The 144,179-nt window shown below is 35.7% G+C and overlaps 4 long non-coding RNA genes across 6 annotated transcripts; 3 read left to right on the top strand and 1 right to left on the bottom strand.

Annotated features, from left to right (window-relative positions):
- Positions 1-33,594: 33,594 nt before the first annotated feature.
- Positions 33,595-68,531, bottom strand: LOC135304735 (uncharacterized). Its single transcript, XR_010366004.1, has 3 exons — positions 68,325-68,531; positions 38,678-38,777; positions 33,595-37,502 (listed from the first exon to the last, which is right to left on the bottom strand). It is a non-coding gene; the product is annotated as an uncharacterized LOC135304735 (long non-coding RNA).
- LOC135304739 (uncharacterized) lies at positions 54,829-67,210 on the top strand. 3 transcript variants are annotated; one of them, XR_010366010.1, is made up of 5 exons: positions 54,832-55,025; positions 56,624-56,759; positions 57,357-57,520; positions 65,643-65,774; positions 67,196-67,210. It is a non-coding gene; the product is annotated as an uncharacterized LOC135304739 (long non-coding RNA). The 3 variants fall into 3 exon arrangements; XR_010366006.1 differs by lacking the exons at positions 65,643-65,774; positions 67,196-67,210 and adding an exon at positions 57,606-60,496 and having other exon boundaries at positions 54,829-55,025; XR_010366007.1 differs by lacking the exons at positions 65,643-65,774; positions 67,196-67,210 and adding an exon at positions 57,606-60,496 and having other exon boundaries at positions 54,829-56,095.
- Positions 68,532-84,934: 16,403 nt separating the features above from the next.
- Positions 84,935-89,041, top strand: LOC135304731 (uncharacterized). The gene is made up of 2 exons (XR_010366003.1): positions 84,935-85,228; positions 88,247-89,041. It is a non-coding gene; the product is annotated as an uncharacterized LOC135304731 (long non-coding RNA).
- Positions 89,042-105,791: 16,750 nt separating this feature from the next.
- Positions 105,792-139,799, top strand: LOC135288456 (uncharacterized). Its single transcript, XR_010351547.1, has 4 exons — positions 105,792-105,969; positions 123,354-123,426; positions 136,410-136,473; positions 139,674-139,799. It is a non-coding gene; the product is annotated as an uncharacterized LOC135288456 (long non-coding RNA).
- The last annotated feature ends 4,380 nt before the right edge of the window (positions 139,800-144,179 follow it).

Here is a 144,179-nt window from a genome sequence, read left to right as displayed (position 1 = left end):
TAAATTTGTGATATCAGTAGTACTTTGCTGAAGTTTTCTTCAGTGCCCTTGCTGAGCTGATGTGTCTTGCTGCTGTTGCAAGTCCTTGCTTGTCAGTCAAATTGCCTACCATAGTCTGGCATCACTATTTATAGCTGAAGGAGTGTCTGGTGTTTTGCATGAGGTATTATATTAGCACAAATTATTGCTAGCAAGTGGTGACATTCACCTAGGATATGCCACATCATGATGTCATTTGCTATCCAAGGTACATGCAGTCTGTCAGATGAAGTCAGTTAGCATCTGGTGAGCCAAGAAAGGCGGAAATTTCCAAATCCTAATATGCCAAACTAATCTCCAATCAAAATTTAAACTGAAGCAAATCCAGTTTGTTTCCTGACATTCTGAAAAGCTTCATTAATCTTTCATCTCTTGTGCCATATTTTAAATTATTTGTAAAAGCCCTAGACTCCATTTTAAATAAGAAATCGTTCAACATTTAAAAAGCACAACTCAAGAGTGTGTAAGTAAATTAGTGAAAAGTATATCAGTTTATGAACATCTAGTACAGTATAGCTTCAGCAAAAACTACCACTGTATGTATTTTTTATACCCAAGGAAAATTTTGCTTCTACTCTCAACTTTCACTAAGGAAGAAAAATAAATAACTCAAGTGGAGTAATGTTTTAAAATGCTGTATTGGCAATTCTGTGAAGACTGGTAATACCAATGGTATTTGGCCCAAGTACTTATTTGCTCACTGAGTGTAAAGGAGCCCATATTTGGATTTCTAATAAATTTTCGTTTAGTGTGCATATCTTATTGCTAGTGGTTTTGCTATTTGTTTTAGATATATTAGGGAAAACACATTAAGTGTTTGCCTGATAAATATTGTAAATAAATATTTATTGTAATAAATATTTATTTATTGTTATAATATTTATAATTTAATTTTCTTTAATATATAATATATTTAATATAATTTAATTTATAAATAATAATTTATAATATTTTCTGTACTTTATTGTAAATAAAGTTCAGAAAAATTTCTCTTCATTATTTATTTGGCTTAAAATGGACAAATCCCTCACTGTAAACTATTGCTTAAAACAAGCTTTGTGATCTTAAAAATTTTGGATAATCTTTTATTTCCTGTTATTTTATTGCATCTACACTTTTAAGTTGTTGATAGATTTAAAGAAAATATCTTGAAGTTCTACAAAAAAAAAGATAATTAATTCTACTTCAAGCTGTATCTAACAGAAGGCAAATAAAAATAAATTGTATCTGTATCAGTCACTAGCACTAACTGCTCTCCTTTGCTGACAGCTTTAACAGAAAAACTGAGAAGAATGAACCTGCCAATCAAATTGCCCTTTTTTGATTTGAGTTTTCTTCCATGTGATTCTTCCATGTAAAAGCTGAGATACTGGCTAGGACGATGAGCAATCTTATGATTGGACTGTATCTGTTAAATAAAAGTAATTTCTTACTGTCAGTCTAATCTATTTTTCATACTACAATATAATTATTATAAATAATTTTATGTGTTCTGATTTCCCAGATGTGGCTTTCATACTGAATATGAAGCTCATCCACCATAGAAATTATTCGGGTTTGGTTTTTTTTTGTATTTTTGCTTGGTTGGTTTTGTTTAGATTTCTAAGGACCCCCAAACATTTACATCCCTTCCACAAAGACAGATTTTAAAGACACTTGGCCATCTCTTCCATTTTCTCCTGTCGTTTTCCTAGTACTTAGTTACTATAGTAACTTTTTCCACTGTACATATATTTAAGTAATTGTCCATTAGTATATTAAGAACAAAAGTATTGATCCAAATTAAGGCTGACACAATGCTTCAACAACAGATGAATAAAGTTCATCGGTGCAAAAGGGAATTTTTCAAGGCACAAAAACCTGAAATCCCTTTTCAGAAATACAGACTTGTTGAGCTGGGGCAATGTGTAAAGTGCAATACAGTAATTAAACTTTATCCGAATGTTACACCTGATGGCTAGAAGATAAAATAAGCATGCAAAAGCTCTCAAAGAAAAAGCATAAGAGGAAATGGAGGAAGATGCAGCAAGCACTGTGGTATTTATCTTGAGATGGAGAAGTGAAGATGCTCTCTCTGAAACTCTTTTACAGAGGTCTGAAGTGTCAATATGTGGCCGTGTATCATTGGGCTACAGGTTTCTGTAGCTCCTAAAACTTACCCTTTTTTACCATACTGGTAGCAATGACTTATAGACAGCTCCTTAGAAAGCATCTCAAGATCTCAGAGATGCACTTTAGCTCTGATGCTGTTATGATATCTTTCCAGATTCTCAGCTTTCACAGGAACAAATTCACTGTCTTTGCTTCCTCTGAAGATTTTTTGACATCAAATGATTGCTCAATTTATTCAGAAGCCCTAGTGGGTACTACTATCCCAAATAAGGTGTGAAAGTATCCTCAGCTATGTGCAATCTTTGAATAAATATATTCTCCTTTTAAAGATAAACCTGTGTCATTATGCTATTCAAAATTGTTAGCAATAGCACTGAGACACTGTTTTACTCCAGATCTTTTAAATGAGAAAGGCTTTAGCTCTCATTCATTCCAGGAGGCCACAGAACTTCATAACTTTGGGTGCATTATTGAATATATTTTATTGGAGCACAAAAAGAATTATCTCAAACAAGATATTTATTTGAATTCAGAAATGTTAAATCTCATAATGAATAAATAAAAGAAAATGAATGTCCAGGACTCTGAAGGCATCAGTAGCTCTGAGTGTTCCTTTTCAGTGTCTACAGCTCCCTCCAACCCTGCAATCACACACCCAGGGGAGACATCTGCCCTCGTGGTGCCCTGACAAATGAAAAGACAAGTATCAGTGATTTATAATATATATCACTTCTTCAAAGCAGATCACTATCAGATATGTGGGGAAATTTGGCATGGTATGTTTACAAAGGACCAATCATCAGAAAGAATTGATAAAATGATCAAAAATGCAGTCCCCTTACACCCTGGAAGTACAACAAAAATTGTTCAGATATTTTTCCTTTTCTTCAGTTTTGCTATTTACTGCGGAAACTTTCTTTAGGTTCCTGAGTTACTGTCAAGTCTGTGGCCCATTCTGTGTTGCTAAGGAGATCATTCCACCATCTCTAAGCTCAGCAATGAGACCTGCCGTATGTGATGGATTAGCTTATGGCTCCTTCTCCAGAATCTCTGTCCCACTTCATTTCCACAAGCCTTTCCAGAGCTGTACTTCAGCAGAGGATGCTTCATTCTCCTCCAGTAACTCTCAACAAATACCTTCTTCCTTCAGCTCTTCTAAATCTAACCCATGGGGCTGCATCCCACACTCCTATAATTCTTTTCCGCTGAGGCTGTCTTTAAAATTATGAACTGGCAGTGCAGTAAAATGATACAGGTCTACTATTTATTGTGTTTGACAAAAGGGATGCTACTTACTACCAGGTAAGACAATGTGACTCAGAGAGAAACAGCATTTTTTTTTCTTCTAACAAACCCTTTTTCCTGTGCCTCTATACCATCAGACCATTTTTCCATGCTCAGTAGGTCTGATCACTGAAAATCCCCAGGGCTCCTTCCAAGACCATTATTTCTAAACAGCCCAAGATTTGACAAAGGGGGTGGTGAAATAGCCATCACTGTTGCAGCTATACCTCACATTCCTGCATGTGATTCTCTTCTGTAACTGTCTTGAAAATATTTATGCTCTGTATAGTATTAATATCTGAAAGAATGCAGGAATTATTATCCTACTTCCTATTTCTATCTCATTACTGAAATAGTTAATTTATTATGCTTTTTTCTGTCATGGCATTCTTCACTGAGATCTAGAGAGAAGTCTGCATTACCCACCTTCCTCTCTCCACCCTGGTGACACTATCAGGAAAATTGTGTCCATTAGGAAGAGGCTGAGCTTCAGTAAGACAAATCAGGGAAAAAAAAGTTTGCATTTATATTTGTAACTGTGATTTATTTTTCAGGTTTCTTTCAGCTCCTACCTCTTTAAGCTGTCTTTTAAAGCAAAGACTTAGACAACCGTCTCTTTTTAGGTGAATATCTTCAGCAACACATTTTTCTTATCTTTTCTATTTTCATTCCCTGTTTTCACTCTTTACTTTTTGAGAACCTATCTTTCTTTTCTAGGGTCTTGACTAAGCATGTACCTGAACTTTCTTTACTGTAAAATACACTGATCTGAAATAAACAATTGAAATTTTTATGTTGTGACCCTAGCTCAAAACTGGTGTATGCATTAAAATCAGACAGACCAGTTTTATAAATGGGTGAAATTCATGTCCCTTATCAGACCTAAAAGCAAATGTTGAATGTATGACATTGATTACTGACAATTAATTCCTTCCAAAGTTTTGAAGGGTAATGGTTCGAATTAATTTGTAGTCCTACCCTGCCAGTACACTGCAAGGGTGATGAAGCAGACATTTTTATGTTCAGGTGGAAAGTTGAATTTGAAATCTCTATGAGCACAGAATCTTGGTATCCTGAGACAATATGAGTCTCTGCTGTCACATGAGCCATGCTGCACAATATCATAATGCATATGATTATAGAAATCCATACTTCCAATTTTTGGAATTAATCCATTTATTCCAAACTTGAGTTTAATGAAATAGCCATTCTTACAAAACATATCCCTCTATTTAATTGTCCAAAGACACTGATACAATGACAAAGAGATTGGATGTAGAGACATTAATGGCATAAACATGTCAGGCTAAATCCATCGGTAAATCCTCCTATAAATATCTAACACACAGTAATGCAGATGGTGCTTATTACAAACAGCCCCTGACGAGGAGAGTAACTCAGATTCTTGTTAATAGATCCATTGGGACAGGTTAGAGTGAGACAACAGTGAGTGACCAGTGTTCATATAGAGATAAAAATAGATAGAAAGATAGATAGATAGATAGATAGATAGATAGATAGATAGATAGATAGATAGATATAGATAGGTTTTATTCTACAACAATGTGGCTGCAATGGAAATGAGATATGTTGACAACATTTTGGTTATTATTTATAGTAATGTAACAATATAAAAGTATAAAAATATCACTTAAGAAAATATATAAGGAAAAGAAAGGATAAGAGTAGATAATGGGGAGGAAAGATATCACCACCCATTAATCAAGTGATAAGACTTGATTATAGAAAATTAGTAGCCTATTGATTGAAGTGATGGTCACAGTCTTGATCTGTCTGATGTAGAGAAAGCCCATGAAACATAAAGTTCAATGGGTCGATTTATGCTTTGGTTCATGTGGGGATGCCCAGGTACCTCTCCTGAAGGAAGAGGTTTGCACTGCCTGATGTAACACTGTGGCCCATGTGCAGTTCTCTGGTGGAAGGTGCTAGAAATGAGTCTGGGGATACTTCAGTGGTCTTTGATGGTTTATGAACCCTTCTAAGACATGACAGTTGCCTCTCATTTCAGCTTAGTTGACCTAATTATTATTTCTGAAGGGATTAACACTTTGAGGCTTACAGGTGTGTCCTGATACTTCCCCTGGGGGTGAAGTTTAAGACCAAGCCAGTTGTGTCAAGGAGGACATTGGCATGACAAAAAGCATTATCCAACCTCACAGAATCTGCTTCTTATTGACCTCCTGGCTTATCTGGCTCAAAACCCAATTTTTAGCCTCCAGTGGTGGATGTTCACCTCCTCTGCCCCAGGGCTCTTCCCTTGTACATTGTCAGCAAGTACTTGCTGCTTTGGCAAATGGCACATCTTTTGGGTCATTAACCATTACCATTTCAGTCTCTCACAGCACTCAAAAGCAGGCAAGCTACCAGGAAACTCCTTACAATGTGCAGGATAGAAAGTACAGTCAGAATTTCCTGTTTCTGAGAGGTGGTCTTCAGGCACTTCTGCCTATAATTTCCCCTTCTTAGGTGAATTTAGGCTCATTCTTTCCCTGGACCTGCCAATGAAGCAAAATATTAATTAATAACTTTCAATTTATATATTTATGATTTTTTTTCATTTATACTTTTATATTAGCTGTATGTTTTCCAGCAGCTCACAGGCTGTGAATGTTTAAAAAAAATCACTTGTCTAAGAGAGAGAGAAGATGAAAAGAATATTTGAAGATGTTATTTGGATTGTTTTTCAATTACTATTACTCAATCAGATGTACTAGAAACTGAAAATTACATTGACGAGATGAGCTTGCACTATCAGTATATAAAGCCGCATGAGGAAAGGAAAAGTAATCAGAACAAAACATGAACAAAATTGAAATGACAATCTGATACTGTTGAAAAGATCATTATATTTGATAAGGATCATTTGATGAGATCCAGGCCAAATTCAGCCCCAGGGTAAACAAGTAGAATGGTCAGAGACTAGAAAAGAAACAACAGTATCTTTTATTTCCTTTTTATTTCGTAACAAGAAATAGGACATGCACTGCAGTTACAGCTCTGCATTGAATGTATGGAAAATAAGAGAGTAATTTTGTCTCTCCCAAAGGCTCAAGAAAGCATGGAACTAACTGAAAATATTTCACATTTCATTTAAACTTCTCACAATATCCAAACAAAATTTCGTTTCCTACCTAATGTTCATTTATCTGCCTGCTATTATTATTCCTATGGTATTTTGTTCTGTCTCAAAATGTTGCATTAAGAGTTCCATATTGTGCTTCCTGCCTGTTCATTGGGGTGCTTTGGACAGAAGGCATGCATATCTCATAAAATCTCTTGCAAGGTAACATGTGGGAAAGACTGTTGATCTCTTAATACAAGAGAGAAGAAAGCATTTCCAGCTGTCAGGAGTACAAAATGATAATGGAATTAATTGAAATTATATAGGCAAGTTCTTCCTTTCCTCTGCCTTTTTTCCCCACCTGTGACATGTCCTCCCTGCAGTTCAGATGCACATGAAAAACAATCTGGCTGTGTCTGACCATTTGGGGAAGGAGTGATATAAACACACACACTTTTCAATCAGACACATTTTGTAGTAGAAGATTTGTGAAGCACCTATACTGTGCAGCTAGATTACAGAAAAAGAGAAATTACAGAACAAAAAGGCAAAGTATACTTTCGTCTCAATGAGGCTTATTCCCTGTTGTCAACTTATTAGTAATCTGAATTAATGTGCAATGCTCCAAAATACCTGAGGAGAGTTGGTTTTAATGAGACCTCCACTGGGTTACCTCTGTTTTTAAAATCCATAACTCAACTATTCACCTTAAAATCTAATCCCATCACCATCTATACACACTTCAGTTTTTTGTTCTCAGTTTTGTCTTCCTATGAAATAGCAGTGTGTAGAATTGTCTCTGTACTTGTCCTGATTTAAAACAAAATCACAAGAGAATATGTTAGATAGAATATTCTATGTTTATTCTAGCAGACTCTGTAGGTATGGTGTTTTGTTTCAAGCAAATTTAAATTGTAAACTCTAGGAGGTCACGATTTGAATTCTTTTAGGATTGATTTCAGGGGCGAAAGAGTAATCTCAAACCTCCTTCAATAAAGTAATAACATATTTCATTTATACACTGTAAAATATTTCATTTGTACTCACAGGAACATGTATATATATAGAGCTTAGAGAATCTGTCACTATGTACAGTATTCTATACACATTAAATTATTTTGTACATATTGAGTATGTTAATTTCTGTTTAAACCTAACAATTAAAAGAAACTGAGTTTCTCAGGTCTTGCAAGTTTATGAAAAAGTCAAATTTTGTTTCTTGAAATATTTGCAGAAGACTTCTACAAAAAAAAATTGTTTCATAAGAGGTTAAGACAATACGTAGATCTTGCACATAACTTTTCCAGCCATCTGTAAGGGTTCATTTATTAAGTTTTCTTCCACATATTCTACTTGAGACCTGTGTTCTCTGGTAGAGGTGAGGATGAGATTTAGATTCTTTCTAACAGAACAGTGCTTATTAATGTTCAGGCAGCTATCATAAGCTGTCTCTGGCCTATGTCCCTTAACTTCTCCAGGACTTCTTAGATCAAAACACAAGTACTCAGCAAAATAAGACATCTTTTAGATAGAAGTACTTTGAATAAAGGTCTTTTTGTTGATGAGTATCAGCAAATATTTACTTTTTGTGAAGTACTATCTTATTTCTCAGTATTAATTTCCTCCTATCACTTCAATTTTCTCCAAGTTCTTGAGACCAAATTCAGTCTGAATACCTACAGAATCAATGTACTTGTTCACTGGTGAGATCCAGTCACGTCCAGTGACATTAAAAGAACATTTCAGACGACCTAAATAATACGATGAAATAGAGTCTGGCCTAAAGTTAGTAAGCAGGAAGCAGCAACAAGAACTTAAAAAGAATTTAAGTCCTTTATTTTAGCATTTCCTTTATTTTTCCTGTTTTGCCAGCCAAGTTTCCTGAAGTTGTTCTCTGAATTGAGGCTATCACTGATTATTGTTTTCATGAACACAAAAGAAAGAATGAATTTGACAGAGTTAAACTGAAAAGAATTATCTTTTAACTTCTCCTTCCAGGAAGCTAATTTTTTATTTGAACTGATAGAACCAAGGGGGCAGCAAAATTATTAGCAATGACAGTTTTGATAAAAACAATCTTTTGTATCTGTTTTTAATTTTAATCAAATTATAGGAATCACTTCTTAGCTCAAACATATATGTTTTCTGCATTTCATTAATCTTAGCACACAGGAATTTGCTCACATTGCTTTACTGGAAACATAACCTGGACTTTGTGGGAAGTTTAGATGTTATATATAATTTTATTTAATTTAAGCTATCAAAATGTAAGTCTATAAGTTGACAAAAGTAATTAACATTTTCACTTTTACAAAGAGAGCAAGAGGTGTCTCCAAATGCTTAATGTGAAGTGACTTCTGCAATTTTAAGGTCTGTCTGTGAAAGACACAGCTCTGTAATTCACTAGATAATCCTTGCTTGTCACCTTTGCTTGACATCTTTATTCTATTAAGCATCAGATCAGTCACCACGTCACACAATAGTGGATTTTTTTTTTTTTTGCAACAGTAGTCTCTACCAACTTTCCATCAATTTCCAACTTTCCCAGCAATTTTCCTTAAATAAGATTTTATTTTATCTGTTTTGGATTGCTAGATGAGTAAAAATTTAGAGAATGTTGGCTATTTTAATGTTGATATTATTATGAGAAAGGTTACATCTTAATGGGTTAGTGGATAATTTTATTTTTAATGTGCTGTGTTAGGTCTTGTTATTATAACTACACTTTTGTAATTTTCCGTCAATTATAGAATTAGCTGTTATTAAATAGGCAATTAGCAAAAACATCCTTGTCCTTATAAGTTTGATTAAATTCCTCCTCCATTAATGTCTCCACGAGGCCCAGAGACAGCAAAATTTCTGGTTTTTCTGCATTTGGACATTTAATGAAAGCAGCAGCTGAAATCTTGGTCTTGAATTAGACATGTTTCTTCTGATTAAGAACAGCATTGACTGCAATTTATTGTGAGTTTCACCAATGAAGTGTAAAACTAATGTGTTGCATGCTAAGATTGTTTTCTTTTTTGGAACTATCCTTAGGCCATATTTCATGGAAAATCTACTTCAGTCTGAATCTACCAGGATTCCTGTGTAGGAGGTGTTGGGAAACTTGAAAATGTTTCCATAGATACAAAGCAGAGACATTGCAGCAGCATTCAGCCAGGCCATGCAAGTGTCGAGATGTTTTTCATCACTAGCACTGGGCTGTAGAATTGTACTAAAGTGGCTTTAGCCCAGTTCTTTATTCCCCATAATATGCCCATTGGTAAAAAATAAAACAGTTCCACCAGTATCAGCGGGCATACATTAGCTTATGAACTTTAATGATATTTCTAGACAACATTGTAAGGTAAGAGAATGCGTCTGCCTAAGCTCATATTTAGCTACTCTGCCAAACTTTATTTAGTTATCTGCAATGTGTTTTCTATATATATATTTTAGCATTTTGGGTGGCTGAGTTTAATACTGTTCATATTTAGTACAGAGCTACTTGCAGAAAAAAAAAAACCCAAGAATAAATGCAAATTTAAGATAACTTATTTTTGTGGGAAACTTCTAATTTTCATTTTATTTTCTCTGTCTTTTGCTCTTGCTGCCAACAGTTTCACTAACTCCATTTTTCCTGATTTATTTTCATGTTTACTAGTCTTCCACCGCCTCTCTATTTCTTACACATACTCTTCTATCCATTCTTTATCTCTATGTAATTTATGAATAGACTACAGACTATTACCTTTGCCACTGGTATGTCCCTGTGAAGACCATAGGGACTTCCCTGAAATGAAATACAAAGACTAGATATTAAAGTTCATAATTGTTTTTGTTATTTAATAGCTCTGCACTTTTGAGATATGGGAAAAGAAGTAGCTGAGCTCTTCCCCCAGAATTCAACGTTCTCAAGATCAAACAGATAAATGAGATGAGCCATGGCAACCAGGCCTGCCCTGTCCCTTAACTGCAGGGAGCCCCTTATCCTCCTGGTGCCTGACTCCAGGAAACTGCTGTCTCCTGTGGCAGTACTGTCATCAGGCTGAACCTAAAGAAGAAATGTGCTGTTGTTTCCATTTTGCAAGCAAGGGATGGAATTTTACCTAATATCAAGTTTCTAATGACATTTACAAATGGTTAAATTCCAATTAAAAGTTTTGAGAACCATGAGTTTCCTTAAAAGCAGTTTCAAAAGTGGATTGTTTTGGTTGGTTAGTTGTAGTTTTGTTTCAGTCTTTTTCCTGATTTTTCTAGAATTGTTAGCTTGGTATTATCCTGGATTCAACCTTTCTACCCCAACCGTAAAATAAGATACAAGAGATCAGCTGGAAGAGGAAACAACATCTAAGAAAAATACATTATGATAACAAGAATTTTTTTCCTGGGGCTGGAAAATTACTAGTTAAGAGTTCATGCACATAAAATGGCCACTCTTCTGAAATTTTTCCTTCAAGAATATCAAGCAAATGAAGAAGAGCAGTAGAGCACAGCAAAATTAAAACACAGGCCAGTGAACAGAAAGTTGATTATAATGTCAATAATGGTGCATTCAGTAATTTTTGTGGCCAAATGTCTTCAGTACTTGTTAAAAAAAGGATGAGGGGGGGAAAAAGGCATGGAACAATTCACATTGTTTATTTTGCAATGAGCATATAGTAATGAACATACGTAATGTGCATGTGTCAGTGAATATTTTCTGTACAGCTTTATGTCTGGAACTCTCTGCCCTGTTTCTGTCAAGTCACGCAATACTGCCAATATATTAAGTGCCAAAAAAAGAAATAAACCAAGATTATATGGGCAAAATACATGCACAGTGATTTTTATATTGATTAACTTATTGTTGCTAACTCCTGAAGCAAAACAGCTGTGCTGAAATTTTTATAGTATAGCAGGTATTTTAATAAGATCAGTAATTAGGCATTTTCACAGTGGGGAAAGATTGGCTTTCAAAATATTTTATATAGATTTTAAAATCTCTTGGCAAGAGGCATTAGAATTTTGTTCTCCACCTATAGATGTTAAGATATAGACCATTATATTTCCTATTGTGTTTTGTGAGTCTAAGAATAACTCCTTGTTCTATGTGGCTGTTGCTTAGTCTTTTGGTTTCACTATGCTTTTACAAAAGTACTTGAAAGAAAGTATACCATAAGGAATAGAGTGCTGCCAGTGCTTGAGCTGGGATGAAAACTACAGGCAAAAAAAAAGCACAGGCAAGGTTCTTTCAAAATCAAGAATGTGATTTAATGAGGACAAAGATGTCCTTGTCTGTGTAACCAACAAAAATTTCTTTTGCTCAAAGTTTGTTTCTAATTGAACTCTGCAAAGTAAGAAAAAATATTGTGAACAACAGCATTCTCCATTAAATAAAAAGGGAAAAAAAGAGAAAAGTTCATCCTTTTCAAGTTGGGAATGTGTTTTCAGGGCTACAGCATGGCAATGTTCACTGCAAAATTTTTCACTGGTCTGTGTGGAAATCTGTTCATGTGGTTCCCATCCCTAACTAGAAAACAGTCTCTGGTTTAATCACCATTATCTCTCTACCTTCTTCAGGTCATCATTCATGCTGCTTGAACAATGCTATGTGATGTGATTTTTATGTAAAAAGCTGCTGATTTTTATGTAAAAAGTTGAACTTTGCTAGGTTTGCACATAAGCACTACAAACTAACATCTGGTGACCCAGGAATAACTCCATCTCAGGCTTTTGCCCTACACGTTTAAACCTCTGCATACCAGTATTGATTTTACTTTGGGCAAGTTTGACATAAAATTAGGCATATAGATAATATTTTAAGTTTTTATACCAAGAAGGACCTATGTTCTCTCTTTTCTTCATCCAACAGTACCCATGCTTGGACACTATTCTGAACTCAACATGAAACTTAGTAGTGGGTCCATTTTTAGATTGTCACTGCAAAAGAGGTGACATACTAATTTTGCGACTATGTGACAATAGCACCCCCATGGCCATTTAATCCATAAATGTCAATATGTGTAGATTACAATTCTAAAATATCTTAGTCCAGGGATATCTGTTAATCCTAACCCCTTTACCCCCGAAGAGTTCAATAAAATACACCGAGAAACCAACTGAACTCAAAAATCAAGGGACAGCATTGACAGACTGGAAGACTGCATAGATTTGCCTCTTAGAAAAACAGTATTCTTCTTCTGATTTAACCGTCAGTTTTTTAATCACCAAAGCATAGGTGGAATGCATTTGTCGGAGATCCTAGCTCTCCAGCTGGCTAGTGGATGAAAACTCTGTACTTACCTGTGCAGTTGTGATAGCCTCACAAAAAAGACAGGACTAGACTCACTTGCTTATCAAAAGAAGTTCTAAAGATATTTTGACACTTTAATTAGTAGATTTCTAGATAGAATGTTTCATTTTCTGTCATAAAAAGATTATTTGATCTTTTGCCCTCATTAACTAATATTATTGGTTAAATTTGTGATATTAGTAAAGATTAGATTCCAGTTTCTGGCTCAATACTAGATGGACTACAATGTCCATACAGCTTCTACTCTTCTGGGTTATTGCTAAAGTGCATCATGAGAAAGGAAGAAGAAAACTTTCTAAAGTGACAAATTAAGGCCACTGCATAAAAATTTGTACCTTTCCTTACTAAAAAGAAGCATTACCTTCCTCTTTTGAGGTCAAAGGATGAGATTCTGAACAGGCCAGAATTATTTCTTGTTTAATTTTATGTATCCAACTATAGTAAAAATCTATTTGTTCATGTTAACAGGAGTAGACATTTTATAGACAAGTAAATTTCATGGAGCATTGGATATATTTTCAGGCTGAAAATTCCAGTCAACCATGAAATTAAAGAGAAAAGGGTTCCCTTTAAAGGAAATTTGACAATTACAGATCCTGTCCACCTCTTCAAATATATTTCCCTATAAATTTTTTATCAGTTTTAATAATTCTTTTGATGTTATATTTGTTGATATTACTAGTGTAACAAAATGTATGATAGGAAGACAGTTCAAATAATTCTGCTAGCAAGAGTATGTATGAATTTCACTCTGGAAAGAAATTTGCCATACTTCTCTGGGAGTCAGCCATCATGCAAGTTTTTAACAGTATGTACAGTCTGTCAAAATACAGTAGGAGTTCAGCACTTTGAACACATTCTTCACAAGGTCTCCTGACTAATATCATACTTCTATTTATGAAAAATTTAAATTCTTGAAGAGGTCTTGAATATTTATTTAAAGAAATAAGGGACAGGTTCTGTAAATATTTCCAAAAATGACTGTTTAAAGTTAGCCACAGAGGTCTGTAGTTCAGACATCTATAAAACTCACCGTATTTTTGAGGATGGTTATGATTCCCAAAATGTAAATAATTTCAATAGAAACTGCATCTGATCTTCAGACCTCTTCCATGTGAGTGGTGCATAATAAGCTACTGTTGGTCTATCCAGACCGATTTCCGGACTACGTTTTCTGTTCACTAGACAGACTGAATAATATCAAGACTCTCTCATTGGGTACAGCCAGGTTATGACAGGTACACAATCAGGAGAAGGGTTAGTCTTTACATAATTGTTTTTGCAACTTCTGATAATGCCTGGTTTTGGAACACTTGGAAAGGAGGATTTTTCCATTATCTCCAAGGAGGGGAAAAAATGCCTTTGAATATTGAAGAGAAGTATATATGTAAGTCCTACAACTCGTTGTAATGCCAGCTGTCAGCAGTCCAACTGTTTTCCCTGACATCATAGCTCTAATAGTTCTGCCAAGAACATAATACAGTCTGGCTCCATGTAAGATCCTCAATCTTAGCTTCCCAATGCCAAAGAATAGTCAATAAGCCTGGTCAAAAGTTGATAGCAAAACTCCTTTTGAAGAAAAAAAAAAAAGCTTTCTTTTTTGATTTTGGCTATTTTGTACATTCCCCACACTGAAACAGGAGACAATATATCACCCACTCTATGTTGCTGTAACTTTCAGAAACTATTCGTTATCTTACTGCAGTCTGCAGTCCTGTAGTGTATTTATAGAAGTTTTAGTGGTTTTGAGTGGATTTTTTCTTACATTTCACTTATGAATTTTCTGTCCATTTCAATTCATGCTGAAAATAGATTGTTGAATGTCCACATTCCTGCAGGATGGAAGTCATATTCTTACCAATCCTGTTAAATAAGAAATGTGGTTTTCTTTCTTCCTCTAAGTTCCTATATTGTGATACTTTGGCAGCCTTAAAAGCCTCTGTGTTTCTCCTGCAACAGCCTTTTCAGTGAATTTCCAGTTCTTAAAACAAGAAACAACCACAGTTACATGACCCCCTTCTTGTACTGCATGGTATGTGGTTTGAATTGATGCTTTTTTCTTACTCTTGAGTACCACTGAAGTACATTTCAGGAGACTATATAAGTCTGTGAACATACATTTGTGGCACTTTGTGCCTGAATGGAGAAAGTAATACAGTATCCAACATAACTCTCTCATTTTCTGTCTTAATAAAAGACATGACTCCAGATTGTTATATTTGTGGGGTGGAACATAGTCATTCCAGTGTCTGTAAATATACATGTAGTTTGCTAGACACGGATGCCTTTGATTACAGCTACTCTGTGAAATGTAAGGCAGTTAATATGTAGCTGTAGACACTAACAATTTAATATTAGTGAAATATTTGTTAAACCTATTGCTACTTTTCTAAAGTAATAAAATTTACATGGAGTAATTTAAAATTGTTAATGCTTTTAAGGGTAGAAAAAATTCAGAGAACATCCTGAAGTTAAAATATCAGAGATCATCTGAAAGGAATTCAACGTTTTGTATTAAAAAAGGTTGAAGCATAACATATGGAAAATACAGTGATAACATTAATAAAAGATAAATATACCTCTGAAAATTCTATCTGAAACTTCGTGTTATGATGTTATGGTGAGCCCCACAAGACACTGACATGGACCACTGATGACCATAGAAGACTGTTCTTCGTCTAGGTTTTTGTCTTTTCGGGGAGGGGTTTTCAGCTTTAGTAGCAAATTACTGGTCTCTTCAGCTGATTGCCTTTCTTACCAAACTGAAGAACCAGCAGGATGAGGAACACTCTGTGAAGGGGAGTTGTCAATAGATAGTAGCTTCATTATAAAAAAAAAAAAATTAATGTACGTTAATGTTTTCAGGCATCTTTTAAAAAGCATGAAATATATTTGTAAGATATAAAGATCAAATATCAAAATCTATTGCTATGTGAAGAATTATTTGGAATTATTTACCTGTACATGTGTGGTTTAGTGCTATTTATATCCATAGATCCATAGACATTTAACAGGGAATTAAAAGAAAAAAAGGTAAATATTTTCCACAAACACTACGAATTTTAATATATTAAAACAAAAGAAAAGCATATTCAAAATCTAGTGCTGACTTTTTGGACCTTAATAATTCTGTAGCTATTTCCAGTTTTCTCTGTGTTAAAGAAATCTCATGTAGACATGCTCAATAATTTCAGAACATATTTTTAAAGAAATTAAGGTCTTGACATACTTTAGACAATATATCCTCAGACACATAGAACCTCATCTGATTGTAAAGTATTACTGAACTTGGCAATGCTCCACTGAAATAAACCAAATCATACTGATTTAAGGTAATTGGGAAGTTGGCTAACAAATTCACTATATAAATTTTCTACACAATATCATCTAGGTTAATGTCATGCTTCTTAAGTGCAGTTTCTTTCCCTTCTGATATTTTCTCCATGCTCTAATCAGTTGTATCACAAACTATAATTATTTAATTGTAATTTAGAGAACACAAAATAATTTTGAATATTAACATGGCAAACTGAATCTGACACATTATACTAATAGTATTACTAGATTTGATATTAAATAAAAGGCAGGATTCCTGCAAATGCACAAATATTTAAAAAAGAGTTCTTAAGAAAGAGAGAGAAGTAAGAGAGAAGTTCTCAAAGTAAAGGTAGCAGGTCTCAACATGGTTCATTGACATTAGTATAAAATTTGGCAAAATTTGTTTATTTCTTCTAATTTGATAGCTAAAGTGGCCACCCCACTTCAGTGCATTTGTGCCTGCTTATTAGAACTGCTGACATTGAATACCAGAGGCAGAAAATGAAATTAAAAAGCCCCATTGAGTCAGAACTTTGACCAGGATAAATCAAACTCAACAAGTCAGTGTACTCTCTTCAAAGATCTGTCCCCAGTTTTTCAATTAACATACCTGCACTGGTCAGTTTTTCCACTAATTTATGTATACTGATAAATTAATTTATGTTCATTTGTCTGTACAGCAGCTGTTTTGATAAAAAATAGGTTAAAAATGGGAAAGAAGTCTCCTAATTGTTTCTTAAAAGAGGCCTTTGGCTTTTCCTTGCACCTACATAAAACTTCTAGATCAGCCATCCTTGAGAGAAGAGCAATGTCGTTTTTGCTCTCTGATTGTCTTTGAGTATCCAAAAGCTAGGCAGGCCTCTGCCTGTTAAAAAGACAACTGTGGTTTGAGTTTAATTAAGCAATTAAATTTTATTGCTCTGTAGTATTTGAAGCTATGAACAGCTGCTGAAACTGATTAAATACCAAGGCAAAGCCTGAGGTGTTTGATCAGTCCAAAAAGTAATTTTATGCCAAGTAAGGAACTAAGTGATAAAGATTATTCTTGTCATTATATAACCTGACTGTTTAGAGAGACACTAGCACATAAATGTCTGCGTTTACTAGTATCACAGATTCAATGGAACATGGTGACATTTTTTCTTCATCAGTCAAACTGAGGCTTCTTTGAGATGTAAAATCCATTACAGTAGGTCTTATACATTCCATATGTTGTCTTGAGTAATAGTAAATCTGAAAAATATCAGTTGTTCACTGAAATCACAACTAGAATAATTAATATCAAGTAATGCAATGACCAAGCTATGTTCAGAAGAAAAGACTGAAATAATTAATCATGTACCTTACATTATTCTGCTTCTTCTGCAAGGTACCCTGTGCAGTCATTAAAGGAAATGCAACCTCACAATATCCCCCTCAAACCATGTATTTACCTTTCAGAGTAAAGTATTTACTCTGATATTTAACAGTTTGAAAAAATGTGGCTAACAAAGCATACATTTTTTGCCCAGGTTCATTAAGTGTACTGTATCTCTAATACCAGGCCTGCATGTGCTCTTAGCTGAGGTACTGTATTTTAAATATTGAGCAATGCTACATTTCTGATTGAATCTGTGAAATGCTAGAAATATGTAAAAAATTGCTTTCCATATATATTTTGCACATTAAATTTTATATTTAATGAAATGATTTGTGCATATGTTGAAGTCACAACTCAGGTATCTATTTTAGTCAAAACCAGATTTTTTTCAGAAGCAATTTTTATGAGCAGATGGAAAGAATGGAAAACAGCTCCAGTTCATGTCCATGATAGAGAGAAATACTTTATTTCTCTTCACTGTGACTGGATGCATTTTTTTACCTCTCAAAGACCTGAGAAATGCTTTCTTTGCCAAACTGAACAAGTGAGTAAAATAGCTGTGTAGGCCTTGGCTCAGATACTTTTGAGGTAGTTTTCATCATTACCTTTCTCATGTTTTTAAAAGGCATATTCACTAACAAACTAGCTTGTATGCTACACAGACAGAAGTAAATGTGCTCCCAATCAGGAGCTTGCCACTTCCTAATCAATTTAACATAATTAAATACTAACGTTCACTTTCTTTCGCATTATCATCTTTAATTTTGTGCAGCTCTTTGATGTCTAAAAGCTGCTCAATCCAGAAATCAGAGACAACTATTTCAAACATATTGTTGTTGCTTATTTTGCTGCAGGCCTAGCAAGACGTCATGGTTTGTTCAATGATATCTAGAAATATGCTGAAATTTTTTCTCCTCTGATCAAAAAAAAGGCAAGGTTCTCTTTTGCAGCCATGGTTTGCTGTCCCTGTAGATGTTAATTAGTAAAACTTCTGAGCTCTGTAGTCTAAACTGACTTAAATCTTTGCTCCATTTACAGTAGCATAAGAGTGATAGTTTTTTTTTTTATCCTTGCCAGGATGATTGAATTAAATTAACATGCTCCCTGTTTCATGTTTTAAATAACCTTCTTTTTTAGCAACTCTTAAAATTAGTATCAAAAATTTTGCAGTAGGGCAGGTGCCACTTAAAACTGTGAACCAGCAGAAAAACCTGAAAACAAATAAAAAAAAAAATTTTAAGAAACCAAACAACTACCAACAAAAAAAAGGCCTTAACCAAAAACCTGAAGACCTTGAACAAATGTTGCTTACAGGAGAATGATTAAAAAAAAAAAAAAATCAAGGAATTTGCTAATAGTAGTTACTAATTATATCACTCTCTCCCATAAATGTTATTCTCTACACACTACCTGGACAAAAAAAAACCCCAAAAAACCAACAACTATTTAAGAAGAGTAATTCTGCAGTCTTTTAATGATATGCCATTATTTAAGTGGCACATTGCTCTAAGAAAGCAGTTTTTTTCATTTACATGAGAAAGCTGGGTAAAAACTTGAATGCCAGTAAAATAATACCAACAATTCAGCTTCTATTATGTCTTAGTATATTTAAAAAAAAAAAATAGAGAGAAAGGGAATGAAGGTCCTGTCTCTGTCATATCTAACCCAGGATTTAATCAGACATAGAAACAATATCAAATGTCTAAGAGTGCTAGAACTGCTAAACCTCTGTGCTCTTTGCCTATACTTAGCCATTTGTCTGGAGTTTTCATCCCCAAATACAAGTTAGAGTATGAGGAAGATGCTCACAGAGAGCAACTCTAGAGTTCATCCTAAATGTGATTCTCCTACATATTTGGATAATATGTCTAGTGATAAATATATGTTGAGAGAAAAAATAAAATAGGTTTGAATTCCCTAAGAGAGATATAAGGTTATTGAATCATTGAAATCTTGATTGATTAAAAACATATTGACTATCTCCAAATGTGAATCAACTAAACACCTTCTTGGTCTTAACTTGATTTTTTTCCTGGATGCTTCTAGTAATTTCATTTGTCTTGCTTCCATCTGGGTTTAGTGCTCCAACCTCTTGTCCTCTTATCCCAACATTCTCATCTTATCTTTCTTTTCTGACTGCCATTTTTCTCTCCATGCTTTACATATGTACATTACACATTAATTCCATAGTTATTACTTTCTCATTTTCCACAATGAACAAGAATACTGGGTTTTTTGTGCCAAATGAGGCATGGTCCTAGAGCACGAGTGTGAAATGTACATAAAATAATGCCTATTAAGTTTAAGCATTAAGTCAACCTCAAGAAGATAGCCTGTTTAAAATCTGTAGCACAGTGGAAGAGCAGAGAACTACTGAACACATAAAGGTTTGTCATAATATGAAAATAAACACTTAGCCTTACAAATCAGCCCTCATTTCGTTTTCTTTTATTGACAGAATCTAGAAGCAAGAATGTCCTCATGTCTTCAAACTGTACTTTTCTTGGCCAGATATTTTTCTGTATTTCATTTTGTACAGTTTTTTTTGGGAAATAAAGAGGAGGAGGATGGCAAATCCTTCTATATAAAACTGATAAATCTTCAGCAGGTCATCTTCAAAAGTGCTGAAGCAAAATGAAGGCCATGTTTCTTTCCTTTATATTGATCTAGCTACACTAATGGACTGTTTGCTCTGTACTTTGTAGTTTCATAGGGTTTACTTGAACTTGCTTTCTATCTACAGATAACTGCAGGTTGAGTAGCAAATGACAGTATTTTCCTCAACAATTTTCCATTTTGTGTTACAGGAGAATTTCTCCAAAGTAAATGCTTTCTCTATATTGATAATGATTTCTGGCTTTGCTTCATTTTTCAGGCTAGCAATCACCAAAAAAGAAAAGCACATTACCAAGAGCAGGCTTCCAAATTCTTCTGTCACTGTGCACACAACAGGGACTTGATTGAGCTGATACAAGGTATCTTTTATTATGGAATCATATACTCCTTTGAATCATACATCTTTATTAATGGAAATAAAAATAATAATATGCTTACTATTTACAGAAATTGGCTCTTTTTTAAGAAACCTTTCATTGGTGTCATTTTGTGCACACTTTAATTCAATTATTAGCCTACAGAGAACATATAAAAGACCAGCCAGTACAACTAGTGAAATGCTAGATTTTTTAATTAATAGACACTCAAACATCCACTTCTTGGGTTTTGTTTCCCATGGAATTATATGCCTGCAAATGTTACATTTAATTGCCTGGAGTGAAAGCACAAAACTCTTTTCTTAACTTTAATTAGGAAATATTTCCCCTTTTAGATTGCCCTGTGAATACTTCATGGCACATAATCAGAAATTAAATATAATTTATTAAGTGATTTCTTTAAAGGAGCTTCCTTGATTACAAATAAACACTTATACTACATTAAGTCCAAGAAATTCCATGTGGGTTTGAAGACGATATTGCACTGGATTCTCTGCAAATGGAGATTAAAAAACCTGAGAAACAAATTACTGGAATAGACAACAGGATTTAGAAATAATATGCAAGCCTATATTTCATGGAAAACAAACACAAAAATGTTACATATGTGACAGGGAATTTGCCTTCAAATTTTTTTTTAAATTATTTTCTTGGGAAAAATTTCCTCAATGATCTCCCCAATCATCTCTAATTATGAAGTCAGTTTTGCCATATTTCTCCTCTATGCTGTATTATTACAATTTCTTCTCTATGGTCACTTTATGTTAATAGTGACTATTTTGACAATTATGTGTTTTTTCTTCATTTCCCTGGAAACACTATTGGAAGAAAGCAACTGTGATTACACATAATAGAAGTTGCCCAAGTCACTGTTTCTTGAAAAAGAAAATAATTGTTTTGTGCTTCTTGTCATAACCTGCTATGAATCTTGAGCTTTGGAGAAGCATTTTTTACTAGATGTCTTTGTTGTAGTGTATAAACTTACAGTGCTGCAAAAACTTGAGTATATCTTCAGTTTTGAAATTAGAATATTTCTCCTTTCTGGTGAGCACTGTGAGGGAAAGGATTACCTTGTCTCCCTTTATCTTATTGATTATGCACTGCTTGCTCATCTTTTTAAGTCATGTTTGAAATAGAGCTTTAAAAATTCAGTCATAGCAATATTTCCCTGAGATGAAATTACAGAGGAAGACTGTTTATTTTCTTGCTACTGAATTTCTATTGTTTTGAATTTCCTTTAGAAAATTATGTTCTTCCTCCTCAAGAAACTGTACACATAATTGATCATTATATTTATGAGGTACTTACATTTTATATAATGCAAAAATGGGAAATGTAAAGTATAAACACTGTATAGTGAACCTTGAAATTCAGGTGAAACAGAAATTATAAAGGAGGCACACAGAACCAAACCAAGAGTTAGCAAGTGACATGGAAGAAATTCATATTACTTTAACAGTATTACACTTAGAGATATGTTTTCAGGATAAAAAAGAGAAATAAGCTCCTTAAATTATAGCAGAAATTGAGTAAAAACGTTTGAAATGGTCAGTGTAGGCTCTCAGCTACCTCATGATAAGGCTCAAGAAAGACACTTTAAATATAGTTCACAATTCAGCTTTTAAAATAATAGTAATAATAATAATAATAATAATATGTAAGTTTAGAATCATTCATCATGTCTTAGACAATGTTGGCTAAGACAGACAGGTGTAATTATGCATTCTAGACCAGCTGCTTTTGACAGACAGTTTTCCTTGCATTCCTGCTAAGAGAAAATTACGATTATCTTACATTTCATCCAAAGGGCTTGTGCTGTTGTTATGAGGCTTCAAAATACAAAAGAGCACTGATTTTATAAAGTGTGCTAGAGGAAGAGCTAAAGCCACCACATGGCATCCCAGCAAGAGGCAGATTTATTAACCTCCCACATGCCTCCTGAAGAGACCTTCTGAATGAAAAAGCCAGCTCTCCCAGCTTGGGTCAGATCCAGTGTTCTCCTGGGCGAGGGCATTAGCAGATAAAAGGCAGCCAATTTTAGAGTTCCCTCCAGGTAGCTTCTGAATGTGTCAGAAGATAGGGCCAGTACTCCTTTGCCAACAGCATCAGGATTTTTTTTTAAATAATTTTTTTTAACCATTGACTAACTCTCAGAGTTAACCAATTCACACAATTAGTTCCCCACTTCTCTTGGCATCTCCAGGGCTGTTGCACGTTTATGGATGCCCCATTAGCTTTTGCTAGACACCAAAATATTGATGACATTAAATAGTACCCAGAGCAACCCAGATATCCTTTGACATTTACATCTGTCAGAAAGAAAAAACCAATTGCCTACAGCAAGCAGACTTCTTCTTGCTCCTTCTGGAGCAATAAATTAGGAAAGGGCTATGGTTTGTGCTGCACCTAAAGGTCAGCATTACCTCTAATTATTGGTGGAAGAATTCAGTCAAATTCCTCACACAGGACAATTTGCTACTGCTCACAACATCTTAGATGCTAGGGATTGTCATGACAACTGCCTCTTCTGCCACTGCTGCCAGCGTACAACTGGAGAGACTGGCAGCCTGGGAATTTCTCAGTCCAAACCAGTCCAGAAGCTCTTACTACTCAGAAGCAAAAGGGTACCTATTGAACAGTTAGGCCAAACCACTTCAATGATTCCTGTGTAAAGAGGTAATAGCTCTGTGAATTGATGGTAACCCTTAAATAATGTTGAAGTGTAGCCTTTGATAAAGGACCTTGTCACCATGCTAAGGAAATGTAATTACCAATGCAAGATGTATATATGTATGTATGTATGTAGGTATTGCAGCTGCTGACACACTTTAAACATTTAAAGAAACAACTAAGGTATACATCTCTATCACTGTCAGTCTACTTGGGCTTTAAGAAACAGAATCACTTCAGAACTCTGAAATCAAGAGTTAAGACATGTTAAAAATACTCCTGCCAAGCACACATGATCATTTCAATAATGTGCTCATAATGTCCCTGCCATGCTCAGATTGCATTTCCTTCAAGCTGCTGTCATCTATCTCCTTGTCCTGACTTTGTCAGATGAAATGGAGTGGACAGCAGCACTCCTCTCTTCTTAGTAGGGAAAAAAATTGCCTCCTTTAGTCATCACCAGTTGCATTCCTGCTTCCTGGTTCAGGAGCTGAGCAGCGATGAGAGTGGACAGAAATGCAGGGTGGAGACAGAGGAGAGGCATCTGCATCCAGAAGTTCCAAGGCAATTATCCCCAGATCTACTAGGCTCCTGGAGAGTGCATGTTGCCCTACATTTGTAGGGCAATGTCCTCATTAACTCAGGTTTATTTAAATGTGTGCTATGAAAAACCTGTGTTTTCTGACAGAACCAAGACATGCAAAAGAACTGCACAATCTTGTGAATCCTCTCATCCATTTGGTTCTGTGCTGAAAGATGCAAGATAGGGAAAATACCTCTCTGATACTTCATTGCAATATATAATACATTGTGCCAACACCTCCCTTCAGGAGTCAGCAGTCCTTGCAAGAGGAGAGCTCTCCACAAACTTCTTCAGAACCATTATGTTTTTGAAGGCTTAATTTGCTGATACTCAAACTCTTTTAGAACAATACTTGGGCTTCTGTAAGTAAATTTATATAAGGACAACTGCACAGCATTCTATTTGAGAAGCAGAAAGAAGTGCAAAAGCCTTTTCTAGGAGAATGCTATTATTTATTACTGTTTGTCCAGTGGAAGAAAAAAAAATGTTGCCTGTATCCTTGCATTTAAGAGTGGGAAATTTTCAAGAAAATTCTGGAAAACAAAAGGTAATTTATTGCCTGAAAACTACTACAATTCTCTTTAAAAAGTTTCTCTGTAGATCTGTATCATCAATCAGTGCTACATGGATTCATTGTGTAAAGCAACTGTTCTGAATTATTTCTTGGGGCAAGGGACAGTAGGACAATCTGATCTCTTGAGGACAGAGGGCCAAATACTTCTCTCTTGTATTGCTTAATTTACTATACACATACAGTAAATCATTTAAGGGGCACAACATTGATGAGTAGTACTGGTCAACTTTAGGGGGCAAAAACAAGATGCTGTGACTTTTTGTCTGATTTTCATTTCAAGCTGCCAAAGTTGCTAGCTATCTTCTGACTTTGTTCCTCATTTGTCAGAGATTCATGTACTCTCATGCATGAGATGCATGTACTCTTTCTATACCTCTCTTTATGTGTTTTTACCATGTGTTAGAAGATTAAATAAATAAGCTACACTTCATGCCAGATATTTCATCTATTTCACTTTATGCCAGATATTTCATCTACATTTATGCCAATATTTCACCCATTTTCTCATCAATCACCGTGCTGCTCCTTACCTAAAAGCATCCCCCATACTTTAACAAAAATGGAGACATTTATGCTCAGCTTCAGCGTGAGCCACCTTGTTTATATTTAGAATGTCTTCACTATGATTAGTCACACAGTCTGGACAGCGATGCAGAAAGTGGTAGGAGTAAAATACACACCCAACACTTTTAACATCAGTGTACAATCTTTATAGCTCTATTCAAGTATGGCTATGAAATCTAGATCACTCTCAAACTAGTGTGTCATTTAGATATTTCATTAGTCATACTTAAATAGCTATTAAACCCCTCCAGATCCTTTCTGAATTCTCTGAGGTGTATCTATGGTTTTCATTAAGTAGTTACAGTACATCCAATAAACAGTATCATGTAAATTCAAGGAAATGTCACTACTTATTAAAACAAAAATATAACAAAACACCTTAAGTGAATTACATTCCAAGAGTCCGTCAATAGCTAAAAATCTAGGGATGAGTCAGGAGTAATAATCAGTTTTGGCCACATACTCTGTGCCCTGTCAGACACTTGGACTCCCCCCTGCATATAAAGAAGCACAAAAGCAGTAGTCCACAGAGACTGAAGTACACTGTCATTTCTGCGTTCTTGTTAAAGCAGTGTTACCTGCCTTAAGCATCTTGCTTTTTTGAGTTATTAGCTCTACTTTAATAACAGATCATTAGTAAGATAAATGACTTAAATTTGTCCTTCATTTCTGTGCTCTTGTCATCTTCACTGGGGGTCTCCTTTAGGGTCTTAGTGACAACAGAATACTACTAGACAATAACATGATTTTTACTGAGGAATTTGAGCACAAGAACTAAACAGCTCACAAACATGTCAATATGAAGAATCTGTCTCACGACAACAAGGCCACCTGCTCTTATCAGATGGTTTTGGTTGGAAAGTAATTTATTTTGAAGTCAAACCACTAAAGGTCTGTATAAGTTAAAATATCCAGAGTATCTTATCAAAAAACAGAAGGTGCCAATCCAAACTCATTTATCATGTGGAAAAATATTCCTTGATTGTCCTAATATTTATCAGTGAGCCTGACAAGTTTATAGCTTTCTTCCATGGCTTTATAAGGATTCATAAACCACCTATAATCTTACTTATTTGTTTATTGACAACTACTTTTTCTGACAGATAAATCTCTTTAGTAATACTTATATGCTGACACCTAGTGGGGCTTTAAATCAAATGTTGTTTGTAGATAGGCAGTGATGTATTACTTCAAATCCTGTCCACTTCTTGGAAGCAGTGGTTTGAATTCTATCTGTTTACTTTTTCTTCCTTATTTTATTTTAAATGAATGGACACCTGTTTGAGTCAGAATGCTGAATTTATTTATGTGTTACATTATAGTTGATTGATATCAATTATGCACACAATAAGGATAAAAAACATTTAGATGTATTTTTAAAAATCTGAATTGGAAAGTGTCTTTATGTGCCTCAGCCTTATTTTCAGTCTATATTTTAGTGTAGCAGAAGAGTCCTATTTAGTTGAGAGGAACTCTTCAAAAGAGAAGGTGTAATATTTCCCCATGCAGTAATCAATAATGTGCAGCCAAAAAGAAATAAGATTGTTCCTGTCTGAGGGAGACCATTTCCTTCCACTTAAGATGAAAGGAAAAGTATTATTTGACTCAATGAATGGGGAAATGTGTTGGTTTGATGATGTCTCCCAGAAAGAAATATTCACTTGAGGCTGTTGAAGTTTAGAGTTGGGTTTTTTTGTTTCCAGTGTGTACTTAATCCTACAAGGTAAAAGTATATAAGCTTCCTCAACTGTAGTGAAGGTTTGCCATGGATAATAAAGTGAGAAGAAAACCAAAGCAAAATAATGTTTTAAATATTTGTACGCAAGCTGACTCAGATAAGCAGTAGGGACAAGAAGCTTATATTTTTAGGGAGATTGTATTCTGGAAGTCTAGTTGTTTTGTTATGTTGGTCTTACTGCTGGTTTAATGGCCAAAATAATTACTAGATACATGGAAAAAAATAATAATAAAACATATTTATTAGTTAAGAGCCACAATATCATTGAGAACTATATAATATTTGAAGTATTTTGCTAATATTGTCTTGCACTACAGAGAAGCAAGATAATGATCACAATATTTGTGACTTTAGAAGTTTGTTTTCCTTAACTACCTCTTAAAATCCTATGTAGATTATTTAATACATCATTAGATTTTTTAGGGCAGTGTAAATATTCCCTGTTTTCTGTTTGTGTCTGAGTTTAAAAGAAGCTCAGCATGTATTATTTTATGAGAATAATACAGATACAGCGTGTTCATTCTATATCAGCGCTTTTGAATACTTGATTAAGACTCAAAACAGGCAGCTGGTCTTCTAAAACTGACTTACCTTCACAGACTCAACTGTTTTTCCCTGAAAACTGTAAATCTTTTATTTCAACTCCATGTTAAGGTACCTCCAAAGGCTTAGTATCCAAATGAATGTTTGAGTTTGTTTGGTTGGTTGTTTTCTTTTGGCTTTTTTTGTTGTTTTTTTGTTTCTTTAAGAAAATACATAGTCTCAAGTCTGATTGGCTGGAGCTGCTGAGAGAGATGAGTTTGTATTTCAGAAAAACATAAGTTCATGCCTTCACAATTTATCTCTTATTTCCATGATCAAATGTATTGATATTGGACAACATTGTTTCAGTTATCACTTTGCTTTTTTTTGACAGAACATCATAAAAATAGATGAATGGGTAGTTCTTTATTATTCTCATCAGCACAATGTCTGATCACAAAGGACACACAGACTTTTCACCCATGTTATTCCAGTGATGAGCTGCTGGAAAGAAAAACTCAAGAACAGAAGTTAAACAAACAAACAAACAAACAAACAAACAACAATAACCCTCCCACACCCCCACACCCCCCAGCTATTCCTTTTGGCTACAGAGGAAAACGAATAATTTTCTTGAATATAAAATCATACTGAGATTTCAGTTGGAAGAGATCTTAAATATAATTTAGTTCCAGACCCTCTGTTATGGGCAGGGACACTTTCCATTAGACCTTCCACTAGGCATAATAAATAAATAAATAAATTCACCTGGTACACAAATACACAGGAAAAAATGGAAAAGAATGTTTCTCAGAGCTCCATCCAACCTGGCCTTGAACACTTCCAGTGATGAGCCATCCACTACTTCTCTGGGCAAACTGTTCCAGTGCATCACCACCCTCACAATAAATAATTTCTTCCTAATACCTAATTTAAAATTACCTTCTTCCTGTTTAAAGCCATTCTCCCTTGTCCTACCACTGCATACCTTCTTAAAAAGTCTCACATGTGACAAAACAAAATTTCTTTCAATGTTACACACTGAAATTCTTCATAATAAAAACAGACAATATTTTTTATATAATTAAAACCAGTTGAAATACATAGCAGCTTTCTCTGACTTATTGGCACTCATGCATTTTTGAGCTGGAATTACTTTATGAGTCATGCCTTTTTTCACATTTTCTGAAGATACTTTAAGTGTTTTGAAATCAAATAAAAAATCAGAATAAAAAAAAATCTCATTTTAGAATCAATATTGTTTTCTCTACACACTGAAGCCTCACAAGAGAAGAAAACAATGTTCCTTAAACATCTACTATAAGACATTTCTTTTAATGAAAAGTTCTTTGAAAGAATAGATTAAATTTTAAGACTAAGTATAGGACAAAACTGTGGATATTTTGTATATTTTGGGGTTTTTTCAATGAAAATAAAAACTCTCCATATGCAAACATTTCACCTTAGTAATTTTAAATCTAAGTGGGATAAATGCAAATCAGAAAATACACTAATCCACAACACACAGAAGATGGTTTTTTTTTAAATTCTCTCTTTTTTTTTATTTTGTAGAGTGACCATCACAGTCTTCCTAAGAAGAAAACAAATAAATCAGTCTCCTTTTCCTCCACAAATCTGGTGATCATTTAATATGCTTTTGTTCTAAAGTTGTAGAGTCTGTGATACAACTACAATTTATAAGGCAGACATTTCTTCCTTTTATACTTGTACCCAGTCTCCTCCTTTTTGTTTTCTTAATTTCTTACTGTTCTTAATTTGTCACTACTGCTTTTGAAACCAATATTTATACATATTTATACAAGCCTTTTTTAATGCCCATTGTTATCCCTACCTTGCCCAAAATTTGCATGCGATCACATTAATAATGGATATGTATTTTCCACATAGAAAAAATAGGTTATTTTGAGAAATAACCTGGAGAATTTTTCATCCCCATCAACACCTGGAAAACTTTTTTTTCTGATTCTTTCAAATCAGCTAATGAATTTCTGCTTGGTGTCTTTCATCATTGCTTTACTCACCCCCTATATCTAAAAGTCCATCCTTGGGAATTGTCCTTTCCATTTTAAATCAAAGATTGTTTTACTGTGATATATCAGTGAAAGTTTAAAGTTGTATTTAAAATAATGGATCCAATTTTCCATTCAAATTTAGTCAGACGTTGTAAGGCAAAAAATTTTGTTTCCACAAGTTCAAAATTATAAATATTCCGTATTCTTTATAATTTTTGAGTATACAATTTAATTATTAAGTACCTGATTACGTAATTGTACGAACTCTCTAATTTGCACTTTATCTTTTTTCTCCTTTTTTCCTTTTTCTTTTTAATTTTTGAACATCATATTTTCAGGTGTGGGATGGGACTGACTTACGACAGTACCAGTGTCTCTCTACGAACACATTTCTTGAATGTTGTTCAGGATGTTTTCCTAACTTCAGCGGCTTCATAATTCCATTTTAACTGAATCTGTCCCTCCCTAATGTGAGGACAAGCGTGTTTATATGTGTATATATCTATAATTACATGAGATAAATAGCCCCTCTTGTTCTATACTGCCCGAATTGTAGCTAGGGCAACCATTACCAAACCTTTCAAAGCCAAAATAAATTGTTTCCTTGGTAACAGGAGCCATGTAAAAAAAAAAATCTCACAGGACAACTGGCTTTTCTACTCAAATTTCATTCTTCTTGATGCTGGAAAAATGGTTTTATATTTCACTATCTGACTCAAAATAAGTGAATTGTGGTGGGGCAGTATACTACATCTGAACACCCCAGCAGGCAAAAAAAGCCCTGGCAATCTTTCAAAGTATTTGACCTTTTTCTAGTTAATAGGGATTAGTATCTTACCAGCAGAGCATATAATATCATCAGACCTCTTAATAAAATCTTTGGCAGTCAGTAACAGTATTTAAGCTTGAAAAATTCATCTAGGTATAGTAGGAACTCACACAGCGTGAAATGACAATGCATTACTGACACTGAGGCTACATGGTCACCCTTAGGCTTCCTCATCAGCCAAAATTCATAATTCATAAAGCATAGTAATATAAAGGGGCAATGTCTCTGAATGCTTGAGAAAATTACTGTCAACTTCTAGTTTATAAATTCTTAAAATTATACATTTTCTTGATTGGCCGGACTCTTTCAAAAACCAAGTTGGGGTTTTCTTCCCTTTTTATTCCTTCCCTCTTTTTAAACTTCTACTAATCTACAATTGTGTTATGTCCAATAAAATCAAGGTTAACCATACAGTATTCATATATACTATAGTGTCTCTGAGGTGCTATTTCTTGGCTCCTGCTGTGCCCCTTCTTCTGTTTTTATTATTGTCCTCTGATGTGAAGGATTTCCATTAAAAAGTCTGGAGTTTAAAAATAGTTCTTTCAAGACAACAAAATGCATTGCTAAATAAATTTCTGAGGAATTACCATTTCACATGTGAAGTAAAACATCTCAATAAAGTTATTGATATTTTTTGTCAGAAACATCTTGCTTCAGCAAAGAAAAATGTTTCCAGCTTTTTATATATGCTGGATAAAAGCCAGAATAATTATGTTTTATGGATTTTTCTGCAGACATCATCATTATTATTTGTTATTTGTTCAGCCAAGTCTACCATTTTACTAAATGCATTTTATTTATTATTATGAAAGAAAAAAAATGAAATGTGTCATACACGTCATTCTAAGTCTGTAATACATAAGTTATTCCATACACAAATAAGGTGTTTTGCTGACACAATCACTTTATTTTGCTTATACTGTCTTCAATTCCAATGGTTACGGTCACAGATTTATAGACAGGTGCCTTCTGTTCACAAGCAGGTAATTCTCGATAGCCAATGATGTTGAGGGAATCAGTAATTTTCCTGTTGATAAGCATGTTATCCCTATGGATAGTTTTGGGATTGTATGACTTGTCAAATGGGGAGGTCAGACCTTATCTTTCAAACAGTTTGTGCCTCGGTCATAGACTTGAATCCAAAGCCTATTAATTTCCAGTAAACCTGAATTATACCAAATCAGAGTCCTGGGCTTTGATATTATATACACAATTCATAAGATTTTTACAATAGAGTTATCAAATAATGGTTAAACTGGTGGGCCTCTATAGATGTGTAAAATCTGTTTAGAATCTGATTTTGAGTATTACAGAAGGAGGGCAATTGAAATAACTTTTTCCTCATGACCACGATGATAACATATTGTCTTTATTTCTACTTGATGTATTAAAGAGGCACTTGCAAGCCGTAGCTGAAGACTTTTTTATAGGGGTGATATTTCAGCATTAACAGATGTCTCCTCCCCTAAAAATTTACTCAAGCCTTATTCTTCTGTTGGCATGGATGTGTTACGCAGCTTGGAGAAAATGTATCATAGCCCTTGAACCTAAGAGAATTATTTCCATTAGAGATTAATAGCTTTAAATAATTAATGCATTTTCATAGATAACATCCAGTAAAACCATTTTAAATGTTTGAGATCTTCATTAAGCTATAAGATTCTTCATATTGCAATAGCCAAAATTAAAACTCTTTGGTCAATATCCAGGTTGAAAAAAAATTTCAGTGAAATTATGGAGAAAACATCCATAAAGAAAATTAGAAAATTTCAGTGAATTTACTTTTGGAGCATTACTAGCCTGAGTTCAGACCAACTGATCCATTTGTTCATTTTTGGTATTGTTTCGATATCTGTCATCTTGTCCTCCAAAGTTCAAAGCAATAAAATACAAATGTAGCAATCTCATTGAAAGAGCAGTGATGTACTTCCCTGGGACACAGTTCAGACTGGAATGTAACAACAAGGACCTGTCTGAATCTTTATGAAGTTCATTTTTGAATTCCAGACATTTGACAGAGATGGTCATGTTCCACATAGTGATTATGAAGTAAATGCTAGATTTGTCTTCCAAGATGAGTGAGCTTGTGGGACTTTTTGCAGGTTTTATTGGTTGCAGTGGAGACAAATGGGTCTTATAAAATCAGACTATTAGCTCTTGCAAATTCCCAAAATTTGCAACTTACTTTGGAGTTTAATTTCATATAATCAGAAGTAATAAAAAGAAAAATAGAAATAAAATTAAACTGAAAACTGAGAACTTAAAAAAAAAAGTTTAACTTCTATGGAAAGGTTATTCAGAAGCTAAATTAGTGTACTACTTTTATAAGAGCTGGTTAGTATGCATTTTTGCTGAGAAGAAGGAGACTGACTCACCTAAGAAAGTATGTCTATTTAGTGAAATAGTCAATAGTACTCATGTAACAAAACAAAGCACACTAAACAAATGAATGTCATTGCTGTGTTCCCCTGGAGTCTTTTTCTAGTCATGATTTTCTTCTCAAGGATCATTCATGTTTTATGGAAAGGGGATGTAAAAATGGTCTTTCGAACTTCACTGGATCTTGATTAATGTATTTGTAATATAACTTTCTTTGTATGATTAGCAAGTTACACTTTTGAACCCTTTATTTTGGAGGATATCCTGAATGACATACTTATTCTACTAAAATAATATAAAACACTTAGCATATACATTGGGACATCTAGGAAAGGAAAACATGTGTGCTATGTTATATCCTATCATGAAACCAGGACAAGTTCAGGGCTCCTCTTCCAAGAAACATTCCTGAGTGCCTCTTAGACATAACCAGGGAAAGAATAGCTTCTTGAGAAATGATTTAGAGCATCTAATTTGGTCTCTTGCTGTGAATTGTCTTTCAGCAATTTCCTCTTTACTGTATGCCTGCAAACGTTTGGAGATTATCTTGTTAATTTAGGTGTATGAGTTATTTTGCCTAAAGCTGAAAAGGAAATATGGTCTTTTGAACAAAGTTGACCATGCAGACCTAAAACAGTTTGTCTAGAGTTCCTTGTGCCCAGTGTCCTGAAAGTCTTTGTTATTATGTAAACTAGACTTTATCAAATAAATTTTTCACAGATCACGTGAACTTGTTTTGATTGGAGCATGTTAAAACTCAGAAGGCTGCAACAGTTCACAAAAATGGCATCTGGGGCTTGGATTATTTACTATTATTATTATTATTATTATTATTATTATTATTATTACTACTACTACTACTACTACTACTACTACTACTACTACTATTACAACTGCATTGCAGTGCATCAGTAAAGATAAAATAATGAAAATTATTGTCATTTGTGATTTTTGTAACATCTTTGCATACTTATAAACAGTTAACATATAAATTAAAACTTTGACCAAGTTCAAAATTTTGAGTTACCAGAAACTAGAAATAATTGAGGGCTTAAAAATCAGAATTTTGTATATTCTGAAAAAAAAAAAAAAAAAAGAACCAACACAAAAACACAAAATGAGGTTCAAAATACAACCTCATTTCAATTCTGTACCTTTCATAAATCATGCATTTCCTATGCTGTTTTATAAAAGTTGCCACACCTTTTTGTGAGTTAAAAGTAAGAATCTCATTGTGATATTGTTTACAAAGAAAAAGACACTTGATGCTTTTGTTCCAAAGCAGATTTTTTTTCAGTCTGCTATGCTGATACCTTCAGCAGCACTTGACATATGTTCAGAGAAAATAGCTGGTGACAGGAAAGTCTGGCTCTGAGTATCAGAAACAGACACAACTGTGCTTCTAGTTACCGAAAAATGTAAAGGTTCTTACCTTGCAGTTTATGGTCTGCTGTCATGCAATAATTCCTTGCTGACAGAAACACAATTCTCTGTAGATCCTTCCTCACCCTCTGCAGATGTCAGGTTTTTCAATCCTGTCTTTTTTTTCCACTGTTTTCCTCCCTGCCTACTTTTTTTAAACTTCTGAATGTAATCACAGATGCAAAACACTATGGCACTCATAATCTAATAGATTCAAAACTGTCATCAATGTGCCCAAGCATCCAGTTGCAGACTCTCTTTATTATCCATTTTAGTATTTTCACAATCAAGATATTTTTGTTATGTTAGAAATAACATTATTTAAAATCAATTAACATTCAATATTTCATACAATACATTACACAACGTGTATATGCACCAACATCAAAGTGATGTAAGGAATGTTGTAGGAGGAATAGAAGTATCAAACAATGCCAATAGAAAACAGTCATGATGCCAAAACCTTTCAGGTACCTAATATTCATAGGGATTTCTGTGATCAACAATAAAACAAAGCATCTCACAGGAAATCTATGCAAACAGTTTCTTAGATAAAGCAAGAATGAGAGCACCACTACTGGCATGCTACAACAAAAGATTGTATAGTTGAAATATCCCTTTTACTGGTAATGTGATCAGTGTTTTCCATGAAAGGTGCTGTAAGACATACAAATTAGAAGTCAAAAGGTGTTGTGAAATGATTTTTAGTAGGAAGAGCTGCATATAAAGAACAAGCAGCTTGCTGTAATCAGTATGTTATCTATATGATCGGGTAGACATTTATATAATAATAGAATCAGAGAAAGGTTTGGGTTTGAAGTGACCTTAAAGATTACCTAGATCCAGCCCCTCTGCCATGGGCAGGGACACTTTCCACTGGACCAGGCTGCTGAGAGCCCCATCTAACCTGGCCTTGAACATTTCCAGGGATGCGGCACCCACAGTTTCTCTGGGCAATCTGTTCCAATGCACCACCCCTCTCATAATTAAGGATTTCTTTCTTATATATTTTCTAAAACTACTCTTTTTCAGTTTAAAATCTTGTCCTATTACCACATGCCCTAGTGAAAAGTCCCTCTCCATCTTTCTTGGATGGAGAGGGACTTTACCTTTAGGTATTGGAGAGTGCTGTAAGCTCTCTCCAGGGACTTCTCCAGGCTAAAAAACCCCAACTCTCCTCGCCTGCCTTCAAAGGAGAGGTGCTCCATTCTTCTGATCATCTTAATGAGCCTCCCCTGGATCCCCTCCAGCAGGTGCACATCTTGTCTTGGGGGCCCCAGAGTTGTATTCACTACCCCAGGCAGGGTCTCACAAAGGCGCAGTACAGCAGTAGAATCAGACGTGCTGGTCATCCTTCTTTTGATGCAGCCCAGGATACAGTTGGCTTTCTGGGATTCAAGTGTGCACTGACAGGTCATGTCAAGCTTCTCACCTACCAACACCCCCAAGTCCTTCTCCTCAGCACTGCTCTTGATCCCATCTCCATCTAGACTGAATTTGTGCTTGATTGCCCTGACCAATGTGCAGGACCTTACACTTGGTCTTGTGGAACTTCACAAAGTTTGCACGACTCCATGTCTCAAGCCTGTCAAGGTCTCTCTGGACGGTATCCCTTCCATCAGTGTGTCAACTGCCCCATACACCTTGGTGTAATGGGCAAACTTGATTGTTTAATTTTGATTCTTGAATGCAATGCCTATCCTGGGACTAACTAAACATGGAAAAAATTGACTGGACAAAATCTCAAGTAAACATCCAAGAAGAGAGAAAAATTATTCCTGAGCTATGATCTATCTAGATTGACATCTATAAGAACATCAAAAGATGAACCTGTGCAGTTAGAATAACCTATTTTTATCAGAAAAAAAAAGTGATAAGCCCCTCTATTCAGGGATCTAAGCAAAAGTATAAAAAATAATCTACTTAAAAATGCATTGTATATTTCTTGTAGGACTATTTAAAAACAACAAGTAGAGGATTCAGAATCTAGTATTCCTGAAATGTCAAAACAGTTTTGAGTCTAAATCTTAAATTTTTGTGTCTCACACACATCTAAATATTCATTATTTCTTAAAAAATGTAAATAAATGTGGTGTCTCAGATTCTTTTTCAAGTCCCGTTAATTATCACTTGTCCTTAACTCTTATTAAAATAATGTTTCACAGAAACATATCAAACATACTTTTTCTTAAAGAAATGATATGAACTAAAACATCAGTTACACTATACATTCAAATTATATTTTCTAAATTAATGTTTCAAGTATTGCAGGTTTTGGAATGCCTTTTCTCAGTAAGTAATGTGCTTGAAAACTCTGAGGTAACATCCACCAAACTGAAATGTGAGGAGGCTGGGAGCAGGTGAATTGCAGAGCATCATTCTGTGATAAAAATCTCAAACCTCAGGAACTCCATTGGAGACACATCTGTTGTTTTTGTGAAACATGCATCATTATTAATATTTGCTTAAATTTTCTGTATGAAACTCATCACAAAACAAAACAAATTTACAGGAAGGCTTACGAACTGCATTTCAAATACAGAGAAGACAGAAAAGAGCCTTTCTTTCCCCCACTTGAAGCCCTATTATAACAATCCTGTAGCTTAACTTAAACTGAGGACAGACTTGATTGTAAGTGTATATTCCCACAATACCTTCCAGTGAATGGCCATTTTAATTAGCAGAAGGCAAAACAAGTCTTTGCCCTTTTGTTGCACTATAGGATTGGGTGGGGGTGGCTATAAACTCTTTTTAGCTTGCTTGTCCCATGACCCTTTTGAAGTGGCAGAACTCGAAAAGTTGACTGAGTATTCCTACACAGCAATTGCACTTCTTTGCATTCATAAAATTTGCTGCTCATTAATATGTGCTCCTTGGGCTTCACAGCAACTGGGTCACACATGTTTGCAGCATCAATGCAATCCCAGCCAGTTAAGACTGGTTACTTAGAAAATGTCCATGATGTATTATTACTTACAAAACCCATATATTGTTCAGTTAAGAAAAATGCAAGTGAATAGAAAGTTCTTAGCTCTTATTTGTGAACAGAAAGTTATTAGAACTTATTTGTCTGCTTTGAGAACACTTATCTATTCCTGAACTGTCTCTCAGAATATATAACAAAATGCAGTATTGGTTATTTATAGCTTCTCAAAATTAACTACCTTACTGACAATGAGCTCATTTTTTGTTTATTGTGGAAATGAAACAATTCACCCATAAACATTTACCTCATGGAAAATATTTGTTGAATTATGACTGCACCTTTTTCCTTGAGTATTTCCACTTATTTCAGTGGAGTTTCCCCAGGATTTTTCCCTGAACATTCAATCCACCTGTCTGAAGTCTGTGTTGAATTTGTAATCCTGTTTATATTTTGAAAAAGTCTCAGAGCAACAAATACTGAAAGTCTGAGTTTTTGTGATTGTACACGCCACAGAGTGAAAAAAGAAATTGCCATCTTTTAATTAGGAGGAAGTGTTGGGTTTTCTGATTCTAATCTCATAAATCAACTGACTTGAAAATTAATTTAGAGAGGTCCCCTCAAAATCTCGAATATTCTTTACATTCATGCTTTTCTGAGACAAAAATAAATCCAGAGATTCTATGTAAGTGGGTCTTCCTTGTTGCCTTCAGAAGATTCCATTGCTCCTCTGGATAATAAAGTGTTCTGCACGTCTTGGTTTCCGCTTAAAACAAACAGTAGCTTTCCCTTGAGGACTGAAGGGAAAAGAAAAATAATGAAATTTAGAAAATATGCTTTTCTGCGTCTTGGTGAATTTTAATCCAAATGTGATTTTAGGTCTGTTTATTATTACTTCCAACACACTTGTTTTTCTGTCTAAATACAAAACCCCAGCATAATTTAGGACTCTAATGTATTCAGAACCATATGAGATATTTTTTTCCAAATGTCAACAGCTTTCAATCCTACAGTTCTCTATTTGTAAGACAAATTATTTTTCTTTATTTTTCAAATGCAGTCTCAGCACCCACCCTTTCAGAAGGAACTAAAGAATCATCAAGTTCACTATGGAGCTTTAAGGACCTCCAAAAACTTGTATTATGGGTTTTTTTTTCACTCATAAATGATGTTTTTCTTTTTGCATTGAGGTTTTATTTGCATAGAGCCTTGTCTGAAATTGACTCAGTTCCTACACCTAACCATTTAAATGGAACTGTAAACTTATGAAGCAGGAAAAAGGAGACTGAGACTATTTAGCTTTGAAAAGAGGAAGTTCAGGGAAATACCAGCAATGTCTACAAGTACCCGAAGGCAAGCTGTGAAGAGAAGGGATCTGGTTATTCTCAGTGGTGCCTAGTGACAGGACCAGAGGTAACGGGCACAAACTAAAATGCAGGAGGTCCCCTCTGAACATCAGGATACATTTTTTCACTGTGAGGATGACTGAGTACTGGCAAGGCCTCCCAAAGAAGTTGTCAAGTGTCCATCCTTGGATATATTCAAAAGCTATTTGGACATGGCCCTGGGCAACCTGTTCTATGCGGCCCTCCCTGAGTAGGGTGGTTGATCCAGATGACCTCTAGGGGAGGTGGACAGCTCTTTAAGCAATTGTGAACCTGAAGTCACAGTGCTACAGGGCCAATCTAGAGCATCCAAGAGGAGTATGTATCTGACATTTCATAGCTTTTGGCTGAAATTGCAGTGCTGAATATGCATTTTAAATTACAGCTTACTCCAGAAGTCTGTAAAGTATATTATATTATTTCTAACTGAAGCAAACTCTACACTGTGCAGAATGAACCGATTCAAACCCCAAGAGGAACCTAAATTTCAGAAAATACATTATCTGGCAGCAGGAAAATGCTAGGAGCTCAAAACAAATATAATCAGGATCTGCTGAGTCTAGAAAGGGTAAACAAGTAGCGCTAACTTTTTTTTTCTTTTCACTCTTCTTAACTTTACCCAGCTTCTGCTCTCCAGTGCTCAGTGGTCATGGAATAAATACGAACTCCTGATCATGCTTGTTATACCTGGAAAGAATGATGGAGAAAAGAGAATTGCATCAGATATACCAAATGAAAATCTAGGCTCTACTGGTATTTGAAAATACTGCTCAAAAAAAATAATGCCACCTGAAAAGCCTACCTGTTACTCTTTCACTGGTTTCCAGCTTTATTTGCCAAACCTTACAGCAAATACTGTCTTAGGAAAATAACAGTCTACCAATCTTTAGACTTTCTAGGCTTCTGCATAACAGACATTATGCCACTGCCTAAAACTTAAAATCTTCTTCGAAGAACTAACAGTATTGCTGTCCCCAGTACATTCTAATTTAATTTTTGAGTAAATTTTAAACACTATGACTTCATTTGCATTGGGCCAGGCAGGCTTCTAAGGTGATTATTTTGTGCAAACTCATTTTGAAAAGAGTCATGCTGGCTGTCTGGTTTTTCATCTGTCTCAAACCTTTACCAAAAAGACAAGCAAAAGTGAAATAATTTTAAATTATTCAGACAAAACAGTTTGTCTGCTTACTTGCACTTTGGGTTTTTTAATGCTAAATTTTGTGCTGATGACTGTACAAGTTTGCCAGGTAAGAAGGTCTACAGGCCAAAGAGGTCCTTCATTACAATTACAGCAATTTCTGTAGTTTTTTTTCAGAGGGTTCTAATGGCTAAAAAAGGCTTTCAGAACCTGACCCAGTGTGTGAAGTAGTCAGGCACCTTTTTTCTTCTCTCTATCAGTGAAATCAGTGTGAATCTCAGGTGTCTAGCACTCTTCAAGATGAAGACCTTGTCAAACTGCAGACATCCAGCCATCCCAATGGTGCACCACAAGATATCCCTGGAATTTAGCAAGCCTCAGATTAAAGGTGTGAATGGTTATTATATCTGTGGTAAATTCTCAACAGAGTAAAAATACACTGGCTCACATTTTAAGAACTTTTTAACTTGAGAATATTGTTAAAGTGTTGGCAGTATTTGAAAACGTACAATGTCATCAGCACTTTATCTGTTCTTATGTGCCAGAAAGTTAAAATCTCATTACAGTCTATCATCTGGTGCTACATGCACTCTAAAAATATTGCCACAATACCAGAATAAGAGGGAAGTAAGATCAAGGAATTCAATGCTGATTCTTGTGAAGATAGAGGCAGTTTGTGTAGTAATTAACTGCATTTTCAGGGATTTGAGTCAGAACACTGATTCAACATATTCAAATTTGATAAAATGTTCGTAACTTTCCCTTATTTGTTTTGGGTGGGATTCCTGGAAGAGACCCCTGGGACACCAGCAATCTGGGAAATATCCCATGGGAGCAGCATGCTTGGAAAGATATAGGAAAGAATCTAGATGCATATTTAATAACATAAATGTCCTTCTACCTTATTTTAAATCCTTCTTACACACCCACAGGCGTACACACCTGCCAGGACTGTATAATTTCTCCGAACAGAACTGCTGAAACCTGCAGAATCATCAATAATATTTTCTTACTTCCCTTATTCTTTCCTCCTGACTCCATGAAAGATTCCCTGCCTATTACCTGTTCAGTTCTGAGCTTGCTAGAAGGAGCCAGAGCTCAGCCACCCTTCGTTATCCTGTGTGTGCTCAGCCCAGTGTTATAAGAAATCTGAAAACTACAGACTACAGAGAGAGAGGGTTTAGAAATTTTCAATTCAAATAGTTCTTGATGCTTCTACATTAGAATTTTTATTTCTTGACTATTGACATTTCACTAATACCATACGGACGTTCATTTATGACTAAATCTGAGTTATAAAAGAAAGACGTTTTAAGTTAGAAATGCTTGGAAACAAGAGCTTATTACCAAGTAATTTCTCTCATAAATGAACATCTGGTATCAAAAATTCAAAGTCCAAATGAGTGGGAGGATTATCTTAATTCAATGAGTTTAAGGGTTGGCACCTCCAATGGCATGCTATGACAGACTTTGCTGTACAAAAGAAAAATTAGGAAAAATAATGCTCCAGCTCCAGGTGAAAATGCCTGACAGTTTATATTTGCATGAATCCCACACAATGAAATATCTTAACTGACAATATTTTATTTCAGTAAAATTACTACCAAGAGAGGCAGGATTAAATTTTTGTTTTAATCTTCCTCTACAGTGACAGTTAAATAAATGGTTTATTTTATTTCAGAATAAAATTAATTGTTCCAGTGAACTGCTGGAAGCTGCAACATGTGCAAATCATTGCTGGATTTGGATTTGTCCAATGGCACTTGGCTCCTGCTCCAAGCGGAGACAGCTGTTACATTTGTAAAGGTGTTTACTATTGTGTCTGCAGTCCTCTCATGCTTTCAGTGGGGCAGGGGTTTAGACTAAAAGTTCTGGCATCCTACTAATGTCTTATCCTTTGTACAGAAGTGCAGTACACAAAGTACCACAACAGAAGTAATCCAGTTTCACTGCATAACTTCAAGGTATTGGAAATACATTTCATATGAAAATAACTTGGATATGGGACATGAGGACCGACAGGTGTAGAAGGCCAAAAGAAAAGGGGCTGATGCGTATAGCTCAAACACCGATAAGTGGATAGCCATGGAACCAGCCAAGGTTTGTTGCTGAGACCACACTGTGAGAAAGAACAGAATGTGCTGAAGAGAGGGGGCTACACAGAGATAGAGCATTTTTCTGGGACAAGCATCCTTGTTCTAGCTCCTACACACAAGCACTACACAGTACAGTACAAGAGCAGGAATTAGGTCAAAGAGCAGCCATGGACTGTTGACCAATGGCTTACCCAGTAGAGGGCAATCAAGACTATCAAAAACCCCTGAAGCCCTCAACCCATTACAGAAAGGTTTAGAGGAATGAATTATGCATGACAACTAATTTGCATAGAACATGAGAAACTTAGGTCCAGGGTGGGGAAATATTGTCTACAGAAAGGTGCCCTCATGTAACCTGGGCAGAGCCCCCAGGACCTTGTACACCCCACCATCTGGATCGACACTGCAGCCAGGAGGGGTGATCTTCTTTTCTGCATTTCTTCCTCTCTGCCTCTTTCTAATCTGTCTCTCTTTCACCCTACTCCTTATTCCAAATCTGCTGTAATTAATTTTATACTGCAGGATAAGAGACTAACTTATACCAATTTCCATGCCAGCTGTATAATTTCCTAATAAAATTTTGTTTTTGTAGACCATGTGATTTTTGCTACTCCTTTTTGGTCACAGGCATCCACATATCTTGGCTGCTGTTTTCCCCTTAAGGGTGGGGCAGCATACATGCCTGGTCTGCCTCATTCACTGAAAAAGCTTAAAATAGTCCAGCTAAAAGTTCTACTTTCTCAGCCAGCTGACTTTATTTCATTTTAAATTTTTTTTTTATTTTTAGCTCAGATATGCATACTCTGAAACACTTTTCTTTGTTCTTATGTATTTATGAAAATTCATTATCTGATTTGTTTTCTCCCCTCTCCTTACTACTTGTACAAAATGTTAAGCAAGAAGAAATGTATATTTTGTCATAGACATCCAGTTTAATACTTCTGAAAAAGAATTGTGAGTTAAAATATTCACTATCAAGATTCTGAGGTGTTAGAATGCAATAATCATCCTGGGAGGCAAGAAATGAAAGGAAAATACTTCTTGTCCCACCACAGCATATTGTAATAACCTTTTCAGTAAGTCTACAACTCTTTCCTCAATAAAGTTCTGAATTACATATTTGCTTAATAGCTGGAAATTGTGTAGTTGGCTGGTAGGATCTAAGCAGTCATGATACTAGAAAGTCTTTGTTTCTTTGCTTGGCAAGCTAATGTGAACAACAGTTTTCTCGTTAAAGGATTAGAAGGACTAAATTCGTGACCGAATATCAAGTGCCAACTCAAAAAATCTAGAAAAAAAATGGTTAAATTAACCTTGTAAACTCAGGGAAAGCAGTATCCTTTTAGCTCTAGAAGAATAAACCACATCACTGTGTCTCCCTGGGGTCTGTCAGTGGGGAGAGATAAAGGAATCTGAAAATACTCCAAAGACCTCCAAGGCTGAAAGGTTAACAGCAAGATTTTGAAGTCACTGCTTTTCTGTCTGAAATCTTGTCTTTCCCAGAATTTCTATTCCCATATTACACCTGCAGATGAGATCTCAGCACTCCACTGGAAGCCAGAATATTTTGCTGATAGCAGGCATCTAAGAAGCCAAAAAGAAGCGATGGAAAATAGAAGAAAATTCCCATCCCTACCCATTTCTGCTTTGTCTTCAGAATAAAGATTTAATCCTTTCAAATGCCTAGAATATGATTTATTTGACTTAACAAATTTTATTTAAAAATTTCCTGGGTTTTCACCCTAAACTGGGACATATTAAAACTGAGAGACAGTAAACAGGTAAGAATCATGTTTGCAATCCTAGTTTTGCCGTAGTGAATCTGGGCAAAGAGTTTTTCTATTCAAAATTATTACCACCTGTTTTTACACCTATAAACTAGATTTATGAGGCATAGTCCCAAATGTTAAAATCCTACTTCTCCTTTAAACATTCTGCTGTTTTTAAGTTTCCATTGCAATGGTTAATTATGTATAAAATAGATGTATTTATATGCCATGCATTCCATGCATCCACCGTAAGTTATAAATGTAGGATGAATAGAGAAGAAATAGAAAATTAAACAAGTCATAATAAATCCTGACTATATAATATTTTGCACAGCTTATATTCCACCCACAAAGAACACAACTAATGGGCTTGCATTATTATTTATTTTGTAGACAAAGAATAAACCCTTCTATTAGTAATATGGTAAAAGTTTGCCTCTTTAATGGGTTGCCTCTTTAATGGGTTGAGTTTCACTGAATGGGTTGAGTTTCACTGAATAACAATAAGAACTGGCAAGGCTACCCATGACCATTCCACTTATCCCTGTGTATACTGTACACTGAAGACCAACAGTGATCAGAAAACGTCTTCTATCCAGTGCCAATTTAATGACTGGACATGTAGATGTCAGGATATTTGTCTTTAGTGGACTTTAAGGTCAACAAGCCACAAAAAAAAAGTGACTTGATTATTTTAAAGATAGGGAGACATCAGGCTGTTCCATGGTTGCGCTTTTTTTTTTTTTATTAGCACAGGAAGGATGCTGATAATTAGACAATGAATTTATTCTTGCATTCTCGCTGCAATTGGTATATCATAAGACTAATTAAATCCATTGCAAGAATGAACGCTAAGCACAGTGAAAAAACTGACAATCTCAGTAAGATGCTTTTTGCCACTATTTCAGATATAGTGTTACCAGTTATTTATAACATTAATTATGTCTATCCTGATACTTCTGGAACCCATTGATTTTTCCTGACCAACTACTTAATACTAAGGCCAGCCAAGTAAGCACAGAAGAGACAGATTGTAAAATTCCACTTATACTTGCAACCCTTTGGCAGTGAAATATTTTAGACTGAATGTGTGAGACTATATACAGATATACTATGATGAATGTATAAACTTGACTTTTCTGGCCTTGAAGGTCCTATAAGACCTTCACAGTACTTTGCTTCACCAGGATGATTAAGGAAGAAAAAAAAAAACCCAACACATACCCATTTACCATAAATCTCTTAATGAGTTATAAATAATCTCAGCTCAAGATACTATAAAGGACTACTTAGCATTTTGCTTATGATTTTACATAATTCATCTAAATATAGTCAATTGCAGAGCAGATTTATTTTTGTTGTGGGTGACATTTTCAGATGGTAGCTTGATCACTTTGTTTCATAATGATATCCTGCATATCTATTTTGGTGTATCTGTAGAACTTGAAACAAGCTACCTTTTCTATTCTTGTATTTCAAAGCCTCTGGTATCTCTTCCATTTCTGACTGTATAATGATATTGTATGTTTAAATATATATATATACATGAAGACATTTATATAGCAAATACACAAATAGAATGCTATTAGCTCGGTCCTTATGTAAAATAGCTTTTCAGGGTAAAAACCTTAAGTATTCAGATGGGCCAATCTTTCAACTATGTGGGCAGGCGATCTCTTTTCATACCCTTACAGCATTGCATTCAAAGCTGAAGTCACCCAAGCATATGATCATGTCCAAATTTAATTGTTCATGTAGATCCACTCTTACTCAGCAAATCCTTTAAGGCTGTCCTTAAGGTTACTATGTGTTACTGGACTGAGACCTTTAGCAGAAGACGATGCTAAGTTTGTGCTTCCTAAGAGTTCTACCACAGCAGAGACTGATTCACTAAAAAAGAAGTAATTCCCTGACTCAGAGAAGGGATGGGGGATGTGTTACCATAACTGAATTTTAAGGTCAAGGGAAATAATTGTGATTACTTTCCTCCCAATTATTCTGAGTCTCAGCTGAACATTTGTTGGATAATATTCAAAGGACGTTTCATAACCATTGCCATAAAACTGAATTGAAGGGATTATTCAGTAAAGGACGCTAGATGTTCCTTGGGAGATCATCTCCTGGTATTATTTAAAGGACATACTAAGTCATATTGTATCTTAGTTTAGTAAAGACATATAGATCTTAATTTATTACCTTAAAATGTCAATGTTAAGTTCTTTAATACAGTTTCTTAAAGGTATGAGGCATACACAATAGCAGTGTCCCTCATGTCTCATCCCCCTTTTTTTTATTTCAGACTAACCACTTGGACCCACTAACCCCTTTCAAGCAAATTTAAATAAAACCTACAAGTCTCAATACATACTTTCTTAAAATAGGCAGATAGAGCAAAGAGACACTCTGTAACATCCCAGTAATAGAAATTTTGCAGGACTCTGGTTCTTACCAGATGTCAGAATATCCACACAGGTGTTCATCATAACTAAGTCTGGTTGCCTCCAAACTTCTCCATTAATTTTTGCTGTTCATGAAAGGTTCTTCACAGTACCAGGGCTGTTTCTGTTGCATTCTGAGATTCTTACAGGTAAAACTATTTAAAAATATGTAGCCATATCATGCAAAGTGCCAAGCTCAACCACCTCCATTGATGGCTTCTTGTTGAACCACGTATTTCATTTATTCTTGTATTAAGATCTCTGCTCCTAGGGGTCCATCCTTCTATCATAGGCAAAGTAGGAATAAATCCATAACCCCTCTAGACATTGTCTCAGTATAGAAGTTATAAATAATTTTTTGAGTGTATGTAAGTGCACAGCTTTTAGTCTAAAAACAGAAACGTATTAAAGTTTCATTAAGAAATTCAAGTCAAATATTCCACTGGAAGAGTACTCCATAATAAAATCATACTAATTCCTTTCCTATGGCATCATTGCTGGCAAAGGTTATGCCTCCTGTCTTATTCACACCAGTTCTATTGTGTTACATGATTACAGAAGTAATGTCTTTTTAGGTCTGCACTGTGAAAAGTTAGAGATGCATTCGAGGACAGGATCAAGAACTAAATATTTTTTTTTCCTCCCATTATCTGCCATATGTACTGCATATAAAGATATAAAGATGATGGACGGAAATTAACACAAAAGGAGCTAATTCTATTCTCAGAATTTTGTCTGATGAATGAGGGAAGAAAAGACTGGTAGGGGGAGAAAGAGAGAGAAAAATATTTCCAGAAATAGTTAAGATAAAATGACTGATTTTTTCTCCATAAGGAATTTATGCCAAGCCATTCTTTACCCAATATTTTGATGTCTATTCTGATATACTTTACATATTTTGCTGGGTAAAATTAGTAATTTGCTGTAGATTGTTTGGTTGCACCCCTGTTCTGATTGGGCAGCTGACAGCTAAGTCACAGTATAGCTTTCCAAAGTAAGCAGGTTTAGGCAATTCTACTTGCCTTCTCCAGCCTGTAAAATTAATTTAGGCCTATACATTTCACTCAGCTGTCAGTTTTCATAAGCAAGATAGGGGCTTCACATTTCTCTGTCTTCACATTTTTCTGTCAAATCCTATTGAGATCGAGCAATGTGTTCAAAAGTACCTGTCATCTGTGACAGATGAAGACAGGGCACAGTCACCTAAGTCTTATTTCATACAGAAACTGAACTTCAAGAAAGAACACATTAGCTGAAACAAAAATATTTGGTGTTCCACTTTTGCAAAGTGAATGTATTTGTCAGTGCTATGACACAATATACGACCATATAAAGTCACAAAGTGTTGAATTGTACTTGCAAAGAACATTGTGATGTGAAAATGAAACTGCATTTTGAAAAAATTACTAAATATTCCAAACACTAAATGAAGTTTTTTAGCACTGGGGAATAATAAATAAATGTATCTTGCCAATCTCTCTTACATCGATAGGAAATCTTTCCTCTTTTAAATAGAGAGAGAAATTGTCTCAGACAATAATGTTACTGATATTAACAATAACAATTATTATCAGTAATAGTTAAGAGTTTTGTTAGAATTCTCATCTGTCATGGAGTTTAGTCAAAAATAACATTTTTTTCATATTTTAAAATTTAACATGGCACTGCTCTGTGTCAAAATCAAATACAACTTAAGAGGAAAAACTACATTTTGCATAATACATTGGTTTATGTCTTCTAAGACATTATCATCATTTGGCAGAGGGAGAAAGCATACGTACTTGAAGTCTATACATAGCACAGCTATCCACTGGGCAGGATAGGAACATCTATGAGAACATAGGTGTCATTTCTGTGAGAATTTTGCATCTTAGATATATCGTAGAGCTTTTAATAAAAAAACCCCCATAATTTAAACAATGTGAGTTAAGATTAAACTGTGACTCAGAGTTGGCAGAGCTGTTCTTGTTCTTCGTGCAGCCATGTTGGGAATAGAGGTGTTGTCAACAGCATTATATCCTCAGCCTCACACAGGGAATCTCAGCCACAGAGTTTGCAGGTGTGACCACAACTGTATTTGAGCAAAAATCTTCTTTAGAACAGTCATTTTATGTCTGATAAATGTTTCTGACTTGTAATCTCTTCTGCTGACTCTAGCTTGCCACCCTGACCCTGGGTGTTAACTTTTGACACTGGAGTTTCTTCCCACTCCTAGTTCCTGACCTTTTTCATTAGGCAAGACCATCTAATCCTTGTCCTCCTCATGTCTGTTCTAACCACTAAAATTCCTGTAATCCCCAACATAGTATTGTGTGATTTTTGTGGTGTAATTTTATGATGAAAACCTAATTTCAGGTTAAAGGTAAAACCAGAGTTTTAATTTTTTTTTTTATTCTCAAATGATAAAATTGCACTGGCTGAAGTGTAATTCAAAATGGATTTGCTGGATAAGCTAATAAGAAATACTAGATATTTAAATCTAAATGCTAACATCTAATAGTGTTGTTCAGGCATTTCTCAGCACCTGTTCACCACAGGGGGAAAAACTTCTGGAAATTTGAAGACAATTATAAAGCAAAAGTTTCATTTTCATTCTGACTGGGTCATAAAATAACATTTGATCAAGTGGTTTCACCTGATGAAAGACACCTTTCAGTAGTGCAGATATTAGCTAGCTTTGCTCCATTTTTATCATCTTTCTGAGAAGGGATTCATGCCAGAAAATATTAATAAAATAAGGCTTATCAGGTGTAGCTTTTGGGCCATTTGTCATTTCAGTCCCTAGCTTAGGGGGATCTCAGTGACAGACACTGGGGAGGGGAGGAATGTCTTGTGTTGCCTATAAATACTACTACAGGTGACTATTACTGGAACTAAGGTTTTGCATTAAAAGATAGCTTTACATCTGACGTTGTGAAAAAAGGTGCTCTTAACCCTCTTTCCTTTCACCCCTTGCCCTTTGTAAGGAAGGAAGCAAATGGGATTTAACCTGGATGATCAAGATAAAAATGGCCAAATCATGGAAAGGGGATGCTTATACATTGTAGAGTACCACAGGCCTAATTAGTAAGGTGGTAGTGGCTGTAAGCACACATTTCTGTCTCTGAATGTGCATGGAGTACCTGAATAGAATGTTTTATTCCATATGCCCCCTAAAATGCTTTATTCTAGGGGGCAGATTCGTGAAGAGTTTCTTGCAAGTGGAAGAATTGTGTATTTTTAATTATTTTTCTGTTACCTTTTTTTCCTTTCAGATGGCTTTGTGACAGTAAATAAGAAAGATCTGCATAGAAACTATAGTAATGTGGCCTCTTAAATCATATTTGAAAAAAATGAGATTCGGGAACCTAAATCTAATACATGTTACAAAGCAGTGTGCAGCTGTTCTTAAATCCCTCTTGTTTCCAGATTTTCCAAGGTATTAAGGCATCTAAAAATGCTAGGGTGAGTGAGAGGGAGTGTGGGGAGCCTGTTCAGTGTTTGATTTGTATCCATCTCATGGTATTCAGTGTCTAATGTTTATGTATTCTTTCAGTCTTCCACAAAATTTTGATTCTAAGTAACTGAGTCATCCAGTGCTTTGTAAAGGGGAAAGGGGATAGGGTATCTGGAGGGTGTGCTATACGCTGTATGCAATTAAACTCAGAATTTAACACAATCATTATCTGACATAATTAGATTTTCCAGTAACCATGAATGAGCTGACAGTAGGTCATGTTTCATTGAATGTTTTAAAATGAATATACTTTAGCATTTTATTGGCTATAATGTAACTATATTTAAGTGCCTGTCAGTATTTTCATTACGAACCATATTTTGGAAAATGGAGTTTATTTAAGCAGTATCTTTACTGTTCTAAATTTTCTCAGGCTGAGAGCTGGCATACAAGCTAGATGGGAAATATTTCACAACACAATTATGACCTCAAAGGAATTGAAACAAGCAAACAGGACGTTCACCTAAATTCCTAAAGTGCATCTTTAAATGCAAAATCTAGAAAACTCAAAGTGAACGAAGTATATTTTTTGTGTTTGGTTGGGTTTTTGTTGGTTTTTTTTCCCCATGTAACTTAATAAATGTGCAGAATAATCAGCTGGGGGGTGAGCAAGGTTTAAAAAGCAAAACCAAAATTAGATTGTCTGAGGCAGAGGGAGAATATATTATAGAACAGATCTTCTCCTGTTCCTCAGAAACCTTACGTCTATTAAATAACCTAAAATCTATGTAGTCAGCGCTTTATGAGCAGGTACAATCTAAGTGGAAAATTCATAAAGTAGTCACACAGGCTAAGTGACATATAATTTTTGTTGCAAATATATCTTCAAGGATTTGTGGAGTCATTTAATAACCACTGATATAATAATAACTCTTGCATGAGAAGGCCAATTTTAAACTTTGGAGGTCATACTTAAACAGCATCTTTAGCCACTTGTTCTGGAAAAGAAGACTCCCATGATGGAAACAAAATCATCTAAAATTATGAAACATGCTATTCTGTAGTTTTGCTGTAAAACAGATCAATGGAAAGTAAGTAGAGAGTCTTGAAAAGCAAGTAGGCAGTTGATTTATATTCATCCAGGAACAGGATTAAGCTTCCAGTACTAGTAAATAAGGTATTTCCACTTTCAGCTCCATATTCAGCTTCAATACCATTTCTAAAACATATAATACTTGCTTGAGTTAATCTACAATGGCTCTAAAGATCAATATAGTACCAAAGACTGTTACAGATTGGAACATTGCAGACATCCCATCAGTGCAGGTGCAAAGTGGTGAATTAGTAACATACATACAGAACTAATGGTAAATTATTTCATCATGTGGTATGAAATCTACCAAAAAAGCATAAAGTTAAAATACATAGCATGAATATGTCCAAGAAAGATTTTCAGTATGAAAATATTAGCAGAAAAGGGCCCTGACAGAATAGGTATAAATTATGTGGGAATATGAGACAAAGGAACAGAAAAGCTACAAGATTATAGAAAGTGGTTTTGTGGCTGTGTTTTATTTTTAAAAAGAAATTCACATTCAATTGTGACAACAAAATTACTGTGAAAGAACATAGTACTAGAGGCAAAAAAAAACCCCTTGAGCAACAGTATGTGTATTTCTGACATAGCATATGTTTGACTTGTCACTTTAAATTTATTTAAAAAAAGTTCAGCGTAATTTTAACTTGTCATTTGTTCTGCCAGATTTTCTATTGCCTGTCTCTGTAGTTCTAATGATGTTTCCAATTGGTCTGTCCATATTTCACTTAAGGTATTTGTTGCTGCTTTCGCTTCTTACTGTATTTGGTTTAGCTGGCAAAGTTTTGGGAGCAAGGGGCTGCAGGGGTGGCTTCTGTGCAAAGACAGCAGAAGCTGCCCTCATGTTGGACAGATTCCTCATATGTGACATTCACTTCTGAGCTGAACTTGATGATCCTTGTATCCTTTCCAACTTGGAATATTCAGTGATTCTGTGAAATAGACATTCCCAGCAGGATTCAAGACAGCCTTATCTCTGGGCAAAGCTGAGCCAAGTGGGGACATTGTTAGCAGCTTTCTGATACCACATTCAAGAATGGGTAAAAATGTTTTTCAACAGCAGCTGGGAGAGTGAAAATATGTAAGAGAAAGAGCCCTGCAGAGACCAAGGTCAGTGCAGAAGGAGAAGGAGGAGGAAGTTCTGCAGCCACCATTTGAGATTCTCCTGCAACCCATGGTGAAGACCATGGTGTGGCAGCTGTGTCCCTTCAGCCCATGGAGGACTGTGATGATGAAGAGATCCACCTGCAGCCTGGTGGAGGATCCCATGCCAGAGTAGATGGATGTGCCCTTGAGAAAGAAATAGCTCACAGATAGGTCTCCATAGAGTAGGTTTTCTGGCATGCTGGGACAGCCCATTCCTGAAGGACAGTACTCTGTACAAGGACCCACACTGGAGCACTGCTTGAAAAACTGAAAAATGTGGGAAGAACCCACTCTGGAGAAGTTCATGGAGAACTGTCTCACAAGGGTGGGAGCCATGCTGGAGCAGGGGAAGAGTGTGGGGAAGAAGGAGCGGCAGAAATGCAGCACTGTGAACTGACTATCCCTATCCTTGTTTAAACTGAGTGGTTTGAGCCATTTAAGGAATCATCATCAAAGGTGTCAGCAAAAAACAGGTTTTAGCATGAATTTGTGAAATTAGCAGAGTTCTGTAGCAAGGTTCACTCTATAGCTTGTGACATAGATAGAGCATATATAGGAAAATCTGAGAAGAGCTAATGTTGAATCTATTTTGGATCCACATGGAGAAGGGGATGCAAAAGGGTTAGGGTGCAAAGTCACCCCTTTCATTACACAGTGATTTATTGTGGTCAGGCAACTTCACAGCCAAATACAAGGGGAGTTTGACACAGACTTCCATGTAAGTTGGTTTTTTTCACCTTTCTGCCTTTGATTTACCCATATGTGTGCCATAACCCATTGCAAGCCATTCCCTCCTTTCAGAGCCTCAGCCATCACAAAGGATGGGAGCCAAGAGATGTGCTGTGCTGACTCACCTGCTTCTGACACAAATCAGTAATCACTGGTGGCAACCAGGTCCTCCTGCTGTTCCTTCTCTGTACCTTACCTTTCTGAACTCAGGCCATAATAATATTGCTCCTAATAAAGGGAATTTGCATGAATCTCTGTTACCAGCCCACAGCAGAGAAGAGGTTCCTTAGACTTGCTAACAAGATTCAGTTTACTTCCTTACACAGTCTACAGATGTTATCCATAGAAAGGAGAAATGTTGTAGCATTCTGTGGTAGTTATGTGTTAGTAATATGGCATCCTGATCACGGTTTCTTACTTCAGTTGTGGGAATTTTCAAAGATACAACACAAGAGTTTCAGACTTCACATTAGGAAGGATTTATTTACAGAAAAGGTAGTAAAACAGTGGAACAGGCTTCCTAGAGAAGTGGTTAATGCTCCATGACAGTCAGTTTTTAAGAGGTATTTGGAATCATATAATAATTAAGTCTGGAAAAGACCTCTAAGATCATCAAGTTCAATTGTCAACCCAGCCAAGTCCACCATAAACTATGTCCCTAGGCGCCACATCTACCTCCCAGGATAGTGACTCAATCCTTTACCCAGGCAGCCTGTTCCAGTGCGTGAAAATCCTTTCAGTGAAGAAATTATTCCTAATATCCAAACTATGCTTTCCCTGGTGTAACTTGAGGCTGAAGTGACTTTCTGTTGCTGTTCAGCCCATGACTCCAGCAAAACCCAGGGGTTTACATGCTTGGGAGGTCCTAGATGGAAATAGAAGATCCTGCATTAGCCTCTTGTGGATAATCCTGGATTTCTAACACAACAGACTAAGTTGGGGACTAAGACCCAACTGTACACTCACTTACTAGGCAGTGGAGAATTGGGCAATTGTCATTCATGCTGGGGGCATCATTGATCAGCACAGATCACACATGGATGGCAATGCACTAGTAAAGATGAGGGTGGGATTCATGGGAATGATGCATCTAACATCATGGTAATGGTTTGTTTACCCATCCTTAAGTCAGCTGAGGATTCCTTGCCAACTTTTGTACAAGATGTCAGCATGTTTTGAATTAACTCAAAACTCAGCTGGACACAGTCCCAGTCAACCTGAGACTGCTTGGGCAGGTGGTGGCATGAGACAATCTTCAGAGGCCCCTTTCAACCTGAATTACTATGTGGTTCTAAGCAACCAAAGCTATCATTATATGGAGATATAAAGTTTAATCTGTAGGTGGATACAGAATTGTTATAAAGGTGATGTTAAAAATTATTAATTTTACCTTTTCAGCCTATCAGGGCAGCAGAGCAAGGGAATCTTGCATCTGTTTACAGTAAAACTGTTTAATTTACAATTAAATTACCAAGAATAGCACTGGAAGCAAATTACCGTGAACAACCATTCTGGATTCATTTGTGAAGGTGCCTGCCAGACTGTGAATGTTCAGTTACCAGAAGTTAGTCTTGTGGAACCCAATAATGTCTAGTAGAATCATACTTCCTTCTAATCAAACATATGCATGGCATCAATCCAGGCAGTTTATTCATGACTCCTGACAATATACATTGACAATATGCATTGAGGCTGACTTGTATTAGAAAAGAAAGAGAAAAAAAATTAAAAATCTGTAGCAAATCCACAGACCTCACTCTGTTGAAGTGCCATCCTATAAAAAACACTTAATGAAACAATAATTTAGTTGTGCAAAGATGTTGACTTCATAGATTTTTCCTAAATAGTTTTTAAATATTCTGCCCATCACATTCCATCTAGGGTAAGAGAAAATTTGGGTAGTTTTATATTCTCACTGTCCTGTCTTAATAAATGGTCTAAAATCTGTAACATGCATTGCTGAGCCTTGGAAGAAAAAAACTACACTTGCCTTCAGAAATGGAGAGAGGGTTTCTCCATAGTATAAACACTTTTAGCTCTTCAGAAGTAGTTCTCTGGTTTAGATAAAGCAATTGAACTAATTAGCACTTCCTGTACTAGGGTATTTGGGATTACCCTTGGAGTTCAGAATTGTAAAAGTCTTTGTTTTACTGAAAAGTCTTTGAAGTAGCTTTAGACCAGTGAGCTTTTGTGATTTAGCTTTGGCTAACAGCCAAACTTTCATCCATCTGTTCAGCTACCCACCCCACATCCAGCCTCCAAGGGATGGGGTGGAAAATAAGAAAGAACAGCACTTAGAAACCTTGTGGGTTGAGATAAAGACAAGGAGATGCTTTACCAGTAATCATCACAGGCAAAACAGATTCGACTTCTGCAAAATTCATTTACTGACAATTAAGAGAAAGTTGCACGGTGAGAGGCAAAAGCAAATATGATAAACAATTCTCTTTTCTCTCTGCATGCATCCTGCCCTTTCTGCTGCCCTCTTCCTTCTTCAACTTCACTCCATTCCTGAGCTGCCCAAGAGGCGTGAAGAATGGGGGACTGTTTGTCAGTGCGTAACAGCTCCGCCTTGGGGCTCCTTCCTTCTCCTCACTCTTTTCCTCTTCCAGCCCGGACCATTCCCAGTGGCCGCAGGGACAGCGCAGCCGGGCCGGGCTCTGTGCCAGGCCGCAGGGCCATCCCTGCCGGGCCTCTCCTGCCCCGGCCCTGCTCCCGCTGTCCCCTCGGGGCTCGCAGCGCTGTTTCTCGCTCGCTTCCCCTGGCTCAGCCCTGGCTGCCGGGCAGCGTTTTGCCCTCCCTTGGCCAGGCTTTCCCCGGGGCTGAGGGGCTCAGCCGTGCCCTGCGCTGGGGCCGCTGCAGCCGCCGGCACAGCCCCGGCCCTGCCGCCACCAACGGGGCACCTCGGCCCGTACGGGAAGGATACTGCCCTGAGAGCATTTATTTTAGTTTAGGATCACATGGACAGCTGTAGGCACATGGAGGATTGCACAGCTGTCAACATCTGTACTGTACTAAACCTCTTCCAGCAGAGCTGAAAACCTGCTTCTGTTCCGTGACGTTTACAAGATTATTCTAGATTAGGTGCACATAAAAAAGGAGAGGAAAAAGGATAGCTGTATCATTTAGTGTATATTTTTATTACACCTTTGTCTGGATTTTTTTGGGTTTTCGTTTCTCTAGTTGAGCAATGGCTTTCTCTGAAATGAATGGGATAAGATAGCTTTAATAGGATTGTACCTTGTTTTTTTTTTACTTTTCTGTCTAAATTGTATTTCAGATCTCTTGTTAAGAAAAATAAGATTATTCTAAAAAGAGGCCTGTTTTTTTGTTTGGTTTTTTAAAAATTTTTATTGAGTGCAAGTAAGAAAACCTTTACCAGCTGTAAATTACACCACCCCAGACCAGAGCCCCGATCTTTAAATGAAGTGCTTATAAAGATTTAAAGTGCTCTTTTAATTTTAAACCAATGTATGCTGAGATGCCCAGAGCCCTGATCACTGCCAAATTTCACTTCCAATAAATTTAAATTGCTTTGTGCAAGACAGAGCAATTTAAAATTATTGGAGTGCTTTAAATTCCATACTGAAGTACCCATAAAATTTGAAGTCTTCCAATAATTTGAAATCACTCTACAAGTTGTACTGCAATTTGAGCCTATTTGAAAACAAACACCCAAGCATCCTATGCTTTAATTTGCAATGATAAGCAACATTAGAAAATGGCTGTTAATGATTTACAAGAAACACTGGCCTGGAAAATGGATGAGTCACCACCCTGGAGGTCTTATAAAAACCATGTAGATGTGACTCTTTGCAGAATGGTTTAGAAATGGGCTTGAAAGTGCTGGTTTACATTTGGACTTGCTGATCTTAAAGGTCTTTTCCAACCTAAACAATTCCATGATTTTATACCACTTCTCAGTGAATTAACTGAAAATTATCAAACAAAATGAGGCAGTAATAAAAGAAGAAAGTTATGCTTCTTTTTAAGACAATAGAATAGTAACAAAATAGTTTTAATAGAGGAATATGAGAGTGTGAGATTAGGAAAGTGGTGAATATACAAACTATTCATGTCTGTGACAACTACTTATAATATAGATGACTGCTGTTCAGCTGACCACATGCTAGTACTGAGCATGAACACACAAGGTATGTGGAGGCAACACATCCAGATGGCACCTGAACTGTGTTATATAACAATGAAACCAAAATCTACTCTTAACCCCACCAGTGTACATTTAGAAGAGCTTTCTTCACTTTAGGATTTGCTTTAGAAAACACTTAGTAATCTTAGAAGATGATGTGTGCCTTCCAGGTATCTGCACAGGATTGTATCCTGTCTTGTCTCATGCATCTTGAACAGATTTTAGTTACCTAAGGAACCAGGAAATTATAATACTAATAATAATAATAATAATAATAATAATAATAATAATAATAATAGTAATAAAAGTTACAGTGACAAGGTATTAATGTTTTGGCATATTATATCTGTTCTATCTTACACTGTCAACACTTTCGAAAAGCATACATTTAGCTTAGCTTAATTCAAGAAAATTTCAAAAGGAATTGTTTATTTGTGAAGAGAAAAACTGTTGATTATTTGCATTAATATTCTATGAGAGATAAAACCCTTGTGACGTTGTTCTGAAATGGAGATTTTCTTCAATCAAACAGGTAACAAAATCTATTGAATGGAGAAAAAAATAGATCAAACAGAATTAAAATACATTTTTATGCAAAACAAGAGGCAAAATTGCTACAGTTATTTTAATCTCATGAGGAGTCTTATTTAAGACCCACAATGAAGCAGGTCAGTCTTTACATTCTAATCTACTCCTATGTAGTATGTTCATTGTTTCTTTGTGCACCAAGCAAAACACTGTAATATACTAAATGACAGTTGTCAGTTTAACCTCAGAGAATTCATAAGGGTAATTAGCTTTTTGTTTATAAGCAAAGTCATGTAAAATTTTCACTTTAAACGTAATAGAAATACATTGTAGATACTTGGGACCACACCACACACCTGAGGAAAAATTTAGGAATTTTTTGCAACTGTGGAAGCAATGTTGCATAAGAAAAATCAAAATCTCAGTAGAAAAGGAAATTTAGCATCCTTTTAGAGGAACAGGTAAAATAAGTTTATTATATTTTAAAAAGGGCATTTTTGAGTGTTGCACTTGAGCAAATGTCAGTTCCATTACCCCAATCAAGGTTAAAGGAGCAGTTAATTTCGGCTAGAGATGGCTAAGAATGTTCTCTTGCCCATGCCCTACTTTAAGGCTAGGTGTTCCACTAGTGAGATGACAATTGTCTTTGTCACACATTTAAGGGACAGCAAACCTTGTTCCATCGCAAATACAGTTTATTACTTTTGTTGGCAACCTCAGTGTTTATTTGTACCTAGGCTAAGAGACTGAATTTCTGGGATAATCCATAGCCAGACAGAAGACAAAGTACAGCTCTTGGCAGTGTAGAGCCATCTATGACCCTCAGTGCTTCTTTTTCCTCCCTCATGCCTTCATGGGTGTGCTGCACAAAGTCTTCAACTAGATACAAGGATGCTCCCAGGTAAGTAAGAGAACTGATATTTTTTTCAAAGCTGTCACTGCTACTGAGAGAAATGTCAGTTACTGTGCCCTTTCTTTTGTTCCAGAGTAAATTTTCTACAACTAGAAAAACTTCGCTCTCAGTGAAAGGGCTACTGGCCTTTATTGTTTAAAACTGTCTCTGAACATTTCTATTTAGTGAAAGAGAGAAGAAAATTCAGCGTTGCCTAAGAGTGAATAAAGATAACTACATACACCAAAACTTCTTTTTTAAAAAATTATTTTGCTTAGAAGAGAGAGATCACCTTTATTCCTCCATATATATAAACTGACTGTGACAGGCAGCTAAGTAACACACAGCTGCTTTCTGACTCCCTCACAAAAATGGAATTACATTTAATAAACTTTAAAACTGTCTGCCTTAAAGTCAATAAAAGAGTGATATTTTCCTGAAATTTCCTGGAACACAAAAGGAGCCTGAAAAATTCATTGCACAAAATTTCAGACAAATTGATATATTGTAGGGCTTTTAAAAAGTTGGACAGGGAATGAAAAAGAAACAAACATCGAAGTTGTGACATGGCATTAAAAATTAGTAAATCCCACATATTTTGCATAGGACAGAGCAATCACCTTACTGGACTAAAGAAGGCCATGGAGAGAGGTCAGAGGAAGGACAGGCTGATTTAAATATTTTGGGGGAAGACTGTGATAATGTGTTGCATCTTCCCATGGGTTACCTGCTGTAAGATGCTGCTGAGGAAAAATTCTTAGACTAGATATGCCACTGTTGGTCCCACTCTAGCATTATCACCAGTCTTATATCTCTTTTGTGAGCTTTAGTAATTTGTGTCTTCAAGGTGCTTTATTTTCTAAATGGACTTAATTTTCAAAAACTGAGCTTAGAAAGCGAGCTCCAGCTTAAGTTTGTTATGAAAGAGGGTTTTTTTAAGGATTCTTTGTTCAAATAGTGGAATTTGTTAAAAGTAAGGATAGGAATTAGTCTTTTGTTTGTTTGTTTGTTTTTGTTTGTTTGTTTTTGGTTTGTTTGTTTGTTTGTTAGGGGTGTCTTGTTTTGGCTTGTTTTTCTTTAAGCCTTTGCTGAGCACATTAACATTCTTTATGTTTAGCATGATGCAGAGCAAGGTGATGAACATAACAAGACAAACAGACTTTAAAGATGGCCACAGTTTGTTTTGTAACAAATTCTCACCACTTAGAATTATTCTTAAACCTGGCATTTTGGTGTAATTATTCTTAAACCTGACATTTTAGTGAACCACACTCACAACAGATTATATCTTGTGTTATCCAAAAATGTCTCAGTGGCTCAATTCCTAGCAGCTATCTCCCTGCTTGACTAAGCAATAATTTTATAGTTACTGCAGGTCATACCAGGCTAAAAGCAGTCATTTAGACTTTCTGTCACTGAATAAGGATATATGTTCTTGCAACACTTTATCTGTTCTGTCTAAAATGGTAGTTAAACTTTGCATAACCTTAAAGTTTCAGATAATTCTAATTATAGGATTTTTTTTTTGTACAATGGGTGAGAGTTTTATATTGAAATTGCAAAAGTATGATTCATATGATTGCTGCAAATAGCACCACTTGTTGCTAAGTGAAAATCTACATTGGCAAGAGTGAGAACAAAAAGTTGATGTACGGCCAAGAGTGAGTGCTACTTCTTAACTAATCTAGAGGGAAAGAATAGCTGAGATTAAATGGAAAAGTAGATAATTTCAAGGTGACTTCTAATTTGTTGTTTTCTTTGGTGGGGGGGAGGTGATGCTTGGTTTCTTTTTAAACAAGCATAATGACTTATGTAGACAAAACAAATGTAGCTCTCTCCTATCTGGTAAAAAGCGCTGGGTACAGCACCATTAGATGAACTGGTGGAAATAGATAAGAGGAAATTAGTAAAGAGATTGTGAAAAAAAGTATCCAATTAAAAGAGAACAGCTTTGACATTAACTTCAGTATTGGGTAGATAATGGGATTCTTTTTGTATTTAAACAGCAAATAAAATTTTCAGAAGTATTGTGACACAAATAGCAAATTATGGGTATTCTTAACAGGTAGAATGTTAAAATAATATTCAATAATGTCTGTTTTCTGAAAACTAGAGTAATCAAAATGAATTTTAAAGCTGATATGTGAAGACACTATGTTATACATCAATGTAATTACAGACACCAGTGTTAATCTAAGAAGTTTACCAGTGGAAATGGCCAAAGAAGATAGAGTTTTGCAGTTCATTGCTGAAGGATGTGAAGTACTAATATATTATGCCTGATAATAACATCTTTTCTCAATAGAGAGAAATACCAGTACAATTGAACATGGGTTAATAAATCATCCTCTGAAATGCTCTGCATATTTGTGACCACTGACTTTAAAAGAATTAGAATTCAAACCAAAACAGGTACAGGATGAATCAGGAATTTGAGCAGCTTATCATAGTGACAGTGACTAGAAGACTATGATTTCTGTTAGAGGATAGAATTGTTCTTTCTAGTCTTATTCAGAGGTAAAATAACATGGGAGTTAAAAACCTACTTTACTTAAATATATTAACCCGGGAATATCTATATGCCAAAATAATCTTTTTTTCTGTGATGAAGATTAATTATTTTTTTGCACTGGTCTAGGGAAACACCTAAATATTTCATTGTGCTAGAGGAACACGAAGTCTATAAGTATCAATAGTCAAAATCTCTAGTTTTCCTTACTGTCTTTTATTCATAAGCAGTACATTAACTTACAATGTGTAATTAACATGGTTTTGAGATGAAAGTTCTAAAAATTAAATAATGGTATATAAAACACATACAAGGGAATATTTAAAGTTTTTTTTTTTCCTACAAGTTATTTTTACATGTATAGGTCAGTGCAAAACTTCTAAGACAATTTCCTTCCACTGTAAAGTATGATTTTTAATCCACAAAACATGTTTAGAGCTTCTCAGTATAGACAGAATTTTATTTAAAAATAAAGTCACAAAGGATTTTCAATAAAATAAAGATATTCTGCTTTGACTATATTGAAAGAATGCTTTCCATCTGTCATTCTTAAAATTTATGTTCAACATAAATGATAAATGAGAATATTCTCCCACTCTTTGCTTTTACAACAAAGTTTCTGCTTCTCTCTACCCATTTGTTGCATTCTCGTATGTTGAAAAGGTACTGAGAAAACTAGAAAGGAGCTAAGAGAACACAAGCAAATTCAGGAGGGAATTACAGATGGCTATCAGTAGGAAAATTGAAAGTGACAGGCTTGAGAATGAAAAAGAACTAAAAAGGAAAGGGTAAAACTAAGGTGATCAGTGAACCTTTCTGAATTTGAGTATCTCAAATTGGATTAAGCTGTTCACTTGGATTTTTAGTCTAGTATTCTGTTTCTACCATTAAGTGGATATTTAGGAATGTGCCAGCACAGGTAGTTGGATATTTGTGGGGAAACAGAATACATACATTTCTATAATATAATGAAATCTCCAATTTTAATGTTGGCCTATATCTGTTGAATATATTGGAAAAGTTCCTACAAAATTGGAAATTTTAGGATTTTGATCTAATTGGTAAATTATGGGAAATTCAGTGGTTTTGATTTCAGTGAAATTTAGTTGAACTTAGACAGTACTGCTACGTAAAACGGCAGATTTGCAGCAAGGTCACTAATGAAGGCATCCTGTTCTACTAAATATTGATTTATTCCATATCCCATAGAATTTTCCCATAGGCCTGTTACACAGAGTCATAGAATCATTGATTTTGGAAAAGACCTTTAAGATTATAGAATACACCTGTTAACCCATCATTGTAATGTCCACTACTATACCACATCCCCAGGTGACACATCCAGATTATTCTGACCACTTCAGAGGGTGGTTAATCCACCACTTCTTTTGGTGGATTAACAAGCCTATTCAAATGCTTGTCCACCCTTTCTATGAAGAATTTTTTCCTAATATCCAATTTAAACCTCCCTTGCCACAGCTTTAAACCATTTCCTCTTGTTCTGTTTTCTGTTACCTGGGAGAAGACACCAACTCCCACCTCACTACAACTGCTTTTCAGGTAGCTGTATAGAGTGATATGGTGTCCTATGAGCTTCCTTTTCTCCCACTAGACAATTCCAGTTCTCCCAGCCACTTCTCAGACCTGTGCTCCCGATCCTTCACCAGCTTTGTTGCCCTTCTGTGGATGTGCTCCAGCACCTTGTAGTGAGGGGCCCAGAACCAAGAATCGAGCTGAAGGTGTGCCCTCACTAGGTCCAGGGGGATGATGACTTGGTCCTGCTGAGCACACTATTTTTGTCATAAACCAGGATGCCTTTGGCCTTCTTAGCCACTTGGGCACATGCTGGCTCATGTTCAGTTGGATGTCAACCAGCACCCCTAGGTCCTTTTCCATCAGGTACCTTTCCAGCCACTCTGCCCCCAGCCTGTAGTGCTGCATGGGGTTTTATAGCTGAAGTGTAGGATGAGGCATTTTATTAAACCTCATATGATTGGCTTTGCCCCATCAATCCAGCCTGTCCAAATGCCTTTGCAGTCTTGTTGCCTTCCAGCAGATCAACACTGGCACCCAGCATGGCATCAACTCTAAACTTACTGTGGGTGCTCTTGATCCCCTCATCCAGACCATAGATAAAGATATTAGAGAACACTGGCCTCAGTGCTGAGTCCTGGGAAAACTTACTTGTGACCAGCATCCATCACTGCTCTTTGGAGTTGACCATCCAGGACATTTTTAACTCCTTGAAGAATACACCCAGCCAAGATGTGAATGGCTAGTTTCTTCAGGAGAAGTTGTGGAAGACAATCAAAAACTTTACTAAGATCCAAAGAGATAGCATTCACAACCTTCAAGTCACCTTGTCATAGAAAAGGACAAGGAGACAAGGTTAGTCAAGCAGGACTTGTTTTTTATAAACCTATGGACCTGATATCCTGCTTGTTCTGCACATGATGTATGATTATACTCAAGATGATCTGCTCCATGATATTTGACAGCACAGAGGTCAGGCTGAATGGCCTGTAATTCCCTGGATTCTTCTTCCGGCTCTTCTTGTAGATGGGTATCCACATTTGCTAACCCCCCAGACATCTGCTGAAAAATTAAGGAGAGGGGCTTGGTGAGCTCTTCTGCCAGCTCCCTCAGTACTCTGGGGTGGATCCCATCTGGCCTCACAGACTTGTACAGGTTTATGTGGAACAGCAGGCTACTATTTCTTCCTGGATTATGGGGACTTCACTCTGCTCCTCATGTCTGTCTTCAAGCCATGGCGGCTGGGTACCCTGAGGACTGCTCAGTTTTGCTACTAAGGCAAAGAAGGCATTAAGTCACTCAGCCTTTTCTTCATCCTTTGCAACTCTATTTTCCCCTGCATCCAATAAAGCATGAACATTCTCCTTAACCCTCGTGTTGTTGTTGACATTTGTAAAAACATTTTTGTTGTCTGTAATGGCAGTACTCAGATGAAATTCTAGTTAAGCTTTTGAGCTTCAAATTTTCTCTCTGCATAATATCATGACATCCTTGCAGTCCTCCTGAGTGGGCTGCTCATTCTTCCAAATCTCATAAACTCTCATTTTTTTCCTGAATTCCAGACAGAGCTCTCATCAACCAGGCAAGTCTTCTTCCCTGTGGCTCATCATTTGGCAAATGGGAACACTCTAGTCCTCATTTTTTTATCCCCTTCCCCTTCAAATCTAGTGTAAAGCTCTCACTGTAAAAGTGTAAAATTATCTCTGCTAAGTCCTGAGGTTTTTTTCCCCTTTGAGACAGTGTACCCCATCTGTTGCCAGCAGTCCTGATGTTGCCTAAACCGATGAGTGATCAAAACCCCTAAAATTCGGACACTGGAACAGTCGAAATGCATGTGTGTAACACATCAGGGGAAATGATTGCTTGTTTCTACATTAAGACAACAGGTGGCAGACAATGAAATTTCATGCTGCTTGCTTTGAAAGCTAAATAGGGATCACTGGAATTTAGGATGAGAATATGTACAATTTTGAAGAACATTGACTGCCTGTAAACTTTTAGAACTTTGCTGTCTGGATGGAATAATACTCCAGTCAAGTACAGATTGGAAAACATGTAGCTGGCAAGCAGCCCTGATGAAAGGGACCTGGGAGTGCTGGTTGGCAGCAGCTCAGTGTCAGTCAGGAGTGTGTGCCCTGGAAGTGCTGAAGCAAACTCATATCCTGGAGTGCACCGAACACATCACCAGCCATCAAAAGAGGAGATTGTCCTGCAGCATTTGTGTGGTCTCACCATGAGTACTTACGAAGGATGGAAGGTCCTTGAATACGTCCAGAGGAGGGCAGCCAAGCTGATGGAAGGGATGGAAGGAATGTCTGATGACAGGTGGAGGAGAACACTGGGCTTGTCTATTTTGAAGAAAAGGAGGGTGGAGGGAGACCTCCTTTCTCTCTACAAATATCTGAGGGATAGAAGAGAGGGATGTGCTGATTTCTTCTCCCTGTTATGCAGTGACAGGGTGCATGTGAATAGCTCACAGATGCATTAGAGGAGGTCTTCTCTAGTTCCACACATCTGAGGAAGATGCCTGATGCCATGACTCTACTCTGTTTTGTTTGAATGGACTGGAAGAGGGGTTTCTTTATGGCTAGCTCTCCATGGAAAATATAAGAAATTAAAGTTATCATCTGAGAGGGAGAGAACAGCATAAGAATACAATCTTACAAGCCTTTTTGCTTCTGCTACTGGTAAAAACAAGATAAAAACCCCCAAAAAACCAAAGAGGTGATTTTCCTACTAAACCTTGACAGGATAGGTAAAGAGGACTTATACATGGAGTGGAAAAGCCAACAGAGTAAATCAGTATCACTACCTATTTCCAACTGCTATTGATGATTTTTAGTTCAGTTTTGATACCCAGCTATGGGGTTTAGCAAGTGTTAATGTAACAAATTTGAATACCTGGATGATGGGTTAATAGATATGTCATCATTGATCTCAAATTTGATGTTCAGTTTTATAACTTTACATACATAAGCTACATGGGATCTGATAATTTCTTTTTATTTACCATAATCTATCTTCTGTGCATGTGCACAAAATGAGGGAAGGAGAATTAAAATACTGTTTTACTTGGCTCTTAGGTAACATTCTTTCATACTGCTTGAACTATATTTCTTTCAATTGTCTATTGCATTTTAAATTTCAGTCAGTATTGAATCAAAAAACACATATTTGTGTTTTATTTGCATAATGTGCTTTGAAGTATTTGGCAGGGAAGCTTAATGCCCTTCTGTCACTATTTCATATGAAATAACTCTCAAAATTTATTTACACATCCTTTGGTAATTAAAAAATATTTCAAATAGAAAAAGTGTTGTTTGAAAGACAAGGTTTGCAGTGCTGGAATTTTCAGTTTGCAGATAATTTCAAAAAGTAATGTTCAATCTTTTCACAATGCAATTTAAAGAATGATTTCAAAATGTCATGAAACATTACAGGAAAGAGTGACTTCAAAACCCGCTGATTTTTTTTCCCTCCAATTATTAATGGGTTATTGCAAAGCAGCCCCTTCAAAAGGGACCTTTAAAAAATTACCTTCTGTCATCAATACTTCATTTTCCACATATTATTAAACTAAATTGCATTTTAGGAATGAGAAAGATATGACTGTAATTCATTGTCATAATTCTATGTCAAAGTTCCAAAGTTCCATTAAGAGACAATTCTGTCTTCCCTGTCCTCTTTACTTGTCTGTCAGAACACTTCCATTGGAATTGCAGTGTTACTATGTACCTTTCAGTGTATTTTGCAGAACATTCCACTGTTCTGTATTTATTAGTGCACCAAAAGTAACTGGAAAAGACATGTTGTCTTGTTTCTCTTTGGCCTGACAGTCCATGTAAATATTGCTTATTATTCAATGGTCTTTAAGTAGTGCACACAACACTACTGATTGAACTTGAGCCTAAAAGCACCAAAGTTCAGCTGCTTTATCACAGTAGGGCTTCCTTTTCTTTTTTCCATACCCTCCCCGTACTTCTTTGTATCAGCATGAAATGACCCTAAACTAGCAGAACACCCAACCTGACAGGATTTTTTGAGATAGTGCTGTAGTATTAGTTCTTACATCACTCATCCTGTTGGCAGCAAGCATCAGAGTCATGACCAGAAGGTGACAGAGATCAAGAATAGTGAGCAGGGGAAAACTCTCCTATGCCATGATGGCAGTCAGCTTCTGCAATGCTCCCCTGAGGTGTTCAACACATGGCACAGCTGGAGGTATTTCAGTCTATTGTAAATTACAGCAGATGTTTAAACCAGCATGTGTCCCATCCACCATTATCTAGAGAAGGGGGTTAAAGCTCTCTGTCTGTTTTTACTGATTCATACCTGGGACCTAAGGCAAATATTACCTCCTTTTTAAATCTGCTGTTTGAATTAATATGTATTTACACACCTGAACAAAAAATAGAAATCCTATAGAAGAGAATAATATTACATGTTTTAATTTGAAATAGATTTTTTTTAAACAAAGCAGAAAAGACAGGAAACAATATCAAAATTAAAAACTCTCAACATTTCATCAGTTTGAGACCAGACTGCATCCGTGTTGCAGTACTGTATATGAAACAAACCTATGCTGAATTTCCTTTTCTGAATTAAGCCAAAGGCTTTTAATAAAGATCAAGTATAGAAAAATGTTAGCCACTTCATTCCACAGAAATAGTGATCAGAATGTTTGCCATTGCAATGCAGCACCAGGCATGCTGTTGCCGAGTAACACTGGACAGGAGAAGGTGTCTGAGAGCTGGTGATATATGTCAACCACTGCAATATCAATTGGCAAAACTGGCTGTACTACATTTCAGGGGAATAAATAATGGTCAGAAGCTTTCTCAGTGTCTGTGTCAGGAAAAGTAAAATAATTAAAGTACTGAAATAAATAAGTTTTAGTTTAAGAACTAAGTATAGTACTAAGTACTAGTATACTAAGCTATTAAAGGGCATGAAGACCATAGTCAATGCAATATAGGTACTTTTTAGAAGGAAAAAAAAAAAACCCACACTGAAAAGAAGGCAAATAAGGAATCTGGGACTATGCTGCAGAACTTCCTCTCTATTTGGGCTGACCTGATAACAAGCTAAGGCAGAACAGAGTTAACACCTTTTACAGCAGACCTCTGTTAATCTTTATTGGGACCCCAAAAACATGAATGCCCTTAAGAAAATGATTAAGCTAAACATGTGAAGGGAATTAAAGCTGTTTTATATGGCTATCCAACTACCCTTTCACAGCCATCATTTTCTGGCCATATATTAGAACTTGGTGAACTCCTTGAAATAGATTGTGCATTATGTTTTAGCAGAAACCTGTCTTCCATCCAAAAATACTTATTTGATAGAAAAAGACTCAAAAGCTAAATATGAATCCTCCAGTCTTGCAACACTAGGAAGCAGACACAGATATATGATTAAGCTGTAGGGAAAGACTGAAAGTTGATAATGATATAAGGGAAAGAAACCACAGCTTTCCTTAGCAGATCCTGAATAGCACAGCCAGAGTGGGGGCGAACACTGAAACTAACTGAAAAGATCAGTGCAAGATATGTATTTATATCCTGTAGGATTGTCTCTGATATCTTACAGAATCCCAGCCCTAGAAAGAACTCAGAATAGACCTTGTTCACCTTTCATTATAGAAACTGTGGAGAACTAATGTAACTGTCAAAAGAAAAAATACCAGCAGAACTCATGAAACCTAGAAGGCTACCCAGGAGAGCTGCAGGAGGGGAAGGCTCAAGACTGGTTCTAGGAAAAGAAAAGGCAAGTTTAGAATTCCAGGTATCTTTGCAGTGAAGCAACTTCCAGCCCTCTGAGGACATTTGAGGCAGGGGTTAATATTTTCTCTCAATGCAGAGCAATGTGTGAGAGAGGTATATTCTGCTGATACATGTCTTCACATTCTTAACAGAATCCTTGGCAAAGTAAAAATATTTCATAAAAAGTGAATGGAAGATCTTTAATTGTCTTATATATCTGGTGGAACTACTTAATCAAGACCTCAATTTAGTTCTTGCAAATAGATTAGTCTTTACGAATCAAAGACAAGGTGCTGATCCAAACTCCAGTGACGCTGCTGGAGGCAATTCCATTTCTTTAGCTAATGTATTTTTTTGGCAGAGAAACGGTCTTGTTTCATTGTTAAACTACTAGAAAAATAAATTAAAGAGAAGTCATGTTTCTGTTCACAAGGAGGGTGTTTCCTGATTAGCTGAAGCTAGTAATTACCTTTAAAATGGAATCTTTTTAAAAAGTGAAGATTTTAGAGCATCAAATGTACAACAAAGGCTATTTTATAGCTGTCCCTTGAAGTCTTATTGCAAAGGCAGTCACCCTATAAAATGTTATTAATTATAACTATAAATAGGAACTTAGGAACTACCTACAGAATGCTTATGTGGGTTTGACAGCATTTTGGATACTTTTTTTTTCTTTTTTTAATAGAGATGATAGTTTTAAATTACTGAGCATGGCAAGCTTTGGAATATGTGCTTGATTTCCATAAGTAGATAGTTACAAGGTTAACCACACTTTTTGTGGAGGGCTGACTTTGGCTGGCTGCCATATGCAACACAGCTGCTGTATTACTCCACCTCCTCAACTGCCCAGGAGAGAAAACAAAGAGTCGAGATAAAGGCAGAGAGATCCTTTTCCTGCTACTGACATGGGCAAAACAGATTTGACTGGGGAAAAATGCATTTATTGACCATTAAAAGTGCACTACCATTAAAAGTGGTGAAAAGCAAGGAGAAATATTAGAAAACGCACCTGACACTCAGCCCTTCCCTCTTCTCAAGCTCAGCTTTGCTCCTTCTCTCCTGACTCACGCCTCATCATCCCAAGCAAAGCTGCCCCCAGTCCATCGCAGCTCCTCTCTGCCATTTCTTCCTTCTCACATTTCCCCTGCTCCAGCGTGGGGCCTCCCCACGAATCGCAGGGACAGCGCAGCCGGGCCGGGCTCTGTGCCAGGCCGCAGGGCCATCCCTGCCGGGCCTCTCCTGCCCCGGCCCTGCTCCCGCTGTCCCCTCGGGGCTCGCAGCGCTGTTTCTCGCTCGCTTCCCCTGGCTCAGCCCTGGCTCAGCCCTGGCTGCCGGGCAGCGTTTTGCCCTCCCTTGGCCAGGCTTTCCTCGGGGCTGAGGGGCTCAGCCGTGCCCTGCGCTGGGGCCGCTGCAGCCGCCGGCACCGCCTGCATTTCTTTCGCAGTGTGATTTTGTAATTGCTGTGGAACGGGATGGGTGCTTTAAATCTGGCAGTTCGCAAAGGCGTTAAGAGCACTCACTTTTCTTACTGTTGAGTAACTGTCGAAAGGAAAAGGTGGAGGATTTTTGATGAATAGGTGAAGAAAATAATACCTGTATTGTGTTTGGACAGGAATATGATCACGTGTCACTGCAATAAACCTGTTGCAAAGTAATGTTTTTGACTTGCTAATGACTGGATATTTCAGAATAATAAAAAAGACTGTTGCAGCTTCCTTGCAATTAACTGAATGTAAGCTTGTGATGTTATTTGAATGTAAATCCCACATTTAAGGATTTTTTTTGTTTTGGTTTGGTTTTGGAATTTGTTTATTTTTTAATAAATAAATTTTGGATTAACATATGCCTTTGACATCATGACAGTATAAGCATTCTCAGTGCACTCATTCCCGTCACAGGTGTGTTTTTTTAATAGCTCAGGATCTGTGGCTGCATCACCTTTTCAGTCAAATAATCTGTATTCACTTGATCAAGTCCATTGCAATAATTTTTACTGACCTTTTTCGGCCACTGTCTGACTTACTGGACATCAAACTTCTTATGTGGATTCCCTAGATTAATTTCAATTTCAGATCCTGAAACTGAGTACACTTTCCCTGTTCTGATGTTTTTCATATGGAAGTACTGTGCAGGGTAAGTTTCTAGCACTGGTAGGAAATATGCTGACTTTTGGTAAAGAAACTTATTCTTTCATTCTAAAATAACAGCCCTTGAAATAAAAATGAGCCAGGAAACTTGATGAAAGAACAAATAGAATATTTTTTTGTGGCAAAGATATTAATATATTTTGATGATCAACATGTTACTAATACATTGAGAGAATGTTAATGGATTTCTTTACATAATTATGATTAGCAAAACCAGAACAAAGTAGAATACGTCACTGCAAACCAATTAGGTAGAAAGTGAATAACCTGGGAATTACAATTAGGACAAGCAACACAGAAATCACTCTGTTGAAGACAGCACTGTGACCCTGATGACATCTTTGTCCCCTTCCCACACTCCATCTCTGTTCTACAATGATTACACAATGGAAAACTATTTCCAGGGGGTTTGCTTTTTCTGCCCATCCAATTGATCAAACTTCATTTACTTTCCTTGTGAATTAGAACACAAGTCAGCCTTCATCATCACTCTGGCTATTTCTAGAAAAAATAAATTCATCACAAACATTGATCCAGTGGTTTCTCATTAACCTCTCAGGTTCCAGCATTCATCCATTTGCAGACTTTCTAAGTAATAGATTGCCTTAGAATCAAAAAATCCTACCCTTGAAAATGTGTCTGCTATCCTTTTTAATATATATTTCTATCGTATGGAAATGGTCCCACCACATCGCTTGGCAATTGGTTTCAGAAATCATGTGGATGGGAAAAGAAAAAAAATTTTAGCCTCTTGCACATTTTTTAACTTTTGACTAATATTGGTGTAATCTTTTTATTTTGACAATGCAATATTTAAACTATTATCTCCCGTTTGTGGTCTCTGCACCATACCTGATTTCATGGATATTTATTAAGTTTTTAGTGATCTCTACATCTGTCCTTACAAATCTCCATTTTTTTTTTTCTCAAAAGATAAATAGAGCAGGACTCATCAGTGATTCCCATATCAGAGCTATTCCTTATATCCAATGATATATATTGATTTTTTTTCCTAAACTTTTTTCCCCCTAATCATTTTTTTAATGTCTAATACAGCTATAGGCTAAACTGTATTTAAATCATACAATGGGTATGTTGCTAATGCAGGATATGGAAAAACTAAAATAATCTCCTTGCTCCTTCCAATGCTTTCTACATTGGGACATGTTTGAAAATATTTTTTTTCCATGACATCCATTGTTTTTGAAACTAAAATTTATTACATTAAATAGCTGTGAATTTCACTTCTGCTTAGAACTAGCTTATTTCCTTTGTATAAACAAACATCAAGGAATCAGTTCTTGTTGGGAATACACATTTCTAAGGCAAGCTTGTGTACTACTATTTCTTTAAAATCTCTGCACAACTGAAAGAGAATAAAGGAGCCATTGTTTTGAACTATAGTTCGGAAAAGCAATATTATCAGGTGTTTGGTTGATAACAAACCAAATGCCTGATAATATTGTGGTAACTGTCCATTGTACAGAGGATGGAAATCTAGAAGTACCAGACTTGCAGAAAATTTAAGCAGAATGAATTCTGTGTTCCCACCATACTTCCACAGTGTTTTGAATTAGTACCAGGAGAGAATATGTGCCTGGAAGGAAGCAGATGACTCTTGAGGAATTAAGTTTCACTGGAAAGGCAGACTTGACAGCGATAAGAAAAAACTTGTTCTTTTTAAGTTTCCTTCCCAAAATTGTATTTCTTGAGTAGTATAGGAAAGAATTGATTATGTTATCAACATGAAGATATTGAATAGGACCTGAATTAAAAGCCAGCAACTGTACCTTTCATGGGGAAAAAATTCAAAAAACAGAACTGGATGAGAAGCTTTGGATCCCACTTTTGTTTTGCATCCAAAGCTGTTCTTTTGATTTGTTGGGGGTCTTTTTTGTTTGTTTGTTTGTTTGTTTTGGGGTTTTTCTTTGTTTGTTTGTTTTTGATTGCTTTAACTCTTCCTAGTAATTCAGGAGAAGGAAAGCTAAGATTAAGAAGGCTGTATTTCCCACAGAGGTTTTGTAGCATAACTTGTCACAGTGATCATGGCACAGAACAAAATGTGCCCGTCTATCTGTTTATACAAGAAGTCTTTCTTCTTAACAAGGGAAAAAGGCAAAAAATAGAGAATACCCCCCCACATGGTTTCAATAGCTTCATCATTCCCTGCTGAAAAATTGTACTTTTCATGTAACTGAAAGATAAAATTCTTTTCAATATTTCAGCATTTATATAATCTGCTCAGGATTTACCTTAATTCAGATGCTAGTCCTGTTTTAACTCTCTGCTCCAATCTCGACAACTTCTCTTTTAGGCTAAAGTTCTCATAGGAATTAGGGAGTTTACATAAAGGATGGATAATGACAGTCACAACTGGCAAAGCACACTTTTTCAATACATGTGTTCTAAAGTCTGAGAAGTTCAACAAGATAAGAGTGATAATTAGCACACAGGATAACAGCAATAATGAAGTGTACAGGAAGATTTTGCTAGAACGAAGTCCTAAAGAACCACTAGGTAATAGCAAACAAACCCACTTATTGTTTCTTACATTTATAGGTAAGAAACAGTAAGTGCTATTGTTTCTTACCTATAAATATTTTCAAATAACTAAACCACTATGAAATATTTTATATTAAAATAACTAAAATTAATCTTAAATAAATCAATTACTATTTCCTGCATGCTGACTAGTAAAGGAACTGTACAGATCTGTAGTGATTACCTATTGATCTTGTTGAACCCTGAACCAAGAATTTCTTGAATATGAAATACGGCTTCTTATCCTGTTTAATTTTAAAATAACAATCAGACTTATAGATATTGCACAACTAACAGAATCCAAAAAAGGCTCACATGCAAACTATATAGATAAAAGTTTGGGGTTCCTGCCACTGTATATTTAGCTGACAGCACTTAGGCAGTTCTAGTTTCTACATTAACATTTTTTCAAAACATATTTTAAAAGTGTTACTGTTCAAAAAAAAACCACTGCAAAAACATTTCGGGGATCAATATTTATCCTGCACTAAGATCTTAAAAATCTTATATAATTTCCAATTTTAAAAGCTAGTACAAAATTAGTTACTATAAATTGCATGCTATGCATTATAAGCTGCATTCATATGGAAATTCCTCTTAAATCAAGAAACATTTCTTGATTGAGTCCACATGGAAATTTTGTGTTCGGAGGAATTTTTCCCTGATCACACTGGAGTGCCTCAGAGTAACTATATATTGAAAATCTCACTCTGCATTCATTCTTTTATAAATGTAGACTAATAGGCATTTAGTGAGAGCATTGTTTAATGAACATTATAACAGTAACAAAAAATAGCTCTCATTTCTAGTATTCATAGTAGAAAAGCATTTTGCTTAACACAATTCTTTATTTATAAAAAAAAATGTTTCAAGTTTAACTTTTTTATTTCTTACAGTTTTTACTTAGGCAGCTGAAAATTATCTGCTAGGTTTTGAGACTAGTAGCTGAAAAACTCAGACATTGGCATGGGCAATGCTTTTCTGAATCAAACTAATAATTTTGCTGGTTAGTGCTTCACAGTAAAGCTCAAGAATCTCTGCAAGAGACAATTAAGACGTAACATTTCCAGACAGAATTTCCTCCCAGCTCTTGACAGTTAGAGGTCAGTCTGGCCTGAAATACAGGGATTTATATCTTTCCCTTGGGTCCATTATTTTGTACATGGTTAGAAAGCTGAAAATGGATGTTAAAATTCATTTGAACTGCTGTGTGGGATCAGTTAGAATTCTTAATTATGTTGTCCCAGGTCCACAAAAAGATCCATAGAATGTAGGTGCTCAAAGCTGTCACGTACTCTGCAAAAGATGCAGGTGCCTTATGATCCAGTTGCAGCATTTCAAGTTAGTAAATTTCCCTGAAGACTATTTCTTCTGCCCTGATCTTAGCTGGGTTTCCTTACAGGTTTGATTCATTACAAGTATATGATTAGTTCTATAAGAGGTTTATTTGGAAGCACCATCAAGAAATAAGGAAAAAAATGCTGTTCAGGAAATTGTTCTGTATAGAAAAGATAACTCTTGTGTTTGGACAAGAAAACATTTGAAATCAGGTCATCCACTGGCTTGAATGGGCAGTGTTCTGCTTCACTTCAAGGAAACTTTTCTGTTTTGGTTTAGATCAGACAAAACCCAGAATTTTACCAACGTTTAAAAGCACATTTCCTAGAAAAGTCACTTAGCTTCTCATTATGCCCTTCAGTAGCCTTGCTGATACGAAATTGAACACATTTTAGAGAGATAGTAACAGGTTGAAAAAGTACTACCTCCTACATATTAGAGTGATTGAACATTGCAAATTCTCTACAGTAATAAAATAATTACAGAACAAGAAACCTTATTTCATTTTAATTTTCTTTAAAAGAAAGCTTTCATAGGAGAGCAGTAGGTCTTTGACCTGTGGCAGAATGGGGGAGCGTGAGCTGTGCAGAAAATTAATTGTATCACGTAGAATAGCCTTATCCTAATGTTGCCAAATTTTGATAATTCTCTAAACATGGACAATGTTTCAGGTTTGGAAAGAAGACTTTCCAAAGTCTTCTTTCCAAGCCTGAGGGTATTAGGCAGAATTTTTCCACAAATTGAGCATGCCACGGAGAAAAGCAAAAATAATTCATGCACTAAAATTTACATAAACCCTCCTATCTAATGCATAGTCACCACCTACATAATACAGTCATTTAGCTTGCGCTACTTTGTGCAGTACTTCTGACTGCATGGGCTTCTTTGAGGGTCTCTAGTGGTTTCTAGAATTGTTTTGGGAGGTGCCCCCTCCTCAGTTTCAAGTGAAGTTCAGCTTAGCATGAAACACAAGATTGTTCCAAGTAAGATATGATCTGCAGCCCCAGCCTCATTTCTTAAAAAATTGACAAACAGGACATAAAATACAAAGATTTCCATAAACATTAAGCAACATTTGCTAAACACACATGATAACATCTATTTGCATTTAAAAGGGGGTTTAAAGGTAAGAGTGATACCATCAGATTACATTTACAACAAAATAAAAGGAGGAGACTGAGAATTCTGCTTAAAGACATGATTAGGACTTTCATTTTCTTAAGGAATATGTTACTTGCGGATCTAGACATAGGGACAAGATTTATCTGCTCTGTGGGAGAGCGGGATTGAATGGTTCTGCATTTCTTTTTATCATGACCTCATAGTAGTTATGCCTCTAGTAAGATAATTTCTGTTTTCTAAAAGTTGAAATGTGGTGACTTGGCAATTCCAGGGAGCTGTTTCAGGGAGTGGGGGAATCTGCCCCCTCTTCACCTCATTGTAGACTGCTTGCATGTCTTAAAATGTGCATGCTGTTGCTTGGTACAGTACATTGACATTCCTTTCTGTCTGTTTGTGAGTGTGTTAACCACTGTTCAGTGTTCTTATAGCTGCTTTATATTCCTGTGCTATGTGTATTTTGTGGTATACTTGTGCTCTTCAAAAGTACATCTTGTACCCAGAGTCAATGAGGCACCAAGTGAGTGAATTTCATGTCAAAATCTACAATTACCTTGTCCATCTCCAGACAGACCATGCACACATTTTTATAATTAGAAATTCTCAGTTCCTCTTCTGCTTTTTATTTAAATCATTCTTGCTAATGCCTGATATGAATATTTTTACAGACATAAAATGCAAAAAACCAAAACTGCATTGGGTTTTGGTTTTTTTTTTTCATTAAGGTAGTTAAGGATTTAACTGTTCAAATTTTCACTTATAACTTATTTTGTATCTGAAATTTTACCTGGCATTCACTTGGGAAGATAAAAATTTAAACATGCAAACTGCTGTTTGAAAAGGGTCGATTTCTTTATAGCTGTAACACCAAAAAAAAAAAAAAAAGAAAAAAATAAAAAACAAAACAAAACAAAAAAAAAAAACAACAAAAAACCCAAACCAAACAAAAACAAAAACAAAAAAACCCAAACAAACAAAAAAACCCCACAAAACCAAAAACTAAGAAACAAAAACATCAGCAACAACAAGAAAACCCCATTCAATCCTTCAATATGGACTCCGGTTTTGCTCAAGAGAAAAATCTTTTAAAAAAGTAAGAATTAGGTATGTAAAACCAAGCTATGTGTGATAGACTCCTTCATAAAAATTCCCACTCAAAACTCACCCATGGGTGTCTTACAAATGAAGTCATCCCAGATATTTTTAATCTTAAAGGGCTTGAGATATTGACCACATAAAGCATTCCAATTTTTACATACTTACTGTGATTAAATTACTTTTGAGCTCCTTCCCCTTATCTCTCATCTTATCTATTTGCTTTAAGAAGATGTGCTGTAAATCAGAATAATTTTTTTTTAATATTTATTAGCTTGTGGGCTTGTTGAATGTTATACTAAAGGCACTACTATGAATCTGAATAACAAATTAGTGCCCCTTCAAATCAGATATGAATAGGATGCTGACAATTTTCTTCAAGTAAACTATGAATTTTAAAACCAAACTCAAGATGGTTTAATAGAAGAGGATTGCTAACTTTAATAGTTTGATTATCCAGATGGCATATATTTCAGTTCACTTTCTTTACATGTACAGCATTGGCAATAAGAAACAAAGGAGGCTTTCTACATCAAAGCATTTTGGAAAAATCTAGGAAATATGATGTTTAAATAGGATGATAGTGTTATTGAAACCCAAAATATATCTGCCACTGAACAATTATTCACTGTCTTTATTATTGTTACATATTTCAGGTCTGCATTATCTAACACTTTCTGTCAATTGCACAGAATACATGATTTAAAAGAATGCCAGGATATTGATATGTAAGAAAATTATAGGTGACAATTCCTTTGACTTTTAAAAGCAGTCTCTCTCTCAAATTTTCTCAAGAAACAAAGAATATGCAATGTTAATTCTTTCACAATGAATGCTGATCATAAAAAAAGTATTTTTTATGAAGAGATATTCAAGGGTGATTACTAAAGTTATTGAATAGAAGTTCAAATTTGAAGGTTTACAGAATATTGTTGAAATGTGTGTTTCAAAAATGAAAAATAAAGCTCCATCTAAAGCACCATCTGTCTAATAGAGAAGAAAAATATTACACATCATCTTCTGTAAATAATTCAGCAGATAGCTGCAGATGCCTTCTTGAGACAGTATAGGATTCCATGAGCAATTTTGTGTATTATCTGTACTTGTTTTCTTGTAAAATTGAGCATTTGTAAAATTAAGCTCTTGGATATGATAAGATTATATGAATCCTTATGTATTTGTTAATGAAAATTGTCTTGATTATAAAAGCTTATCATTGGCTACCTTTATTCAAAAAAACCCAGGACCTAGGATGATTTACAGAAGTTTTGCAATACTTTCAAAATAGATAGGCAATATTGGTTCTAGCCTATGGAACATAAGCACTTGAGATTCAGGAGCCAAGCTTCACTAGAGATTGGTAAACTATCACAATTGACTTCTGAAAAAGAAGAGAGAAGTAGGCCAGACCAAATACTGTGAAAAGTTTATACATGTCTCTCCAGGCTCTTAGGGGTAAGAAGGGTCTTTCCAGTGGGATATGGAATGGAGGGCTTGCAAAAGATGGTGCATTGATTTGAAAGTGAAACAATATTATTTTACTTCTCTTGACATTTATTCTTGGGTAGCTAAATACTCTGAGTACCTGAAAGCAAACAAATGGTATATAAAATGAGAATACTCAGATCTGTGGCATTTTAAATTCAATAGCAATTTAATAGATGGTTTACAATGGAAGAAAGGAAAACCTCTCTGTTTTGGGACAGGCTGTAGTTCAATCTTTCACTGGCTATTTGCTATGAGTTTAAAATGGCCACTCTAAAGAAAGCTAACGAGCTACAAACAAGAGGCTTCTTGGGTGGCCCCACAAAAATCTAAGCCAATTTTCTTTTAATATACAAGAACATTTTCCATTCCAGAGTATTTTGATTACATGATTTTACATAATTTTGAAATCAATTGCTTCATATTATCACTAGAATAGTCTTAGGATTAGGTGCTTGTAACATTTGGGACATACATTTTTCAGCTTGCATTTTTTTTACCAAGCTGATGAAGAAACATGTATGCTATCAAAGATTCATGCCATAGTTAAACACACTTCTGTTTCAAAAACAAGGGTGGTAGAGAGGAACAGAATGTTCCTTATAGCTATGGATCTTTGCTATAATAAAAATGTAGCACAAATTACTGCTCACAGAGGTTCTAATACCATTGTTCCATCCGGATTTGTTTGGGACATTTAAAGTATGTTTGCAAAATGTATTTTTCGAAGTCAAGACTGCAGTGAAACGTGGATTATTCAGTTATTATTATTTATCAGAATTTTCTGATTGGAGATTTAAAGGTCAATGTGTTAAGTTTAGGAATTTTTCAACATATTAAATACACATTAGTTATCTCCCAGTCTGTGTGTTTGTTGAGGGTTTGCTTTTAGCCTGGAGAATTTGACCTTTGCATGGTTTAAAATATAGGTAAAGTTCCCCAGTATTAGAAAGTCTACCAATATTTCTGAACCTTCTTAGTTTCCTCTAAGTATCCACTGTGCACTTAAATTGATAGGTAGTTCATTATTTCAAGGGAAAAAACCCTGAGGTCTGTTTGTTATGGTAATAACTAATATTTATCACTATGGCTGATCAACATAGTGCTGTAGGCTGGCCTTTTCATTTTCCTTGTTTTCCAGAAGGGAAGGAGTGGGAACAAAAACTTCTTTTTTTTTTTTTTTTTTGGTATACTGTTGGATAGTAAATTTTCTTGTTATTTGGGCAGTAGTTCTGTACATTATCCATATTAAATAATTTGTTGGGATTTTTTTTTCTGAAATATACAGTTGGCCTATCTCAGTCATTTCTTTATTGCAGCAAAAGCCTTTCCCCATGCTTCAGAAGTGTCAATGTGATATTTTCTTCTTTTTAATTCTACACTGTAAAGTTCTGTCAAGAGAATAAATCATTATGAAGAACAGTTTGGTTTAAGCTTGCCTATATATTTGGAGTACTTTCTACTTTGACACTTTTCAGTTTAAAGCAAGTCTCATATAAAACCAAAAATAATTAGGGTCTTTTTATCCTCTGCTTCTGAACAATAAAAGTGGAAGTACAGCAACATTTACTCATAAATTATCACACTTTGCAGTTGAAACTCTATATAATGTGAAATTATGCACCAGTATCCATTCCTGAGTGAAGTATAAAGCTAGGAAATGCTTTGACCACAGAAACCCCAACTTATAAAATTATTTACAAGTACTTATTACATCTTAAACTCACTTCAACCTTAGTTCCAAATTTAGAAATTTCATAGAGAGCACAGTACCATAAAAAGGTACTTTTCCAGTTTTATCATTACTCCATGGAGCTCTGGAAGGTTCTTTCTCTAAGCTTATGTATTTGTGTGCAAAGTTTGCAAGTCACTTTGATAGCGTAGTTGTGTGGCTTTTAGTTGTATGGTAGTTGTGTGTGATGACAAACTGATGTTATTTGGTTCCATGCCTGTCTCTTGAGGAATCCATATGAATGAAATCCAAAAATACTAAACTGCTTAGGTGACATAGAAGATGATACTGTGGATAATATACAAGAAAATAACATACTGTAAGTCTACTTAAATATGTATTTACTAATATCAAGTCATTTAAAGGCTGCTTGGCAGGATGATGAGCACTATGGAAAGGCCAAAAGCAAGCTATATCTTATAGGTTTACAAAAATCAGAGATTTTAATTTTTTTGTGGTTTCTTTCAGAATATGGAAGAAAAACCCCAAAAAACAATAGAAGAGTTTGTGTGTAAGATATATGTTTTGCCTCTTCAGGACTTTCATGTGAAAAAGAACCCACATTAAAAAGGTAGTAGAAATGAGTGTCAGAATGTGTGGAGGGGGTGGCCCACCTGAGACCAGGATAAGGAAACGGTATGGAATACCAACAGGATAAGAAGTTTGAGCCTGCAAAAGAAGGAATTAGGCAATTGCTATGGCAGCCCAGACATGGTGGGAGGGAGGGTGGCTGTAGAAGAGCACCAGGGAGAAGGTACCTCTCCATGTAATAAGTGCCTCCAATTGGAGCCCAAGGTCATGAGCAGCTCACGCACACTGAACTTCCACACAAATGTCTGTAGGCACACACTGCTATTTCTTTGTGCTTTCAGAAATAATGTAGTCCTGTCATGCTTCTGCTCTTTGCTTTCACAAAGCTAGGTCACAGGGCCTTGTCTCATCTATGAAGAAAAGTCACTGTATTTTTGGATCAAATAAAGTCTAGCTAAAATAAGACAAGGTTAACTGAGCTAGAACTATTGCACACTCATTACAGTGAGAAGGGCCTAAAAAAGGAGTACATAAACTCTGACCCTGACTGCTTTATTTCTTCTTGTAGATTGTTCTGTAGAGCTCTTTTGTGTGAGTGGCTTATTCAGTACTTGAAAACATCACCTTTTACACTTAGCTAGAGTGAAATTTCTTCAGGTTGTTGTGTATACAGGATTTATTGAGGAGTCTGGTTTTTACAGCTTACAGTAATGCACTGGGAAGTAGGAAAAGAGAGAAGGTTTATGTATTTCATAGAATCACAGAATTACAGAATATTCTGAGCTGGAAGGGACTCACCAGGATCATCAAGGCAAATTCTTCAGTGAATGGCCCACAAAGGGATCAAACCCATATCCTTGGTGTTATTAGCACCATGCTCTAACCTACTTTAGTTGTTACAGACAAGAACAGGGAGAGGCTGTCGCTTTTCTGGCTAGTATCTAAAGCTGTGAAACCATGGTTCCTATTAAGGTTTTTTGTTTTATTTAAGTGAGAGTAATTTCTATGGATTGACAGTCTAATGCTTTTATTTTTTATTTCCTGGAAGAACTATAATTTTTCCATGATAAAACAGTTTCATCTGAGATGGGCTGGGAAGTACTTGAGATGAAAAGGGATTTGGAATCATAAACAATGCCCTTCTATAATGACTACAGCATCAGAAAGAAAATATGGAAATGTTGTCTTAATCTGTGCTTTAATTGCTATATCAAAAAGTTTACAACATACCAAATTTGTTTCTGTTGTAAAGGAAACAGAATCACTGTCTAGGGATTCACTTCTGCTGAAGAAAGCTTCCTTTTCTTGACAACTCTGTGTACATTAGACCCTAGAGTTTTGTGGCTGCCTGTGTAGGGCTGTCTGTGTACGTCTGGTTTAAAGGCTGACAAAATATTTTTAATGTGGTTTCACAGAAGTCCTTATTTCTGCCAACCAGGAAAATTTACATTGAAGTGTCTCTCACAGACTGTCCAATGCATATCTCCTTTGGTGATTCCCATGCAGCACTATGTTTCTTTAAAGAAATGGGAATGCTAAATGCATCATTCACTGGTGATGTGAGTCCATGTGCTGGTATGGATTACACACCAAGGCTGAAAGCCTTACTGTTATGACTTGGGAGGTAGAAAAATCAAAATATAAAGAGCAATTAAAAGAACTAGTGTCCTAGTTCCTCCCTGACATGTTGCTCTTTTTGTCTCAGTAGCAAGGATTGCTCAAGACTCAGCACAGTAGCACACAACATATTCCTGGAAAGCTATGAATTTCTGCATGATATAAATGTTAATAAACCTAATTATCACTCCTGTTTGACTTGAGGTCAGGCTATTTTAAGGAGCAGCTTAAAATTTGCTCCTCTCTGGACTTAGTGGAGGTCATCTTATGTTACAGCTTCTAGTAATTGCTAGTACCAATTGGATTGTAGTGTTCATTCCATTTTGTGCCAAGACAGATACCAGCTATATGCTGATATTGTGTGGGCAAGAGAGGATTGTGCTCTCATACATACATAAAAATCTTAGTTGTTGAAAGTCCCTATGAATTATATCTTTTATTCAAACTGTGAGCCAGAGCTCTGACCAGAAGCTGTGTTCAAGCACCCAAAGGCATGGGATCAGAAAACGTTTTTCTTTAGGTTTTGCTTCAGTACATGCAGTTCATTACTGCTCACTACTCGGTCATAAGACATTAATGAAAACCCTGTACAAAGGGAACATTCCTTGATCCTTAGGATTGCTCACAGGGGTTAAGCTTTTTGTAATGCTGCAAAGGCCAATCGTTTGAGAAACTTGTACACTCAGTGTCATAGGATTTTTTTTTCCTGTGGTACAAGGGAATTTTGTATGTCAGTGGCCTAAAAATATATGACATTGTATAAGACTTTGGCAAGCTAAATGCTTATTAGAGAGGAATTTAAAATTAGTGCTTAATGAATGAACACTGCTTAAATATCAGCTTATGGCATTGTAAATCAAGGTTACTGTGCTCAGGTCATGCAAGATTAGGAGCTGTAAAAGTGACCCTTTATCTTGGCAAAATAATAATTTTAATTTCAAATTGTTTTAATTGAAATATGGGTTATGGGCTGTAAGAATTAAGGGACTTCAGGCCTCATAGCCATTATGTAGGAAAGGGGAAGTTATGAGTATATGCAGAGTGATAATCCCAAAGCTGAACTTGCTTTGAGCAGGAGGTTGGGCAAGAGTCCCTAGCAGACTGAATTATTCAGTCTTTCTGTAATTCTTCAACATCAAATGAAGTACAGAAACAATACTCAAAAGAAAACAGAAATCCTTCAGTGAAATTATTTCAACTTATTCTTTTAAGCGATTTGAAAACATAATTTTATTTTGTAACATTTTTCCTCAGTGTTGGAATTAGTTTAATGTATGTATCCAAATAGATAATATTTATGTCTTCTAAATTGATGACAAAACATTTAAACACAGAAATCCCAATTTGATTGATCTGCAATCATTCAAAAAGAAAAAAAAAAGAAAAAAAAAAAAAAAAAAAGAAAGATTCCCAGGAACCCTGGGAATCACTACAAACCCCGTATCACTAAATTCATGGCTTATCCCCCAAATCCTTGTTTAAAGATTATACCAAAATCTAAACTGTACAGAATTTTCTGTGTTTACTGAACTGTATTTTCTGTGATGTTATTTTCCCCCATTTTATATACATTATTGTTAAGAGTAAATAAAGAAACTAAAAAGAAAAGGAAAAGGAAAAAATGGGACTTCAAGTTATTTTCAAGTTTTGGCACTTGAACGTATTTAGCTATTTCTTGCCATACTGTATATTGTTCTGTTGTTGATAAAGGAAATTAAGTTCTATGCTGTTCACATCTACATTACTATGCACTTTACACAGAATTAAATTTAGTTCTAGAACTGAATAAATATGGTAAGTAAAGGAAATAATAAGTGGGAAATCCTATGCTGCAGTATTTCTTTCATTTCCTAAACTCCACAAATAAAGGCCCAAGAAAAATAAAGACCACTGCGAAATTATAGAGTAGTATAAGCATGCAAGGAGGGGAAAGATTTGACACACAACATAAAAGACGAGATAATATTACTAGAATCACAGAATTCTTTAGAATAGAAAACACCTCTAAGATCAAGTCCAACCTTTAACCAAACACCACCACATCAACAAGATCACGGCACTAAGTGCCATGTTCAGTCATTTCTTATGGATGTCCAGGGATGGTTACTCCACCACCTCCCTGGGCAGTCCACCCCAATGTTTAACCACCCTTTCCACAAAGAAATTCCTTCTGATATTTAAACTGAACCTCCCCTGGTGTAGCTTGAGACTGTATCCTCGTCTTATTGCTAGCTGCCTGGGAGAAGAGGTCAACACCCACCAGAAAGTGAAAAAACATCACAGGAAAGAATTTTCAGTCACAACAGGCAGGTCTTCTCTGGCAAAGTGCAAAGCAGAAGAAATATATAAATAAAATCATCTTGAAAATATATTAAAAACTAAATCAGATACAGGAATGATAAAATGTAAAGTAGCTTACTTTAATATGCTGTCAACACACAACACTTCCCTTGTCCACTTTAACTCATCATATATTTACTTACTGCTTTTTATTGTTGTGTCATCCTCAAAGAGTTTTAATATGCATTATTGAAAATACAAAAATAAACTAAGCAGTAAAGCTATATTTTTAGTACCAAAATATCTGACTTGAAATCCAAAAAATGTTTACTTGGAGAAAGCACAATGTTATTTTAGCAGAGTCCATAATATCATTCTGGTCTATTTGCTGCCATTGTGAAAGTTCTGCTCATAAAGGAAATGATCCTTTCCATATGAGTTAAATCTGAAGGCAACAATTTCTTTAAACTCTCTGGATACAAAAACTCAGACAAGAATATGAATTGTTGATTCTGATTTTCTTTGTAGCTTGAAAAAGACATGGTAACATATGTTTCAAAATATTTTTTTTTTTTTTTTTTTTTTTTTTTTTTACAAAGGAGATACAAATGGATTTTTTTCCTTCCCTTTCTGCAAATTTTAAATATGTAAGCCTACACTGTTTTTCACTAACAGTTTGAAACCTGGGGTTAGATTTGGGAGCCAAACCAGCTGAATATGCTTGTCAGCTGGCCAACATTGTCTCCCTGAATGTTGAGTACCAAACACATAATAATGTTCTTCAACTTAATGACATCAGAAGCATTGAATTGAAGGCAGCGTATTTGAAATGCTAGATGTATTTACAATGAATTTATGCTAATTGAAGTATCACTGTAAAGCCTTCCTTTTCCATTTTTCACTGAACTGTGCTTTTGCTGCAAATACACTGTATAAATATCTTATTTTTCTTTGAATTGAGAGGATTATAAATTGGGGTTTTGTTATGGGGGATGGAGTCAAGAAGAGATGCCGAGCAGCTGTCCGAGTTTTTCTCTACTCCCCCTACCAGGGGAGGAGGCTGCACCGGCCGAGCTGTGGCACAGCAGCTGACAGCCGGGGGGCACTGCCCAGATGCGCCGGGGGGGCGTCCGGGGAGCGCCTCGGCAGGAGGCAGCAGTGATCAGCAGGAAGGCGAAGTAAGAAAAGAGGGACTCTTCTCACTCTTCCTGGGGGCAAAGTCCAGAGTTTCAGGTCTCCAGGGGAGCCAGTCGAGAAAAGACCACGAGGTGCGGGTACAGCTGATTATAAAGGGGCAGAACATACAACACTTCAACCAATGAGGGAGAACTTGGGCGGGAACAAACTCGTGACAAACATGCCGGCTAGCCAATAGAGAATGTGACAGGGAGGGACTCTTGTTCCCGATCCAATCACCCACCAAAGAGGGGAGAACTTTCTGGAAAGAGGGAAGGGGACAGTGGGTGATGGACAGGAACTCAGGGAGGGATTGACGGAGGGTAACCACGGGAACAGGGGTGGAGACAAAAAGGGGAGGGGTTGCCAGGGGACCCCAGGACCGAACCATTGTAACTTTAGGGGGAAACAGAACAAACAAAATGAACCATGCACCACAACAGAGAGACACTTCACATCATCTGCAGACTTTCTAAGGAGCGTTTTATTTCTTAAATAGTTATTACTAATGCAATCAAACTGTTATTATTAACAAAAGGTAAGTGTTCACACAGTATTGTCACTCACTCTCTCTCCCTCTCTCCCTCTCTCTCTCTCTCTCTCTCTCTCTTTCTCTCTCACCTTCCCTTTTACTTACCCAGTTGGAGCTGCAGCTGGGGACAAAGCCCAACTGTTTCCTCAGGAGCAGGGGGTCATACTAAGGTCACTTGGCTTTTAGGCAAGAGTTTGGACAGTTCTTCAAAGGGATGTTTATTTCATTAGGTGTTTCCATAATGCGGCAGTCTTCCTCTGCACAAGTGTTACTGCAGTCATGGATGTGGCCTGACTTAGATGACCTTTTCTTGATACCAGGTGTGTTTTAGTGGCCTTCTATAGGCTGAGCAAACTCTTCCTCTCCTGACTTTATTGATTCTTGCATATCCAGCAGGACTCCTAGTTGCCGGATGTTGTCCATTAGCCTGTACATTCAGCTCCCTACTCAGGACGTACTTTTCCTCTTTTCAGACCTTTGTTTCCTGGTAAATGTTTCTCAATCCAAGCCTACTGAAAGTTGGGAAAGCTTTTCATAGAAATGGACGTAAAGAAGGCCTTTCTGACAATATTAGTCCTACATCTCTCTGATAGTTTTGCCTGACTTTTGTCTAACTTGAAAAGTAATTGACTTTTATTAAATTTCATAAAACTCTTCTTCAGTTCAGAGTACTGTCAGAGTACTTAGTGGTAGAGTCTTTAAGTTCTTTTCCAATTCAGTTATTAAGATTCCTTTCCTGCTTCCTACTCCTGAAAAAGAGTCTAAATAATTTCTCCAAGATTTAACCATAAAAATCCTTCAAATATTATTCACTTTCTTCCTAGATATCTTTTACATTTAGAGAGGCAATGAATACACTCTCCATTCTGTCAAATTTCATGAGACTCCCTGCAACAGATCTTTTTTTTTCTCAGTGTATCTCTCCACCTTCCAATAACTGCAAAATCACAAAGCATCAGCAGTGAACAGAAAATTGAGTCAACTCCCCAAAAATAATTTAGTAACTATTTGATCTCTTCCTGTTTTTTGATAAAACTTATCTGCCTCTCTCTGCTCCCCTTTAAGACTCAAACTTGCAACTTTGTTGTTTTGACACTGTGCTTTTTTTTTTTCTCCAAGCCCTGAGTTACATCCTGTGCCTCAACATGCACGGCTCCCATGCTCTACATATTAGTGTTAAGTACTGTGGGGTGCAGATAGAAGCAGATCAGGCACTGCATGGGGAGTTCCTTCATATATAGACTGCATCCAACCATCTCAACATAAAGCTTTAATGTGTTACTAAACCCGCCAGGGAACAGTTAACAGATCAAAATTCAATATTCTAGAAATACATAAAACCCCCTTTGTATCTCCAGAATGCTCAATAAACAATTAGGTTGATTCGTATTGTCTTTAGTCTGTAGTACATGAAGTGTCACTTCACATGAACAGCTTTATGATAGTTAAAACCGAATCACTGTTGCTAAAGTAATGTAAGCTGAAGGGTTTTTTAAGAAATACAGTAAAATGTATTCACTGCTCAAAAATATCTGTCCAAGAAAATGCGTAATAACAGCGTGTTTGGAATATATCCATCCTCAAGGTTTTAGCATCCCTAGATTGCAAACATAGGGCAGACATAAAATATTTTTATTGTTCTTACCCTTCAGATAATTAAAAAATATGGTTCTCTGAAAACAGCTCATTGTTAGGACAGTCACTGCAACCTCTCAGAATATTTATCAAACAATAATATCTCCTACTCAAGCACCTCAATAGCTCTCGCTATTAGGAACCTTTTAAAAATAACGAAATACTGCAGTTGTTACAGGCACAATAACTTGGAAATGTATTACATGGAGAAGCTTCAGGGTGAGAAAACTGGAGGCATGATAAATATAATGGCTTTGAAACCATAACAGGTTTTTGTTTGCCCAGTTACATTAAAGAAGATAATGTAAAACTATCATATTTGAGCTTTATATTGTTAGAAAACTTTAAATTTAGACTTCTTTTTTACTTTAAAAATTGTTTTATGCTCTTGGTAGATAGTAAAACTGTTAACCTTGGAAAGCTGAAATCTATTTACAGAGGGGAATAGATCAAACATTAACATTTGACACATTAATTGGCTAATAGTAGTGACACTACAGTTTCATCTTTAATGTCATTCTTTGCTCTTGTAGATTGTCATTGTTCCCTCGAAATCAGTGTCAACTGAGTTTTTGTATTCCTTTAGTCCTTGACAATTTTCTAAAAAGTACAGTTTTGGTATTTTAACTTGAAAAAAGACTCTGCAGAGACATGCTGCTGTGAGAGACTGAAATGTTAATGGGCAATGACTCAGTCAGCCATTTGCAAAAACAGCAGGTGCTTTGCTGCTGATGTGCAAGGGAACAGCCCAGGTGCAGAGGGGTTGGGCACCCACCATCGGGGGCTATAAGCTGGGTTTTGCATCAGATGGGGAGGAAGGCCAATAAGAAGCAGATTCTGCAAGGTGGGATAGTGGTTTTTATCATGCCAATGTCCTCCTTTACATAACTGGCTCAGTTGTAAATCCCTGCTCCAGGAAAGGAATTGGAACATTCTCATTATTCATCCCTTCTGATAACTGGCATAACTGGCTCAGGTGTGAAAACATCCCCCAGAGAAACACCAGAATATTCACTCGGCCTGAGGATATTCATCCCTCCTGATGGGGCATAACTGGCTCAACTACAACAATGAGAGACAACTGTCATGCCTTAGAAGGTGTCACAAACCCCCAAAGACCCCCAAAACGCCCTCAGACCTATTTCTAGGGGCTTCTACCAGAGGAGTGCACATGATATGCAGTGTTGCATCAGACAGTCTCCCCACCTTACATTTGGGAGAGGTACCGGAGCATTCTCAGTGGAACATGATTGTATATTAACCCATTGAACTTTGTGTTTTACAAAGCTTTAACTTTTATATTTTTCAGATCAGTATTGCTTTAGTGTATAACTCTAAAACTCCATAGCCTGTCAGCTACTGTTCTCTCATTTTATTCAGACAAACCAATTCTCTCTAGGTCTGAAACTCAAGGACACCTTACTGTTTTTGGGGCAGGCCCCAAAAAATGTAAACAGTGAATTGGGGGGGGGGGGGGGGGGGGGGGCAAACTTGGAATAAATTACTTCATTATATGAAGGTGTAATGAGACAATTAACCCTGATATGCAAATAGACAAAACCGTTATCTGTCTGAAAAACTTATGACCATCATCCATCTTGGGGTTAGTCTCTGCGAGGCTCCTGCACTGGCCAAGATTTGAAGATTTAAAGATTTGAAAGCCTTTCAATAAATACCTATCTTTATCCTCCAACTCTGTCTAGCTTCTGTTCTAGGTAGCCCCTCCAAGGCCTCAACAGGATTCCCCCAACTCCAACTGATCAAGATATCACTTCCTCCAATAGACATATAAATTGCTACAATCAAGCCTCTTGCTGGATCCACCGGTGCTGATTTCTTTCCAGTTTTATTCTTTCTTTCTCTTTCTACATTTTCATTACACATTTTGTAAAGTGTTATTTTTATGCATTTACATTGCTAAATTTCTATAGATAACAATAACCAAAATGGCTACATACTTCCTTTCCATTCCAAATTGTTCCCAATAAACCGTACATATCACTGATCTTTCAGTGTCATTTCAATCTAATCTACCCCAAGGGATCCATTAACAAGAACCCCAGTTATCCTCACCTTCTGGGATGTGTCACAGCAGATGCCTATGTCAGAAACCCTCTGAAAAGGATGGTGACTTGGGAGATTTAGCCTTTTATTACAAAAGTGAACAATGGTAATGACTTTGAGGATGTTTTTTTGTATTTTAAGAGTTGAACCAGAACCATTAAATGTTTCTCTGTGGTAATTAAAAATTCATATAAGCAAATTTTCCCACAGAGTTTTTCTAGTAGGCAACATCTGAAAACATCTACCCATGTTCTGGTGGAAAAAGAAATATTTAGCAACTTCGTTGGATTTAAGACTTGTTCTGATTTTATAGGAAAAAAACATTTGGTTTTTATTCAAAAGTTTAATGGGCAACTCAGAATTCTGATTGTGTGCATATCATCTGGACTTGATTTTATGATGAGATCAGAAAAAATAAATTTTAGACTGTTTGATGCTCTCTTCTTCTGTTGTTTTTTTTTCCTCTATACATAATAGATATGAATTTTTCACTACAATGGATGATGAAAAATCCTCTCCCTAGTGAAGACAGTCATACTCATTAAAAAAACCAGCTTTTTAACTTCTTTATTCATTCATCTATTCCTAAAAAGAATTTTATGATGAAATTAAATTGGCTTCCTGCAGTTTAAACTAATAACTCTGATTGCTTTTACTTATTCCTCCCATATTCAACCTTCCTTGTGACAAATACAGTCTTATCATGTTTAAATTTATTTTAACCAGTCCAGATTAGGTCTGACAATTGGGATTCCACATTCAGGAATCTTGTAGACAAAATAAAAGTTTGTGCTCAGGTTGTAGACCATAAGCAAAGCAATTTTGCCTTAAGATTTTCCCCATGCTGCCCCAGTCTTCGGTCTATTTACTATTGATTTAAGCAGAATAGCTACAAATAATTTACGGTTAGCAAGGAATTCTAGTCATAGTCCTCTTTTATCCTTGCAAAAAAATGTAGCTTTTTTAGTCGATCTTTGTTTTTACTAGAGAATTCTATTTTTCTTAAAGTATTGAAGACTTAATAGTATACCATAGAAGAATAAAGAAAAAAATGAATTTTTAAGTAATTTTCAGAAAATCTGTTACAAAATCTGTCTCTGACAGCTCTGAACATGAGTTGTGTAAAATTAAAGTTTACATGTTGTTTAATATGCTGAGTATGTATAGTTTTTGCTTGCCTTCTAAAATCTCTACAAAGCTAAACTGTACACAGAGGCTGCACATACAGCCTGTTCTAATAAACTTAATTGTACAACAAACTCAAAAATAGTTTCCCCAAAATAGTATATTTACCAAAATAGTGCTAGTAGCATGGCTTCATACTGGACAATCAGCCTTATCAATTCTATCTGGTGTGGAAATCATCAATATTATATTTCTGAAAGGGTGACATGTTTTGAAAAATTCTCTATTTAGAGAAATAAAGTAGTATTTTAAGTGAATTATATTATTTAGAGACTTTATGTGAATACACACCAAGCCAGCACATGTAATTTTTTTCACTTTTTTATAAAAGTCTGATAATAAATATTTTTTTAGTGTATGTACTGGATGCCAGGTGCCAACAAAGCAAATTTATCACTAACCTCAGCTGGACAGGGTACAGAAAATAAAATAAAAATGGCCAAAATAAGGACAGGGAGAGATAACTCACTGATTACCATGACAGGCAAAAAAGACTCAGCACAGGGCAGTTTATTTAATTTATTAGCAATCAAATCAGAATAGGGTAGGATAACTAAAACCAAAATTAAAAAAACACTTTCTCTCCACTTCTCCTTTTTTCCTGGGCTCAACTTCACTGCCAATTTTCTCTTTCTTGTTTCCACGAGGATCCAAAACTATTGAGAGGATAAGAATTGTAGAAAAAGTTAATGAAATGGTTTGCAATATCATCAGAAAGAAGGATATAAACAATACATAGTAATACTTATACAGCAATATATATAATAAAAAAGAATATGGTGGCATTGGGAATAAAATACCAATAAAACTGGTCAACAGAAGAGACTAGAAAACTTAATAAAACAAAACCAGAAATAGATATATTCTACAATTGGAAGGATGACAGGTAACTCAGTTTGGCTTTAGGTTGGTGGCAAAATTAACTCTGTCACTGATGATACAAATCCATCAATGTTTTATAAAAGCAATTAGATAGAGAATAACCAAAAATAGCTGGAAGTTAAGCTGAAAATGGTAAATCCCTATGATTGAAAGAAAATTAAATATAAATACAACAGTATTCTGTATTTCATACATATACAGGTACTGTGATATTATAAGTGTGGTTCACTCATGTCAACTAGTTATACTAAATAATGCTCACATGTATTTGTATGGAAAAATAAAAATTATTGCAATGTACTGACATTTTGTGTAAAAAATATACTGTGGCACTATTGTGCAGGAAAGTTGAAAGTTTTGAGCCAAGACATAATAAATATACTCTTCCCATATGAGCTACAAAAAATTTTCTTCAGTAAATGAATAAGGAAGAAACAAACAGCAACAGAGGCAACATCAACTCTGTGTCATATGACTAGGGTTGAAAAATACAGTTTTAATTTGACTCTGCATAAGCTTCACTGACATCAGATAAATATTTCATAACAAAGTAAGATTTAGTCCATGTCTTTATATATTAGTATAACCAAATAGGACATACCTTGTTCAAATGAAAGTCTCATGGTGTTGTAGACTTCATAATAAAAATCAAGAAAGTTTCATATATCCTGTGATGCCTTAAGTTTTAGCTTTCCTATTTACCACATTCTGTACTGTATCAGTATATAACTCTGAACTTCATGTGAAGTGTTAACAAGTTCCTCTCACAGTATAATCAGACAAAACAATCCCTTTCCAGCCTGAGAACCAAGGACACCATTGCAGCTTCAGGCCCAAAAATGTAAACAATGGCAAATTGAGGAGAGCAGTCTGGGAGGATGGGATTTCATAACCTGAAGCTGTAATTGGACAATTAACTCCAATATGTAAAGGACCAAAACATAAAAAAGTGTGACAACTTGTGACTCAGTGTGAGAAACAACTGGTCACTTTGAAAATTTAAAAAGGTTTATTAAACCTTGACAAAAATATAAAAAAAGGACTACATAAGGAAAGATTCGTAGAGCTGGGAACTGCCCCCATGGATACCACATAGCCAGTTCATCTTCAAGATGGATGCTCAGTCTTTTATATCCCTGGGGGCGGGGTTTGCATCAGCCAGCCCTGGCCCCTCCCAAAATCTGTCAGTCAGCTCTTCTTTGCCGTTTATGGGTGGAGACTGCTTTCTTGTAACTTGATTGGAGATCAGGTGTTGCCATGCCGCACCCCATAAGCAGCAAGCTTTTCCATTCCCCACTGCCCCGTGCAAGGGACGCTGAATGCCTTCTCTCTACCTGTCCTAGACAGCCCAGGCTGTCTGATGGTAACAATGCAGGGGGGGAAAGGGAACTATGGGGAGAACAGAGGACACTTAAACTACAATAACATAACTATACATCACTAAAGCTTTTCTTAATATTCACACAATAGTTATCCCTTAATTGAGAGAGCCAATCATCTCATTTATCCACCTATAACACCCAGCACCCATCTTGGGTGTAGTCTCAGCTAGGCTCTTGTACTGCCCAAGGTGTATCCTTTGAAGGCCTTTTAATAAATACCTGCTTTATTCCTTTAACTCTGTCTAGCCTCTGTTCTAAGTAGCCTCTCTAGGCATTACCTGCATATTTTTCCTGTGTTTAAGGCTTTTACCCTCCTGGATCATAGGTAGTCTTTATATCATAATATTTAAACATATGAAGGATTATGATAAACTGATCATTTATAATCCATTCTTCCTCAAGTTATAGTGAAAACACTTTGCACTAGGTTCTACAAGAAAATCTATTTGTATCTCTGGGAAAGATAATCAAGACCTTATGTTTCATATCATTTATGGGAAGACAGGAATCTTATGTTGCAATTAAAAATAAGAAAGAAAATGAACCAACAAAACAAGTAAGTAAACACCCAAACAATATTATGCTTTCCATTCCACTCTGATCAGGAATTTAGCTAGAAAGAGGATATTATCCATACTGATAAGTTCAGCCATCTGAACTGTATTAACCACAAATTCTTGAAACATTAAATGGAGCTAATAGAAGCACACATATCTAAGCTTATTCTTTTTTTCTGGAATCATGTTATGAGAAGCAGTGTTATAGTAAGAAAAATTTCTTACCTTCTGCAAGGCAAATGAAATATATTCAAAACAGAATTCTAAGGCAACTTAAAGATGATATCACAGAGCTATTAGTTTGCATATTTAAATAATTAAATATTTTGGCTTCAGTACTAAAGACACAAAAGTTTTGGAGGAATGTGACAATTAAAGCTGACAATAATTATAAAAAATATTTCTGTGGCAAATGATGTGGGTATGTACCTATTTCCATGGATGTGTATGGCTGGGAGGTGGAAAACAATTGGAGAAGCATCAGGAAAATTTTTTTATTCAATAGATGTTGTGTTATTTCAAAAGTGAAGCCATTAAGAATACAATGTGATGAATGAGCACCTGAAAAAATTGTACTAGTAGGGACTTTATTCACAACAGAGTGAGTTTTTTAATAAGATGCAGTTATAAAGAAATTGAGCACCTATAAAATATCGGGATCCACAGTAAAGTCCATACATCTTAAACTCTATGTTCTTCCCATCTAATGTATTCTGATGGTGTCCACAGGCTGTGAACAGGCTTTTCAGTGGTGATAGGCCACTTGTCTGTCAGTGACAGAAAATTTTTAAGACTTCTATTTCTGTTTTCATTACATTTTTTAGTGCCTTTCATACTGAAAATCGTTTTGTTTATTTTTTGGTGTTGTTGACATATGAACTTTAACAGACTTTATGTTCAATCTTCCACATTGTGACACTAATACCAAACAACTGAAGATTTGCTCAGAGCAAGCCCTTGCATGGTTCATTAGCCTATTGCTCCGCCATGCACTCTCTCTTAATTAGGTATGGATCCACCACACACCATAGAAAATGGCTTGGAGCACTGACATACAGAACAGATAGTCACATACAGCAGAACAGAACATGGAAAGGTAACAAAAATGTTTCAGGATGAAATCAGGAAGTACTAATGGAAGAGAATTCATCAGACTGAAAAAGTAATAAATGAGGGGCCAAAAGAATAAGACCGCACAGAGGTGAATGATGGTGAGGTGATAAATGGCGAATGATTGATCACAAGCAGTCCACTCAGTGAAATTATTAGTTAGCAAGCTTAAAAGAAAAATAACTAGTTTTCCACACCACTTATAATTGTAGGTATAAATTACTTCCAAATAGATGAGACAAGCAATCAGTGCCTGTTAATGCAGCATTCTAAATGCAGTATCTAGTTCTGAAATCCCTTGTGGCCTGTAGCTGTGAAAAATATATCAGTGTAAGGATAATTTTGTACTTGTTCTCATGTTCTTGCCTTATTCCCATTTCTTGAATTAGGAAAAATGGAACAGATGACCCATTGTCCTGCACAGTGTGATAATTTATAAAATCTCTTACATATCTTATATAAAAATGTTTCAATGTGAATATAGTGCCCAATAATAGCAGATAGGAACATTTCCATAGTAAGTTTGCTGCTAGCCATTTTGAAGAGTTTTTAACAAAAAAATCAACAGTAACTTGATCAATGAATATATGTAATTAACCAGAGTAGAATCAGACTAATGTAATTAATTACTTTATTACTTTGTTTTCACTTTAAAAGTCAAATGCATTCAGAGAAAAAAAAGTTGATAGAAGCCACAAGTTATTATTTTAGATATTACCCACTGTAACTATTGAAAATTTCCATCCAGATGATATTTGGAGGAATAAAATGAAATAATATTGGAATTAGTGAAGCTATTATTGTGACAAAACTTTATTCCTATTAGCAGCTGAGGTGGTTTTCGTTTTATTCATTGTGCTGTTCCTATGACTGCCTGTTTGACTTTCACGCTGTTGATGTAAATGAACTCTTTCTTTGATGATGATAATATAGTACAGCAGCAATATGTGTGTATAATTGTCCTTTTTAAAAGTACCTTTTAAATTTAAATCCAAGCTGCAATTATTTTAGATATGCAAATTATCAAATTGAGGATAATGCTACAAGAGAAATTCATAACAGGTTCAAAACAGAATAGAAATGGCTATCACTGCCTTAGGCTTACTGAAGATTTCCTGGTAGAATTCAAACATACTCAGCTGAATAAAAGAAGTAACACCTTGTGAGATTTATATTCTTCTGTCAGTGTCCAGTGCTCTGTCTCTAGCTTCTTTCAGAGAAACCTTCCTCTGCATGAGGAGGATTTAACCTGTGATACCAAGTTTGCTGTCATTGCGCGGTATTTTGCATTCAGAAAGGCACACAAGCAGTGTACTGAGAGCATATTCCAGGCACATAGCAGTTGTAACATGCACTTGAATCACAGTACAAATCTCCTTCCCATTACTGGTCTTTCTGCATGCTCGTCATCCTGATGCTGGGCATTCCCAGTCACTAGAGAGGAACAATGGTCTGAAGCCTGTTTAAGTCCATTGACCTCTTAGAAGTCTGTGTTAATTGTTCTTCAGTTGTTATAGCCTTTGTTGGGCTAACCCACATTTACACTTTCACCAGGCTGGTCTTGCCAACTCAAGAAGGCAATAATCTCATTAGTTAGCTCCAGGAAGGCTGCTTACACAACCAGTTGGTACACCCAGCTCATAAAACCAGTATGGTTTAATATCCAATAAAGGTAGATCAGTTTTGGTCTTATTAGATTCATATTTACAGAAGCCTAAAATATTTTTGCACCATGGAATTATGCTATTCAGAGGCTGATGTCTTTACATAAATATTGCAGTAAAGTCATTTGAAAAGACAGCACTCTCATTCTATGTTGCAGTCATTTTCCCCTTCATTTCTTCTATTGGCTCTTTTTCTATGCTAGGAGATCAGTAATAAACCAGGGGACTGTAGAGGATGATGCAAATCTTTGCATATCAAATGAAATTAGTAAATCAGTTTAATTAGGAAGAGAAGAAGTACAATCCGCTGTAACTCATGTACAATCAGGCAAGGTCTTCATTTGGATTTAAAAGTGAGAGTCCTATAAGGAGCTCCCTCCATAATTAACTTGTTCATTCACTAATGGCATAAAATATATTAATAATTTGCACAAATACATACATGTATAGATGGGAGATTTATATCCTGACTTTTAACTTGCCGTATTTAATTTTTGTTAACTTTTGAAGAAAAAAAGAGATTGTATTTTCTGAATATTTTTTGTGAAGTTAGTCTTGGGGAAGGTAATGTGTGTTTTCAGTCAGTGATCTAGGTATGACAACTGTCTCTTTTAAAATGGATCCCAATTAGATTCTCTTTTCATAGTGAAACACTGTGGCTTTGCAGTGATGTTGATATGTCGCTTCATCTTCTTATGAAAATAAAATATTTGTTCCTCTTGGACCAATATGGACCAATTCCTTCCCCCTCAGGGAAATCCTCAGAGCCCTCCCTCAGAAATACTTGCCATAGAGTTCCCCCCACCTGCGTGGACAGAAAGGTCTCCCTCATGGATTATTGCATAACAGTGATCCATCCCAGTTCCTTTCCCCGTATGTCCTAGCTTCCCCTGGTTTCTCCTTTCCCTGTTTCCTCATTGGTTGTGCTACCCCTGGTGGCTCACACCCCAGTCTGTAGCCTCTGGTAGTGGGTGTTCACCCTCTCTATCTTTAATGGGTCAGAGGTTTTGCCACTACACATCTAAAAACTCTCCTCCTCCCCTTTGGTTTTAGGGGGCGGGAGGGTGATACAAACCCTGGCAAAGCATCCTGCCACCTCTGCAAGTGGCTGACTGTTTTGAGTCATGGACCAGTCTCTCACAGCAGGAAAATCACACATAGAATAATGCACAAAATATTCTGAGTTGGAAGGGACCCACAAGGATCATTAAGTCAAATGTGAATGGCCCATACAGAGTTTGAACCCACAACTTTGGTGTTGTTAGCACCATGCTCTGACTAGCAGAGCATTAAACATGTGTGTGTGTTTTCATGTGTGTGGTTATGCAGATATACAATCAAAATCTTTTCACCCAGATGTGAGGCATAGGAAGGAACAAGGTGGGAAAGAGTTTTGCGTGAAGGTACCTTAATTCAGCTATTTCACTTTGATCCCTTTGATCCTTTTGGCGCTTAGTCTAATAAACATAGTTAGACCTCACAATTACTAGTATCTGTCTAATCTTGCCATTTTTTTTGTCATAAAATTACTTCACATCCATCCAAGTCTTAGGTTTCTTGAACACAGAACTATGAAACTGCTATTAAACAAATGAACAAAAAAACAAAAATGGAAAATAAAATAAAATAAAAGACTGCATTATTCCTTTGGTTTCAGTTTTTGAAATTATTTTCTTTTGTAATGCAAAATCCAGTTTCAGGATTTTTTTCTAAAAGCTGGAGGTTTAAGTAGTTTTAGTTTCAAGAACTGATTTCAAAATATGAATAAAAAACTTCTCTGGTTCTGCTGTCAGTTTGAAACAATAAATTATAATTATTTGAACAAAACAAAAAGACTCATGCTCCTCCAATATATCAAAGCATGTGCTCATTTTTTATGACTAAATAAAAATACTAAATATACTCTTTTCATATACTATAATGCAAAACTTTTGAAAAATACTATATAGTTAAGTGGCAGGAGACTTTATGTCACATTATCTACTACTGAAGCTCTCAGACTTTAAAGCAATCATAGCAGCATATGTTTTTAGATTATGCTCTATTTTTTCATCTATAAGCTATGAATCTTACATAATGCTAAATTCATGCTTGATTTGTTAGCATCCGAGTTCATTGGGGATTTTATTTTTGGAGGAGATTTTTTCATATAGAACACTATTAAAATAAATGTGAACATAAATTTACCTATAAATTTATGTAAGTTATTGTAGAAAAACTCATACTTATTTGGACCTTTCCTCTGTGTGAGTGATCCCTTCATAATTTCATTTTCTATTTCACTCTGCAGTCTGCTAGAAAGGTGACTTACAGAAACTCTGCATGGCAAGTCTCTTTTTATGCTCCTGCATTTCAGGCACTAATTGATAAGAGGATGGAGCTGCCTGAAAGAATTTCAGGTACATAAGGGTCTGAAGGACCCTTAGATGCTTCTCACTAGCAAAAATGTTGCAACAGTTGTACTCTTTGTCCCTTCTCTTTGTTGCTTCTGTCCAAAGAATTAGTTGCATTTTGATAACTTAAATCATCATCATCTGCAAAATCCTATTCATGCAGGGAACCTGTATCCCTTTCAGCTGTTCCACCTCTGACATTTAGAGAATTCTGGTCTTAAATGTATTTTCAGAAAAATATTTTCACAAAACTTACTGACTTCTGGTGATTGCATTGAGCCAGTGACTCATATGGTAAAAAAGGTACTACAAACCCCCACTAATAATTTATGATCCAAAACCATTTCTGCCCTCATGCTATAAATTCAGCTATGTGTGCTGTGGGTAGAATATTGCTGTTACAGAGAATAAAGTTACCATTTCATCATCCTTTTTATCATCTTTTGGTACCAGGATTTCACTTATCTTTAAATAGAAGATCCAAACATGAGATATAAAACTATTATAAAATATTGCTAATACTGAATGCCTCCTCAAGCATTTCACTGCATTATATACTGAGGTCAAGGAAAAGAACTGCTGGGGAGTTGTGTAATTGATTTTAAAAGGTTCTTCAAGATACATAAAAATTACACCTGAACTGGAATCCTTTATTAAAGAAGATGAGTAAAGCCACTGTTGGGGGCTGGTTTTCCGCTGGATATCACTACAGACCTTGTAAAATATTGCACAAGTAGTAGTTTGTTTTCCTTTCAGGTCTGTGACAATTTTTCAGTGAAGTGAATTTCCAGAGAAAATGTAAAATAGGAATAAATGAAGAGAGAAGTGTAATTAGATTTGTCTCAACAGGAAAAAGGAAAAAAAATACCAAAAAAGGGGGAACTTGAAGAAGGGTTTCAGAGATATCTTCAGAACTTGTGGTCTGGGGACAGAGCCAGAATTGCAATAAAGAGGAAAGTATGAGAGACTTCGGAAAGGACAGACATTTATGAGAAAATCCCATACGTCTTTGAAGCCAATAACCTGACAATCACTCCAATAAAATGGAGTATAAGCCATGAGATACTCAGGAAAAAACCCAATAGTTTAACAGAAACGCAAATTGCAATAAAAATCAAAATCAGCAAATAATGTAGGTAAGGCAAAGAAACATGACTCACATATCTATGTAATTGAATGCTTGCATTTCAGACTATTGTGGAAAAGCATACAGAACAAGAGATACATGAATATTTACAAACTCTATAAATGGAAAATTCACAATAGTAAAAATGTTGACTCATCAAACATGCTGGAAGAAACATGTAAAAATACTGCCTGGATGAATTCAAGAAACCAAATTACTTCAGAAAAGCCTTGATACCACTTACCTAAAAATACAAAAGTACAACAGTTGTTCATAGGTAGAATGTTAGAGTATGAAAAAGACATGTAAAATTTTACTTAATATGAATATATGTGTATATATATTGGTAGAAAGGCAAGCATTGGTATACATTTCAGACAAAATAGTTCAGTAGAAAAAACAATAGACATGAATCTTCTGAAATATATGTTTGGTATGACAATGGTAGTCAATTGTTTTTCCATCGGTACTAAGACACAAAATAATGTATTTTCATGATTTTACATCATGTCTTAAGTTTAAGCACTCACTTTTCAGAGTATTACTATAGAATAAAAAATAGATAACATCATTAAATAATTTTTTTGTAAAGTATGGTATAATAAAAGTGAAATAAAACTAGCAAATAAAGTCTTCAGGTTCACTGGAAAAAAAAATAGTATGTGACCTGGGTTTGGTGAAATTTTATTTTGAAAATATTCCTACAAAAACATCTTGAAATGTTTGAAATTTCTCACTTAAATATTTTCAGGATATTGAATGACTTTTCATTTTAAAATATCAAGTAAATAATAGCAAAAAAACCCCATAAAAATAAAGAATTTTGTAAGAGTCTTCATAACTGTCACAGAAAAATATCTCCATTTTAGAATATATAGAAACTATCAGATTTCATCTTATTGTATTTAGAATTGCATTTATTTTTTCATCTTCCAAATTCTATTTCCTCTCATATTTTCAAGTGGCAAACAGAATTCCTGAGCAATCATCTTTGTTATAAAGGTGAACTCACTAGCTTAGTAGTTCCTATTTTAAATGTAATTTCATGGGTGCTTAAAAGCATCAAAAGCAAATTAGCAATTAAGAATATAAAATAGTAGTGTATAATCTTTACATTATGTTCATACAGGAATGGAAAAACTAAAAGTGTTGAATCTGATGAAATACCAAAGAATTTCTATTGCTCTGACATAAGGTGTCTTACATTGCTCAGAGACCGTATAGCAAAATATTGTGCACAGATATATTAATCAAAAGAGGCCATTTCAAGATCTACTCTGCCTTTAAATGGAACTTCTACTAAATTGGACCAAAGCACAAATTAACTAAGTAAAACTTCAGTGATAAGTGACGCATCTCACTGTTTCAGTATCAAAATACACCAAGGATCATCCCAAATCCTCTTCCTGTGTCAGTTTCTTTCCCCCTTCCATCAGTGCCTAAGAAGAACAGATGGCTACCATAGATGCTGCCTGCGACAGAGGCTGTGAACTTGTCTGGGCTTTGCTGTAGCTTCTGCACAAATAGAGTCTGAATGATTTAATTGTGACAGTCTCCTGACTGTTTCACTAGCCAGTGTGGAATGTCACTAGACAGTGTGAAATTCATTCACTGCTACTTTTAGTAAGTAAAGAAGCAGGTGAATAAAGAACCAGCCAAAAGCACAAACATAATCAAGACAGATTAGTCTGTTTATTAATAATGGTGGTTTATTATTAAGTTTATTAATAGTGGTGGTTTGTTAAGTGAAAAGATGACTTCTCTGTGTATAAAACACTCCAAATAGATAAATATCTTTCAGATACTACTGTGTGAACTCTAACTGAAAAGGTGATGTGCCCTTCTTGAACTGAAATGCCAGGGATAAGGAAGAGAGAGCACTTTGCAGATGCTAGCATGACTTAATTGCTATTTTACAGGCTTGTAATGGATTAGTTACCTTTCAGAGGTTCAAAACACAATAATGATATTGAAATGCTTCTGTAAGCAATTCCTAGCCTTCCAGTTGGCTTAATGAATAAAGGGCATATTTTAGCATGTCTTAACAGCACTCAGCAAGAACTCAGGACAAAACTATTTTCACATTTTTGTCCAACAGCCATAAGCTCACTGAAATTTGCAGTGAGTAAAGCATGACTGATCAAAATGAATATTTGCTTTAGGTAAAAAGATACTCTGCAGAAAGGTGTGACATTTACAAAAGCAATTAGGGAAGGTTTGCAAAGTGCTTTCATATGGCACAACTGATAGCTTTACAGTGTGAATAGCTGAGTTAATCTAACTAGGAAAAGAGACCTAGAGGCAACATATAATGAAAATGAAGATTATTTGAATGATGACATTTAAAAAAAAAAAGTATACTGAGTAATGTTTCCTTGAAAAAAAGCCCATGCATTCACCCAAAGAGAGACGTGGAACTCATCACAGAGGATATAGTCCTGAGCTGCTTATGTCATATTAAGAATTTAAAACAAACAGAAAAGATGAAGATCTATATGTGGTTTCTTCTTTCAAGGTAGGTTTAAGATAATATCTTATCAAACTATGTGGAGCCTTCCCGTTCTGAGGAGGTTATAATCTGATTTTAAGACTCCTCCCCTGGGACACCTGATAAAACCCCACAGCCCTGGGTCTGCTCTCTCTCTCTGCTCTCTGGGCTCCTGGGCCCCTGCCTTCTCCTCCCCCTGGCACGGGGAGGCGGTGGGGGGAAATAAAATGGACTCTTGTGCTAAACAACAAAGAGACTTGTCTCATCTGTTTGCCCTGCCGTTGGTTGTGGCCTCCCTGGACACAATTGCCACTGCTGCCATACGCTGCTGCAAAACTGTGAACATTCTAGAAAATTTTATAATCAAAACCATTTCAAGACTTTTATTCCATTCCTGAAATCCCATAAGCATTTCCCCATGATTTTGCTGTGATTTTTAGACATCTATTTTTACCTTGGTCTGTACTAAATTGGTGAAGCTGAGGTGTAGCTGGTTAAAATTTTCTAATCTTAAAGGATAGACAAAAAAAAAGAAAAAAAAGGGATACATTCCACTAATTACTAATTACTTGAAAGGAGGAAGCTATGTAATGTTTTATTGTACATTAAAAATTGTAAGACTTCACTCTTGAAAAAACTGTATTTCTGCTTAGGAAAAAAAACCATATTAACCACTTCACAAAATTATGCTGGTTTTCTTCACATAAACTTCTTTCTTTTAATAAAAACCACAAAACTCTCACCATATTTTGAAAATTGCAATTCTTGCTTCATGGTAGTAAAGCTATTTCCCATCTGCAGATTTTTATTTTCTTTTTGTTTTACTAGGTTGGAAGAGACCTTAAAGATCATCGAGTCAACCCATGCCCTAACACCTCAGCTAAACCATGGCACTGAGTGCCACATCCAGTCTTTTCTTAAATACATCCAGGGATGGTGACTCCACCACCTCCCCAGGCAGACCATGCCAGAACTTTATCACCCTTTCTGTAAAAAAACTTCTTCCTAATATCCAACCTCTATTTCCCTTGACGTGTTTACAAGTCTATTATTTTGAATGAAGTTGTTTGAGACTAATTCTAATATTGAGTTATTTTTTTTATTCTTTTGAAACATGAAAGTATAGGGAAAGCAACAACACTGCTACTAAATGGAAATTTGAATTCTCAACAGAATGAAGAAGGTTACTCTGCTCAGTTCAAAAGTACATAATCTCTGCAGCTGCTTCAAGGCTGTTCTCAGGCTGCTTTAGGCAGCAAATGCAGTAGGAAGCAACAAGGATTAAGCTACCATTGATTCTGTCCCACCAGGCTGTATTATTCAAGTATCAGTGGCTCATTAGTCTTTATGCTTCTACTTTTATAAAAGCAGAAATAGTGAGTGATCCAGAAGTCATTGGGGGAAATATTAGTTGGTGCTTTACAAAGAGTTATTTCTATGTTTTTGATCAAAAATTGTCTACATTTCAAAGTCAAGGATACACAAATGACCTTTTAATACAGATTCACTGTCAAAGAACATGACTTGGACATAAAAATGAGTGTAAGATTTCCTCTTATTATTTTGTTCTAAAGGAGAAAGTGAGGGAGGAAGAAATTAAAATGAAAATCAACTACAAACACACAGAATGAGAATCAAAGTTGGGTGTTTTTTTGTTTTGTTTTTGTTTTTTTTTTTAATTGCGAAGAAATTCTGTCGCATCCTGCTTCTGTATAATCATAATTTTGAGAATTAAAATACTATTACTGGTATTAGTACATGAATGCTTTACAGATACTTTTTAAGTTTCCAAGCAGATTGTTTCAGATTACATCTTTCTGTAACAAATTACATTATTCTGTTAAATGCTTGAGATATTGGCAGCTTTTCACCCTCTCATTTTTTTTTTAATTTTTTTTCTTACCCGTTCTTGAATGTCTTGGGATTTTCTAATTTACGCTGGGAAGGGCAACATCAAACTGCTTTAGTACCTGCTGTGTGCCTTTCCTAGCCTGTTGGTATCCTTGGCTCTGAGTCCTGATGTGGATACCAGGCAGTGGTCAAAACCTGGAGTCTCTGCAAAGAATCTTGGGACCTTAACTTATGGGTCTTCCACAATCACTGAAGAAAGTGCAAAATACTTCATCTTCCTTTCAACTCAATAAAACAGTCCATGGTGGCTTAGGAAAAGGAGACGGATGAAGAGAAACAGTAAGAGTCACCGCCTGGCAGTATCTATGGACTATACTGCCGGTATGGAACTCTGGACAATTGTTGTAAAAGTCAAAAGCTCCTTTTGACTTATATATGAACAGTAAAGTCTCAACATCAAAGAGAAGTTAAACAGGGACAGCAGATTAACATTGTTAAACAAACTGTTCTATTTATTTCAGTGGAAATTATTCTTAGATTACAGATTTTGCCATGCTTGTGTCTTGCCAGATGGGTCTGAAATGTAAATCTATAAAAAAAAATAATTTGATATTGGAAAAAGCAAAAATACTGAAGGAGGGAATCTTTGCACATTCTAGATTGGCTCTTTCATGGTGGAAAAAATAGCCCATTTATTTTGTCTAATAGATCTTAAAATCTAATCATGTTAAATCTTCAATTAGACTGTTCCTTTTTATGTTGTTGTGACTAGCTTTTAAATCTCTTCTGGACAGAATCACATGAGATAATTTCTATGATTTCCTCACTATTTAATCCTGAAGTATAAATAAGTGATGTGTCACAAGCACCAAACGGCATACTGTAATTGACTTCAATGGGAATTTTTGTGAAAGAAGAAATATAAATGATTTCCACTTACACCTTTAGTCTTATATTCTTTGTGTCTTTATTCTAATTATCTATATGTTATTTGTATCTGTCTGTCCACCTGGATCTAGATCTGTTTCAGGCTTTTTCAGCCTTTGAATTACTGATTTTTTGTTACTATGAATTACCTTCACAAAGGACTCTAATTTTGTTGTCTTAAAATAAAATAACTACGGCATGTCTCTTTACCACTCAGTGGTGTCTTTCTTGACAAGGATAGTAAGTGCAACTCTGACATTTACTACTAGTGGCAGGCTAGATTTAGTTCATAATAGGAAGAATTATTCTAAATTACTTTAATAGACTAGACATGGTCTTTTACACAGTGAGGAATAAGCTTTAATTTAAAACACAAACTGCCCTCTCACTTGTGTTTTCAATTCCAGTAAAAAGAGCTGAATTTCATCACAAAAAAAAAAAAATCTGCTTTGTTGTTGGGAGAGAGGAGGTATCTGTGCCCAAAGGGACAAGATATTCTCTCTCTCTTTTTTTACTCTTTACTTTTTTGACTGTGGACTGTTCTTCCCTGCTAGTTGCTTCCCTGAATGGTGCTACCATTTTCTCACCTGGTTTGTTTCCATGTAGAATCAGTCTTATCTGTTTGCATTTTACTTTAGATTTTTTTTTTTTTTGTTTACACAAAAGAGACAAAGCAATGGGAATGCTGGAACAGCACAATGGGAGAGAGTTACCTTCAGGAGTATTGGTATCAACATTTCAATAGCAAGTGAAAATTATTCTGTCCTTTAGCACTCACTGGTGGAACCTCACAAATCCTACAGCATACAGACGATTCCAGTTTCTTGGGTTTTTTCCCCTTCCCTTGTCGAGAGTTTGTTTTGCTTTATTTTGACTTTTTAAATTTTTTTTTTTTTTCAGTTTAGAAGTGAATATGCTAGTCCAAGAATCATTGAACTTCAATATGCATTTGTTTCAAAGCTATTTTTTACAGCTTAAGCTTATGTCAGAAAACCTCTGTGCTTGCTGCGTAAAATTCTGAAGTTGTTAGGTTTTTCCTGTCTGAATTTAAAGACTGATTTAATTGAACTGGATATATCTGAGGAGTACAAAAATGAAATCTGTTAACACTAGGGGGAATAAAGAGATTGCCTTGTTTATATTTTTGGGGTCAAATAATTTGTGTTTTGAAAAAATGTTGAGTATTTCATAGTTTTTTCGAGGAAACATAATAGCAAGAACTGAAAATTCTTATTTACACATTCCCCCAATTTCCCATGCCATTTTGATCTAGGATTTTCAAAAGCAGTCATGTGCAGGTTCTTTCATGGTCTTGCTGAGTTGGGCCAGTGTGATACATGCTTGTTGTCATCCCCTAGTTTCATCTTTGTATCAGCTGTCTCATGTTTTTTAGACCATGGGGGAAATACAAGGACTGTTATCATTGACCTCACTAGGGCCAAAAAAAAATCAGTAGACTTCTGGATGTTTTAAGATAATGTTGTTACTGACTTTTCAAGGAAAATTCCAGTAAGTACTGATCCAAACTGGAGCTAGGGTGGAAATTTTCTGCTGACTATAGCCAAACAACTTACAACCCTATTAACAGTGTTTCCAAGTGAGGCCCTTTGAACTCTTCTGGGCCCCTGAGGACTGCACCAGCACCTCTCTCTGGGGGGAACACTTCTCAGACCTTCCAGTCTCTCAGTTTGATGATACTCAGAGGACCATCATTGAAGGCTGATGACAGAGCCTGGAATGATGTTCCCACTCCTGAGAGTTCAATCCTTGCCCATTGAGAAGATGCAAAGTCATGATGTAAGTATTTCATTGAAATTGAGGGGAGTTCTTCACAGGTATATTTTCTTGTCAAGACAAAACTTTTAGCTAAAAGAGAAACTTTAGTATAGAATAAATAGAACTCTTTTCTAAAAATAAATTTTGTTATCTATTATGTATTTTTTGAAAAAGCATTTCCAGTTTTTTATTTAATTGACAACATATTGCTTATACCAATGTGTCATGGTTTGACCCTGGCACAATGCCAGGGCCCCCATGGCAGGTGTATTTCCAAAATGGTTACTGTGAGATGTGACCCGGAAACAGAACAAAGCAGGCTCCCACTCGGGGATGGAGGGAAAAACACAACACTTTATTCATTACAATATCTAAAAAGGAACACACATACAAAGCTAAGAATGAAAGCCTTCTAAATACATTCCTCCTCCCGCCTCCCTTTTCTCCACAGATTCACCACCCCTCAAATAATCAACCCTCAAATCCATCAGGGAGAGAGGAGTCCTCCCTTGCACCACAGGCTTCCCCCGGAAGCACAATTGAAACTTCTTGTGCTTCTGTGTCACTCATGGCACTGCCCAGAGAACATCGGCCCTCGTGACTTCTCCCCCACCATGTCCAGTGCTCTCACCACTGGACACGGGCCAAGACTGCTTTTAGAGTTTCCTGTTTAAAGATGATCCACCCAGTTCCAGAAACAGCAGTCTCTCAACTTTGGGACACCAGTCCCCCCCAAATTTCACCCCCTGGGGCCGAGGGGCCTCGTGAACAGAGATCTTCCTCTCCGTGGAGACAGAGGGCATCTCACACCCTCCTCAGCCATCTCTGTTCACGCCGCTGCTTCACTCTTGACTCCCGGGTGTTGCCTCCCTCTAAATACAGTCTCTGGGTCACAGGGAAAAAAAACACGGGTCTGTCCATGGCTATACAAGAAAGAGTCCAGCCCAAAGCCACTCTATCATCTCTTCCCAGCTAGGATTCTTCTCACCTCATCCAGCTTTCCTCATGCTTGCCCATTTCATCTCTCATCTCTCTCTCACCTCATTCTGATTCAGGAGGATCGATATTTGTAAGGTTTCCATTATTCTACAAAGGGGTTAAAATCTTCGCCTTTGCCTGCCCAGGACTCCCACAGCTGCATGGCACCTTCTCTCGCCGCATCCCCCACTTCTGGCCGGCACTGCTGCCAGCACAGTCTCTATCACTCTCTCCCAGGGGGGCTGCCCAGACATCTCAAGTCTCTTCCACCCCTGCACAGTCTCCTCCACCCCTGCATCTTTTGGGGCTCCCAGCCTCCTCCCCACAGGCCGCATGGCCTCCTCCTCCCCCACCCAGACGCAGCTGGGCAGGGGAGAGGTCCAAACTTCACTCACCAATGCCGGATTCCCAAAGAGGAAGTTCTCTGGGAATCTCCTGCTTTTAACCCCTGTGTGTTCTCAGAGGCGTATCCAAACCTCAGTGGCCACACCAGATACCAATTTCAAATCTGGCCACTGATTGGTTTGACCTAGACTTTTCCAGAAACACATTTCCGGGCCAAACCACGACACAATGTCACTGTATAGATTACTTGGGATTTGCTCTTGCCTTATCTGAGTGTGTGTAATAGAAGAAACAGCTTTGAAATGTATAGTATATGGCTATTATTTAACGTTTATTTTTGTCTTTTCAAATAAAGGGCAAGTGTGAATTAATTTCACATGTGAGAACATTTTCAATAGCCAAACAGCAATGAATAGAAAAGAGTGGAGGAATTACCTTTTAAATTATAGTAACAGGTTGGAAACCTGACCTTGCAAAATGTCACCTACATGTTCCACATTATTTATTTCTCACCAGAGATTTTGTACCAGAAGGTTTCCACTCATAAGGTACACGAGATCTGTGTTACAGCAAGATCAATCAAGTCTACCTTGAAATTACATGGAATATAGTATTATTAAAAGAATTAAAGGGGTTGAGGTTTTTTGTTTTTTTTTTTTTTATTGAAAAGCTGACTAAATATAGCAATGATTATTGTATGTTGGAAGCAGACTTATCTTTATATTTTAATATTTTGTATCTGAAGTGGAAGGAGGATATATAAAAATCATGTCAAATATGAAATGTTCTTCTGCATCTGGCCTAAACACTACTTTTAGACCAAATTAATGAATGACAATAACAAGTGTTTATGTTAGGCTAATGACTTCAAAAATACTCAGGTTTGTTTATATGCCAGACTCATAGGTTTATTTCCATGTAATGTCTGTCTTTACATTATTTTGGGTTCTGTCAGGAAGCCTCATAATATTAAGAAAAATATCAGCATGGTATTTCTGCCACAGCATTTCCATGACAGTCATAGAGTGAATAATACTTAACATAACTGCTGACACATGGTAAAAGAGTGGCATACCTGGTGAGTTCTCCATGGGCAGAAAATTGCCTGACAGATTACATTTCTATGAGGGGAACACAGCTGAATATCCTTGGATATTCCTGTTCTCTCAACAGTATATTCTGTTACTACTTTTGAACAACTTTTTATGAGCTTGATTAATATAATTTGTACTACTGTCAACATGCTAATAGTTTCTGTCATTGTATTTTTTTTCAGGCTCAGCTTCTGAAGAATAAAATAAAATATATATTTGAATATGTAAAAGGCAACCACTAATATCCAATGCATCCATCAATTCTTTTTCTTTTTTTAACTTCCGGGTATGGCTTGTTATTGGACAACCATTTCAGTTTAACGGTGCAAGCAAAGAGCCATTCTGACAAGCATTTTCTGGTGAAGATTTAGTTCAGGCATCATTGGACGGGACTGTGCATCTCAGTGTCAATGGTCTCTAAAGATTTTTTTTTTTGGGAACTTGGCTATTTCATAGCACTCTCAACTATGAAGAATTAAAGTATATTTTATCAAACTGCTTCTTTGTCATAGCCATTACAGAGAGCTGCATTTTTAATCACAACTTCCCTTGGGCAATTTCCTTAATTTGCAACAAGCTTCTAAGAATTATGTTAGAAAATTCAAAGTTTATTGTCTGGCTAAGCATAGAGATATATGTGTTAAATGTCTGTGGGTTTTCTTATTATACAGCTGCTTCTTTAAAGACAAATAGTAGTTGACTTCAGAGTGACTGATTACCTGTGATCCTTTAAGAACCAAAGCACTGTCAAATAGTCTCAAGCATGCAGGACACACTAGATCATGTTGTACAGGAGAACACTAGTGGTATGAATATCAACTCTAGGTGGTCTTGTCAGACTCCTTGTCTTCCCTTTCATCTTCCTTGAAACTTATGTGCACTTTCTACTTTTTCCTGAAACTTTTCTCCATCTTGAAGTTATTTTGCAATTTTTGCAATAAAATAAAAGGTGTCCATATCATCAAGATAGTTCAACAGGCCAAGAAAAAGTCAAGGACCCCATTTACAATCTATGGCAGATTGCTGCACATTTCACAAAAGGTCCTTGAGAGGCAAGCACCCCTCGATTGCTTACAAAAGCAGCAAAAAACAAGTTTCCTTTTAAAATATAATACAGAGGCATCACACTGAGAAGTCTGTATATACACCAGTGGAGAAAACAGTATGTGAAGTTTTATTTTAGCCTTTGATTGAATGTGAGCTTTGGACCCATACTGATGAGCCATGCATCTAAATGTATTTCTATTTATTGCCACCTTTGAGAGGTCAAAGCTCTTTGCAGTTACTGAATGTGAAAGAGATAAACAGATATATTCTAAGTGTAGGTTCCAAATTTGTATCTATAGGGGAAGAACAAGCTGGGAGGTCTGACATAAATGCAGCTTCAAATTACTGTGTTTTCCATTTTAATCTTTCTCAGTAATGTGACTAGGAACAATTTCATCACTATCCCTTAACGTCTCTAAAGAAAAAGAGGGAACACATGCACATGCATTGTAAGAATTTTTTACAGAACTCCCTAGTTAAGATGAGTGCATATTTGGAAACATAAGTCTTTCACATAGCTGAAATTAAAACTGCTTTTGACTATCAGTGTCCAAAAAGCAGAATAGATATTCATTATTATGAATATCTATTAGGCAAAATTCCGAAAGGCACCTTATAAATTTAACTGGACACAAAAGAGTGCTAGTTTTGGGTTACTTTTTTGATTAATGTAAGTGAAAAATAGTTCTTCTGAGAGGGAGAGATGTAGCTCTGGCAATGCTGCAACTTTATGGAGTGATGGTAGATACCCCTGACAGTTCTGGTTGAGGTGGTGTAAGAATGACCAAGAGCATAGCTGATCTGGCAGGTCTGAGAAGAAAAAAATCTCTGTGATGGTATTGAGTTTCCACTGAGAGATTGCTTCTGATGACAACCTTGTGACAGAACTCCTTTTCACTTGGCTTGATTACAGCATAGACAGTATGTCAGACCACAGAATAAACAATATGTAAACCAAAGGTGATGCAAATTTCCTCCCTTACTGGGAAAATAAAAATAATTTATGACAATGTCATCGTTTTGCTTAAAGTCCTTCCAAGTAGGGATGTTCTCTGTGGTTTATTTAGCTGATTGCTGACCTCTTCTGTGTCCTCACACACACCTATAAATACATATGTGCAAGAAAATAAAGAGATAACTGAAATTAAGGGAAATAATTCACATCCCAGAAATTAATGGATTTGTTTTTCCATACTTGTATATAATCTGTGAAATAAATACATTGTCATAAAAATGCAAGGCTTTACTTTTACTTCTTAATAGATGTAACAGAGATTTATCACTTCTTTTAAAATTTGAAAGCTAAAGCTTTGGAGCAATGAACATGTCTGATCCTCTCTTGCTGGTCCTTTAGATCTGTTCTTCAGAAGAGACCATAAGCAGGACACCTGCACAGAGCTTGTTCTGATGTTTTGTATTAGGATGAATTTCACTGCAGGGGACTTTTCTCAATACAAAAATAATAAGGAGGGGAAAAGCCCTACACAGATTCTGTAGAGAAGAGGGGAAGAACCATACAAAGCCACTATTGGTCTACAGTCATGTTGTAACACATCAGATGGAAAAAGGTGATTATAAGCCTGCCTTTTCACATTTTGAAGTAGGTAGGAGAAAATTAATATTTTTTTTTCTACAAAAAGGAGTTACCATCTTGATTGAAAATACATAATTATACTAATGTTTTGCTTTGTTTTTAATCAATACATGTTAGATAATGGTCTCATTATACTAGGTTAATTGCTTAGATTTCTACTATTTGTCACTCCTCCCCCACCCTGCCACTTCCTGGTCCTTTTGCTTAGTGAGGCTTTCAGATGGAGGTACGTTTTCAGGCACAATCTGTTTTTATCTCTTTCCCCCACATACCCTGAGCGGTTCACTGCTGTTGTTCTCATAAGACATTACTGAACTAATTCAGTTCAGTAAAGCAAACAAAGTGACCTTTCTTGTCCTCTTACATTTAGTACCAGAATAGATTTAAGGTGGAAATAATGAGGAGAATAGTGACAAAAGGGGACAGGAGACACCCTTCTCAGAGGCAGGTTTTTTGGCTCACCTTTTCTCATGAAAACATGTCCACCAACAGGTAAACCCTCCCAACACACACTTTTGTGTATGGACACATCTCACAAAGGGCTAGTTCCACCATACTTAATGAGGACATTTTGGACCAGCACCCATCAAAGTCCAGCCATGCATTCAAGGACTTTATTCCTATGAATCATTGCTGGTTTTTTTGTTCGTGACAATAGACACTAACTCTTCCTGAAGTGTGAATGGCAGAAAAGTCTCTCAAACACCAAAAACTTCATGTGAAACATAGAACTGTTAGCAACTTCTCTTCCAAGAGTCAAATAGAACAAGGAGAAAAGGTCTGAAGATTTGCCACATTAGCAGCACTTTTCTTACAATGGATATTTTTTTTCCATTAATGTAACTTAAAATCAGTAGAATTAAATGGCTGGCAGTGCACAAACTCCAATGTCAGAACACCGTATAGGATCAATGAAAAAGTGTTAGTGGATTATTAGGTTTGGTTTTTTTAATATGTTTGCAGTCTCTTCATTGGCAAACTTCTGGGAAAAAGAAGGAAACTGCTGAACAGTAAAAAAAAAAAAAAAAAAAGTGTAAGAATAACTGCCAAGCATTGACTTGGTGTCATTAGAGGAGATACAACAGCATGTTGGGATTTGCTACTTATCTTACTGGAGAAGGCAGATTAAACAAGACATTTCATTTATTCTATCATATCCAGTTACATAGATTACACTATATAATTTCAAAATTCATATTTCCTTTTCCTTCCTTATTACAACAGTGTTAAGAAAACTGGTAGAACAAGTTTGATTTGTAGCACAATCCTGCTAAATCTTTGGAATTATGACTTTTTTCTATATCTTTTGGAATCCAGACCAAACTGAGAATATAAGCTTATAATTAATGTCCTTTTATGTCAGCCCTCCAGGAAAGAAATCATTCCCTGCTACAGTCATCCTCTAATTTATTAGCAGGGCCTGCACATTTCATCAGTATTGCGGTGGGAAGACAGGAATAAGATGAGCAAAGGGCCACCTATGGCAGAATTATAGAACCACAGAATAGTGTGTGTTGGTAGGGATCAGAGAGGTCACCTGGCTCCAAAACCCCTGCCATAGGCAGGGACACCTTCCACTAAAACAGGTTACTCAGAGGCCCATCTTGTCTGGTCTCCAGGGATGGGGAGTCCACAACCTCTGTGAGCAACTTGTTCCAGTGCCTCATCACCCCCACTGTAAAAAATTTCTTCCTAATATGTAATCTAAACCCACCCTCCTTCATCTTAAAGTAATTCCTCCTTGTCCTGTCACTACACACCCTTGTGTAACATCTCTCTCTAACCGTCTTGCAGGCCCCTTTTCTGGAAGGCTGGTCTAAAGTGTCACTGGAATATTCTTTTCTCCACTTGGGATTAACAACCTCAATTTTTTCAGCCTGTCTTCATAGGAGAAGTGCTCTAGCCCTCTGATCAGCTTAGTGGCTCCTCTCCAGACTTAATCCTTTAAATTTGTGTTTGAGTTGTCTACAGGGGGGGGGGAAACAAGGCTAGTATCAGTGGAAAAGAAAGTAGAACATTTCCCCTCAGATCTAGGGATAATAATGGGTAAAGAAAAGCTTTTTTCGTGATTGTGGTACAAAGACTCTTCTCTTCCTGTCTCAGGAGAATCTTGTCCTGCTTTTCTGAGGCTGCTCCAACACTTTGCAGTTGACATTGTGTTATCATGTTTGATAAGGGAAAGAATGAGAGAAAGGAACAGAGACTCATGCAATAGGAGGGTAGAGGTGTGATTGTACCCACATATGTTGCTCACCCAAGCTCCACAAAGCTCCCCATAGTGCTGAAAGCAGATTAATGTCAATTATAGTTTAGTGTTTTTACTCAAAAACAGCAGAAAAAGACAGAAACAGAGTAAGTTCTTGGTGTACAAGTTGACCATGGATTATTTTCTTGAATTTTTGCATTACAATAACATCTTTAGAATTTAGCTGAAATGTGAGAGATAAGCATCTCATTGTTTTCTCTACTCTAAAAATATGCAGCAAAGGATGTTGCTTTCTTTATAGAGCTGAGAATTTAAATAGAGGGAATGCACAAAGGACATGCAATTTCTGTTTTAAAGACAGGGTGTAAAACATGGTGAATTAATTAACTTGTTCATCATCACTAAGAAAATTAACTTTATTTTAAGGTTCTAGTTCTGTCTCAGAAAAAGTATTTATTTATTTATTTATTTAAATCTGTAGTAAGAAAAAAAAACCCAAAAACCAACAAACTGTCTCTTGAAAGGTGTAATATAAGAAAAGGTTTGGGAAGTGACCCAGGTAAATTAATATTAATGGCTTTGCTGAAGAATTGAAGTGCCAGGAATGTCAGAATGCTTATTATCATAGAAATATCTTATTCTGTTAAGTCTTTCTTTTTAAACTTTAGCCATTATTAAAAAATTGAATACAGGGTACCCTGCTAAATATAGAAGGACAGATGCATGCCAGGACAAAATCTGATTCCATTAACTACCAGCCACATTTCAGTGTTGACTTGTTCATCAGTGTGACATCATGGAGATGGGAAGTGAACAAGTTCAATCACTAGCACATCATTAGTTCAGTAATAGTTTCTTTTAAAGGTGCCTCTAAGAGCACTTAATGTTTTATCAAGCAGTACCCATCAATGTGTCCTTGATCAGACAAAAAAAATTAGTTTCTTGCACACAGTGCACCAAAAAAAGGCAGTCCAGATTTCACATTTAAAAATGAGTAGTGTGACAGCAGTAATCATTATCTCATTGACATTGATCTGTGTACTGACAAAGACTTCCTGTTAAGTCCCGAACAGAGGCTGGCAGCTTCTATGGGTATGAAGCTCCATGAGAGTGGAGCAATGAAGCAAAAACTTGTTTCAAAAAATTAAATTGTCTCTAGAAACCCTGTAGAGTTTTGCTGCTTGCTCAGGACAGGAGGAGTATTATGCCAGAGATTCATGCACATCCTCATACTGCAGAGAGAGAAGAGGATGGAATAGGAATAGAGACCATAAAGAATTCAAACCACTACTGATCCAATTATTAATATTTTTTATCTTCAGTCCTGATTTGAACTATATAACTACACAGTACATTACTAATGAAATGCAGTCTCCTCTGGGATGGAAGCTTTTAGATAGCTGATGGACACAGCATGCTGCCAGAAAGAAAGGGGAGGCAAAATGGGATTTTAGTACATCATGGAAAGCTCCTGCTGCTGAGGAAAGTGAAAGGAGCCAAGCTGCTCTCAAAGTAGGGTAAATTGGGAGCAGCTATTAGAAATTCAATGGAATAATGATAGTGGTAAGAGAAAATAATATGGCAACTGTGTCCACCATAGCAGACAAGGCTTCCACTTCTGCTCAGTGCCATTTCCTACTCTCGGCTGGATAATGAGAAAAATAAAAAGTCCTTTCAAGACTGCATGTTTATTGTAAGTCTACATCACAAAATGGAACACAGTGAAAAGGCTCTTAATCCAAGTAAATACCAAAATTGCTGTATTTCCTTGCAACATAATGCAAACTTTTCAGTTTGGATCTGGAAGAACACAGTCACCCTGAATAAGTACAGCAAAAAAGTTAAGGAGCACTGACCTGGGAGAGGCTTGCTTGTTTGAGTGTGCCACCTGTTTACCTACTGTACTCTACTTAGACTCAGACTGGCTCAGATTTACCTGGTTGATGTCTCTGTATCATCTTCCCTTTCCTCTTGACTTCAGCATTGCAATAGGGAGACTAAGGCTGCACTTATCTGCATTAATCTGTTTCTATCTAAAAGGTCTTGAAACAGTATTGCCTGTATTCACTATGAAGGTTAGTGCCAGCTATCCCTGTGAAATGAAATGGGGTGACCAGAAATTTCCAATTTAATTAAGAAACTAGGGGACTCCAGACTTGGTGGAAAAAAGTACTTATGTTCTGTTGGGCAAAAAATTGGAAATTGAATTTCTTGATAAGCCTACATCTGCTTTAAAAATTAATAATTATAATGACATGAAATATCTAACAGTATCAGATTTATTTTTTTGTGGTTTATAATGAAGGGAAATGGTTGCTTCAGCTATTCTTATGTACAAGCTTTTTTTGATTTTTCCATTGTTGAATATTTATAGCCATAAGAGACAAAGTGCAGCAAACAGTAAATTTATGTGCCTTTCCCATGCATGATACTATCTACCAATTAAGTCTCTTGAGTGACAATACTTTATTCAAATTCCAGTGAAATAATATTTATTTTTTAATGCAAGGGCAAGCTAGAATTTTTTTTAGGGGCTAGAGGATATACAAATTTTCTATTTCTGAAAATTTGTGAAAACTTATACAGTTTATACAAAGAGTCTATGATTTTTTTTTTCCCCCTTGATAATCTGATAGGATTGTATAGTTTCAAAACACAAAAATTCTTAATTATATTCCCTATGTATGATGTGGGATATATATATTCCTATATGGATGAGATATTTTCACTGCTGAGTGACTCTTAGTTATTAGCTGTTACAGTGTCTTCAATACTCTAGCGATAGAAGAAATGAAAATTTATTTGCTTTTGGCTTTGTTTGGGGATGACAAACTGAATAACCTTATTCCAAGTGAGACTGCAACAGGTCCCTGTGTCCTGATCCAACCAGTAGCAAGGCTGAGTAGCAGTTTTCCCAATAGCAGCACATACAAACTCACCTAAAAAAACCATGTCTCTATTTTGGTCATCACAGACAGACATAATCACCACTCACACGAACACAAACAGCACCAGTGAGTGACCTCATTAAGTTCACAGCTCTAGTTTAGCAGGATGAAGGACAAATAGTGGGAAATACATGTCTATCTGTCTATAGATATACAGCCTGGATCCCTTCAGCTGCTGGGATTGGTCATTCAGCCTTCCCATCAGCCTTCCTTGGATCCAAATCTCTTCAGTTGCTTGCACCTGGATGTATGAGTCACTGGGATCACAGTCCTGCTCACACAGAGACACAGACAACAAATTTCTGCAGCAGATGGTTCTGAATTAGTTACCCCAATCCTTGAGAGAATTTTTAGTTAATTATTGTAGAAGAGAAACAATTAATACTAAATTAAATATTTGAAGAATCCTAAAGCTGATTGAATGATCCAAGGGTTCGGGTGTTTCTTCCTTGGTTGCCTAGATTTTGACTTTTTACCCTTATGGAAACATTTGAAGCTCAAAAATTTTCCCAAAAATAGAAAATAAAGTACAGTTTATGCTTGGCTATTAATGATGAAGCTGAAGGGAAAAGATAATATTAAAAACAGAGCATGGGAATGCCACAATATAAACATTTTTCAGTTCTGAAAAAATTCTTTAGTATAGACATAAATCAAATCCACGTTAGCCAAAATCAATAGAGATACTTTAATTAACAATAATATGCTTTGAGTCAGATCATAGATTCTTAGAAGATTAATTTGATAAAATAGGTGAAATAATATATATGTGTATATATATGTATATGTATTTATATAGTTATTTCTCTTTAAAGAAGATATGAATGAAAGGATCATAATTTGTGTTAAAGTATTCTGGGGCAATAGCATTATGCTTCAATAATTAACCAAAGCCCTCTCTCCCTCACTTTTCCATGAATTTCTGCTAATCCAGTTGCATTGCTTCATTACATCAGAGAGTGAGAAATTTCACAATGTTGAGGGCAAAGTCAGAGTTGACTTAGCTGAGACTTAGACTGAGGTTTACTTAATGGTCTCAGATAGAGCAATTATATGTAAAACAACATGTTCATCATGGAAATCACATTAGTCCTTTTGGACTGGTCTGTGCCCAGATAGTCCTTTTAGACTGATATATGCCCTTACAAAGCTACTTTTAAATGCAAATTTCATCATATGACCATAAAGTATGTGCTTTAACAATTTCACATTGAAGGACATTTTGTTAGTCTTGATCATTTTAAGTTCTCAAAAGATTTCAAGACAGTAAAGGAAAAGATATTTCAATCAGTAAAAATGTCAGTATAGAGCTCTTATTAAACAAGTCTTATCTCTACAGGCAAAGAGGAATTCCTTCTGTGTTAGCTCATGAGAAAATGAAAAAATAAATTAGAATGATAGAATCATACATAAAATGGTTTGGGTTGGAAAGGACGTTTAAAGGTCTTCTAGATCAATTCCACCACAATGAGGAGGGACACCTTTAACTAGATCAGGTTCCTCAGAACTCCATCCCATCTGATCTAGAATTTCTCTAGGGATGAAGCATCCAAAATATCTCTGGGCAATATGTACCAGTATTTCACAAGTCTCGTAAAAAAACCCCAAACTCTTCTTTATATCTAGTCTGAATTTATTATCTTTTAGTTTAAAATCTTTGTCTCTTGTCCTGTCACTACAGGACCTAAAAAAAAACCCATATTGTCTTCATCTTATAAGCACCCTTTAAGTACTGAGAGACTCTAATAAAGTCTTTCCTAGAGCCTTCTTTTTTCCAGTCTGAATAGTCCTACATTACTCAGCCTGTCTTCGCAGAAGTGGTGCTCCATCTCTCTGATTATCTTTGTGGTCTTCCCCTGGACTTGCTCTAACACCTCCATATGTTTATGATGCTGGGGACTGTGGAGGTGGACACAGCACTCCAGGTGGGGACTCACCAGAGCAGAGCAGAGGGACAGAACCCCCTTCCTCAACCTGCTGGACACTCCGCCTTGGATGCAACCCAGGACACATTTGCCTTTCTGGGTTGCAAGTGCACATGGCAGGGTCATGTCCCGCCACTCATCCACCAGCACCTCCCAGACCTTCTCTACAGGGCTGGTCTCAATTCCTGCATTCCACAGAGTTTATTAATAGCAGGGAATGCTCCCCTAAGGCTCACTTCTTGAGCTTGTCCAAGACTCTCTGGATGGTATCCCATCCTTCAAGGGTATCAACCTCATCACTTGATGTCATCTGCAGACTTGCTGTGCACTCAATCCTCTTGTCCATGTCATTGATGAAGCGATTAAACAGTGCTGGTCAAAATATAGCCCACTAAGAGACATCACTTTTCACGGGGAACTGACAATGCCATCAGGACACTGATCTGTTGACCACCAGCTTCTGAATGAGATCATCCTGGCTATTCTTCCTGCATGAGAGAGATATGCATCATGCATAACCAATCCATATGTTTATAATTAAGAGAGAAGCATGCTATAGGGGACCAGGTCAAAAGCCTTTTGAAAGTCCAGATAGATGACATCTTTAGCACTTGCCTTGTCCACAGTTGTAGTCACTTGACCACATAAGGCCACTAGATTGGTCAGGCAGGACTTGGTCATAGTGAAACTATGCCAAGTACCTCAAATTGTGTCCCTGTTCTCCATGTGCCTTAACATAGTTCCCAGAAGGATCTGCTCCATGATCTTCCCAGGCACAGAGGAGAGGCTGACAGGTCGGCAGTTCCCAGGATACTTCTTTTTACACTTTCTAAAAATGGGTGTGCAATATTTTCCTTTTTTTAGTTGCCTGGGACCAGTCACCTGTATGCCATGGCTTTTCAAATACTATGGAATGTGGTTTGGCAACTACATTAGGCACCTCTCTCAGGACTCTGGGATACATCTCACCAGATTCCATAGACTCAGTATATTCAGATTCCTCTAATCACAAGTCTGATCTTCTTTTACAGCATCTAAAATCAAGATTTCATCTGTCTGAAATTATCTGCAGAATAGACAATAGCATAAGAAAATTAGACTTTTCCCCCAAAAAAGAAACTGCATTGTATTTCTAAGAGGGTGGCCTATCCCAAACATAATGTATCAGTACCTCCTTTCTGAAAATGTACGCAGTTCTCTAAGGGCTGTGGCTGGCTAACAAAGGTATTCAGCCTTGTAGCTCCAGTTACAGCTTTCTCTCAGCTTTAATGCACAGTTAAGTTATATTAGGTATCAGTACAACTGTGGTTTCCAAGTTAAAAAATATATGGTGTGGGTTGGTCGTGCAAAAATATAATTTTGAAAGACTACATATATGCAAGGATACAAAATGGCAAACCTGCAATTGCTTGGTATAGTTTTCTCCCATTCTTCAGTTTACAAAGGGAATTAATTTGAATTGCTTATTCTGCATTTTTTTTTCTAAGTAATGTTATTTCATTCATATCAGAGCAACAACAGAATAAAGATTTCTAGCATGACTGTATAGCTAACATTTTCTAAGTTTCTACTTTATGTGGAAAAAACTCCCTACCTTTTAAATCTTTTGAAAAAAATTTACCTGTATTTGAAAACCCCCAAACCCAAACCCAAAACTAAAAGAATGAACAAAACTATACAAAAAACCCAGAAACAAACAAAAGCCCCATTGTTAAGCTGAATTACATATATCCATCACACTGGACTAAATCCTTTAGTAATTTTTTTTTTTAGTAGCTGTTTAAGAGGGTGCCTGATTAATATCTTACAGTGGTATGCTCATACTGACTAAGTTTCATGCATCCTCTTTCTTTGCTGCAGAGCTTAGACACGTGATACAACAGTTATACTGGAAGCAAAAAAACATTCCTTGAAAATTCAAATAAATTGTGATTGAGCCAGCGCAGTAGTACAGTCTTCAGCATGTGGAATTCTGGAAGCAAAACCCATGGGTATAAGTGTACATCTGTTAGAATTGCCCACCTGTTTGCATGAAACTTATGGGCATAAAAAAAATCCTGCAGTAATTTCCAGCTCCTTTGTCAGTGTTTTCCTCTGGGATGGTCCTTAATTCAAAGAGAAGGGGTTTTTTAGTGTTTATTTTGATCTAAAAAACTTCTGTTCATTTGTCGACAGAGATTTTGAGTCAAGCTCATTGAGGTCTCTGGAACATTAAATAGATTCTCTTTGGGAATCTTGTAGACTCCCAAATGTACTTAGCTTCAGATGCAATATTCAGCTGGTATCTCCTGGGGAGAGTGTGATTTGAATAAAAATGGCTCCCTTTCAGCACAATTCTTTTTATTTTTGCCATCTGATCTATTCCTCTCTTCATCTCTCCCTGTCTAGCTGTTCTTGCAGGGATAGAAGTAATTGAAATAAACCAGGCCACATTCTGGCACAACAATCCTACTGTTCTTAGTTTTTAAGCAGTTATACCCTGAAATGTTTGAGAACTCGAAGGATATGAGAAGATGAAGGTAAGTAATTTAATCTAGAGGGAACCAAGAAAAAATTGCCCAGGGACTTCTTTGTTCTGGTCCTGTATCCCTTCAGTTGAGACTTTGTCCTGTTAAACCTGAAAGAGGAAGTGGGCATGAGAATGAGAGTGTGTGTGAGGACTGAGTCTATTGGGACACCCCTCAGCTCACTGGAGCAGCCTATTGTCCAGGACTCTACTGCTGGCACTTAAAGTTTCAAGTGGTGTGTGTGGGTGCGTGTGTGTGTGTGTGACTCCCTGAATGCTGTGAAAATACACAGGTAGTGGCTTCTCTTTTAGTAATATTGCATATCACAGAATCACAGAATAAATAAGGTTGGAAAAGACCTCTAAGATCATCAAATCCAGCCCTTCAGTGATCACCACTTTGTCAAGTAAACCATGCCACTAAGTTTTTGAATACTTCCAGGGGTGGTGACTCCACCACTTCATTGGGCCATTTTAGTCCATTCTGAAGTTTAACAACCCTTTAGGTTGTTGAAGAAATTCCTCCTGATGTCCAACCTGAAACTGCCCTACTGCAGCTTGAATCTTTATACTCTTTTCAATAATTGCCTGGGAGAAGTCAACCACCAGTAAGGAAGTAGTACACTTCATTAAGTGATTTATATCAAAAAACAATTGAGGATAAAATACATTTTGGAATGTTTGGAACTAGATAAGAGCAGCATCATTTTGAATAATCCCATTATTCATCTAAAAGGAAAGGGAAAAAAGGTGCAAAACTACACAGACATTTGTCAGGTCTATGAGGAAATGAGGTGTTGGATTTTTATGCCTTGTGAAGGGATGAACTTGAAAATTTGATGGTCTGCATTTTCTAATGTCACCAAGAGTGACGGTTTTCATTGCTATTCAAGAATGTATTTAATTTCAAAATAAGTGGTTTAAATGGCAATTGAATATAAAGAGTTTTCAGGAATAACTTAGACTAAAATGGACATAACAGTTTCTGAATCTGTTCCTCTACATTATTCTGCATCAAACCAGATCCAATTGGAAGAAAAAAAAAAGGTAAAAACTGACTCCAGCCAGTACAAACAGCTTCCAATTGGTTAAACAGGAACAAAGCCAGTTAAATAAATAATGATCTAATTCTGAAGTTATTGTATTTGTTCTGGAAAGGTCATCTGAATGATTTCAAATATCTAATAAATAACTTTAGTAAATTGCTAGTAGTTACAAAAGTGAATGTTGGCTGTAATACTAATTTGTTTACTCATCCAAAATTATTTGATTTTCATTTTGTATGCTTTCTCACCTTGTCATGTTGTTCTGTCATACTGTTATGGTTAGGAAGGCTTTACTATGATTGAATTAATTTTTTTAGAATGCATTTTAAAAGACTTTTCTTTGTTCCAGTCTACTTTCAGGTTGTGATCTTGTGAAATATGCAAACTTTTGCTATCATGAGAAAAAATTTCTGGGCTGCCTCAAATGAAAAATTGCCCCGAGTCTGCACACAGATCCAAGAACACAACACCAAATTACATCTTTCTATGCAACAAAATTTCTTTGCTGCTGATTAGGAATATAAATAATAGAAACCCCAGAATTCCTGGAAATTATCACAGTACTAAATTTCTTCAGAATAGCCAAGAGTTTGTTCCTGATTTATTGCCTAGCTTCTAGATTTATCAGTACATAAAGTATATGTGTAATGTTATAAAAATTTCATTTTATCTTGTTTTTAAAATGTCATACAAAAAGAAGAGTATTTTATTTATATTTGGGAATCAGGGAAACCAGGATTTTTTTTCCCTCACAAGTTATACAAATTTTTTAAAGTAATAAAATATTTATTAATAAAATTTTTTATACTTTTATCTCGTCAGTATATCTAATTCAGCAGTGATAATACAATCAAATGCAAAATAAGCATACATATGCACATTTTAACTGTATTCTATTCAAAGCTGTCTGCTTTCTCATGATGAATAGCAACATGTAAAGAATATAATATGGAAAACTAAATCACTTTATCCAGTAAATTTTTATCTAGTACATTTATTTTTTATTATTTCATTAGACATGTAGTACAGGTGTGAATTTGTGTAGGCTGATTTTTACTTCAAATGAAAATAACTTGCTGCCAAGTTTGCAACTTTTTGCTTTTTGATTATTCAGAGTGTGAAACTTCTTAATTTATAAAATTTCTTCAGTTAGAAATCTGTTCACAATGAAATAATAAGGGCTAAAGTCTAATGTCTAGGGAAAATTAAAACACAATATTTGCTCCTTTTTACAAAACATATATAAGAAGGGATACCTTGGAACTACACCAATATCTGTAAAGTAATAGACAATCTTTGATAAAATGGTTCTGTGAGAAGCAATATATTGCCTCTGTGTGTGTAGGTGTGTGTGTGTGTGTGTGTATGTATATATATATATATGTATGCATATATATAAAAGCATTAAAGATAAGCAGAAATGAACAGAGTTGAAATCAGGTTATCTCCTTTTAATTATCCTCAAACACCAGGAAATCATGTATTAATATCATTAGTTGGAAACCAAAGTGCATGATGATCTAACTACTAAAAATATATCAGTTTATGAAATTATGTTCTGCATCTTTGGTTTGTAATTCTTTTTTTTTTGTTTGTGTGTTTTGGTTTGTTTTTTCTTTTTTTTTTTTCTTTCCTACTTTATTTTCTGGACAGCCTAGTCTTACAGCATAAGACAAGAAATAAGATATAACATTATTTTCATTCCATATTTCACAGCTTAATCAGAATGCCCTTCACTGATAGACACGAAGGGCGAGCTACCCAAGAATGCAAGAAAGAAACTATTCAGGTATGATCTATATAAATATATATAAACATATGTAATACCTGATATATATATATATCAGGTATATATATCTGCCTGAGAGAGTTGTGGTTGTTCAGTCTGGAGTAGAGAAGGCTCTGGGGTGACCTTATTGTGGTCTTTTGGTACCTGTAGGAGGCCTATAAAGAGATGGAGAGGAAATTTTTATAAAGGCATGTAGTGATGGGACAAGGAGGAATGGCTTTAAACTGGAAGAGATAATGTTTAGTTAAGGTAATAGGACAACATCCTTTACTGTGAGGGTGGTGAAGCATGGAAAGAGGTTTCCCAGAAAAGGTGTGAATGCTTCATCTCTGGAAGTGTTCAAGGCCAGGTTGAATAGGACTTTGAGCAACCTGGTCTCTGGAAGGTTCCTTGTCCAGGGCAGAAGGTTGGATCTAGATGGTCTTTAAGATCCCTTCCAACCCAAACCATTCTGATTCTATGAAATAGTTTTCCTTCAACCTATCTGTCATGGTGTTCCCCAATTAAGTGTTGCCATTGAAACCCTCTAAACCTTGTGCTTCTCACTTAGTCTTACCATCCCCCTGTGGTGGGCTGGCTAACAGAATTGGAGGCACCAAAGGTAAAGATCACAACTTGTGATAAGAAAAAATTATCTGAAACAGCAGTGAAAGAAGACAACAAACAGTAACAGAGACAATGCTAATGACGAAGGGTACAGGAAAGAGGCAAGCAATTCACATGAAAAATCCCCAATTGTACCCAACCATTCCCTCCACCATGCCATGGAACTAAGCTCCAAAGGGAGCTCTTCCCCAGTGCCTGAGAATGAGGTATGTAATAACCTCTGAGTCTTAGCCATGCCACCTTCTGTCTACCACAAAAATTAACCCTGTCCTGTCCAGAATTTTCTCAATGTCATGCCATTGTCCAAAGAGAAGTTCTGCAGAGAAAACATTGACTGATACTGACTTTCAACAGTCCTTGTATGACATAATACTCACAGGAAATCAATGAATAAAGATTTGTTTTATGCTTTAATGGTGAATAATTTTAGTAGATTTTTAAAAATTTTTTGGTTGGTTGGGGGTTTTTTTGTGTTTTTCTTTTTTTTTTTCTTTTTTTTTATCTTGTAGAAACAGAAAAAATTATCTTTTTCAAGCATGGCTAAGAAACGTCTTTTATTTTGTGATTTCCCAACTCTTTTAGGCTGGGGTGGGTTGTGCTTAATACCACTTAATTCCTTTTCATTTGTGTTTTTGTTTATGGCCTATAATTCCCAGTATCTTCAGAACTCTGAAATTAGTCAGACTCAGTAAAGAACTTTTTATAAAAGTGGTCTTTAGCCTTTCACTTTTATAAGCACCAAAATTCAATCAAAAATTATTTTTAAAGTGACTAAAAGCTACAGAAGCAAATCTATTAAAATGTGTTCAATCATTACTTCTTTGATTTAACATCTGTCTAAAACATAACATCAGAAATTGAATAATTTATCACCTAATTGCATAAAAGCTTGAGTAATGTAAGGCATTAATTAAAAATTTATATGAAATTCAGAGGAAGAAAGTTGAGTAGGAACTATTTGATTCCCATGCAGTATGACGGCTATAGTTGCTTTGAAAGACTAATCTATTACAAATCACAAATGCTTAACAGTGAATAACACTCTAAGTGCCTGAGAATCCTACCTGATGACTTTCAGAAAATGCATTAGCTGTAGATTACTTCAGATTCTATAGTTAGATGCACAGATATGCCAGTTCTTCTTTCACTTTTATGATTTATTACCCCAACTGTATGTACAAATTCTTATGTAAACATAAGAGAATTAGGCTTTCTAGAACTTTCTGACCTTGTTTCATAAATATACAGACCTCAGGAGCAGATTTCAGATTTGCTTCTCAGGCTCATATTCAGACAGCCATAGAAGAATATCATAGCCATAAAATCAAATCATGTTAAATACATTATGGTGAGAAAAAAATAAACACGTATTATATCAACCATATTATCTCTTCAAATTATCAAATAACTCTTACAACTGATGAAAACTAAAGAACTTTTAAGTGCAGGTCTCTTCTTTCATAGTCTGCTAGTAGTATTTGAAAGTAGTTAGTTATTTAAAACATTTGTGCCAAACTGCTTTTATAATTAGAAAAATTGGCTCAGTAATCACAGCATCCAGATGGATGCAAACAGCACAGGTTTTAATTTAAACAGGTTTGTCTGTCACCAGAGAAATGGACCTTCTTTGCAAAGTTCTCTGCTTAACACTCCCACCAAAGCCTATTCTCATGAATCATTCACTGAGATATACCTATGTAAATGAGGACTTATGAAACCAGGCCCTAAGTTTATTGAAATGCAAAGTACAGTTAAACATAGTTTAGGGTAGTTTCTGAAAGAATATCTAGAAAATTGTTATTTTGTTTCTTATAGAGAGCACAGTTTTTATTTTGTCTAATGCTGATAGTTTTACAGAAATCTAGACTTACCTGAGAAAATAATGGATTGAAGATTATTTTTATCTTCTATTTTGCTCTTTTCATAGTTTTTCTTTTTTGTTTGTTTTTATTTTCTTTTGTTTTTTTTTTTTTGACTGTTTGTTTGTTTACTATTCTTTCTTCTGTTTTTGCTGATTGCTATTTGTGTCTTTATCTGCCTGCTGGGATGCATTTCATCCACTTTAAGAGTGAGCTATTGTCAATCAATCCCCTTGAGAGAATGAGAATAGTGTTTTCAATGTTCTCAATTTGATACCAGTAGAAAAAAAATCAGAATTATCACAAACAAAAAGTAAAATAGAAGATACATTTAAGAAATATAATATAGAATTGGCATGATAGTAAGAATCAGGAATGACACTTTTAGGTTTGGATAGCTCATAAAAGACTTGAAAAGCACAACTGCCAACCATTTTGAAAATACACTCAGGAATATGGTCATTTCTAATTTCAAAATATTTTAAAAAGCAGAGTATCTCACCTGTACATAGGTGACACATCTTAAAAAATACTGGGGTAAAACACTCAGAAAGCAGAGAGACTTCTCTCTTTGCAGGTTTAATAGAACCCCTTTTTTTTCCCATCCAAGTGGAATGTTTCCAGTCCTTGCATTACAAAGAGAAAGTACCTAGAATGCCCAGAAACAAACCTACTCAGCCAGCTTTTCTTTTATGTTCTGCTCTTCAGGTTTCTTGTTCTTCCTGTTATCTTTAAAAATGTAGTACTTTCCTTATTTTCTTTTTCTTTTTTTTTTTTTTTTTTTTTTTGGGGGGGTTGGTAAAAGATGTGATGCTGCTGTGTGCTGTATGAATTACAGCTAAGGAGGCTTAGATTGCCTTTTATCATTCTAATTACTAAGATTCCTGAGCAGAGATGACTCAGTGACACATCTGAAAGGAGTGAGAAGTTATTTCACCTTTCATTCATTGATTAGGCTCTGAATGAGAAAAAATTAAATGGAAAAGGCATACTTATTTTAAAAAGGATGTAAGCAAGAAATTCCATTAAGAAAACAATTTAAATATATATAATATATATACAGACAAATATATGTGTGTGTGTGTGTGTGTGTGTGTGTATGATTGTGCTCTCAAGTGTAAAACCACAGTCCTGTACGTGTACATAAACATATTCATAGATAGGCTACTAATATATGTATTGAGGTAACATTTCCATTTTTTAAGGGAAAGGCTTTATGACTTGAAATTAAATTACTTTATGTTCCAAACTCTACTACTACTACTACTGTTCCTACTACTACTACTACTATAGCTCACCAAACACAAAACAAAAAAATCCCAACATCAGATTTCCACTAAAATAGATCTTTTATTCAAAGTTTTATTCAGCAGCTGAGTGAACCTTACTGGTTCCAGTAAATTCCTAATCCTCAGGTATGGTCAAGCACCCTAGAAAGTGCTTATTTCTGTTGGTTTGGAAGCCTGAAGCTATGACGATGCTTTGCTCTTCTTGATAGCTTTTCCTAGTTTTTTAATTTTCTACTTGTTCCACCTCAGACTAGACAAGTAATTTCCTCTTAACATGTCTAGTTTATCTGCATGGAAAAACAGATTTTCCCCTCCCTCAAAGGCTTCATGTGCAGGGTCCCCAAGAATGCAAACAGGCAGATGTGCTCTCTTGCTACCTTGCAGTGCAAACAGTGATTGTGAATAAATGCATTGCACAAACCTGATCCACAAAATCACTTGTTCCAATAAAATACAAACATTTGAACATGTTAAAGGGGTTTATTTGGTTTGTTTTTGGAGGTGTTTTTTTTTAATAAACAGTGGTTTAAAACTGTAATCTGGAAAACAGATTGAGTCCATTCTCAGAGTTTGGTTAAGAGTAGTGCAAGCTAAATGTCATGGAACCATCAGTGGCAACAATGGAAATGTCTTCTTCTGCTGGGATTACATAGTAAAGTTAATCCACATGCTGGTATTAAAATAGAAAAAATTTAAAGAAACTGTAATGTTGTATTCTTTTGCAAAATACTATGCAACCATGTGTGTCAGAAATATTGCATGCAATTTAGGTGACATCTATTTCTCAGATACTTATAACTGCAATCGCTGATTATATGACATATTCCCAGATAATCCTAGCATAAAATTCATGCTGCAGAGGAAGAAAAAAACTGAATTTTGGCTGGTCTGCTTGGTGGTTTTGACCAATGTAGCCAGGGGTTTGGGGAGAGGTAGGGTTTATTTTCTGATTCTCATCAGTTAATCAGTCTGACTTTGAGAAATATTCAGCACCAAGCATTGAAGTGAGGAGATTATATGATATTATTTTGTCCTCTCTTCTGTAGTCAACTCATGAAATTTTATGGAAATTTAAATTAAATGCAGGAAAATACATCTGGTCAATTGCAAATCAAGAAGACATATCTAGCCTAACATCTGCAGATGATCACAGGAAGATATTAATCATGAACCACTGTCAAAAAAACAAAGTGGTATGTAATCACTTTGCCTGTATTTTTTTCACAGCGGTTAATGTCAAGCTTTGTGTATTGCTGTAACTTTGCCTGAAAAAGTAAAAAATACCAACTATTTCGATTTGAGAATATAAACACTGAGACAAAGCACCCTTCAGTCTTTTTTCTTACAGCAAACTTTGTGTGTTTATCGCTTTGCAAAATACTCTCAAATATTTTTTTATTGTCCTTGTTCAACATTTCTCCAGGATTTTCTTAAAATAGCTACAAAAGTGACACACTTCTACCACTACTATGAAGAGATAAGTTTTTTTTTTCTGTTTTACTAGGAAGTTTCTTTTGGATATGACAACGTTCTTTGTTGAAAACTGTGGTGAAGAAAAGAGCTATTAAAAGTTAATGAATTCTGAAACTATACTTTTTATGACTGATGCTCATACAGATTTCACATTCTCATTTCTTGCTAATCTCTATGGCAACCTTTTGCAGATTTAGTAGTCACAAAGAAAGGACTGGTACAGTACTAAAAATGAATCCAATTTCACTCCTAAAAACCTAAAGCCAAAATGTATTTCAGCTAAATGTATTTGCTGTGTTGATATAAGCACAGGACTTTGGTGAATAAATTAAACTTTGAGAGCTCAATTTTGTGCTCAGATCTTCCATATATAATTTGAATTCTGCTTCTCATCTCATTGCAGAATCCTATTTTTCACATTGAATTCAAAATCATATATTGTCGAGATAAATTAATCTGTAAATAATCAGTAGATGATTTTAGGACCTCCATGAAGCTATACACAAGCTGAAAATTAGGTAGGTATTTACATTGCTTGTTGAATTGTAGCTCAGGTATTTATGGGTAGAATTTTTGCATTCCAATTCAGTGAAGCAGCAGGATAAGAATTCTTGTGCTCATGCTAGGTATCTTATCCTTTTCTTTAGATGGCAAGTAAAAGCTTTATCTCCTATGATTACCAGTCTCATACCAATTCTGAGGGAAGTCCAACCAGTGTTCAGGGTAACGACTTTAAATTATGAAGCTATTAACATTTGCACCTTGAAATGGATATAATCAAACAACAAGAAGAAAACAAGCAAAATATACAGACACACATTTCTAAATGCTTTCCGATAGCTTAATTCAAATTCTAAGAAGTTAACATGCACTAAAAGGAAAAGTGATATAGCTACTTGGATGCAAACACCATCAATTTGTCCTATGCAGAATAAAACAAAAGTAAAATAAAACAAAAATTAGTAGGTCTCATTTCTTTTAGAAAGAGAATAGCAAAGCAAAAAAAAACCCTCAGAAATACACCACTTTAAAAAAAATTCTATGCAGTCACATTATGTCAAAATCATACTCAAATGTAGATAAAGTGAAAAATTATATTTTAGCAATATATCATACCTTTATATTTCATTAATTTTTAATCAATCATGATTTCACATTGTGAAAATTCTGTTCCTTATAAATGGTTGATATGCAGAAGTGACATTTTGTTTTGAGCTAAATATTATTAAGTCGCATATCTCAAGTTTTACCATGGAAAGTCAATTCTGAATTGAAAGACGTAAAGGAGTAATTTAATTTCATGCTGGTTAGATTATTGTAGACCTAAAACCCTAGAATTGTAACAGGATGCCTGGGGAACATTATGGGGCCCTGGTATGGATCCAGGAATCTATTAAAAATGGTTTCTCATTTTCTGATTTCATGGAAAGGAGTCCAAGCAGCCTTATAAGATAGGCTGTTCAAAATCTGTGTCTCCAGGTGTCTTAGCTGAGGCCTCACTAGAATGTGTGAGGGATTTGGGTTGTCACATCTACAGATCCTGGCTTCAATGCCCTGAAACATCTTCAAATCCATTTTTGTTTTCCAAGACACTTTTCATGTTCAGTCATTGGCATTCAATGACAAAGCTCAGTTTAGTAAGAAAATTATTTCTGGTTTAAGCTATGAAGAGAGAACCACACATGTTTTATCTTATTTCCTTAGGAAGTATTGAAGTAAATTAATGGTTTCTTGCTGAATGCTTGAGTTGCACCAAAACATTGTTTTGAAACAGCAATCTTCTCTGTGAATTTTTTTTTGTTAAGTATACAAGCAGTACTGCAGAAAGACTACGCCTGCTAGCTCAGATTACAGGAATTCATCAAACTGAGGACATAATTCCTGCATGAGTTTTACACATGCACACTCCCAGTGACTTCTGCAGACTTCTTCTTAATTTACATCAGTCTCAATTGGATCAGAGATTCATTTCAGGAGCTTTGGAAGTTGAGAGCAAACATGTCTGATAGTCACACAAACCAATACATGAGAGTTAACAACAGTTTAATGTTGCCTCAAGCTGTTTAAAGTATCATCCACACAGCTGTGTAGCTGTGTGGAAATGCCTTGTTTGGAAGGTGAACTATAAGTGAGAGCAAAATCTGTCTCATATGAAAGGTTACGAAGATCAGTCTCAATTTCACTGAGACAAAATCAGAGACAGCACAGATAATTAATGCCATGAAATAATTATCTTGTTTATGCTGGACCTTTTCTCCTTGTATAGTCAACCCAAACTTGGAGCAAATGAAGAACTAATAAGAAAATTTAGTAAGTTGGTGCACAAACCAGCCATCCAAAATTTCCACTGAATGTTTCAGAGTGCTCTGTAGCTCAGTTAGCCTCAGAAAGGAATCCCTATTCAACCAGTTACAGGAGCAACCATCATCTGAAATTAGAAACCCATCAAAACACTGTTCTAAATTAAAACTGCATGGATAATGCAGATTTTCCAAGGAGATGTCCATATTGACATTTTAAGCAAAATTTTAAAGGATAACACTTGCAACCTTTGAGTGACTGTTTGCCATAGTTGCTCAGCCAGCTGCCCTCCTCTTCTCTTTCCACAATAGACCATGTAAGATTTTTGTGGGATTTGAGCTGATGCCTCTGAACAATCTTTTATTGCACCATGGCTGGAGGTTTGTTACCAACTTCAAGGCTAATCTACACATCTTTTCACTACAGCCTGTATGCATAATCTATGGAGTATGTATATAACTTCTCTTTGCCCTGAGTTGTTCTGTTCCTACTAGATTTTAATGAGTGAGTTGTATCATTATTAGTGAAAAAAATCATTCATAGATTTATGGGGGAAAAGAATTGAAGGTCATTCATTGTGAAAATAAACAAAAATGTATTTATAAAATTGAGGAAATAAATATGAGGAAAGAAAATCCAATTTCCAGAAAAATAATGCTGTATTTTTCAAACTTTTCTATAAATATTTTCTAAACATGGCATTCCAGAAGGAAATATATTTAAAATATGCCTTTGTGGAAGATCAAAGTACATTCAATTTTCGTACAAATTTGAAAAAGTCAACTTTTTAAATGTCAAAAATAGAATCATCGTCTGGTTGTTGCCTTTATTTTAACTGCTGAACTCTCTGCTGTTCCTTTATTATGGAAGCACAATAGTTTCTTTGGTACTTGACCTCCTAACTGCTATTGCCTTCTTTTCTCCTTTCCTTTTCTCTGCTCTGCAATTTATCTCAGTCTCTTAAGACCTCCCCCTTAATTTCTCCATTTTCACTGGCATTAAAAATAACTGCTGAAGCTCACGGTGTCAGTGTCTTTCCTACTGCTTCTGCTCTTTCCTCATTTCTTTTCTGTATAGCTACTATGCTGTCTTCACGGATTTTTTTTCTTCATTCTCATTCCACCTCATTAGACTTCCAAAAGGTCAATATAAATCATTGGAATGGGCATACATATCTGATTTTAATAATTCTAATGAGTCTGTCCCCATGGTATTTAGATATCGATTGGTGTACAGTAACAGATTAAGCAATGAATATTCTTCCCTTTAAATGATTCTCAAAAGATTAGTTAATCTCCACTTCAAGAAAGCTTCTGTTACTCCTTATATTTTATTCCCATAAAAGCAGCTAATCTAGCTTTAAATTACATATATATCATGCTCAATATTAAAAAAAAGGAAAAAGTAAACTGTTAAAGAGGTCTTAAATAAACAGTGTAAAAGATTGAGAGTTTCACATTAATGAAAATTTACTTTTTTGGGGGTATTAAATTAGGAACCACTATAGCTTTCTATCAAGATAAAAAGACAAGCAAATTGCTGCAATTAAAATCTCATGAATTTTTGTTAATAAACTCTTCTCTTTTGTCTCTTCCAATGTCATGTCAAATACTAAAAACCATGAAGCAATTAGGAAGGTAATATGACTGACATCAGCATGAGATGGTTAATACATTGAGAAATAATATGTTTCCATCAGGAGTTGAAAGATAGAAGGTTTTGAAGCACAGCTAAAAAAACCCCAATATTATAAATGCTTTTAATTTTTTCCAGTTCAATGGCAGGAGATGTTTTAAATACACAAACAAGCAGAATAATCCAACTCCAAAGCAGAATAAATAATGATCATAAACCAGCTCCTAATGTGTAGACGAAAGTGTGCTATAGTAGCTAATCCACACTTAATAATAAACAACAATTAATTAAAGGTATACATGACTGAATTTAGAAATCTAATTATCCAGTTACATGATTTGATAAAATGTATAGGTAATTTAGTAGGTAACTGTCCCATTTTCTACTATGATTAATTATAGGTGTAAAATGTTATTAAATGCTAATTTAGTCTATCTCATCAGAATGTAGGTTATGTCTCTCATAACTTATGTTGTTATAGTTCATTGGCTTACAAGTCACTTGGCTTACAATGTGGGTAACTTATTCAATTCAACAGTATTTGAAAAATGAATAAAATTGTGATTATAGTATTTGATATGCTAATCAAAGGGGTGAATCTGCCTTCTGCATTCCCCATACTTCTAGATAACTTAATGACACAGTTAGTTCCTTTTTGATTTCTGTAGAGTCATATAACTGTAAATATTTCACGACTAAAATCCAGATATGGAAACCAAGTAAAATTTTTATTTTAAAAGGAAAGAGATTAATGCAAAGAAGAAATCTGTTAACAAGGAATTACAAGAATAAGAAGTTCCATCTACATATACTAAATAAGGTGTCAAAACTCATCCTACAATAGAAACTTCTTTTACTCTGTTCTGGTTTAGGTGGTCAAAAACAATGCTAATGTCTGAAAATCTCTGAAAAATTTATTTTAAATGTACTTAGCAAAAAAAACCCCCAAAACATAGAACATTATTTTTATGACCCATTACCATCTGTCATATACACAAAAATATGTAATGGTTCTTTATTTCTTTGCTTTGTCTTATTAAGGGAGTAAAATTACAACTCCAGAAAGAGTCTAAATAATGGCAAATTAAAAATACTAAAAATTAAGTTGAGTTTTTAAAATAAACAAAACACCAACCCAAAGCATGCACTGTATCTACTTGGTGAAATAGCATCTTCTCCTTTAAATATGTCACTGAAGCCTCAAATTCTTACCCAGTACACATTTCCTATAACTATTTTATATTAATATATCTCAGCCTACTGGTCACTTACAATACCTATGCTAGAAGGTATTCAAAACACTGTTCTAGTCTAAAGATCACAAATGTTTAAAAATTTTTGGTTGTATTTTTACTTTGAGGATGAAGACTTTCAGAATATATTCCTCATTGACCCTTCAAAGGTGCTTGTGTCTTTTGTTCTTTTTTTTCTCTTCATGTCTACTGTTTATCTGTTTTGAATAAACAGTACTCTCTTCCAAATAAAAAAATTATATCTGCAGTCAAGTCTTCAGTAAACCATCATAACAAGTAAATGTGGGATTTCTAGAGTGTAAAGTGAAAGGAAATAATGAGAACTAAAAGATTGTATTCACTAAATATTTAGTGAAAAAAACACAAACATGGGATCTTCATCACTTCAAACATGGGATGTCTGCATCACTTACTAGTGACACTCTCAATCTCTTTTCACTCTATGACTTCTACTGCTAATTCAGTTTATTACACTTGTTTGGGGATAGATTTGTTTTTTCTTTTTTGTTTTGGGAAGGTTTCTTTGTTGTTGTTGTTATATATTTGGTTTTTGGCTTTTGATTTTTTTTGGGTTTTTGATGGTCCAGTTCTGGAGAGTCAGGAGTCAAGGAACTCCTACCTCTGCATTGTGTTCAGATCCACCTAGAAAATCAGTTGACTTCCACTGAAACTACACACCAAGTTTTCTCAGTTGCCTGTAAAAAAGAATTGCAGTAGTAGATAATTGCAGATAATTTTCAGTAGTAATTAATCTGAATTTGTGGAGATGTTGCTAAATATGAAAATAGCTCAATTTTAAGTCAATACCTACTTTGTTGCTTGAAAAAATAACCTGAGGTGAAAGCTTCATATGGTGCTACTGGATTGTGGAAGCATTTCATGACCTCTGAATCTGTGATAGACTTCTATCCTCTGTCCCTCTCTTAGAATGAGCTGTAACTCTCTGTGATGAGTTATGGAGCTCATCATTGAGTCGTCCCCTGTGGTAATAATCAAATCACTGGGTAATCACTCCTTTCTGGTAGACAGTTGTGCAAATTTCAGTGGAAGGAACACAAAGAGATACATGTAGTTCTGTGAAAAGTTTATGCTTGAATAGTATTAATAGGTGTTAGAGTTGTCAGATCAATTCCCAGTACCAAATTACTAGACAAAAGAAACTCATGTTATAGTAGCTGATAACTCATTGTTAGGCTGTGTTGGTTTTGATGGGATTTTTTAAATGAGTGGTAATCCAAATCTGTAGTGTGTGTGTGTGTGTGTGTGTGTGTGTGTGCACGTAAGAGTGGTCTCTAGAAACTCTTAATTCTAATAAAAGCTTGTATACTGTCCAGATGAAACTGCTGAAATGGGAAAACTGAAGGAACTGAAGTAATTTCTATCTTCATGAAGATGAATGATAATTTTTGCGATTTAAGATTTTAAGTATGTGGTAATTTCTTTCCTCGATTGTTTAATTCTCTTTTTGTTGGTTTTCAAAGCTAAAAATTCAAATCCTCATCTGGTTTAAAAGATGCTTTGATGATCAGAAGGCTCATGAAATAGTACAAGAAAAGTTGCAAGTTCTTTGCAGTCTACTTACTTTAGGGATTTTTTTGCTATATTTTTTTTTTCCTCTTAGACCTGATGTGACAGAATTGAGTAGCTTTTTAGGCTTAAAACTTCTTGGCTGTAAGTGCTTACATAAGTCACATAATCAATGTTTAGATGCAGCTAAAAATTTGTTGTTTTTTCCCCTCTCAATAAAATGTATTTTTTCAGATACCTAGTAAGGATGATGTACACAAGGTTAACACCAGCTGCTGAATTTCTGTGTCATCCCTAGAGAAAGGTTTCTTTGGAGTATAATGTACTATAATGTAAAATTCAACTACAAATCACTCTCTTTTCTTTCACTACAGGTGAACCAGATTAGAAGGGGTTGGAGAAAGATAGCACATATGAATAGATCTTAAATTTCTGGCAGACATTAGAATATTGCTGGTCTTCTTTACTTTAAAAATTTAAATTATTTGTGAGATTACACAGTTCTCTGGGATACTTTCATGATTTTAAATAGTTGAAACAATTCAGTAATACAAATGGCTTATTCATTCATGAAACTGTATGCTCAGATTTCAAAAAATATTATCTGATGAGGGTTTTATCTTTTTTCCCCTAAGTGAAATTTTAATGCAGCAATATTCTAACTTTTTGGATGAAAATGTGGGTGCATGAAAGTTAATGAGGGATTGACACCTAATTCCCAGTGGATCGTATTAGTTAGTACATACTTACTGTGAAGTGCATGTGCTATTTTGTGATGGGTTGACCTTGGCTTGCTGCCAAGGTCTGACCAAGGTGCTCTCAAGCCTTCCCTACAACAGCATAGGTGAGAAAAGAGGATGGAAAAGATCCTGTGTTGAGTTAAAGATGGGTAGAGCTGCCTCCCATAATCATCACAGGCAAAACAGATGTAAAAATTAAAACAGATTTAAATTAACAGAAGGTTAATTTAATTTTATTGATAAATAAAACAAAGACATTAAAAATGTTGTCTGTGACGTTTCTCCTATTCCTTTTCCCAGGCTCAACTGTACTCCATCCTCAACTCCTCTGCCTCCTTCACTTTGAGCAAGCAGGAGCAGTAAGGTGGGTACTGGGATGGTATTTTTTAGCTCATTTTTGCCTTGAATTTCCAAAGCTACCTATTTTAAGCTTCAATCTTATTTGACTTTAGGATAATTGTAGACTCATAAAAATGAAGAAAAAAGTTAAAACTTTTTAGACTAGCCAGATTAAACACAACATCCCAGAAGATACTCTATATTATATTCTTAAACAATCAATTCATTATCACGTAAAGAATAAAAATATATGATAGAAAAAAATCCCAATTCCTTCTTTTGTCAGGACAGTTTGCCAACTGGACTCAATATTGGGAGTTAAAAAGGCTTTTTCCATTCTGTTAGTGGCATGATATACAAAATACGTTTTTGTTAAACTGCTGTTCTCCATCTCCATTAGAATAATGAATGGCTGTAAAAGCTATTGCTGATGCTAATTAAATTGTTAAAAATAAAATGAAATTATTATGACAAAACTAGAATATAAACCAAAATAATAATGACAAAATATAACTTATGCTTGCACTTGTTGGCAGCAATTTGGTTTATTATCTTGCTGCCTTATTTTGCTCCTCAGCTCTGGGAGATCTAAACCCATGCTGAAGATTGAAGTGAGTTAGTTTTTCCACATTCCCTGATGCTATGTGAAAGATCTCCAGGCAATAGATAAGCACATAAGAGTGTTTTTATCTGTAAGCCTGGGAAACACTGATGTACAAGAAATCCCAGCTGACTAAAAAACTCAAAGAGAAGTATTTTTTTCCTTATGAGAGCCGAAGGGCCCAGCAATAGCTCATGATCTCTGGGGTCTCTCTTTAACCTGATTGTAATTAATTCATTAATGTCTCTGCAGTGAAAAACACAGCCACCCTTATAGAGTGAGAAAGTTTAGAGTGGTAGATAAAATGGGAGTCTTGTCACTTTTGTGTCAATTTGGAATGCAGTTAGGAGAAATAAATTTTCTTGAAAAAAATCTAGATTTAACATTGGGAAAGTGCCTCTAAGTATAACAGAATAAAAAAGCTATCTAGCACCTGGTTCTGGTATCTCCTTCAAGTAATATTTCAGTGAGACATTAAAAGCAAAAATTTCTCATAAACGTCTGGTTATGCTCTGACCCATCCTAGCTCAGGTCTTGTGAACTAGAAGTATTCTTGAACTTCTTTCCACATCCACAGTGCTATGCAGGAGGGTATTGTTCTTAATCATCAAAAGTGAACATGAGTTGAATACAAGACAAGTTTTTGTAATTGTCTGGGCAGGCATGGAAGTCAGTTAAAGTAACACACCCTATCTCCATCCCCCCCAAACCAAAAAAATAAAAAAAAAATCAAAACCAAAAATCCCAAAACACCCAGAAAGAATATGTAGGTTATGTCTTTGTTAAGTTTAACATATTGAACAGATTCAATTCCCAAGATCCTTATACCCATTCTAAAACTTGGACTGTAGGTTTCTTTTTTAGAAGTCCTCAAGAGCTGCATTTCATCCAGGATTTAAGAGAGCATTAGTGTACCTTTCGTGTAGATAAATGATTCTTTCTCCCTTTTGGAATTGTCAGTTTCTTGTGGACAGCCTAAAGGTAGGCAGACCTTTCATTTGGTGGCTCGTCTATCTAATTACTGTCCACGAGGCCACTTGTGTTCAGTAGCCTTATTGCACCTTTTATCTTACTGTGATTATTGTGTCTTCTTATGTCTAAAGACTTCATGAAGTTTAAATTACTGATGAATGAATACTTGCACCCTATGTCATATGCCAATTAAGTGTGATTAAATTAAATGCTCCATTCTGTTGTTTTAACAAAGTGAATTCATTGGTGTGATAAGTGCTCTTCTTGCACTGGCTGAACCAATTTTCAGTCCAAATTGTAAACAGTTCTTTGAAGAAAATTTTTGCAGTCATTTCAATGCTTAAATTAGTGTTGTCTTGGTTCCTTTAGAAATCTTTTGTTTATTTCCTTTCCTATTTATCTTGAACAGAGCACTGGACATCTTGTAAGGTATGACCACATACCATCATTGGATAGCTAGGAAGCCAAAAAACAGAAGAGGGATTATGTATTGCTCAGAAATTATGAGATACATTATTAGAAGTAGTATGACAGTGATGATATGGAGCTGTAAATGTGCAAAATATAGAGCTGAATTCAGTAAAAACATCCTTACCATATGCAAAAAAAATTCCCCAAAACACAGCATAGGAATGATGCCTCTCCATTGTTGCTAACTGAGTTTAGATTATGTCACTGCCAAGACACAGAGAACAGTGAGAATTAAAAGCATTTTTCTTTGCTTGGTTTTTATCTTCCTATTTATGACCCCAGCTTCATTTCTTGCAGGGAATTATGAGTAATAACAGAACAGTATAACCCTATGCTATAGTTCTGTCCTCTGAGTAACATTCAATTTAGGCCCAAAATGTTAGTTAATTTCAAAATGCTGAGGTCAGGGTTCAGTAGTATCAGTAGTAATCTATAATCACTGTAAAGCTTAAAAACTCTGTTTCAATTCTGGAAATATTCCTATTCCTCTCTCTTCTGCTCTGCTCATCTTCTGAGAAATTACATTTATTTAAAACAGATATCAGGTGATAAGTTAGTAAGATTTTAAAATTGTATATTCAATCTTATGGTTTGTTTCTTTGTTGTTTTTTTTTTTTTTTTTTCTATTTTATTATCCTTTACGATCAAGAAGTGAAAGGTTAAATTCCCTATTCTGACCCTCACAAAATGTGATATAAGTGAGGTTTTTGTTACCAGTTCAAGCATTGTAGTCTGCTTTCCTTGGCTTTCCTTGATTTGTACACTTGCCTGCTGCAACCACACAGCTGCTACAGGAGGTTATAGCATTGTGCCAATATATTTATGTTCTTTCCCAACAATTGTGTGCTATGTTTTCAAAGTTTATTGATTCCTCAAGATCCATGGATACAATTGAACCCTCTGTGGTCATTCCTACACTAGTTTGTGCCCTCACAGCACTGGTTGGTGGAATTCTGGCAGTGAGATTACTTTCAGACATCTCCAAACATCTTTTATGGGCACTAACAAGTCATATTGCTGCAGTTTAATTGCTTCTGGCACTGCAAAGAGCTAAAGTTTAGATGGATGCTACCTATACATGCATTCATCTGTACTTTGTTTTCACACACTGCCCTGTCTAAATGTTCACAATAGCAATATAAAATAGACATTTATAACTCAAGGGTAATTTTTACTTTTAGGTCATTGCTTGTTAGAGAAAACCTGTATTTTCTCTCATTACACTTTCTTGAGGGGGAAAAGAACTTTGAATGCAACATTATGGAGAAATAGGCATGGTGCAGAACCACGACGTCAGTGTTTACCAGACACCAGTGGAAAAGCTTCTAGCCGACAACATCTCCAGAATCAACTTAGAAAGTCCTAATCATTAGGTTACCAATATATTTTTTAATTGCTTTCTTGTTTCAATAAATAATTTCTTATAATATCTGAACCTTGTACATCTGTGATTGATTTTATTATTTTGCTACCTTCACTAACTCTATAACATATACCAATTCCACTCTGGAGATGGAAAACCTGTTTGTGAAAATAGCTTTGGCATTCATCCTGATATTTTTAGAGCTAAGTAGAAAGATGATTTAATAAAAATTTGCCAGATAAACTTGATTGCTTCTTTAATAGAATTAAGAAATTAGTGGCTGAAAGAAAAGCATAATATGATAGGCATTTTCAATTAAGGAAAACATTTGATACTGCATTTTATAAAAGCTCTTTTCTCAAAATTAATTTAAATTGGCTTAAATATGAATGTTATCATATGAAATAACCACTGATGGAAGATAGTAAACAAAGGGAAGTGATAAGCTGCAAAATAGTGACTTAGGAGGAAATGACTACTTGTTTTCTGCCTTAGGAGGTCAGGTTATATTCTGTTCCTCATTAATGACTTTGCAGGCATTAAAAACAGCACATTAATTAGTTGACAGAGAGTACTAACTTGGGTTAACTATAAAGGCTAAAGTACTACTAGGATGAGATTGAATCCTAAATAAAAGCTGAGAAATATCAACAAACACATTTTTTGCAAAACTCAGTTTTTGTGAGGTAAGCTGCAGTTCAGGAAAAAAAGTATGCATATTCTAAGCTGTGATTGACTTCAGCCAGTGTTAATCATAAGCTCACATGTTGTGTGGAATAATGAAGTAGTTAAGCTCAGTTTAATATTAAGCTTATTCTTAACTCCTTTACTGATGCAAATTCTATAAAGCACAGATGAAACCAAAAAAATAAAATATAAATATATTAGAGAAATGTAAATGTAATCCTGCATTAATAAGACTTCTCTTTCTATGGCCCATGTTACTACCTGGTAATAGGATTACGGAGAATGGGTAAAAAAGTGTTATTTCATTTACTATTTTATAAATCACAAGTAAACCTATGTGTTCTCAGACATACTCCTGATGTATCTCCTCTCTTCCTCCCTACTCTTAAAATAAAACGCAGTAAGAAAGATTAAAGAAGTGCTTAAGAAAGTGAATTTGTTAATGCAAGGGATGAAATTCAAGACAAAATCATCTCTATTGAAATAAGTGGTAAAACTCCCACCAAATCTCAAAAGGATTAGAATTTTTCCAGAACATGGTAATGCAGACATGAACCTGACACTGTAACTTTTACCACCTATAAAGCAAAATTGTATAGGAGTTTCATTCTGATATATCACAAAAAAGAAATTTCATTACGTTAAAGAAATTCCTCTTATGGACTGGAGATGGGGTGTGGGGTCCACAAGAGCTAAAAGACATTTCAGAGACTATGAACTATTTTAGGGTATGCCTTAACCTTCAAAGTGTCTCTTAGAATTAAACAAACAAACAAACAAACAAAACCACAAAAAAACACATAACAAACAAAAATAACAAAAAAAAGACACCAAAAAAACCACCCCTAAAAAACCCCCAAAACAAACAAACAAACAAAACAAACAAAAAACAAAACAAAAACAAAAAAAAAACCAAAACCAAAAAAATAAAACAAAGACAAAACCAAAACAGTCAAAGAAACAGTGGGGAAGCCTGCCAAGATTATGTTTGTGATGGTGTAGCTTATTTTCTCCAGCTTCCACCCAAAGCATCCCAGAAAAGTCTGGTGGTTTTCTAGAATCAGAATAAAGCTAGTCAGAGCACACATTCGTAGTGCAAACATTTCAGAGAACATCTGTGTGCAGCAATCTTTGCCTGCTGTGGATCAGCACATGAGGCTGATGTTCATGTTGTGCTTCCATATGTAGAACAGTGTGAAAGCTGTGAATCCCTCCTCTACCTGGCACTGCTTACATGCATCTACAAATTACTTCTTGATTAAAATCAGTTTTGCAGAAGGGGTGCCTTTAGATTAATTTTTTTATTTGCAGCAAAACTGGATACAAGGGAGAATAAAAAGCAGTACATTATTTATTTTGTGTCTGGAAAGGCATGAAGACTTACAACAGATTAAATTTTCAAAATACTTTCAGTTTGCCACCCAAATAGGCTGGGGTGCACTTGGACTCCAATAGAAACATGAAGACAGAAGTTGCACACTGACTATATAAACCTGCAGCATGGTGAATGTTAGCCAAAAGAGCTGAGCAGCTACAGGATTTGTGTGAGCAACACGCCCAGTCAGCTTCATTTTCACACATGCAATATCCTTGGGCTAGGTATTTAGCATCTGGCAATTGACTGTCTCCTCATCTGTGGGCAGACCTTATTTAATGCTAAAGGCAAATGAATGGATAGATATTTTACTGAGAACAGAACAATCCATTAAAAAATGTTCCACTGGTTTTGCAAAGATTGCATGGTCAGGATCACACTTGAAAAATGACATGAATGTAATGCAAGGATACATCCCTTGGAGCCGTGGCAGAAGAATATTTGTGCTAAAGTTGCTAATTGAATCTTAGGGGTACAATGATGTAACTAAAGTGAGTCTTATGAAGTACAGAGAAAATACACATATTTTTCAGGCATTAGAGGATTTGGGAAAAACTTAAGGCATTCCACAGCAGTCAGAACTGTGCAATTTCCACTAGCAAAGTGGGATAAAGGGAGAATTGCAGAAGCAGTGGATAAGTAAAGTGGGGAGGATCAGCTAAAGCCTTCAGAGCACTTAATTCATACACCCTCTTCACTCAAATCCTTTTATAGCCTCCATCTGCAATAGCCTCAGTGATCAATAATGGCAGTTTTTCATTCATGAGATTACTCAGATTGTAAAATAGAACATAAAAATGCTGATGGCGACTGGCAAGGACTTCACATGGCCAAAATTAAGTCTGTGAAAATTTATATCTAGACTAGTTTTTTCTTTTTTTCCAGGATAAGGCATCAATATTTTGAATATTCATTTAAGGTTTTGAAACATGGAAGAATTTACTTATCTGCAAGGGAGACCAGGGGAAATTCTCTTTGGAAACTAATTTTTGATGCTTTGTCTGCTGAGTGACAACATCATCCAGGAACAGGAAGGGACTAATCAAGAAAAGGCTTAGTTAGGACTTGACATACAAAATTTATTCTCTTTCTGAGTGTCTCTTTAAGATGCCCCATCCCTGGAGCTGTTCAAGACCAGGCTGGAAGGGGTTCTGAATAACCTGGTCTAGAGGAAGGTGTCTCTGCATGCAGCAAGGTAGTTGAATGATCTTTAAGATCCCTTCCAACTGTAACAATTATATGATTCTAGGATCCTCTGAAAAGAGAAAACAGTGTTCCATTATTCCTGAATGGTTACAAAATGTAAGAAAGAAATTAATTTCCACTATCAGTGAGCCACACTGGCACTTCTTGCCCACCCTACAGCCTGTTTTAATGGAGTGCAACACTTCTATGCTTGATGCTGGCTGTCATGTAGGTCTTTGAAAAATTAACACCTCATAAATATAGGAAACAATAATGAAGAAAGAAATGTTATGGTCACAGTTACAGCAAGCTAATATTGAGAATGCAACAAAAGTTGTAGCATTGTAGCAAAAATAGCTTACACAATTTGGCAGAAAAGTTCTTAACAAGGTATCTTGCCACAGAGAATTTTATTTTCTGTTTGGCTCCGATGTGAGTATATTCCAAATGCTGCATTAAATGTACAGCACGTAGTTACTAGAAAAATGTTGAAGAGATTTCAGAGAAGAGAATTAAAAACAGTCAAGGAGGTAAGGAAATATTAGAATAGTTAAATATGCATAGATTGGATGGCTGAAGAAAGGCCACTAACTTGTGAAGGGTAAGAAAACACTGGAAGATGGATATTATTTAAGATATTAAGTGGAATAATAATGTATGATATGGCCCAATCTAAGTTCCATTATTCTTATATATATCATATTTTACTATACTAAACACTTCCTCTAACAGTCTATTAGGCTGTCACAGGACTGGCTTGTGCAGCATGGGTAGCTTATAAATTGCAGTACTTTTCAGAGATATCACAATACATTTTCTTACAGATCAGAACTTCAACAATAAAAATAAGCCATCAGGCTTTTGAGGTTCTACAGAAGCAACTTTTGTCCTGACAGCTTTTTCCCTTTCACCTTATTTTGGATATTTTCTTTTGTTTTGCTGTATGTTCTTGACAAACTGATAGCTTATTTGGGTCTCTCCAGACAGTCCAGATGGCAAATCTGGAGTAAGTAACGCTCTGTCTTCCTAGAACAATTGCTATCGTCACCAACTAGTGGTTGTTTCTCACAGCATACA

This window comes from Passer domesticus, chromosome 1 (genome assembly GCF_036417665.1).
Source record: "Passer domesticus isolate bPasDom1 chromosome 1, bPasDom1.hap1, whole genome shotgun sequence".
NCBI classification, from domain to species: Eukaryota; Metazoa; Chordata; class Aves; order Passeriformes; family Passeridae; genus Passer; species Passer domesticus.
Note: the sequence above shows the minus strand (reverse complement) of the source record. Positions and strands in the feature narration are given on the sequence as shown.